The 144,179-nt window shown below is 41.4% G+C and overlaps 3 protein-coding genes across 12 annotated transcripts; 1 reads left to right on the top strand and 2 right to left on the bottom strand.

Moving 5' to 3' along the window:
• The first annotated feature begins 26,497 nt into the window (after positions 1 to 26,497).
• Positions 26,498 to 119,786, top strand: dachd (dachshund d). Of its 10 annotated transcripts, none has more exons than XM_029459082.1 (11): positions 26,498 to 28,180; positions 75,643 to 75,758; positions 83,236 to 83,388; positions 96,839 to 97,011; positions 97,146 to 97,281; positions 97,433 to 97,564; positions 110,300 to 110,445; positions 112,350 to 112,497; positions 113,171 to 113,314; positions 114,398 to 114,466; positions 118,509 to 119,786. In XM_029459082.1, the coding sequence occupies exons 1-11, from the start codon at positions 27,624 to 27,626 to the stop codon at positions 118,544 to 118,546; spliced, it is 1,812 nt and encodes a 603-aa protein (XP_029314942.1). In that variant the 5' UTR covers positions 26,498 to 27,623; the 3' UTR covers positions 118,547 to 119,786. The 10 variants fall into 10 exon arrangements, with proteins under 10 accessions (XP_029314942.1, XP_029314941.1, XP_029314938.1 ...); XM_029459081.1 differs by having other exon boundaries at positions 113,171 to 113,329; XM_029459078.1 differs by having other exon boundaries at positions 97,146 to 97,305; positions 113,171 to 113,329.
• A 10,487-nt stretch (positions 119,787 to 130,273) lies between these two features.
• gpr18 (G protein-coupled receptor 18) lies at positions 130,274 to 133,407 on the bottom strand. Its single transcript, XM_029458354.1, has 3 exons — positions 133,286 to 133,407; positions 132,507 to 132,558; positions 130,274 to 132,160 (listed from the first exon to the last, which is right to left on the bottom strand). Exon 3 carries the CDS (start codon positions 132,124 to 132,126, stop codon positions 131,134 to 131,136), a length of 993 nt encoding a protein of 330 aa, XP_029314214.1. The 5' UTR covers positions 132,127 to 132,160; positions 132,507 to 132,558; positions 133,286 to 133,407; the 3' UTR covers positions 130,274 to 131,133.
• Positions 133,408 to 136,737: 3,330 nt separating this feature from the next.
• Positions 136,738 to 140,708, bottom strand: gpr183a (G protein-coupled receptor 183a). The gene is made up of 2 exons (XM_029458387.1): positions 140,551 to 140,708; positions 136,738 to 138,788 (listed from the first exon to the last, which is right to left on the bottom strand). The coding sequence occupies exon 2, from the start codon at positions 138,763 to 138,765 to the stop codon at positions 137,629 to 137,631; it is 1,137 nt and encodes a 378-aa protein (XP_029314247.1). The 5' UTR covers positions 138,766 to 138,788; positions 140,551 to 140,708; the 3' UTR covers positions 136,738 to 137,628.
• Positions 140,709 to 144,179: the final 3,471 nt, after the last annotated feature.

Raw genomic sequence — 144,179 nt, 5'->3', positions numbered from 1 at the left:
TTAAACAAAGGCTGAGCAGTGTGCTTTCAAAAAATCTATAAGTGTGTAAAATATTGCCAAACAACATTTATTTGTTATATATTCACAGTGCTACTAAAAGAGTTCTAAAAAAGAAATCACACATGGTATACATGGAACACAAAACCCTTTCATGTTGTGAGCATTGATTTGTATTTTCTACTTGCTTGTAGACAATTAAGAACACTTAGGAATCAAAGAGCGCCGAGGTTTGCAGAAAGGTATTAATTAGAACTTTATTTATGCAGATGCTTTGTAAATTTGCATAAAAAGCAATTCCACAGATGGGTTTATGGCAGTAATGACTGTTCCAGTCTGCAATAAAACATCTGCTTAATCACAACAGAGACAGTCAATGGCTGCTGTGAAAACAGGCTGTCCAAGTACTTCTCAAAGAAAGTACTGAGGTGAAGAGCCAGAGTGGACAGGTAAGAAAAAAATAAAAGTAAATAAATTTAGGGAAAACCTGTTCAAAAGCAGTGTTAGTTAAAAGATACGCACTTCTCCCAAACATTTGCTGCTAGTACTTTGAGTGCTCTGATGTTGAGAAAAATACCCTTATCGTGTTGGCAGAACAATCCACTTACTGTGTCTAAGAGAAGAGAGAATTTTGTTCCAAGTCAAGCCAAGTCTTTGTCTCTGAGTGCCAACTATTTTGAAAATATTCACTTTGTGTCTTTTTAATCCACGAGAGCCACACACAGACACAGGCGCGTGCCCAAACACACACACACACACACACACACACACACACACACACACACACACACACACACACACACACACACACACACACACATACACGGAGCAGTGTGGCTGCAAGGTCACTCCAAGTATTGATAAATCACCCAGCTGTGATTCCCTCCTGACAGCTCAAACTAACATCAAGCTGGATGGGGGAGAACAAAAGACCATCAAGCGGCCCTTTTCCTGACACTTTTATTCAATCACGGCCAGATTGCTTACGACAGCACCAGCAGCTGTTTCGTCTTCATCTTTCCCCATTTGATAAAGCGTGTCAAGTCATATTTCTGTAAGTACTTCACCTCACCCCATACTGTGCAGATCCGCAGCGATTCGGCATATGCACATTCCACATGAGGGGATCGTCAAATGGGTCAGGGAGTAATGACACCCCTCTGAAGGTCGCAGCACACTGGCGTGGGGGTGGGAGCAGGTAGGTGGGTGAAGAGGGGGGGGGGGGGGCGACGACAAAGCAACAAGCTGAAGGTCAAAGATAAGAAAAGCCGCAGAGATATCTAAGATAGCCGGCAGAAATTAAACAATGAGGGAAAGGCAGTCCGGCTTTGATTGCGTGATTGTGTTGTTTAAGAGAGAAGGGGGGGGGTTTGGGATTGTTATTTTGGGATCACCATCCCATTCAGAGCTCTTCTGTTGACCTTGTTCCTCATGGGATGGAGGTCTATGACAGGGCAGAGAAATATTGCAGATGTCTATTGTTTGTTTGTGATCAGACATCAGCCCACGCAGAAATGAGATTTCCATTTCGCAACGGCCTTTTAATGTTTACATTTAGATTGTCTGTGCAGGCCCCCCGGTTTCCTGTGCGACTGTCTGATAACAATTACAGGTGTTTGAGGTTTTTTTTCAGAGAGGATGAATGCCAGATTTATAAAATAATGACTGGATCCAAGAATAAACTATCAACACTGCCTAGCTCTGATTATTGGCATGCAATTCCTTGAGATGTGTGATAGCTACAGCGAGATACCATCCTTGTTGCCTATTATCTAGTGATAACCTGCACAAACTTTCTGAAAAACGTTTTTAAAATAACATTTAAATGAAAGTAGTTAAGTAAAAGTTGTTTTCTTATGCCTAACAGAAATAGCCTTCCCTGACTGGACAATATATCATGTATCAAACATATATCATACATCATCTGAACCTGCACTGTAGCCCTTGCAAACTGTGTCACTGGGAAGATACAGTAACACACCTGTACAAGTCACACTCCCTATAGCACTTCATCTGAAAACTCAGTATCACCTCTTCAGCATCTTTGCTCAGAAATAAAACGAGATCTTCTGGGGGGCTATTTTGGCCAGAGGGAATGGCCACAAGTTGTGTGGAAAAAGAGACATGTAAATCAGGTGGAATGTAAGAGATGCTGGTATCAAAAATGGGACAGCTCACTCAGACTTGGCCTGGCTCCCAGGAATGCAGTTAGCTAGCACACAATCACTGCCTATTCACGGTGGCACAGCTGCTGTGGACATATGTTCCCCACCAAAGGAGGAGGACATCAACCAGGCACACCTTGAACAGGTTAGCAGATGAATGGCGTTCAGTCCTTTGACAGTCTGCCCTCGTCTCGTTGTATTTTCCCTTGCTCAACAAATAAGTTCCTCTACAGTGCGGCCTAAACTTTTCCCATTCGTTCATCCATGACAAACTGAGGGCATAAAACATGTCAGTAACAATACTGTATGTTAGAAAATCATTGCGATAATGTTCCTTCTGTAAATAAATATTGGAAATCAGTGACATTGCTCAATCATTTTGGGTGTTCCAGAGGGACAATGAAACTCGTTGAAGAGTAATAAGGAATATTAATAGTGAAAGTGCATACAAAGACTTTTTTTCTAGCCCTCAGCAAATGACCAAATGCGAGAGAAAAGATTACATTTATTCATAGCTGTCTTTCATCAAGAAGCTTAAAACCCAAACTTCCAATGTAACCCCAAATTATATGCATATTGAGCTGACCTCTTTCACCCTTTTTCTTAAAGCCATGGAGGAGGTGTGATATGCAAAAACCCACAGATCCTTCAGCTCATCATTTAGACGATTTCAGCACTTTTGGTTTTCCAGCTGTCCAAGGGTGATCACGTTGGCCACTAATAGATAAAGAAGAGGCTCCACCATTAGCATGGAGGTCATACGTGTAGTGTAAAAATTCCCAAAACCTTGCTGTCACTGCAGTCAGAGGAAAAAAAACAATGTGATTTACACTTGAAATTCACTGGATGCAATGTCAAACACTTTGAATTGAGAGACAGAGAAAGCACCAGATAACTGCAAACCATTCTCACATTATCCATTGTTAACACTGGTGCTTTTGTCACCCATCTCTGCAGCTATGACCTATTAGCTTTAGTGAAGTGTTCGGAGGCCAACGGAGCCATGTGAAGGTTGTTCACCCATCCAACGGGGCCATTTACAGGAGAGAGACCCCAGAGCCGAGCCGCAGCAGCTCTCTAATGACTCTATCAGCTACACTGATGGGAGTAAATGGCACCCAGAGATTTCAACACATTCTCTGAGCATGCATTACATTTGTTCTCCTTATTTCCGTTATTGTGTCGTAATGGTAATACATAAGTATGCATGTAAGGACATTGCAAAACATTTGAAAATACACCATAGCAACATCAAATTTCCAATAGAAGAAATATTCAGCAACCCTCATTTATACACAGGCACACACACACAAACACACACACAAACACACACACACACACAGCAAGTTTACTCTAAAGTTAAAACAGTAGGATGCATCTGCAATCTTAATTTGCAAACACATCTTTGAATGATCTGTTAACCTCAATCCAACCCCAGTACAATTATTGTGATTTCAACGGGAAGCAGGGTTGATCTTGCACCTCAATCCAACAATTACAGGAAACTATGTTTAAGATAAAAAACAGAATATGTGCTTCCCTTTGTGCGAGATGGTGCGAAGTCACAGGAGTATTCATTAAGGCTTTTGTGTCCTGTTTGAAATAGTGCTGTTAAAGGCTTTAGCTGTGGGCATCTCTCTGGAAGAGATATAATGATCCTCCAATTAGAGACAGAATCATGAGACCTGTTTATTAGTCCTAATTCATCTCCTCATTGTGCTGAGCATATCAAATACCACAGAGGAAGAAAAAAAATCAACAATTTGCCCACCATAATTACAGATCTATTAATAGTTTCACAACAATGACAAGCAAAGCTATTCACATCATTTTCTACAGTCAAGAACAATATTGTGTCAACGTATCCATTAAAAGCCTGCATTTATACCAGCTCAGTGACATCTTGCATTTCAAAGATGACTCTGTCTCTTCAGATAAATTACACTTTTTCATTAAGCAGAATGGTTTGGGTATTATTAATTCTAAATGGATTTTCAGACACCTCTCTACTTTTGTAGCTTATCATACAATAGCAGGCTTTTGTGGCTGTAAAGATATTTTCAATTAAGAAGAAAAAAAAACCTTGCAATGCATTGTTGAGGTTTCTGTTTCAGGATGGTATAATGGTAAAAAGGGATGGAACCTCGTACAATGACAAATGGAAAGTCTGATACCTAACTTAAAATACACAAGTGAACATTAAACAAAGCTCGAGACATATAAACCTGCAGACTGTCCTCCTTAGATAATCCTTAATCCTGTTATGGTGGTATTCATTCTAAAAGATGATTAACACAAAGAGCATACAATCCTTGATTGGTGATTGAAACCTTTAGGTACATTCAGCTGATCTGTAGTACAAAGCTACCGTTTGTACAGTAAAGTATTTCTGCAGTACATCAAAGTAATTTTCTGAGTGTAGAGTACAAAGGTACTGTATGCACCATTTCTCCTCTAATGACTTCAACTAAGCACTGCGTCTAAGCTCTATGGCTTACGGCTTGCAGAAGACACAGTTGTTTTATCTTTACAACATACAGTTTTCATAAATGGTAGAAAGTGATTGAACTAATGTCGGTCAACTTTTTGCGAGCACTTTATTAGCTGTAAAGGTAAAAGAATACAACAATTGAAGAAATCCCAAATATTAAACCAATATTTCACTAATTTACAATATTTTTGTATAGTTTCTGTGATTTGTGGCACAAGTAATGCCATGATATTTTGCCATACACTGTGAATAACAGACCATGGTAACAGCCAAACCACAAACTGAGCCATGTTACAGCACTGTGACAGTTATCTTAATAGGCTACTAAGCGTCCACGCAGTAGCTAAACTGTTGCTGTATTTGTTACTGTATGGTGCTTTGTGCTTAACTAATACAATGTCATTAAGGACATGGTACACATAGTCTACTATACCATAACCATGCATGCATTACAAGCCATGACGACAGTGTGATTTCTGCCAGTGCGAGACATTAAACTAAATTGCCCACAAATTGATGCACCAGGTGTTACTGTGTGTTTGCTGATTATTTTGAGCTCCAGCGGAATTGAGCTCGATCCTCTAGTGAGATATGTGACGACCTGCTAACCACCCGATAACTCAAAGAGCTGACAGTAGTAGCAGCCAGGTAACTTCCCACTGAGCTGCTCCAGCGGCCATCACTATCTCACACACACTTCACAGAAGTGCGCAAGATGATGTGCATTTGCACGTGGTAAGAATGTTCTGGTTTTATTAATAGAACGTTCCAGAATATGTTAATGTCAACCACGTTAATGATTAAGCCATAACAACTATTCACCTAGACATTAGCATTACAACTTGGCCAGTAGCTACAGCGATTCCAACTTTGAATTAATGTTAGCTAAGGTAGCGTTAGCTTAAAACACTTAGACTAACGTTAAGCTAATGCAGTTAACATATTAGTTTAATGTTAAGGCTGTACCTCCAGTTTATTTAGTGATACATGATTACGTTAGGCCGGCTATGTTGCAGATACTGTTGAGTGGACAAAGCTAACGTTAACCTTGTCCGTTGTGAATCGAAGATATTGAAGGTAAGTGACGTTAAGTTCATTAAGTTGTCAAACTTGAGTAATGCAAGGCGGCATTCAGTTGAAGCCTCTGTTCCATTTGACTTCCACGACTAACTTTCCCACTCATGGTTTGATACAAATAAATGTGCGATATATGCAACACATAAAGCATCTATAATGCCACACGCTTGAAACGTTCTGGTATACAGGCCTACAGTAATGATTTAAGCCTACAGTAGGCAATGTGTTTTCACTGTCTCACTTTTTTCCTCGTCATCACAGTTTAGAAAAGGCACCATCGCACTCATATTAGGAAACAGGACAGCTCCATATAATAAGATCTATTGGTTTTGCTGAAAGTTTGGTGTGGATGATAAGATGCAAAGACAATGTGATGGAACATTGACCATATTCAAATACTTAGAGTTTACAGTCCAAATATTTTACAGTCAGTGACCAGAAATTAGACCTTCTGTTACAATTTAATGCCAGCCAGTACAAGCCATAAATCCTAACTTGGTGAATCTTAAAATATGACATTTTTCTTGAGACTGTGACAGAGGGGTGTTGATACACCTTTATGGCTCGCGATACTTTATTGGGTGATTAAACTTCCACTGCATGAGGTGACAAACCTCCTTCACAACATCACAGGTACCCCTTTGCTGTGGGGAAAGTCACCGATTTCAGGGTCTAGAAGTTTTTCAGTTTGGTATCCTGCTAATTTAGTCATTAATGGTAAAGTGCTATGGTGTTGTTGAACTAAGGAAATCAAAGGTATGGCAATGATACACCCATGATGGTACAATACCATTTTAATGGTAAAATGTCCTATTGTATTTATCAAACTACCATGCTATTTTTTTTCCACCACATTTTATAGTTTTAAGGTAAACTAGAAATTACAGAAACATTTTTATAAGGCTTTATTAGGTAATTCAATTAACACTGAATCAAATTAAATCTAATTACCTTTAGCCCAAATGACAGTTTCCTCAACCACGTGAGCTTCCATGTGATGTTCATTTCTTATCATCTGCACATGTGTGTCAGGAACAATTAAACTTAAAGAGCAATATTTTACTGTAGGAATACAACCCTATTAAATTAAAAATATTTAAAAAGTAGATTTTATAAGAGTTAGGATTAAGAAATGTTTACTAAATTCTGGCTTTATAATTATTGTTGCTCCTGATTGGTCAGAAACTAAATGTTGATATACTCATGGCCTGTCAGGGCTACTGTTTATTACCGAACGTTATTTATTAATTTATCTAAGGATAACCATTTTAATTATTTCTAAATAAATGTCCCCTTTGTTTCTAAGTGTCTGTTAATGATGCACATGTACGTGTTATCTGACTCTGTCATTGTTTTGTTTACATTCTTTGCACTTATTATTGTGGACAGCTTAAAATGCTTAAAAGAGTGGATTTAAGCTAACACCAAGTGTATATTCATTACAGTTGTGTGTGTGTGTGTGTGTGTGTGTGTGTGTGTGTGTGTGTGTGTGTGTGTGTGTGTGTGTGATATGGGTAACACTAATATACTATTCCCAATGGGACTACATGCTTTAAAATTGCAGAGTTTGGGATTTTCTGAGCAAAGCGGCTGCAGTGCCTTGTCTCCTGGCTCGAGATTATTGGCAAGCTGCTCCGATCCACAAAATGATGTCGACCTCAAGTCAAGGTAATACTCGTTAACAGATAAAATAAGTTGATAGTTATTAACTATCAAAGCTATCAAACTCCAACCCAACTGTCATACACATTTTATCTTTCCTTAAGAAGAATCTTTGCTGCCTCCTGTGACAAATAGTGCAGCTCATGACAGTAGAAGCAGAGGCTGCTGCCAGCTTTTGAGAACAAATTGTGGACTGCACCAGCACATCAGTTTCTCAGGGTGCTGGCTTCCTCCTGAACTCCATCATATACCAGCCAGAATGAGGCCAATATGTTGGCACGGCAGAGAAAATTGCGAGGTCGTCTTACCGGTATAGTGGAAGCTGGCCCAGCTCTTGCCACAACGCACTGCAACATCATCCGGCAATGTAACTTGAACAGGGTAATTCTAAAGTTTATCTCATGATCGAGTTGTAAGATATAGTCTTGTAGTATTATAAACCGCAGTGCAATGTTATGGTCTGATAAGCCTTCAAACTCCTGGATCTGTTACTCAAATCGTTCTTGTCGGATTGTATTTCCCCTTCACTTGCATTTTCTTTAAAACGGGGCTGTTGAAAGTCTGGATACTCAGATAATCTGACAAAATCCCAAGAATAATTACACTTACACACATGGCAACTCTGTAACTTTTCCAAAGGTTGCATCACATATTGTATATATAGTATTGTTTCAGCAATAACACATAAAAGGAAACAGCCTTGTTCTACTGTGGTGCGTACTTTCATCTACAACCTCTTAAATCTCCAGCTGTAGGCCGACCGGATTGTGACTTTTGATGCCACAACTTTATTTTACAAAGCAGCTACAGTTGAATTTAGTGTTGTAGGTGCATGTGTATACATTCATAACATGGTTTGGTAATAAAAGTTAATTATTAATTGGTAAGGTTAATCATTCTCCCTTATTCTCCCTATGTGCAAACTATAAATGTGTTAGGGTTAATAGAATAAACAAATGCTGATAAAGAGAAACCGTGTTCTCACCAGACATCTAAGTGAGACAGACTGAGGCCCGGCTGTCTGTTGAGACAGGGCAGCTCTACTTTGGACAAATTAATCTCCAGTAAAGATGACTTAGATCAACTTTGAAAAACACTAAGATGAAAACCCATAAAATGATTACGAGCGGCGGCCAGAATGACAAGTATTATCAACAAAAATTAATCAGGTGCATCTTTTCATGAACTCAATTAATAATGTGCAACAACGGGGTCTTTTTTCCCTGGAATGAAAATTAATTAGCAGGGGAAGGTCACTCGGAGATGCTGACATCACTCATCAGGCCGCTGTGGCAGTTCTAATTATTTGTCTTCCAGGCTTGGCTGATCAAAAATTATTGCCATACCTGAGCAACATTTAGAAAAAAAGCTTTGTTTAAAGCGCTTTTAATTAGACCTGCTATTTGATTAATGCCGTGTAAGCGCTCAGGATCGGCCCTCTTATCAGCATTTCTGACAAGTTTGCTGGGTATTGTTGTGTGAAAGACATTTTACTGACGCTAACCGACTGTTTAGTATCTAATTCGTTCACTTTAGTTGCAATTAAAAAGCTATTTACTGCGAGGGCACTTGTTGATATTAATATAGATGTTGTAAACTTTGACAAAGCACTCTGTGTTGATACTTGAGATAAACGTGGCATTAAGTGATAATAAGTAAATAAACTTGCATTATGTGGATTAGACCTGATAAAGAGTGGAGTTACTAACAATCTGCATTATCACACACACACACACACACACACACACACACACACACACACACACACACACACACACACACACACACACACACACACACACTGCTGTAATGAATTGTGCAATGATCACCCAAGTTGCTCCCTGCACATTCTTGGAGTGAGCAAGTGCAGCTCTAAGGTCCCACAATTTATTGCGTTTTTGTCAGCTATAATTAATAACAAAAGACAAAGGTCATAGCAAGCAAACATTACCTAACCCTGCCTGATAACGTATCTAGCCGCCACTGGGCCCCTCGGTCCCACACTGTACAGTAGAGAGAAGACTCGTCACAAAGCAACGTTATGATCGAGGCTCTATCCAGCTCTCGCCGTGTTGACTCGTCGCCTGAACTATCTTCAACCCTTACTACATCAATTCACATTACCTGCAAATTAGCCAAGTTCTACTTTCAAGCTCACAGTACATTTGATCCAAATAGAGTCTAAATGCCATTTCTGTTCCTATTAACCTACGGATCGGTGTGGCAGATATTTTCATGAGGTTGCTGGGGAAAAAACACGAGGCTAATGGCTTGGTTGTGACAGCGCTATTCATGATGATTTATGATTCTGTGTTTAAGTTGATTACTCCACTGCTGACTCGGAATACTATTTCAATTAGTGCACTGAAGGTCACTCCACGAAATCCCTCCATAATCTATTCCTATTAACACTAATGCGCCGAGTATCCATATCTGTTCACCCTTGTTGATTCAAATCATCCCCACTCCTAACGGCCAGCTTGTTTACCAGTTTACTGGTTCGGACGTATCCTAGATGGTAATTTTCTCTCCTCCGTGTATCATTAATGTCTTCAGTCTTGACACATGGCTAGGAGGGACATCTCAATAGAGCTTGGGTGCATTTTTATTGCTTTTATTATTTCTAATTTGTTTTACAGATGGAGTGATATTTATGCTGAATGAAATTGATCCTGAAAGCCCTATAGGCAAACGTGGTAATATTGTGAGGTTAGAAAGCAACAACTTCCTATTACTTGTCATCATGAGAACCAAAATAGCCTCAGCGTGATCAAAATTTTAGAGGTTTAAATTAATTTTACATCACTTTCATTCATACTCCCACTCACCCATGCAGAGGAGGAAATTAGCTACCTGTATTTAATCTAATATGTTCCCACTGTAAGCGCTGGTGGACATGATAGACTTAATCAGTTCACACTGAATCAAAAAGCTCACCAGACAGTGCTTAGCGATGAACAATGTATTAACTTTCAAAGACAGGGTGTCTGAATTCACCAGCTAGAAAGGAGGCCGACAGGATATATTACTCTCACGATACAAATGGACCGTACCGTCTGATTTTGTTGTTCCGGCTGCATCTGAGACATAACATATAAATCAGAAATTGGCAACAAATTTAGTACTTAAAGTTTATAGCATATTTGCCAGTTAAACTTTAAATTTCTAGTTGTTTCGATGGGCAGCGCAATATTTTATATTTTAAACAAGCAGACAAAAATCAGTAAAGGAAAAAGGTAAAAACTTTAACAGCTCTTATCAGCCACAGCAGGCCTCTTGGCCGTCGGACAGGAAACATCCTTTTTTTGAGAGAAGGGTAAAAGTGCTGACATTGTCACCAGTTGATGGGACTCTATCCAAGGGATAGGTGAAAACACTTGGGCACAGTGACATCAATTTTCAAGATGATTTAACTCCATGCTCCTGTGTTGGAGGAAAGAAACTTCAGGACCCTGATTTACCTCCGATGACAGCCACGCGGCCCCCGAAACAATGTTTCCAAGGCTACTAGCGAATGACGAGTGGTCACGTCTGTACAGCCGTCCCCATTGGTTTGATTTATGTGACCGGGATCCAATAAAAATGGCAATCAAATCAACCCAGCCACTTTACAGGTAGAGGGCTGTCTGATTGAGTTGTCGAAGGCATGGCTGAGGCTCAGAATGATTATGCTAGGAAACGGAGAGGGGTCCATCTCTCCGCACCCAACAAGGACACCATACATCTCCCCATGCAGCTTTCCTACTCCACTGTGAAATGTATCCAAAATAACTGCACACCTACTGCTTGCCTGCCTCCCCTCTCTGAAGGTTATTTGTCGTCTGAAGGACTCTGCCTGTCAGAGTATGATGAATACCATGTACACAGACAAGAGCAGCGTCAGGTCCAGGATTAGCCGGAAAACTCACTGATCTGTGAATAACCTAAAAAAGAGGAGCTGAAGATTAGCAATGATGCTTTTAGGAATGATCCATCAAACTCAACTACCTCAGTCACTCAAATGAATCATCTCACTTGATTCTTTAACCCAGGCGAAGTACGAGTGACTGCCGCGCTACCTGCAGGTCACAGAGATCATTTTGAGGATGTTTATTAAATCAGTGCTATCAATTTTCTTACTGATCATCTTTTATCTGTCCTGTCCTTGGGGGTGAGTGAAGCACACAATGATGTTAAAGGTTGCGGTATTCAACTTATGGCTTTCCCATTCAACCTCCAGAGCTCCGCTGGCAATATTGAATTACAGCCATTGCCATAACGTACAAATTGATACCTGAGATACGCCCCATGTTGAGAGGGCCTGTCACTAAAGTTAACTCACTACTGTTAACAGAGCTACTGTACAAAGTAGAACAGGAAAAAATGAGCAAACAATAATCTTGAACTATTTGCCTTGGCTTTGAACTAATGACAACTTAGGCAGGCCTGTTTACTGTGCATGAGGAAGCACACATTCAGGAAGTAAATTGGATCAAAGTACAAGCAGCTGCTTAAGTACTTAGTCGCTTCGATAAGCAGAGTGAAATCACCATCATTGTTGCATTAGAGTGACTTGCTTCAGTCACCGCCAGGAAAGCAGACAGGAAGAGGAGAGGGGAGCTGATAGTGTACCAGCTCCATGTGTCAAGAAGGAGCCGCTGGCTAACAGCCAGCCTGAAAGAGAACAATTGAACATCGCTGTAGAGTCTTTTTGTGTTGGAAACACAATCACCTTGTTAGAGAACAGAATGCATTGTACAACAGGTACAAACACATCCTCTGGAATAATAGTCAAGCATGTGCAATTTAACCAAATCAGTCAACACATTCTCAAGACAAAGTCTTTGTCAAAAGATTTATTATTGTAAGGTTTTGGTTTTTGCATTACCGTAATAGTTACCTTAATATTAATTCATAGATAAGTAGGCTACCAAAAAAGTCAACAGAATACAAATGTAAAACAACATGGAGTAAGCTCGACAGTTATGATAAGCAAACAAGCAAACAATAGCGTGGATTTGAACCTGAGGCCCTTTTTTTAATCATTTCTTCTTAAGTGTCAAGGCAGAGAGTGAAAACAAAAACGCTCTGATCCAAAGGAACCGAAATGACATCATCTTAAGTTTCCACTGAACTCTGAAGACCTTTCCTCTCCAGCAATGAGGACACAAGGAAAGTTCAAGGATTGAGCAAGTCAGTTGGACTAACATGCCATGGAACAGGAAATAGCCATTCATTGATTTTGTGTGTCCAGAAAGATCAATTTTATTCTTCCTTTGTTTTCAGACTACAATGCACTAAAGCTCCTGCAGCGGCAGGATGTGTTTCGTACAAGCACAGTCCAAATGAAGCTATAAATCAAGTGTTGGAGCAGAAACACGTAATGTCATCCCCCATAGACCACGCACTGTACAGTACCGCACCTCAAACTCCTCCATTCTGCTTTCTTTCTGTCTGTACAAACAGCCGTACGATGTCAGACAATATAATTAATATGACAACAAGGACAATTCAGAACTTCTCTGAAAAGGTTGCATGAAGCACGTTATTTTATTTGGATATTACGTAGGTGTGTTCTTATTCTAAACTCTTCCCGAAGAAGTTAGTCAAGGTTTAATTATAGTGTACTGCATTCACTCCTTTACGACTGTTATCTTGAACGTCATTCTGTTGTTATGCAGTTTGCTGATTAAGTGTGTGTGTGTGCACGCGCACATACAGTATGCGTGTGTGCATAAACTGACACTTCTTTAATTGTATTGCACTCGTGCTATCTGGTGCTGGAGTTAACTCGTAAAAGTGAAGTCTCAAGCAGATTCCCAGCGTCTGCCTATTTAAGATTCATAGAAAAGACCATCCACCCCAATCAATATCTACTTGAGATTTAAGTTGCATTATGTGTCCCCTTCACAGGCATGATTTAAAACATCAGCACAAAGTATTCTTAATTTTATTGCCTGCCGTAAATTAAAATTAATGATGCTGACATCCACAATTAACAATGAAAAATGCAGATTCTTATAATTACTTTAGCAGTAATATTGTTTTCAGCCCATGCTCAAGGTGCTCCTCATATGCTCCTCAACATTCAGTAAAACACAAAAAGACAGCTTCATTACATTTTATTTGCTATAGGAAACAAAAAAAGGGTCTGACAAAAATCCACAGCTCATTTGGGAATATCTCGCCATGCATAATTAAGCAAATTTGATTGGAATTAAGCATGACTTCTTTTGGTTGGGTTTTAATGAATGCAAATCAGGCATCTACATCCCTAAGATTAATTTCAGCCAATTAAAAAACAAAGCTTGTTGGAAAGTGTAAAAGTGTTCAAAGCAGGGCAGCAAAGCAGTTTCTCTCTCCCTCTCCCTTTCCCTCTCTCTCCTCATCTCATCTTCATAACTTGCACTCAGGAGAATCCCCCCCCTCAACTTTGATCATTAGCATGAAGTTACAGGCAAACAGTATGAATTCAAATGTGGCAGAAATGCACTGCTAAGATCCTTATGCCTTTTTAATCTCAAGTTGCGCCCCTTAATAGTTTCTTTACACAATTATTGTTGGGGTAATTCTGTTTCAACACTGACAGCACAGTTAGGGAATTCATTTGTCAGAAAGTTGATCAAAATATACTCAAATATTGATACAATGTGCTAATTTCTGGCTTGTGACGCAGAGGTAAACTTAAGAGCGTTAAATATATCATTGTTCTGGCTTTTGACGGGACAAAATATGACAATTATTCTGCATTAGTTTGCCCACAATAATGTTGGCACAACCTGAAATCAACCTTTATCAGTGTTCAAGAGCATTCAATCCATCTGACTTAAGCACTCAGGAGATCTCATCGTGGTATTTTCCATGTGAAGGCACCATTGCACACCAGGCCAGTGACAAATAACGCCGCTCACACCAATAACAAATGCCAGTGTCAGGAAGTGTATATGGCTTATGTAGGTGTTATTCTCATTATGACAGCCTTACATTACCCTCCATCTTAAATGTTATGCTGTTTTTGCACCCATCAGTGCCGCTGCACAACACCACTGAGTAAATCCTGATTATTTGGAGAGTCAGACGCACACGTTAATGATTGAGGGCACGCAGGCACCTTCAGTCTAATGCTAATCTGCCTGCACATTGCTCGCAGAATGCCGTGTACATTGATTTGATCTCTCACATCAAAAGACAAACAGTGGTGCAAGTCAGCACATCCCCAGTCAATGTCATTCCTTGAAGTGATTCCCCCACACGTGCATCTTTATGGGCCTGAAGAGGGAGGGAGGGAGGGAATAGAGAATTAGGTGATCGGATATATTGGCATTTCTTTAAAGGAGATTCATGGTGGGAGGACACAGGAAAAGTGAGGAAAAGCGGTTCCCCCTTCGCCCGCTCGCTGGAGCCAGTTCTGGGAGTCTTGCTGTGTTTAGATTGCATTAATCCCTCTGTCTCTACCTGTTACAGAGCTTTCATTAACGTTGTCTTTTAACATCAAGTCTCCTGCAGAGTGGGGAATAAGTGGAGAGTTCTCAGAAGTCTGCAGAAAGTTCAAAGCGCCACAAGAAACCCTTTATGTGTTCCCTTAATCATTCAAAAGCCCATCCTAGTATGCCACTTGCGTAGCTCCTCCATATGACGAGAAGAATTATTATTTGGCCTCTGATGCATTCTTTTTGAAAGAATAAAGGAATGTGAAGGAAAAGCATTATCTATTCAAGGAGTGCAGGGAATACTCTGACTGTGTCTCAGTTCTGTTGTAGCTGCTGCGTCTCATTTTGTCTGTAGCAGATCACAGGGCTGCAGACTGGTACGTTTCTAAAGGAAGAATGGAGAGTGGGAAATTGTACTGTTTTATTAGAACCCTGTGGGAGAGTTTTGGAGAGGCAAGCATGTCATTGAACCTATTTGCATCATGCTAGCAGTGAATAGATATGATAATATTGTAATACTTTAGAATCACTCCCACAAAAGTGGTTTATGTGGTGATGTTTATGTGGTGATGTTTATGTGGTGAGAGCCTCTGGCAGAACCCTCGTGATATCAGAGAGATCGCTGTTTTACATTTATTTATTTTTACCTAAATCATTACACCTTTTTTAGACTTTAACTTAGTACTGTGCTCTATCATTTCTTTTATTCCGCTTCTTAGTATTTTTGTCTGTTAGTCCCCGTGTTAATGTATTAACTCTGACGCCTGAGGCTTTTCATTTCATTCAGTAAAGCCTCATTGCTATAGAGTTGGCCTTATGCTTACTTTATGCACCAAGGACCACACATTCAAGTTCACTAGAGCAGACCTACGCGCCTTTGGAAGCATTTGGACCGCGTTATTATGAAAGTGTAGTGTTCGTACATTTGTAACTGCAATTGCAACTCAGCCATCAGTGTAAAATGTGCTATTCTAAGTTGCCTGAATGCAATGAGACAGACAGAGAGAGAGAGAGAGAGAGAGAGAGAGGGAACAAATGTGTGCACCCTTTATTTTCACACATAATGACACAACAGAGGTTATTATTCAGGGGGTGAAACCACTGAAAGGCTATTCAGGGCATTTGTTTCAGACTGCCATACTAAAAACTGAAAACTGGAGTAAATTGCACAAAAGCCTTTAAACATGCCGTGCATTCAGTGGCAGCTTTTTACAATTAAAAGCATTTGCATTCATTTTCATTAAATTGCGTTGAATTATTTAAAAAGAGGGCACTGTGGAGAAATGTCTGTCTGCTTAGGTGTAGCGCTCAATTGTGTGGAGTGAAGAGATGTTACTGGGAGATGGGGAGCCCAAGGGACAAGCAGGAGGACAATGCTGTCTCTTGGGAGAATTTTATGCTGCTGAAGTGAATTTGAATACATAAAGGAGATCTTGGGTAAAAAAAGGAAAGGGGGGTACAACATAGCCTGTGTTCGCCTGGTCCCTTGTGTGGGAAAAGAGGCAGATTACCCGAGGTTTTTCTCTCCCGTTCTGGCCCCTATTCTCAATGACTAATTTTAAGGTTTGCAATTGTGCCATGAGGACATTAGCTGAAGAATTGCATATTCTACCGCCGCACATCACACTTCCAAGTGTCAATTGTGTTGCTCTTCAATGGTAGTTCATCTGTTTCTAATGAAAGCATCCATTACAGCTTCAGAAATATGTTACAGATGTATTGCTTTCACTAAAAGAAGTTACATGCTTCTGCCTAGTTAGTACCTTGTTCTGCCTCTCTGTTAGCCACATATCTCGAAAACCTCAAACATATCGGTGTAAACTTTAGTGGACAGATGGGCCTTGTGCCAAGAAGAGAAGGTTTCCATTCTGGTAGCGCTCTGGATACAAGACTGTCTTGTGTTAGCTGTAAAACTAAGAGACCTGATCTCACACCTGGTTTCTAATGTCATAAGATAATAAAATAAATTAGTTTGCACAGTGCATGCGCCTCATATTTCATCAACTGGGATGTTTTCTGTGATTACTTCTTTAGTAAAAAAAACATGCAGTGCAACATTACATAATACAAAAATAAAATACAAACAAAAAAAAGAAAGCAACATATTGGTATCAGCACATTTTCCTGCTCAGGCAGGCAACGCCCCGCACATTCTCCCTTCTTAGTTTTCCTGTTTGGTCTGCCCTCTTTACTTTGTCCCTTATCTAAGCATCATTCATTCCTCATCTGTGATCCTGCACTTGGCTGTGGTCTGCGTGGCTTGGCACCCTCCCATTCCTCCTCTACCCCACTAAAGATACTTCTCTGCACTGCTATTTGTCTTAGACTAAACGCAGTCGGCTTTGGGTGTGCGAAGGCATCACTTGTTGATATTCAGCAGCCTCACCTGATTGCTTTACACCTTCCATAATCACTTGATCTTTTACATTATGCAGCTTTACTAGGACATCAACAATACAATGTTTAAAAAGTAAAATCTTATGTTAAATTTAGATTATATGTAAAGTTCTTCAATCTTTTTTTTTAATTGTCTAATGAAATGTGTCAGTGTGGGTCCTTGTTGAGCTAGATCCAAAGGGATCTCAAGGTAAATGAGGAATCATTTTACTTTCATAATTCTATGATTCACTCCTGCAGAGGTCCTCAACCTGTCGATCTTTGGGAAGCTCAAAGGAGATCGTAAAGCATTAGTGGGAAAAATGATAATTACAGGCTACAAAATAAAAAGAAAGCATATCTAAGAACTAATACTATGTCAGTAAAAACTCTGGTAAATTAAAGGTTTAATGCTGAGTGGATTTCGGGATCCATGACCTGAAGACTTCCGTGAGACTTGCAGAGACACGTATCAGTGTGAGAGGAAGCATGGACGAGATGCAGTTGATGTGTTCTGCGTTCCTGTAGAGGTCACTGTTGTGTGGTGCCTCTGTGTCAGATTGGGACGCTGTCAGCAGCCCTAATGCCTTCCTTTTTATGAAGTCTGCAGCAAGTACTGTGACATTGAAATAGACTAAGAGTATGTGAGCGAGAGAAGAATTACAAAGTCAATATGGTTTGCAAAAGCCATAATGTCTGCTACAAACGACGTTGTTTTAAAAGGGAAAAGTTTGCCGGGGCTTAATCTGTACAATGATGAACAATAATTATTTTCTTGTGCCAGTGTTAATCATGCTGTACCAGTAGTTAGTTAATTTGGACCAAATAAGGAATCTTATGTACATATGTCTGAAGGCATCTTAGAATTGTAGGATTAAATCCTCTCTGGAAGAAACACATTATGTTAATCACAAAATCCCCATATTTGTGTATCTGGGAGATGATTGTAGTGAGCAATTATGAGTGGGCTTTATTACCAAGAACACAAATGAGATACTATGAATGAGTTCATCCCATGCATTTGAATGTGCCATTTAACTCTGAAATCCTTGTTTATTAAACTCCAATTGCACATATGAATCAACTCTTTGGCATTAATCATGAAGTACAAGGGCCCAGATGGTACAATCTTAGCCAAGCTTGAATTAATACGAAAGGTTGAATCGCTGCTGCATCGAGATCCTCTCAAGGACCTTTGAAGAATGACATGAATAATCATTGTTGTTGGATGCATAGTTTACTAAGTCAGCAGAGCATAGTAACCTACTGCAAACTGAGAAATATTATAGCACGTAGTGCTGCCCTGCTAAGGCTGTTTGATAGATTACAGCACGGATACTAAAATGAAGAACGACTTTTTGCACTAACTCATAATATAAAATTTTAGTATCATATCACGCACCATAATATCAGTATCATACGGTGATCATGATAACTAAACATAAACATGGCCGATGCGACACTGATAATGGTTACACACCATTGGTTCATTTCATAGTTGCAGCCTGTTGATGCTGTTAATGGCGAGCAGCTTCTCTTTAGTTTGTCTTTCGGTGTTGGCGTTAATGACACGATGATCTGATGCACTGGGTTGGTATCAGCGCTGGTGTTGACCTTAACTGACTGGGTGTTGGCCAAACATGAGTGATGTGTTGTTATAAAACTGTTTATTTTTTAATAATCTTTTACAATTAAAATGTACTCAAACGTAAGAGCGAATAAATAAAGTGTAGTTACAGCCTCATGTTACCTTACATGCTGAATATATTCCCAGGAATACATTGGGATGAGTATCAGGAGATTAAAAAGTAAGAGCTTGTAGTTCTTTAGTTTATAAAGTAACACATGATTGCTTTCACTAATTAATAGATCTTGATATGCAGTCAATTAGTGATAACTAAGATAACAAATTAATGAGTGAAAACCCAAGGTCAACCTGACGCTATTGATTACTATTTTCAATCGTAATCACTGTAATATTACTTATTATTTTCCAGATAACTCATCTGTAACGTTACCCTAAGTAATTCCATGTGTCTTCTATCAATATCGCACAATAAGAAGAAGAAACGGTGTCCAACGGAATGGGCAAAACTGGTGTGTATACTACGTGCCGTTAAATGACACCTGAATCTTTAAGGAAACTGTGTAGGATCACAATTTATTACATCCTGTCACTTTCTTTTGTTCTCTGCAACAGTCCTCCTCCACTTTGCTGTGGCCGCAAACGTAATGTATTCCAGCTTTGCTGATTTCCTGATTCCAAAGGACATTGCATCTCATTTCTTGTCACTTGTCTCCCAAATTCCTAAAGGTACAATTAGCATTTTGTTTGATGAAATGTTGAAAGGTTCATAGATTGATATTTGCAAAAATGTAGCAGGGTGTTTTTTTTTTTCTTCCAAATGCAAATTCTGACATTTATTAACTTTTATTACAGATACTCTGTTTATGGATTGTAAAACTCTGCATATATTTAATGGGAATAAAGTAAAATTACAATGTTTAAACACAATCAGTGTGGCAAACCAGCAAGTGTGTAATTTAGTGTTGTGTGGCAATGAAATGTTTTACGGGCCTTGATTTATGTCCTGTGCATGGCATTTCTAATGAGAGAGACCAACATTGCAGTGCGCCTGTGTTCCAGGAAACTACATTTACAGCAGATCTTTTTTCTCAAGAGTGTTTTTCCCCCGTGAAATAATGTCAGCACTTTCCCACCTTCAAAGTCCTTTTGTTTCCAGATCTATTAACAATTCTAATTGTACAGGAACACTTGTTAAGTAAGGCTGGTAAATAAAGCAGGAAACGCATTATTTCCTTTTAGTGCAGATTAAAGGTACAGCTATGCTGGCTTGAAACACATTAATGAGGTTTTAAATAAAAATGCTGGCAGGGAATTTACACCGCTGACTGGTTTAACTGCAGTAAGCAGTTGATGTTCCTTGATGTTGAAGGGGAACATTATTTCACCCACTAATGAAAAATACATCTTTCCACCCTCCTATCTGTTAATTAACATGTTTGTGTTAAGGGACTTTCAAAAAGGGATACAATCGCTTTCAATCTGATTAAAGTAAGTGATACATAATAGGGAGGTTGTTTTCTTTGGGTCCTTCTGTTAATTGAATAGCTTTGTATGACTTGGAATGTTTTTCCTCGTCACAACAGTTTGCCTGGACCCTAGCCGCTCGGGATGCCCGTATCTTAATTACGGATCATTTTCCAAATGTGGTTCAATTTCCTCAGCAGGACAGTTTCTGTTAACTGCTATTTTTAAGGCCAATAACAACGTCAAAGCTATGGATGATTAAAGCAATTAAAGTTTCCCTTTGTTTTCTAAGCACAGCGAGATAGGGCTGCCTGTTTGTACAGCATTTATTAAACATTTACTAAACGGAATTGAATCTGTCGTCGATGAAGTTTTCCGAGACAATTACCTTTTAGCATGGCAAACACTGCTTCACTCAGCTAACGTCTCACAGCTTATGGCTGTGATTAGCCATTTGATTTCATCAAGCCAAACTAAAATCCTCCAGCAGAGAGCGAGAGACAGAGACGCAAAGAGAGAGAGGTTTAAATATAATTTTACCATCGGAATTTCTCAATTAGCATACCACATTTTCTCCATTAGATAAACTGCCTTTAGAGAGCTGGCTGGTTTAATCTGTTTAATGTCCGTGTAAACTATAATCTCCTGATTCTAAAAAGAAATCCCTTAAGGACATCATTCGCATACACTCTTCATAAGACAGTTTTTGAAAGACATGATGGAGTGCAGCTTTTAAAGAGGGATTTGAACGGCGATGGGTTGTTATGCCTATCGTGCTTTTCTTTTCTGAAGAAAGCAAGTTGTGCTTTCACTTGCTTTAGTTTCGCTAATCATTAGTAATTACGCTTTTACAAGCGTGTCCTTGCTCACTATCACTAGAACATAGAGTATGGCTGCATTTTTACATTGTCCCAATATATTATATAGGTTTATGTGGGTACTCAGTCTTCCACTTAGTCAAATCAAATCAAATCAAATTTATTTGTATAGCCCAATATCACAAATTATACATTTGTCTCAGTGTGCTTTACAGACTGTACAGGATACAACATCCTCTGTCCTTAGACCCTCGCATCGCACAAGGAAAAACTTCCTAAAAGAAACCCCAAAATTAAAGGGGAAAAAATGGAAGAAACCTCAGGGAGAGCAACTGAGGAGGGATCCCTCTCCCAGGACGGACAGACGTGCAATAGATGTCGTGTGTACAGGATAAACAACATAGTACAAATACAACATTTGACAGAAATTATGTTGTGTTGGAAAAAAAAAAAAAAAAAAAAAAAAAAAAAAAGAAATAGAAAGTTTGGATGAATCCAGGAAAATGTCAATAAGGCTTCCCGGTGTCCAGCAGGACCAGGTCAGCAGGCGCTGTCACGATTCATGATCCTGACGTAAACTTTATCAGTGGCAACCTGCCACATGAGAGACAGACACTCCGGGGATGATACCCCGGATGGTGAGTTAGTAACATATATTTACATAAATGCATACAGATAGAGAGGGAGAAGAAGAGAGGGAGAAGAAGAGAGAGGGAGAGAAGGAAGAGAGCAGGGAGGTGTCCCCCGGCAGTCTAAGCCTATAGCAGCATAACTAGGGGCTGATCCAGGGCAAACCTGAGCCAGCCCTAACTATAAGCTTTATCAAAAAGGAAAGTCTTTAGCCTACTCTTAAATGTGGAGAGTGTGTCTGCCTCCCGAACACAAACTGGAAGCTGGTTCCACTGGAGAGGAGCTTGATAGCTGAAGGCTCTGGCTCCCATTGTACTCTTAGAGACTCTAGGAACCACAAGTAACCCTGCAGTCTGGGAGCGTAATGCTCTAGTTGGTTTATAAGGTACTATGAGATCTTTAAGATATGCTGGAGCCTGACCTTTAAGCGTAGACTTAGTAACTCCATGAGTGTCATGGCAACAGCCTGTTGTCTCTGAAGTCATATGTTACAATAAGTCAGTCCTCTTGAAAGATGGCAGTTGCTGTTCTCTGAAAGATAATTTCGAAGAGATATCGCCACGTGACACGAGACATGAATCAAACTTTGATCTCGGATTGAACCAGAAATGTATCAGGGCTGTGTGTGTACATGTGCACCGCTGCCAATCACTGCAGCGCCGGGCTGTTAGTGCGTATAGATATAGAAATCAGGATTTGTTGTTCTCCTATTGAACGATGAGCAGAGAGAAATCAGAGTGATTACATGGATATCATTGCCTTCCATCATACACTGCAGGCTGTATGAATTAGGGCCTGCAAACACAGCCTCATTCTCCTTGCATCACGCCAAGAGTCACTCCATTGATTACCCTTCCCCGCTCCCAGGAAATGGCTCATGCATCTCTCGTGTACATTATAACAAATGTTCTCTTTGCATTACAATTGAATTGTGATTGTTATGTTCAATCAATGGAGAAAGGTCACGGGATCGCTCCTGCCAGCGCTTTAATGGAGAAGTCGATGAGGATTCATTTTAATCACTGCGGCTGTGGCAGAATGAGCACAACACTGAGAGAGTGTCAATGGCCCGGTAATTACCGCTGTTTATACAGGTTTCTGCTTTAGCAATTTAGATATCCACAAATCTCTCTGTTTCTTGCACCCCAGTTATATTGGAAGCTGCGTGGCATCAAATGAAGTACTATAGGATGTGGGCCGTGACTACTCTAATTGTGGGTGAGGATGGTTTCTTTGAAAATGAAGTGAACTCCATTTGCTCCTCTTTTGAGCAGTCACATTACCAGAAAGCTGTTATTTCACACACTTTGTGTGAAGGAGCATTCTATTAGCTCTGCTGAATCCTGCCTGGTGCATCAGGAGGTGGACGACTGTGGATGTAAGTCACGCATATGCACGTCTAGATTAACTCTTCAAGTCTCTAAGTAATACATGCGGGTACCAAATGATGGGATTTTTGAAGAAATTGTGATTGTATACATAAGTTGAGAACTTCAAAGAGACTGATGATTTCTGGAATTCTCGCTAAATGTCTTTGTTTTTAGGACTTTTCTAACTTTATATTCTGTTTTCTTTTGTTGTATGCTTCTATTTGGTCACATGGTATTATTAGCCCACATAAAAGCCTACAAAATAACATTATTTGCATTATTGATTATTCCACTGATCATTCTTTTGATTTAATTGTTTGGTCTATAAAAGGGCAGACGATTGTCAGAATGACACATGAAAAGTTCCCAGAGTCCAGGGTGGTGCTTTGAAATCACTTATGTTGAAGGACCAACTGTCCTGAAAACCCAAAGAGAATGAATTTGCAATGATATGATCAATTTGCTAATTCTCTGATCGTGGAAGAAGAGAATGTTTCCATTTATTTTTGCAAAAACAAAATCACTTAAATGATTAATTGATTACCAAATGAGTCATATTCGTTCTTAAATACACACTGTCACATGTTAGAAGTGGTTTGTGGTTCTGATCACAAACACTCAATACGTTAGATTATGAGAGAAGTCCGATTTGTAATTAGAAACACATTGAATGGTCTCTGACATCTCCCCTTTACCCAAAGTGACATGTTTGTGTTGGACGCTTTCTAAGGATAGATGGGGTCAAGGCTGTGTAACCTTGGAGAAACAAATATTCATGATCAATACATGCTTTATTCCAAGCATCTAAATGATTCGTATGTCTGAAGCGGCTCCCCCGCCTCCCTATTTGCCCATGCGGAAAAGCAGTTTGAAGATTTATGCAGACTGGGTAAAAGGACATTTTAAAAGACTACACAGTATCACTGCTTTCAAATGTCATGTAATCATAGGTTAGGGGAGAGTGCTGGGCACAGAGAGCTAAGTGATGTTACAGATAATGAATTGCCTCTGAAATATAATACATCATGAGTATGATTCTTTATTCCAAGCTCTGTACACCAACTCTGTTCAATTAAAGTTATTTATCTCTCTTGTTTTTTAAGTTCATCAATTATATTGTGATACACTTAATGTCCATAAGAGGATGATGTATGATTGGTCTAATTATTTCTTATTCACCATGCTTTCTAAAGCATATCAATTTTGTTAATACCATGTAATTAAAACACGTCAGCGCGCTACAAGTTGCTGGCTGTATTAATGACTATGAAAATTATTTTAATTAAATAGCCAATTATAGAAAAATCCTAACCATGAGAATTGACATTTAAATGAATTCAATTTAAATTGCTTTTCAACATTGTTTTATCAAAGCTTTATGGGGTGAATAAATTATTACATCAAACAATATAGTGTGTCATTGATCATACACAAGTCTTGTCCCATATCCATACATTTTGAAACACTTTCCTGATGCAATACATCATTCTGGGTGATTACGTTTTGACACAGTCATTTGTTTACTGCAATCTCATCCACATGTACTGTACTTTTGTGTACTTTTAGGGAAACTCTGTTAACTGTTTATGATCCTTAAGTATTTAGTCATGCTAGAAACTGCATTCAAGGTACTAATATCCAAGTATATATATATATATTATATATATATATATATATAATATATATATATATCTATATATATATATAAATAATATATAATACATATATCTATATATTATTTATATATATATATATTATTTATATATATATATATATATATATATATATATATATATATATATTATTTATATATATATAATAATATAATAATAATATATAATATATATATATATTATATATTATTTATATATATAATATATATGATAATAATATAACAATATATAATATATATATATGCTTCAGGTATACTGGAAATAGGTAGTGGCAAGTTGTCCTTGCAAAAACAGTCAACAGTTTTCTTAGTAAGCTGTTTTCTTTCCTGTTAGGTTCCCATAGATGCTTTTTAAAATGTGATTCTGCACGTCTGCTAAATTATATCAACAAAGTATTGTGGTGTAATGCACAGCACCAGTTTACAGACTTTATTGTTGTGATACGTTGTGTTTTCATAACCGGGGTCAGACAAATGCAGCCCACCCAGTCTGTTGAAAGGCCTTTGTATCTAAAAACATCATACACATCCTGTGGTGCCTTTTTTAATACCTATTAGACGACTCAGGCTCATATATTTTTTCCTGCATAATGTTAATGAAAGTCATTTTTCAGACATTACAAGCACAATGATTTGCAGTTAACCCGTGCAAACAAGAGAAATAGTGGGCAAACTGTTGTGACATTCATTGTATATAATGAAATCTTAATATGGTGCATATTTAAGTGAAAGGTTAGCAACATAAAGGGCAAATGGATTGCCTTGCAATGAATTTTAAGCAGCTATTGATTTTACACTACAAGCTACCTCTTTCCCTGAATGATAATTTTGAAATGGCACACTACTTATCTTAAAGCTGATCTGAACAGGACAACAGGGATACACAGAACATTAAGGCAAATGCAGACTGTGATAAGAAACACCCTTTTCTGTTGTGCACTACACTCATTCCACCTAATGTGAATACATGGTGCTGATGTTCGCTCCAACATCCAGCTAATATAAATACATTCAACAGCAAATTCACCACTTTGATTAAAAAAAAAAAAAACTGTGTAAAGCAAAAGTAGAACTAAAGAAAGCTGTGTGTATATGTGTCTCAAGACACTCTGGTTATTTGTGCTACTGCGACTGAAAACTGTTTTTAATCACTTTAATTTCTGCAAAAATGCCAAACAAGCCTTCTGCAAAGTCCTATAAGTCCACTTTTCTTTCTGCCGTACCTTGAATTACACATGAAGGCTAAGGATTTTTACCGGTCCTATCTAACTAATCTAAATTCTGATTTTTAAAAGAGTGTGATCCAGTAATGAGTTGTTTTTTTAATTAAAAAAATCCAGCTGCATGTATACATAGTTTGCTGTTTTACACCAACAGATTGATCTACTAAGAAAGGCAGGAAGAAAGGTATTGTAATTCATGATGTGCCACGATGATTGAATACACGTGTAAACTCTATATGAGCTGTTGTTGTACATGGACATGACCCTACCCCCATGCACCCCCATGCACTGTGCTGCATTTCCTCCCTCTCTGCCCTTATCCTTCTTTCCTGCGCCGTCTGAGGTTGAAAGAAAGTTTGAGAGGTCATGTTGTAGCTGTATTAGAGTTGCACAACCCTTGTTCTGTCTGGAAGGATGTGCAGCGGTTGTACAGAGGCTAAAGTTGACACTGCAATAATGTGCAAGACATTCATAAAGTACAACAGTTTAATGTTTATTGTTTTTTGTTTTAGGTTTTAACACTTCTGATTCTTAAATATAACAAACTCTGGCAATATAAAGGTTTAGGTGTGTCTCGTTAACAGTATAGTGTCTCTTTATCTACAGCCAATTTGAGTTCATGAACTACTCAACACGGTTGTTGCATAATACAATAATAGTTATGATGGGTATTGAACCTGAAATGGACAGTCAATGGATAACGCTTTCTGGTGGAGATAAGTAATTACAGTCAGACTTAATTAGTAGCTGTACTTTTATACATAATGCAGTACACACTGTAATACACATGGTGTTTTAGTTTGCATACAGAATGTCCATCTTAAAACAGCCATTGCTTCATGTGCCTTCGTGTCGTGCACTTCATATGATCAGCTAGAGCCACTTTGACTGTGCAAATACAATAATCATAAAGGATTAATTATACGAGACATATTTTCCTCTCACAGATAGTGTGCACCTTGAACAGTGACTCATACTGGCATGCCCATTTAGAAAATATAAAAGTTAAAAAGCATTGCAGTACAAAAGACACATTTAGTTTTTGCTTTTTTAAAACGGTTGCAGGATATAAGCAAATAAAACATTATCGACGCTTAGGGTGATACACTGTCAATACGATGTGGTGCAGTGGGTTTGCATACTGTTTAGATAGCAGGTGTAACATGTGTGGCTGTTAATGTGTCGTTAGAACCTGAAAGAACTAGTAACTGAAATGTCACATATAACTTAGGAGAAAAAAACATGCAAATGAAACGATTACGATCTGATACAACCGGATCTCTCCTATGTGTTATAAACATTTAAACACTTTAACAGACCTGGAACATTTGAGTGTAGCCCGAGCCCAGTGATCTGCTGTTCAAAGGCTTGCACTGTCCCCTAGCTCCTCCCTCCCTGTACCGTGTGACAACAACAACTCATCCACAGAGCGGAGCTGCACTTTTCAGCTCATTTTCCTCCTGTCATTCCTCCTCCTATCTTTGATCATTGTCCCGCCGCTCAGCCCCCCCCCCCCAAAAAAAAGCCTCACTCAGAACGCCTTTTTTTCGGCAGCTCTTTTTACTTCCCAACTTATCTGAGGGGCTAAACTCTCGTGGATTCTTTCATTTAGGGGTGTCTCGGCAGGGCTGGGTTTTATACTTTGAACTTCGGCTACTCTCTTCCCCTCCTGTAGGTGACCATGGCCGTACCGGCTGCTCTGATCCCACCAACTCCTCTGGTCCAACTGCCGCATATTTCGACTCCCTCCGCGACGACGTCCCCGCCGTCGACAACTTCATCACCATCTCCATCCCTATCCCTGGCTCCCCCATCCGGACCCGGACAGAACCTATTCAGATCAGAGCTCCTCGTCACCGGCAGCCCGGGCATCCCCTCCGCGGGTCTACCCCCTGGCAAACCCGTATACTCGACCCCGTCGCCTGTTGAAAACATACCGCAAAACAATGAGTGCAAGATGGTCGAGTTGCGCGGTGCCAAAGTGGCGTCTTTCACCGTGGACGGCTGCGAGCTCATCTGCCTTCCTCAGGCTTTCGACCTGTTCCTGAAGCACCTGGTCGGCGGACTGCACACGGTCTACACCAAGCTGAAGCGGCTGGAGATCACGCCGGTGGTGTGCAATGTGGAGCAGGTCCGCATCCTCCGAGGGCTCGGCGCCATCCAACCCGGGGTGAACCGCTGTAAACTCATCTCCAGAAAAGACTTCGAGACTCTGTACAACGACTGCACCAATGCGAGGTGAGTGGAGAGCTCTGTACGGCGTTTTTGGTGTAAATGTATTTTTACGGAGTGCCGTGCGTAAAGGCGCGGGAGCAAGGAAGGGGGAGACATTTTTCCTTTTTAAAAAAAAATAAAACAAGTGGTTTAAGTGATGAGATTAATGACCATCCGAAGGTGTTTTAGTGCAATTGTGTGAATTTGTGAAGCGTGGGTTGCAAACTCCATCCAAGCAATGTGTTCGTAGTTGTCTGTTGGACGGGAAGAGGCCAGCGCGCAACATAAAAGTTTAGTGAAAGTTTTTAACACGTGCAGGGCAAAAGCTGTGCCATGATGGATCGCCTGTCTGCCTCAGAACAAATGAATCGATAATGTAGGCTACACAACGGCTGAGTTTCACAATGCTGTTGAACAAACTTGAGGTGTAGAGCTGCCACTGCGAAGATCATTTCACAAACTACATCCCAGTCATCTTTTATGAGCCTTTACTTTACTGTAATTCCTCTTAATTTAAAGAAACTTTTACATCAACTTTATTTTTAAATGACTCTGGAAGAAAACTAGGTTATCCCTTATTATATGCCCTGGCCACAGGGGCAATACCATTTCAATTATGATAACTTTGATTTTCTAAAAGTAAACAAGACACACCAGGATTGACGTAATTATATCAGATGAAATCATTTTGGTGTTAATTGTTTTCTCAGTATTGGAGACAGAACATGTTTAAAGAGGTTGCAGTACACTCACGACTCCTGCATCAGTGTATGAAGCCAGTTATTTTCCACACTGTAAATGCCAGGGATAATTGTCATACACACAGATGAAAATGTGCTTTAATCCAACATCCCTGTTTTTTTTTTATTAAACAAGGAATTTAATATACAGTAAGTGAAGCAAACACACACGTGGAAATTAATTAACTAAATTACCAAATCAGATATTTTGAGCTTTATATGTTTTAATATGGAGTGATTTAAGTGAAGATCAATATTTGATTAAAAGCCATTTTTACTGTCCTGTTGCTCCTAGCTTTGATGTATCGCTCAGTCTCACAGGATGGTTCAGCCTGGTCAAATTTACCATCTTACCTGTCACTATGATTGATTCCATATTGATCTCCGAGCCAGAAAATGAGCTGGAAATGCAAATATGATGGAAAGGCTCCCATCAGTGGGGGGATAGCAATAAACACTTAAAGTCACTTGGTTATCTCAGTGTAAAAGAAGACAGTCTTTTGGAAAATTATAGTGTGAAATTAAACTTAATTCTGACTTTTAGATGCTTGTTTAGTATTAAAAGCACATGTGACAAAACACACATGTACACAGACGTTGCTGTGCAGAATTGTGTATATATAATTGTGTGCTATTAAGATCCACATGTACGATGAGGTTAAATACGTGCTGACCCTCAAAGGACTGCTGTATCTGCAAAGTGCACTATTAGGCCTGGTCAGACAATGCAAAATTAAAATAACACACAACATTTTGAGAAAGAAAGAAAGAAAGAAAGATATTATTCATGTGAAACATTTTTTATTTGAAAATCATTTTTTTTTCATTTCTTAAAATGTTTTTCTCTCCCATCAATAAACAATTCGTCTGCCTCACACATCTATATATAATATTTAGAGCTTATAAATATGCTTCAGCTCCATATTTGCTGTTTCAACAACTCACCTCTGCACTTGGGTGCCAAAGCACCCCCCTCTCTATAGAAAAAAAACATACCGTGCGGTGATCCTCTCCTCTAGCCTGGCGTGGGGCTTCAGGTGACAAAGTATGTGGTTGAACTCTCCGGGTTGTCAATGGGGGGATGGCCAGCGATGGGGTTAAAGGATAATGCAGTGCCTCGCGTCGCTTTAATGACGCTAAAGTGGTGGGCTATTACGGGCACATGGACAGGACTGTAATTGTCTCTGAAAGCAGCCAGGTACTCCTGGTGCTGGGCTGAAATCAATCACTCAAACCCGGCCTGCCCGCCTGCCTGCCCCATTTGGAGAATTACATCATGGAACAGTGAGGCATCCTGCTGGATAAAAGGCTTCTGTTACTTAGAAAGAGTTGATTTTATTTACAGGGATGTGTGCTTTACACAGTCTGTCGTTGAATTGCTGCTGACAAAATGATCAGTCTGAGTAAACAGGACACAGGTCGCCCTGCAGGTGAAAACAAGTTCCCTTCTCCAAAGTCGACGTTCCGTTTTGCACCGACTTAGTGTCAGTTTAAAAAAAAAGTATCTGAGTTCACCGGTTAACCCGCTCAGGTTACACAACAACAGTCTGCTGCCTGAGATAGTTTCGCTTTTCATCTCGCCCTATAACTACCTATTATCACAACTCTTATTATGCAGTGGCAGAGTGGCAACAATGAAGTGAATAATACTCCTGTACAATGGGTCTTACTATTTCACATGCTGTTTTTTTCCCTCCCATGGTCTATTGTGTTAAAACAACACTACTCTCATTTTGCACACAGTGTGAATGGGAATAGCATCACAGAGTACCGCTGCATCCCGCTGTTTTAGTTTTGATGTGGACACAAACAAGCTCCAACCAAATTGTTCCCCACTATGCTTACTTTAGCATAACATTAAACAGAAAACAGTGTTTCTCAGAAAAATGCAATGTAGGAATTTATTTATTTATTATCATGGTAATCGATTTAAAAAAAAACAACAACATATGATGGAAAATTCCTTTCACATTGAGCATTTTGAACTATGTGTACTTTATCCTGTGCACACGACATCTAGTGCACGTCTGTCCGTCCTGGGAGAGGGATCCCTCCTCAGTTGCTCTCCCTGAGGTTTCTTCCATTTCTCCCCCTTTAATTATGGGGTTTCTTTTAGGGAGTTTTTCCTTGTGCGATGCGAGGGTCTAAGGACAGAGGGTCTAAGGACAGAGGGTCTAAGGACAGAGGGTCTAAGGACAGAGGGTCTAAGGACAGAGGGTAGTCATGTGCTGTACAGTCTGTAAAGCACACTGAGACAAATGTATAATTTATATATAAATACATTTGATTTGATTTGCCTAACGAGCGACACAGTATTTGAGTAATTATTGTTCATCTTTAAAGATATTAAGAATATGGTCATTCTTGACCCCTTCATTTTCCTGAGGACTCTCGTGCCAGATTAGCAGTGTTCACTGTTGTTCCCAGACTGATCCAGGTTCAGTAATCTCCCCTACATTATGACTCTGGCTCTCCAGGAGCCCTCCAGGAGCCCTCCAGGAGCCCTCTGTTCCAGCTACATGTTTTCCTTTTCATTTTCCCCGTGGTGGGATGGAAAAGGTTCTTATTGCTGTGTGACACTTGAACTCTCTGAAAGGTTATTATAACACGGGGGGGCGGTGCAGTGATATCGCATATCTCTCATTGGTCTGCTATGTAAGGGGCAGGCGATCCAATGCTGGGGCGCAGAAATGCAGCAGTTAATTGACAATCATTGTCTACCCTTGAAGGTTAACCACACGCCCCAGACAATGTCCCACCACTGGGAATGGGACGGCTTTTCACTTACATGCCCTTCTTAAATAGATTTTTCCCGGCTCGTTTCAGTCAAACAGATCTTACTCTGAAATGTTAAGAGTGACAGGTCACAGTGGAACGACTTCTCCTTTAACAGATATCTTTAATTGATACTGATATGACAGAGAGTGTTTTGAGAGCTATCACCTCTCTGGTTCCTATTTCAAGAGTGTTTATGCCTAAACACACGTATTTGCAAATGACGGTAATTGTTTTGTTTAGCGCTCAGTGTGAGCTGCCACTGAGGGTGCCAGCTTGTCTCTCTCCCTCCTCTCCTCCGCTGAGCTCTCTTATAATATATTTGTTTTCTACAAGGCACGGATGTGTTTACAGGTACTCAGGGGAGATTTCTGGATTCCATTCAAATCATTCCCAGTCAGAGTGGGTGCTAAGATACCCGTCACCCAGCAACCACATCCAAGAGGGAGCTTGGGCGATAATAACTTCAAAAACAGAGTGACAGATGCCTGATTAGAGAGAGGGAGGGAGGGAGAGAGGGAGAGAGAGAGGGGGAGAGGGAGAGAGGGGGAGACAGGGAGAGAGAGGAGGAGAGAAAGAGAGAGAGACACGGAGAGAGAGGGGGAGAGAAAGAGAGGGGGAGAGAGGGAGAGGGAGAGACAGACAGAGAGAGGGAGAGACAGACAGAGAGAGGGAGATAGAGAGAGACAGAGAGAGGGAGAGAGAGGAGGAGACAGAGAGAGAGAGAGAGAGACAGAGAGGGAGAGAGAGAGAGAGACAGAGAGACAGAGAGACAGAGAGAGGAAGAGAGAGAGACAGAGAGAGAGAGAGAGAGAGAGATAGAGAGAGGGAGAGAGAGAGAGAGAGAGAGAGGGGGAGAGAGAGGGGGAGAGAGGGGGAGAGAGAGAGGGAGAGAGAGAGGGGGAGAGAGAGAGGGAGAGAGAGAGGGGGGAGACAGGCAAAGCTGTTTAAAATCCAAATCTATTCAAGTACTTTCTTGAAAGTCAAATTGGCCCTCTTATTATGTGTTGTTTCTTTATTGAAGAGAGCAAAAAAAGCATTTTAAGTTCTCACTCTTTTTTTTTTAATTCTTTTTTTTTTTACATTTTTAATCCTTCAGTGGGGCTCTGCTAAATTTGATTAGGTACAGTACATGTGCTCAAGTCAACTGTGCAGTTGGCAGATGGCGGCAAGGTGTTTTTTTTTGCAAACAAATAGTCTCCTTGAAAATCAAAATTGCTTTATTGACTTGACATTCATTCAGCTGGAACAAGTGCAAATTAAAACATTTATGTTGAAAAAAAACAACAACCCATAGACTCAGTTAACAAAAGTAACAGTAGTTTTTATACCTTGCAATGAAGCTGAGCCAAGACTGTCGAAACCCCCAGATTTCATTCGTTAAAGAGGCTTTGTTTGACACTGTCTAATGTCATTTGTGGATTTAGAGGCTATTTGCATGGCAAAGAGGCCGGTATTGTTAATTTGCCTGTTTGCATTAGTTGTCCGAGCTCCTATCTTATTTGTATGCCTTTTACTGGATCAGCAACAGCAATAGAATTACCAATTATAATTCCTCTACCAAAAGAAATGCTTTAAAATCACACTTCAACATCACGTCTTTCCACGTTAATCAGCATTTTTAAAATGACCTATTTTTTTTAACTGTGCTCAACAACCATAAAGGGGTGTTAGCTTTGATTTTTATAGACAACAGACTTTAGCTGTTTAAAATCTATCTGTCAATATGACTTATCTAGCATATTAAAGTAGATTTGTTAACAGTGATTTTACCTGATGATTCTACACTTGAGACTGATTGCCTGACAGGCCAGCAATAGATTTTGGGTCACTCTGATTTCCGTTCTCCTCTTTCCCTTGCTTGTCTTTACTCGCGGGTTCCTTCACATTACAGCACATTTAGGGAGCATGGCGGAAGTCACTGACACTCGTACCAGGATGTTAAATGCTACTGACAGAAGTTAGAGGGAGCAGATGAGATTTTCTGATTGGAGAAGGAATGCAGGCCCTTGCCTGGCTCTGTCTAATATGGTCACATAGAGAAATTGATTTTCTTCAGAAATTAATTAATTTTTCATATAGCCCAAAGCTGGAGTTTAAAAAAGAGTGCACACTTGCTGGTTTCCTATTTTCCCCCTTTTTTAAAGAATTATTGCCTAATCATATTAATACTTTTGCCCCAAGGATGAAAAGATAATTGTACAAATGCATTTGGAAATATGTATCACTGAGTATTTATGATTAAATTATGCAAATAACTCTGCTCCCATCCTTCGTGGGCTCAGATTGTCTAATTAGGATTGATATGGCGAATAGATGTTGGGGAATCTGAATACAAGCATGTCCAAAGAGCAGAAAATTGAAAATGACAAGGCTGGAATCCTTAAAAAGTGTGTAGGTTCCCCCCCCCCCCCCACCCCTCTCTCTGTCTAATTCAGCGTAGCTGTATCAGGAGTTAATTTTCTCCGGCTTCATTTCTCGTCTGAGCTGACAGGAAAAGGAATCCATCAGGGAAACAATCTCAGATGGGATTCCACAAATTTCCTCCACTTGTTTTTTTCTCCCCCCTCTTCATTTTCGCGGAGGCTATCGGGGATGAATCTTCTCCTGAGTAAACATGCACATGTTATTCCTCCAGTGTCAATGTTTTCGGAGCTCTCTACTCAATACAAAGGAGTCCTACTAATACTTGAAGTATATTAAGAAAGGAATGCCATCCAACAAAAAGCCCTTTCTACTTTTGGAATTTCAGTGAAGTAATTCCCATCATAGGATGATAGCGCAACTTATTTTCTTATTTTACCGAGAGTTAGGAAACGCGGATACACCTTCGTTCAAACAAAGAGAATGTTTGTCCAACATCACGCCATTCAAATTCCATCTCGTGCTAATTTTAATATGGCAACGTTAGGAGTTAGCTGTTATGTGTTTATGGCAGGTGATTGCAGAGTACATGCATGCAAACTTTTAATACTAACAATAATCAAGTTTATTATCAAAATGTCTTCAATATGTAGTAATGTATATTCCTATTTTATAAACCACACACCTACATGATCCCACTGCCACAGATTATGGAAAACAACTAAATGTGTTACCACAGTTATGCAGATGACACACATATTTACATAGCAATATCTCCATGTGACTATGGTCTCATGCAAGCACTGAGCAAATGCGTCCAACGAATCAATGGGTTGATACGAATATATAAAGAATTAAAGGACTTATGTCGCAGCAGGATTTAGGAACACTCGTCCTTGCCTTTATCTTCAGTCGGCTCGACCGCTGTAATGCTGTCGCTCTAAAAAGTGGATCAGACGGCTGCAGCTGATTCAGAACGCTGCTGCTCGAGTCCTCACTAAGACACAGGAGAGAGACTGTTGTTTTACTAACCACTGAATAGTTAAGGGCCAAACACATATTGATGATCAGCTGCTTCGGTATGAACCGCTCAGACCTCTCGGATTGTTTCTGACAGGTCTTACTCACTGTCTCTAGAGTCAAAAACAAAACATGTAGAAGCAACATTACTCTTTTAAAATCCTATTTATATAAATCTTTTCATCCCGGTCTCATGTGAAGCACTTTGAATTGTCCTGTTGAAAGGTGCTTTACAAATAAACTTACCTTGCCTTGCCTAGAAATGTGCCATTTCAAATTCTGCTCGGACCAGCCCTAACGCAGACAGACAGACAGACAGACAGACAGACAGACAGACAGACTGTACATTGACACTAGTTTGAGCAAACAGTTACATGTAATTTAACAACAGCCGTGCTCCTTGCTGGGCTCAGCGGTACATCACAGAGAAGAAATCAGGGAGGAAATGACATCGGCTTCCACTCTCTCTTCTTCTGTTGTTAGCTTCAGATGAACGGCACAGCACAGGAACGGCTCCAGTGCCTCCAACAGTATCTATTAAAGGGCTGATTGTTATCTAATCTTTACCTGGCGCTAGCTGGAAAAGCCCTGAAGCTAATGACACTTGAGACTAGCAGCACATTCTATGGTGGTTCAAAGCATCTGCTCAGTCAATACCTTCTGATGAAAAACTAAGGAAATGGCCCCACAGCTATTTACGAGAAGTCTGAATTCACTTAGATACCAGAAACACTTTATGCAGTCAATTTGTTGCATTGAATTATAACTAACAATGTGCATAAAATGAGTTCCTGATGAGCCAGCAGGCTAGACACTAAACGGCTCTCTTGTGTCTGCTTTTTGGAGCTTCGGACTCTGAGGTTCAATTTCAGGTTTAAAAAAATCATTTTAAAGAGTAAATAATTGATTTAAATTGAAGTTAAGTCGAACCGTCATAAGCAAACAATTACGATGACAACAATGCTGATATTAAAGTAAGTGATTCCTTTTCCATTTATTCTCAAGCGACATGCCTCTTACGTACAGTCAGTGCACTGTAATGTCACACATGTTAAATTAGGAATGTACGATTGTGCTCTTGATACATTTAAAGGATCTAAAGGAACGGTTCTAGCTACAGCGTTGGACACTGATCAGCAGATTGTGCTAGATCTGTCTTTCAAGTGATGGAAAAAAAAAAAATCACTGTAACCTTGCTAAAGTGGCTCAATCAAAATTAGGTCATTAATCTTAAGGTCATATGTCTTCAATTAGAGAATCAAGAAAAAAGTACTGTCAAATAATAATAATACTTCTCTTTATAATTAACTGATATATTATATATTTTTTTTAACAACCCCATCCGGTACTTATGTTCCTGAAAATTCCAGTTCAAAAAAATAAATGCTAAAAACATCCTCTGTGTATGAATGTATTATTTGTACAGTTGCTCTATTTTCCCTACAGAATCTTCCCAGTTCAAAGTGAATGAGGCAGCATACAGAAAACCATAAGGTCTGCAATTTTGGCTGTTATCCATAGAGATAGCCACACCCAGGGCTGCTTCCTGATGGCATTGCACACCTGTAGAGGTTATGAGCGGGGTATCAATATCACCAGGTCAACACATTTTCATCTAACACTGACATCTCTCTTTGCCTTTCACTCTCTCTCTCTCTGCTTCTGTCTCTCTCCCGCTAAGCCTAGTGAGAATATTGGTGGGGGTCTTTATTGGTTGCAGCGCTTAGGTTTCTCTCCTCGCAGACTCAAATGTCACCGTCTCCCCGATGTTTCTTTAAAATCGCCTGTGCCACCACTTGCTGTGGCGCCCGGCTATTATTAACCTCCTCTTAAAGAGTGACAGTCGGGTCCTCAGAGACGTGACACAAACCTCTGTGGATGGAGCTGTAGTGCTGTGTCAAGCCAATGCTCCCAGCCAATCAGATAACACGGAACAGACCACTGTACACCTGGTATGCTATGAGGTAAGCATAAAAGTCAGTTCAGTTCAGTTTCATACTTTAGCAACAGAACCAGGGTCTGAAATTAAGTTATTTTTTCTCATCTGCCACTGTGGCAGGTCACTCCTGACATCTATGTACAAGGCTTAAGAATAGTCAGTGGTAGTAGATAGTACAACTCTATCATTTAACCTGAATTCCTGGTTATTTTCTTATTTAGGATTTGCTATTTCTTAATATCAGGAACACTTATCTGCCATTGCGGCAGGTGACCTGAAATGTTTACCTGCCATAGCCAACACTCACCCTGTATTTGTCAGATGGCAGGTGCTTTATTTCATTCTCTGAACATGACTCAATGTTAAACTTTCACTTTAACGGTGCTCTAAAGTTGTCAAACTAACTCCGTCCATGCATACGTGCTAATACCTCGAAAGCAACGTGCTGTAACAGTTACTTGTGTATGTTTCCAGTAATTCTACAGTAATGTAGAAAATACAGGGAGACATGTTCTCTATGGACATATACATGGTTATGCTAATAAAGCGGCCCTTGGCAGAATTCTCTTTTTTTTCCACATACATTAACCCTGTGTAACTTTCACATTAGGAGCGTGTGAGTGTGTTTGCTTGTGTGCAAGTGTATGTGAGTTGCTCAGTGAGAGAGAGTGCATGTGTGTAAGAGCGCGAGAGAGGGGGGGGGGGGGGGAGGAGAGAGAGAGAGAGAGAAACATCCTTGCACAACTTCACATATGAATGGTCTTGTGTGAAAAGAAGGATGAATTGAGTCAAGCTGACATAGCATGCCAATAAGCTTTGTCTCATTTCCAATGCCGTATTCATTTGTGCCACAGAGAGATTTATTGCATGATTGACAATTATGAGAGGGTGACCTAGTTCTTTGTGATGGAACAAAAATGGTTTTCATCAGTTGCCTTTGCTGTCTTTCGCATTGTGTGCGTGTATGTGACGCTCCCTGGTAAAGAATAGAGATCGCCTCTGTGCAATAAGATACTTTCCCCCCCCCCCCCCATCCCAACTATTGAAACTCATGCATTTTTCTAGTAATGGCTTCATATATTTTGCATAGAATCACATCATCCACTATGTCTGTTCCACGGTAGAAAAAATGAATTTCCTACCCCATTAAGCAATGTGAGCTGTCTAAATGGATCACGTTAAAGTGACATTTTTACGAATGCTCTTCAATCTCTAACTTTGGTCTGGAAATAAAAAGAAAAGGAAGTAATTTCGCTGTCTGTGAATATATCTTCCGCACACACTAGATTGTTTCCTACCACTACCTACTGTACTGTATTGCTGGATGGTTTTATTGTTGTTACCCGATCACTCAAATCCCAAATACACTCATCCTTTTACTGTTGTGACTGTCAGTAAAGGGCTTCATTTGTGCCTTACATTTCCTGATTCCTTTATTCCTTTATGGTTCATTCTACCTGTCTATTAGCCGTGTGTTTTCTGTGTGTGTGTGTGTGCGCCCAGTCAAGCTTAGATTACTACGACTGTGAGGAGGAAGTCTCCGCTCCTCCTGGGACTCCTGCTTGACTGGCCCCACAAATGATACAAGCCAGGGTTTAGTTGGGAGTTAATATCCTGCAAAATTGTCCTGCACAGCCTCGGCAGAATGTGGATGATTAAATGACACAAGCATATCAAAAACATTTTTCTCAGACTAGTGGCTGTTAAGTGTTGCGCCGGTGCAGCCCGTCTCCCAAGGTTACCATTAAAAAGACAAGAATATTCAGTGGGAAGTGGGTGTCATTGAGCTGGGATTGCGTGTGTGTGTGTGTGTGTGTGTGTGTTTTTGCATGTGTGCACCTGTACGAGCGTGTGCGTGCTTGCTTTAGATGTTTTGTGTAATGCCCTGTTTAAGTGGTAATAATATCTCAATAGGATTTCAGGGTCTCATTGAGAGGTTTCGTAGAAGGTTGAGAGGACATATGCTAATTGTGCCTGAGAAGACTCGTCTCTCAGAAACACATCCCACAAGACTTTTCCTTACACGCTGGATTCTAGACTTCTCGTAGGGACAAAAAAAAAAAAAGGCTTTAGGCTCCAAAGCGATCCATTTTATCCGTTCTTTTTCAAAGGATGCAATGCTTTGTTTTAACCTCCGCAGGAAAGGAGATGAAAGGCAGTGTAATAAAGCCAAAAGGTCTTTCTGTAGTTATCAAATGGCCTTTCACTCCTGACCTTTAAGATGCCACAGTAGGAACTGGAGACAATGCTAGAAATACAGATCAGATTTCAGAGATCAAACACTACTTTTTGTATAGTTTACGTGCATGGAGAAGAAAGAACAGCCTTTCACAGCCCATCATTTGAACATAGGGGAAAAAAATAAAACCAAAACATATTTGGAAAAGAATGAACTGCCTTGTCAGCGCCTGCACAGATCAAACACTTAAAAGGTTTAGGTAATGCAGAAGCGGATACATTTGGGTTCAGAGGCATTTAGTTATTTCTTCCTATATCTGATATGCTTTTGCCACAGCAATAGGCTTTGTGTGAGGGCATTCATAGTCATCTGGGACTCTTGAATGTGCCTGTGTGTGTTTCTATGTGTGTAAACATGCATTTACTGTGTGTTGCTTTTGACAAATGTATATCATTGACATATAATGGAAAGCTTTTCACATAGTTGTGCTATTTGCTTGTCCTTGTTGTTGCATGTCAAGATAGGCTAATATTTTTTCAATTGATGCTGTCCACCAGAAAGCTCTTCACGATACATACTGTAATTGGGAAAAAACAAACAAACTAAAGAATGGTAACGCTTTAGATGAACTGGATGTGTGGATGAAAGATCTCAAGTCCGCTGCACTACCAGCACTCAGTTAATCGTATGTTTCTGAGCTGTACTTATTCAGAATACTTAATGCCTCAATTTACACATATAATCATTCTGCATTAATATGGTTACACGATTTATATTTGATGGTTATATGTGTGACGTGAGAGGTTCAGGATCAGGCTATTCGAAATGACAAGCTGCTGCATTATAATGACAGGCCTACAATACCCAGCAGCCCATTGTTTCAATCATATCCATTGGCGGCTGACTACAGAGACTGCTAAGAGACCGCTAATCATGCTTTTAGATGTAGAATGTTATCAGGATGCATGATGGCACCCAGCATTCCTGTCATTCTCGACATTCTCTGAGTGTGGAGTGTCGGTGCCTGTGGACCCTGAAGGGCTCCTCGCAAGAGGCCCAGTCGGGGCCCTGCTGGGCCAGGCCTGTTGACAGTTCCTTGGCACTGTTGTCTCAGCAGGAAGACGTCAGTTTGGAGCAACAGAGAGGCTGTGGATGAAGGCCGTCTGGCCAGCAGAGAGAATGGAGTTGGAGAAGATTAGGCCGAACCCACGGGTCATTGTGTTCCCAGAGCAGGCCTGAGCCAGTCGGCCTCAGTATTGTTAAAGGGAAAAGGTCAGGTCCAACGACCAGGCTAAGCCTATTAAACAACCCGCGCAGCTTCGTCCTGGAAACCTGACTGTGCTTTCTCTTAACTACCGTACAGGGGAAAAATCAGCTTTGAACAGCTGAGGTCGGCCATATCCTGATGTGAATTGAAGACCGCAGCTAATTGAAAATAACATAACTGTGTATTCTTATGAAAGCATTGCAATCACGCTTCCTTATAACACCGCAATTTCATATCGCATGTTTCATTTTCTAAAGTACCTAATTGTCTTACCGAGCCCTGGAGTCGGTATGCTGTACAGTGTGTGCGCTAGGCTGCCGGAGGTTTGCTCTGACAGATCCTACCAGTGTCAAACAAATCCTCACATTTATATCCTCTCAGTACTAAATGCTTATGTACTGCATTCATAAGGTCGTCTAAGCCCCAACACACTCCCATAAGTCTCCTTTAGCTGTAGTGATGGCTGATGTCAGGGATGTCTGCTGAATGAAAGGAAACACAGGCAGATAGCGTTTGATCCGTGATGGAGATGAGTCCACATAGGAGTCGAGCTAGTGATTAATAATGGTGCATCTGGGTAAAAAGGATGTCATCCCCTGGACGTCTAATGAAAGCTCTTGAACATATCTGGGAGAGGCGATATGTTGACAGTGGATGATGCAAATGAGGCTAAATGTGAGAGGAAACCTGAAATGAATCACCTCGCTGTCTCTGTGGCGTTTGTGTGTGTGTGTGTGTGTGTGTGTGTGTGTGTGTGCGTGTGTGTGTGCGTGTGTGTGTGTGCCCTGACTAACAGCCAGCCGTTTACGCCGTACAAAGCTCGGTGTGACACTCTCTCTCCTTTGTCTCAAACTGCTAACTGTATTTAATTTCACATCTTATCGGGCCGGGCTTTGTCTGTCTGTGAGTCTCTGCACAGTGGAGGCGACCCCCGGAGATAAACTCTGTCAGGCTCTGGGGTGATTTATTAAATTCTGATTTCTGTGAAGGACTTTAATGTCGAGGGGGTGGGAAGAGCGGGGGGGGGGGGGGGGTGGATGGGGGGGTGTTGGAGGTGGGGGTGGCGTGGGGGAGAAAATATGTCGCAGGTGTCTCTGCCAGCCCCGGGCACTGTTCTCTCTCCATTACCAGTATTGTTAGGTATAGAGAAGCAGGAGAAAAGAGAGAAGTAGGAATCTATGCTGAATTTCCTGTCTTTGTTGTGGCAGTGGGCTTGTTTTTTCCCTCTGTTCCAGGCCAGAACAGCGGTATCAAATCTCCCTTGTTTGGACTGGAGATAGCGACTGGAGTGTGGAACGTGGGTTAGTTTCACCGGGGTCTGAACGCAGCTTGGGTTTAACGGTTATACTTTAATGCTTCTCCTTCTCGTCCTCATGACACCTCAATGGGGCTCTAACTCTCCATCCAAATCTATTAGGTAAATCCTTTGACCTTATCGGCCTCCTTATCCCCCTCCCGATATTTGAATAAAGCCTGATGTCAAGACATGGCTGACATTTTTTGGAGAGTTCAGCAGATTTTATGGGCAGCTATTACGGCCTATCTGGACCTGGTGCTCCAATTTAAAATATTTTCTTGTTAAGCACACTTCACAGGTCAATTGCGCCTGTGCCGAAGCTCAACATGTTAATTTTAATATCATTTTATTCATCTCAGCTCCTCCCCCTTGAAACCTGTTTTACATTTCTCTTTCATATCACCTTAATCTAAATTGATGTGTTATCAAACATGGATCTCAGAGGAGGGGATCAAATAATGACTGTCAGTGGTGCATGGTGAACTGTGTTTTTGAACATAATTTAGTCCTCTACATTATAAAATATGCTTTAAAGCTAAATCACAAGGTGCTTTTCATATGACCTTTCCCTTTGAGAAAATTGTTTTTTAAACAAAGAACAGAGCTGTAAAAGTGATGTGTTGCTTCCTTTAATATCTGTGAAGCAGTTTGATCAAAAGGTAATATTGGTGAGGGGCGCTGCCGCTTCGTGTCTCCTACACGTTACATCCCAAAGGGCTCTTTTCTCTCTGACACCTCGATTCTCTAAAGTGATGAGTGGATGATAAAGAGTTGTGGATTCCATATATTTATTTATTGCTCGTATTGAAGAAGTTAATAGAAGACTGTGGGCTGTGATGCGTGAAGGGCTGCATGGGACAGGACTTCTTGTCTTAGATGCAGAACTGTAGAAAGCCAGGCTGAAGGCATACATCAAACCGCACAGACGTGCGTGTGCACAACTACCCACACAGACATCGATGCTCTATATCAAATAGTTTACCCCCTCTCTTTCTTTCTCTTGCCATTTTTTATTTTCAAACCAGGGCATATCCCACTCTCAGGGTGGCTATTAAATCAAACCGAGAAGATGAGTTTGCAAAGCCTGAAACTCAATCCTACTTGTACTTCTACAAAACTACACAGTCAGAACTCAGCAGTCCCCCCCCCAAAATAGCTCCACAAGATCAGTTTAAATACACTTTCTCTCTTGCAGAAGCAGAGTTTGTTTGACCTAGTATACAAACCCTGGTTAGTAGGTTTGATTGAGTGGAGCCGGGGATCTTAGGGCTGACTCCTCTGATACCTACGTCTCCTTGTCTCCATTGTTCTCTGCAAGTCAGCATCTTTTGTCTTTGCCACTGATTTGTCTTTTGATCTGTGCGAGTGATTTATCTGCATGGAATCGTTTTTCTCTCTGTTCCCCCTCAGGAAATTTGGAATGAGGCTGGCCTAACCTTGCCAGGGCCGAACAAAGCCCGAGAGCTGATCGCATGTATTTTGATGCTGTTTGTGAAAACGACACACACACACAGCTCAGACTTTGAGAGGGCTGAAAAGAGAGAGAGAGAGAGAGAGAGAGAGAGAGAGAGAGAGAGAGAGAGAGAGAGAGAGAGAGAGAGAGAGAGAGAGAGAGAGAACCCTGATGGTGTCCGTTGTTTTTTGTTTTTCTCTAACAGATGTAAGTACCTCCAGCGTAATTTCCATTTGGAAGTGACATGTTTTTCAAACTCCAAATTATTAAATGGTAGTAAGTGGATTTAAGTGGATACTTCTCATGCAGGCTACTAGGCCGTTCCACACGGAGACCCTCTGGGAACATAAACTCTGCTCGCGGTGGCTGAGATCACCAGGTAGGGCTAATGGAACAGGGACCCTGATGTCTTGCGACTGCAACAGTTTTCCCTCTGTTTGCCTGGTTAAAAAAACGCCAGAGGTCGGGGGGATTGGAGTTGACAACCCTGAGGGGATTGGAGCTGTTTGCCTTGTGTGTTTTTTTTTCCACCCGCCCTCATGTGCAGCTGTTATAGCGTCCTCCCTCCTCCTACCAGCTGCCAGAGAGAGAGAGAGAGAGAGAGAGACACACACATAGAAAGACAGAGAGAGAAAGGGAAAGAGAGCCTTAGTGAGAGGGTAGGAAGGAGGCGGGGGGAGTAAACACAACTACTCAACACCTGCTGCCCGGTGAGGAGAAAAGGTGTGTGCAGGAGAGAAGGGAGAGGCGGGAAACAGAGAGAGGTGGTTAGGGAGAGGCGACATGAGTACAAAAGCCTGAGATTGTGTTAATGTGGGAGTGAGGATTGTGAAAATGCAAAGATTAGAGGAAAGACAGGTGGGGGGGATATGCAGGTAGGCTACAGTATCAGACTCTAAACCTTTGGTATTCTAAGTGCTCCCTCATGCGCACAGTCTGGTTATCTTCTGTGGTAATCTTGGAAAAATATAGATAGATATCTTTGTTCCAAAGGCAGCAGTCTCATTGCTCCAGATGTTTACGTGCTTTGATCAACATTGTTTTGGGGTAGAGGCCCAGCGTGTTTGTCTGAGATCTCGGAGAGAGGAAAGTTTTCCTCGGCAACGCTAATTATATTTCCATCGTCACGCCGTCACCAGTGAGAACTCTTCACATCGCCTTCACATCGCCTCCCAGACAGCAAATAGAGCACGTCGCACCAGGAAAGCACAACGCTGTTGGTGACTGTGTTTGCACAATTAATGTTTGGGAGATAGCTTTCTTTCTCCACAAAATGTACTTGTGAATTTAACAAATACTGCAGCGCGATAGCATTCAGACATCAGCGATACGATCGACACTGAAAGTTTGTGCATGCGATGGTATTGACTCCTGTCCAAAATATGCATATGCATTTTAAAACAAATGAAGTAAGCAATCTTTTTAATCAGCCATTTTCTCCTGTATCGGAGAAGTGCAGAGTTCCCCTCTGTTCCGTTTGGGACCAAATTGTCAATTGGCTGACATTATCTAAACAAGAAATATTAAAACTAATTAAAGAAATGTCTGTGTAAAATCTTGATAAGGCTGAGGTTATTTCTTTCTCTCTCTCTCTCTCTCTCTCTCTCTCTCTCTCTCTCTCTCTCTCTCTCTCTCTCTCTCTCGCTCTCTCTCTCTCTCTCTCTCTCTCTCTCCCTCTCTCCCTCCCTCTCTCCAACTGCTGCACTGTGTTCTGTTCGGAGACTTGCCACAGGCTTGTCTGAGCAGAGGAAGTTATGAAACTCCTACTGCCATATCATTTGCACAAGGAAGTTTCAGCCTGTTCCTCTGGCTCTGTTGACTGGAGTCCATAAAACAGCTTTATTAAAAATGACACCATTCCACTCTGTATTTGCTCAGTGGCTGCTCATCTAGATTAGGTCACATGTTGCTGTGTAGTGTCGCCAACAATAGCCAGAGTTTATGACAGATAGCAGCTGTCTGGGCTGACAGTGTTGTGATAACATATTGCATACTGTACATCTCTAAATCTGCTGCTTTCTCATCGAGATAATCTGCTTCTGTTTTCAACAGAAAACTGTCTCGACCGCAATTCAAAAGCAACTCAGCGCTGTTCCAATTTCCTGTAACCAACTGCACATGATAGTAAATCATAAAGCCAAAGTGACATGGCAAACGCTGCACCAACTCCACACAATTCTGCGGCTTGTTTTTTTTGGGTTTGCAGAATTGATGCAACACCGTTACTTTGTATTGCACAAGTAGAGTTGTTGAGTTAAATGCTTCAGTGAGGAAATAGCCCTTTATTTCTCAACTAAAGCACCGTTTTGTCAAAATATCAGTACAATCCAGGTAACACAAAACACATCGAGTGTCTGCGTCAGATGTTTGTGTGCACTTGCAGGAATGACTTGTGTGTGCATGCCCACGGATGTATAACATAATGCCACAGAGAGAACACAGAAAGGGAGGGCTGAGCATTCAGAATTATGTTATGGCTGCCTCCTGTTTAGCTTTTCCCAGAGCCCCGGGCGACTGGAAGGCATCAAGGACACCTGGGTGCGACTTTATTAAAGTATGAAATGAGAGGTCAGTGACGCGACGGTCCCGCACATGACATCCTGCTGCTGGCCCTTTCTTCCCTGCCTACTCGCCTCAGCCCAGAGCTCTGATGACTCCTCTATGAAAGTCTGTTTCATTAATTCCCCTGAGAGACCCCTCAACTGCTCTTTCTACCGCCGATACAAATTTAATTCCTGATAGGTCTGTTAGATGGAAGCCACGTCTATCAAGGCTTTTAATTAATGTGGCACTACTCTCGGTGTATCACAATGTTTATCTGAAATTCATGACCAGGGCGAGGACGGACGGGATTGTTCAAAGATGGCTTGTTTTCCCTTTTTTTTGGTTGAAATGTGAATTTTAATTAGACACGGTTGTTACTCTGAGGGGTTGTGAAAGGGGGCTCTGTACTTGTTACAAGGAGGCATGTGTGTGCATTGTGTGTGTGTGTGTGTGTGTGTGTGTGTGTGTGCAAGGTAACTGTGCACGTTATCTATTCACTTACTGTCACACCTTTCCAATGTGTTTCTTTTTCTTTTTTTTAATGCTCCAGTATTTCGAAAGGAAAACAATATTGTGAGTAGGTTCAGGAAACTACCTACAAAAGTGCAATTGACTAAATTCGTTGGGCTTCACTGTAAATCCACAGCCTGACAATGGGCTGGCCCGACAACTGTTTGTATTGGCAGGCTATTTCCAGCCTAATAGCTGTACAGTGTCATTGTCAGCCTCTTATCATGGCAGGCACAGCCTTTTCTGACACACTGACACCTTCGATGGTGTGTGTGAGTGCATATCTCTGTGGGATTAAACACTTGTTTGCATGCATACATCTATGTCTGCAAATGATCTGAATGCCTATATGTGTTTTTTGTATATATATATATATATATATATATATATATATATATATATATATATATGTCAAAATATGTCCTGCTCTCCCAGGCTTGGGCCCTCAGTTTGAAAGTTAGATTGTCACAGATAAAGGAGAGATCATGAAAAGCCCATCTCCAGCTGCTTCCTGGGTCTTATGGACACTGCTGTGACATGTTTCTGATGGAAGATTATCATTTGTGCAACACACGTGTTAATACCATCCCTGTCCCTGAGTCTCATTTGTGTCGAGGCTAATTTGTATGCTGTCCTTAATGGTTGTGTTTGGGTTACTTCTGAGTAGCACAAAGCCTTTAATTGTGAGGTTTAACATTTTGCAATTAAAATCTCCCCTCATTGCTCTGAGGAATGAATGAGCCGTCTTTGATGTGCTTTAATCAGCCGAGATGTATTGTAGTTTAAGAAGCATAAAGATGCCAGATACATTTCTGATTTTAAATTGACACACTCTTCCACCTTTGAAGATGATAGTTATTTTTTTCCCCTCTCCCGCTGGCTTAAAGCAGCGAAATCTCGGTCCCTTGAACCCCACATTCAGATTCTGGGGCACAGATCTCTATCTCTCATTCTAAAGTGCCCAAACAGGATTAGGAAGAGCAGCGCATCTATTTCACCAGGACCAAGGGAAGCGTACACAATGATTCACCAGAGCTTGACTAAAGATCTTAGATGCACACTGTGACTGTATCAGCTGTTATTTCTTCTCACCTGTTAGAGGGGCTTTTTAGTCGTCTTCTGTAAGACACGTTGACGTGATCAAAAGAGCATTTTTTAAAAGCACACTACAAATTCTTATTTAGATGTTTTTTTTTATTGTCTTTCTGTGTTTTTTTTTTTTTTATATTGTTCATTTCTGTCCCACCGCTAGCAAATGCTGGGGAATGTCGATTAAGGCGCCACTCTCCAGAGGTATCCTTGTGTTTCTGTGTTTCTGTGTTCTTGTTGAACAATAAACCTCATTAAGATCAGAGGGGGGGGAAAAAAAGGGGGAAATATTCTTATTGGAGAAAAAGAGGTGGCGGTGTGATGAAGGCTGATTGGGAGCATCTGGGGGCTGTTTTCAGAGGACATAACCTGAGTGACTAACCCTGGCATTTGAGTACGGCCGGCTCCTAGAAACTGAAAATCTCCCAGCAAGCAAATTAACGGGAGCAGGGATTTGGTAATAATGGAGCTTCTCGGCTTTTGTTTCACCGTGACAGATGGACAGTGTGTGCTCAAATTGAATTTGGCTTTAATTGCATTGTGGCGTTTATAATTTATCTGCTCCACAGATTTTGTTTACAGGTTTATGGGGTCTTGAAAATGCGTGTTTGCTCCCTCCTTCTCTTTTCTCTCCCTCGTTTTCTCCGAGTCTGCGTGCGTGTCTGTGTGTACGTGTCGGCCAGATCCTTTTTCATCCTCCACTACAGCAGGATAAAGGACACTGTAATTCTCTGAGAGTGTGGTGTTCATTACCGTAGCAGTTTGCCCTCCAGGGTGAATGTGTTCAATAAGTGAGATTGTCTTTTTTCCAATATACACTTAAACGGTATAAGATTGCAAATGTAAGCTCCGTAGTGCCCGTCTGCTCCAATGCTCAACGTTCAAATAATTTGGATCACTTGGATAGGTGAACACAATATAATGAAATATCTCTCCTTTTTGAATAACTCCTACAGATGCACACAAGGACACCCGTGTTAGCAGACAAGAGGGCACACTGCTCCACTACAGTCTATATGCACAGATAGATCCATTCAGTTGCTTTGCACAATAGAAAAAGGCTACTTGAGTTATTTTCTCCTTCGTGCTCGTGTGTAATTCTACCTATGTGGAAGTGCTTCTTCTGCATCCAGGTGGGCTGGGTGATTGCTTCTATGCCTTCCATGCACATAGAGGTAGACACTCAAGAGGGAGAAAAAAGCATATTTGTATTTCTTCAGAGAAAAGATACATCGAAGCATAATATATCCTCTCGCTAAGCTTGACAAGCTTCTCAGTCATTACTCAAATCTCATTCTAGACACGAATATAAAGCCAGTGCATTGTCTCATTAATTTGTGCAATATTTTAGCTTTTTTTTTTCCTCCTTTGGACAGACCTCCTGCTGCATCTCGCAGTGGTGATAAAGATTATATGCTTGTCTCCTGCTCCATCTAGCTCTTCTCTCCTCTCCTTATCCTAGCCTCTGCCACCCTCTAATTGATGCACCCCTGCCAATTTACACTTCAGCCCTGGCTCTGACCCCTATTAACTACCTGGCCTCACTCTCCGAGGGATAGCACTGTGTTCAGGGAGAATCCTCCACCCCCAATCAACTCCTCTTAAGACTGCCGCTAAACACATTTTCATACTTAGCCAGCGAGAGAACTGCACTTCATATTCTCGCCAACTTTTATCTGGATGAGTGAAAAGGATAAGCCAAGCTGGGCTGTTTCCCTAAACGCACGGTGTCCCACAACACGGCGGTTTATCATGGCCAAGCTTCACGGTCATTTGACCAAGGTTATTTATTTATTTCTTTGCTATCCTCAGATTACCGTCTTGGTAACACTGCACCAGCCACTTGTCATTGTCTGTTTTTCACTTGTCCTAGATCGGGGGTATTTTGAGGAATGTCCGCTCTGTTCTCTCTGTACCTGTCCCAGAAGTCAGCCCATGTGGGTTGTGAGAAAGAAAGAGAGAGAGTGGTCACGTGTGCTCCAGCAGCGCTGAAGCTCTTATTTGTGCTAGGCGTAGCCTGACATATCCGGGTTTTACTTGACCTGATGTTATGTCATCACCAAAGTTATTTGGGGGTCCTGACTCTGCTAATTAAAGGACAGCAGATAATCGTGTGTGCGCGTGTGAAAGTTGCTGATCATCTCGTGTTTATATTTAGACGATATTGCCAACTGAAGTGGACATATTTAGAATAGGAATAGCTGGGATGGGGACACCAAAGAGGGGTTAGTCACGTATTTCCATTTTGTGCAGCAGACATGGTATGTGTACAGGGTAATGAAGTAGGGAATCATTCTGTGTTCTCGATTAACAGTAATCACCAAGCAATTGAAGCGTGAAAAATGAATTTGTTTCTTCCAATGCAGGACAGTCTCAGAACACACACAGCAAACTTATTAATTACACAGCGCCGTTGAGCTAGCAGAATAAGATTTTTTAAACGCTGTGATGTTTTGTCTGCTTAATTGTACGGTAGTTCTAGTGCACATGGTTCTTGAGGAAGTTGAGGAGTGAAAGAAAAGCCGGCAGATAGTTTGAGCTTCCCCCCCCCCTCAGCTCCACTGAGTAACATTGCGGCTGTTTAGCCACTTTTCTCTGGGCAAATTGTTTTTGTGACCCATGGAATGTTAGAGGAAATGCTTCTTTCTCATTGGCGGTCCCCCGGGTGTGGAGGCCATGGCCCCTGTCATCAGCCCCAGTACACACACACGCGCGCACGCACACACGGGATCACTCTTTGCTAGAGGAAAGCAATCCACCACAGGAGAGGGACCTCCAGGCCTTTTTATAGCACCAGTACACCATCCAAGAATCCCAGACGTGACATCACAACAATCAGATCATTTTCAGTGGTATTATCAATACCACACACACACACACACACACACACACCGACACACACACACACACACACACACACACACACACACACACACACACACACACACACACACACACACAAATGAAAGATACCCACAGTATTTCTAGACTTCTTTCTCTGTGTACTGTGTCCCTTTTTCTTTTTTGTGTTGCTTTCAGTTTGTGTACAGAGTTATCATTAATTAACCCTTGCTTTGCACAAATAAACAGACACCAGACAGTGATGATTTTTTTCAGCCTCCTTAAAGAGACGTTAAAAAGTAATCATGAACGGTCCCAATTCGAAAAGGATTTCCCTAGAATGTGCAGTGAAATATGCTCCTCAGATCAATTAAGTGTTTACAGCCTGTAAGAATCAGCAGCACAATAGAGAAGCTGTCTCTTTTGGACCCCGGAGGCTACCGTAGCAATGTTTCATTAAGTGCACTCACTCCTGTGGCCCCCTATAAACACACATTAATTAAGGCACACAGAAACACAGCCTCTGAGCTTGCACTATGGTAATGATGATATGACCCCAAAAGGAGAGGTGCACCAGGGGTCAGGGAATAAAAGCAGGGAGCGCTTAATGCCAGAGCTTGGCTGATCTGCAGAAACACGGTCTTAACCGGTCCAATTCAAATTAGGCCAAGATTTTCTGAACATGCTAATTTAGATGTGCATGAATGTAGATTCAATTCCAGCGGTGAGTATGGCCGGGGTGTGTCTTCTCCTCACAGAAAGAATAATGATAAGGGTCAAGATGACAATTTTCTCTTTGTCAGCAGCCTGATAATAAATTATAAACTCTGACAAAATGACCTAATGATGACAAGAATGTGTTAGTCTGTGTTGTATTCTATATAAAAAAGTTTATTATGCCCTCTTATAACAGAGTTATCAATCACATAAACACCTAATGGATCTCAGATGCTCAACATCTGTTCTTTGACATGCTGCTACGTGAGATTGAGGATTTCCAGAACATATATAACCTCTCGGTGTATTTTATATCCTAATACAAAACTTACCTTGTGGACATGCTGCGGCTGACCTAAGATCAGTGCTCGCTCATCCCTCCAATCACTCTAGTTCCAATCGCAGTCACCTCCGATAGACAATTTAGGTAGATTTGACAGTGGCAAATGGGTGTCATCAATATGATCCCAAACATTGACATTTTCTCTGGTGAGCTAAGTGGAAAGTCCCATCCCATCCTCTCAAGATCTGCAGCTAGAGGCCAGGGGGCTGGTATCCATCTTCGTAACAGTGACTGTGTTGGAGAAGGAGGTGAAGGAAGAGGAGGCGAAGAGATGGAGCGGAGGGAGGCAGCATGTCAATGAGCCTGCCCAGTGTCACTGAGCACCACACAGAACAGCCATCTGGAGAATCAAAGACTCCTACCATCTGGCTGCCTCACCCACTGTCTACCCCCACAGAATAAGAATCAACCTGATAGTACTTTGCCATAACACTCCTTGGCCTCTTGGATGTGAAAAGTCAGGTAAAACTGCATTCAAGTTGGAAAAAGAAATAACACCTGTCAACATTCATAAACACGGTAAAAGAAAACAGTCTTTCGCTTCGCCTGTGTGTACACCTCTTCACCAATGGGAAGATAGAATTGACCCTCATTCGTCAAGCCATCATATGTTAAAATCAGACTTTCAAATGAACATATGTGCATTCTACTGCCAAACCTGATACTTACTAATTCCATCTTTGTCTTATGCTTTAAATCAATCTCACATCTGCTTGGGAAACATATGTTAATTTTTTTTTCAGATCTGCAGTATGTATTTGAATTATGCATAGAAAAGTTTTGGAATAACAGTATTCTCATCCTATAACGAAGAATAACAGCATTGCAAAATTAAATTAAATAAATCTTATTTTAGTTTTGAAATATGTCTATTTGCTGACAATTAACCAAAAAAATTTAAGAAGTCAAATTCTTGCCAATGTGCAGAATTTAAGGGATTACTGTCTGCAAATCGTAGCCTCTGACTTCTCCCTCTATGATGTCCAGGATCAGTGGATTGTAGATTTTCTTTCCGTGTTTGTTTTGTCGTTGATTCTTTGCAGATATTAAAGCTGTCCAAGTCTTAAGTGAAACCCGAAGTTCTGCTTAACGAGCTAAAAACTGTAACGCAATGAAAACTTAAAGGAGTTCTGAGTGGACCTTCAACGTCTTGATTTAAATTATGTATGCTCTGTAAGTATGTATTTGGCAGCAAAGAGTGGAGAGAGGAGGAGGGATGTACGCTGAAAAGTCATCAGCCATATTCCAAAATGCTATTTCCGTGTTGCTGAGGTACCATTGTTTACAGGGCTTTGATGGAGAGGTGCCCTGATCGCCACTAGCTGTTTCTCTCTCTCTCTCTCTTTTTCTTCCCTCTCTTAGTTTGAGAGAAATCTCCTGACGCTGTAAAATGGGCAATGATGACATATGTGGATGCAGGCCTGTTCATATCTTTGTGGGGCCTTTAGGGAAATAAATATCTGAGAACATTCAGTGAAATGAAGCTCACTCAATAAATCACCATGACACAATAAACACTTCTGGCACATGAGCACCCCCCTACCCACCATCCCCTGGTGCCCAGCCCCCTCACACACAAACACAAACACACACACACACACACACACACACACACACACACACACACACACACACACACACAGACTCTACTCTCAGACACCACCTACCTCTCCCCGCCTCTTCTTGTGCTACCAAATGGTGCCTCCCCACAGGCCAGTAAATCAAATCCCAGCACAAATACAGTGGGAATTTATTTGGAATGGGCTTTTGTTCTCTTTAACGCCTGATTGTTAGGCCGACTAGGTCGCATGATAAATTTTGAGCAGGTTGTTTCTGTGCAATAGCTGTCGGTTTGTTCCCCACTGTGCCTAATGTGAATCACACTGCCTTTAATCTCCACTCCTTTGCCCATTTACACGCAATGTAGAAAGCGGTTTTAATAAAAGCTGTTAAAAGGCTAAACGTGAAAGACATGATCCGTCTGTCTCTAGAAAAGATGGTGGTGCTTTACATCGGCCATAAAGTACGTTTCCATGCACCTGTTTCTAGGTGCATTTTTGCAAGAAAAACAAAGAAACACAAGAAAATAAATTAATGTATCGATCAAAGCTAAATGCGACCAAATGCAATGGACACAGACTAAGTGAAGTTATCATGACGTACACGAAGCCTGTGACTCAAACGTCCACTTAATCTCCCGCTCTGCTGTAGAGACGACAAAATTGCGTCAAAAAAATAAAGAAAGTCTGATTTATTTGGAGCGATAAGGAGACTGTTACCTTCCTCAAATGAATACACAACAAAAAAAAACAGAACTCTTTTAATTAAGTCATCTTATTGCGAATTCTTCGTCTACAAATGGTTTATTGGGACCTAACTGGAGAATTGGCGCCACCAGCTGTGCATTCGATGCGCCCAACTCCCGAAATTCACATAACCATAGTGACTGAATTTTCTTTGCATTTTCTCTTGACGATTATCTTATTTAAAACTTGTGTTCAATCTGAATGGAAACATGGCTATATAACACACATAGACTAAACTGGTCATATATATGTTTTAATAAAAATGAATTAGTAAATGGAAAAGACAGTTTGGCTCCAGTATGTTAACGACGTGTCCCGACACCTCCTGAGCGACACTGCGAGGGGATGGAGGGCTCAGCTTTTCCCTTGGCTCATGACACCCAGTCAGTCTCCAATGACAGACACTGTTTATGCAGAGGTAATACAACAGACTCTAATTGGTTTATCAGTGTTTGCTATGGTAACCCACATGGAAACGGCCCCTTAAACAATTATATTTTTAAACTGCTGGCCAGGATATATTTTGCTTTATCTATGGGCACCGTGGATATGATTGCTCACTGTTATAAATGGCACATAGTTAGTACACGGAGAGAAAGACATTGTTTACACTAGGCCTCATGCGGTGAATCTGTCCAGTGTAAGGTAATCTGCAGTAATAAGCTCCATTTGTTTTGTTTAGCTTTTAAGCTGAGGGAGAGCGGAAGGGAGAGGAAAAAAAAAAAAAATCTCATTTCAAATCCTACCCACCTTCTTATCTCTATTTGTTCAGTTGTTTTTAATGCCACATACTGAAAGAATTTCAATGGCTGTTTTGCCATGAAGTCATTTGTTATCCTTCAGCGGGCTTTCGTCTCCCTATTGTGTGACAGCCCCCGAGTGCTCGAATCCTCCAGATGGAGCAGGTCAGACACACAGAGACACACACACACACACACACACTCACAGGCAGGTTCACACACTTTCTTTTCAATGGTTGACATAGATCTACTTGCCTTGTGACATGTACGGAAATGATAATGTCATTTTTGGCAATTTGTCTTTCCCCTACTTTTCTGTTAGTTGGAAATGTGGCTGTTAAGAGCTGCGAAGAGTTGCCTGGCAGTTGCACAGCCCATGTCATGTTTACAAACAGTCCAAATGAAAATGTTTCGCAACAGTGTTCTCAATTTACGCATATTGTCAGTCGGTCTGTTATTCACTTACAGATTTTCCTTCCAAAAATGTGTGGACGCCTCACAGAACAGATGCATCTGCTTTGTTTTATTTGGCAATTACACTCTTGTAAGGAGCGCTGCCCAAAAAGCAAAGCCCAATGTGAAACTCTTTCTTCTAGAGATGAAACACATTATGCTTGAACTCTGCGTAAGATACGTTGCTTTTATTATTTATTATTATACTGACTTTTTTCTTTCCCTTTTTATTCTCTTTTCCATGTGGTGTCCTGCTGTGTCCCTGGTGTCCTCTACAGGTTAGTAGTATTATTACTTTTAAAGTCATTATTATTCATAAAAAACATTTTGTTATACATTGATTCAAAGATGTTCCATATTATCTGTCACTCAATTATTTAACTACATTTTCCACACTTTTTTTCATAAGCCACTGCTTAAACAAGTGCTGTGTGTTTTTTAATATAACACTTATATTAAATTCTCTGAATGTTTGTAAGAGACAGATGGCTTGCTTGCAAGTGCCGTTTCGGTTTCTCTCCACGAGACACAATACACAGAAGAGTTCCAGGAACATTCACAATAAGGTTTTTTTATCATGAAAACAACAGGTGCAATTCAGTGATCATTCACTTTCACTTGCCAGTGATGGCAATAAAGGTAAGAGCAAGTTCCATAACAAGTGGAATGTAATAACCGTAACAGCCATCCTTAAATGATTTGATTGACTCACGTTAGACCTCATCGCTCTATTTTAAACCTAATGGAGTCTCGGTATAATTTGACCAAGCCTTGATTGACAGCCCCTTTCTCTATCTCAACAGTAACCCCTGACCATGTACATTAGACTCGGATTAAGGCAAGGTGCTAACGCATATTAAAAAATTAAGCCAAGCCACTGGACTGGCAAAGCTCCTTTTTTTTCTGCCCTTTTTCCCCCCCGTTCCATGTGCCTCCTTTTGGATGGTCTAACATAAAAATTTCAACGGCATCAAGTAGTGATAGGGACTTGATAACACAGCCGCAGCTTGCCCTTGTGTATGAGATGAAATGACACAGTGCAGCAGGCCACAGAGGAAACACTGAGAGGACATTATACTGCTTACACAGAGCCTTGCAGTAGAGAGGCAAGGATACACCATCAAATATAACAATGTAGCGTTCGTAACTAGGTGCTTAATTTGTCAAAATGCCTCTCTTTTGTCGCGGGCATATTTTACAGTGCCTCGAGCCCTTGGCATATTTAAGAGGACCGTGGTAGTTCTTCCCGAGGCAGGATACCAGCCTTATTGTACTGCTTCAGCTGCTGTAAATAATAGTAAATCTTTGGTGATGCATTTGTTCTAGCATGACACCAAAGCCTCCCACTCAGAACGATTGAATGTAACTTATTTGATTCTACTTCCCTTCATTTGGGGATTTTGTGAAGAGTCTGGTTTGAAGACAATGAACTAACAAAAGATTGTTTTAACAGCTGCGTGTCTTTGATTACACGCTTCTTTGAAGTATCACTTTAACTTAGCCTTTGAACTTGGATAGAGATCAGAAATGAATGGAGCTTCTTTTTGATGTGAGAGGAGGGGATTTTATTGTTGAAATGTTCATAAACTGCTTCCAACCGTTTAGAGAACAAGTTCAGTGTTGATTTTTAAATTGAGGCAGGAGAAAGGGAGGGCGGCGTTAGAGTTGGGGGGTGTGTTTGAAGAGAGGAAAAAAGGGTTGAATGCTGGTTTCATGTTCACGTGTACCCAATGACAAGGAAAGGAAAACAGTTCTTAGATACAGTCTTCAATTTACTCCAGAGTCTTCAAGCTCCACATTTGCTTGTGTGGCTCATTAGGACAATATGGCATCCATATGTTTCACTAAATGATCGTTACATTAGTTCTCCCCCTTGTAAAGGACGCGCACGTGCACAGAATCTGAGGAGTTAAACCTTCCTGTGGCAGTTATACTTAATCTGCTTGTTGTTTCTGACAGCAGTAATAATGTGCATTTGAGGTACTTTGTTGTTTTGGACAAAACTCAAATTCTATTAAAGGATTAAGTAATTGAACACTAATCTAAAGGACTTGAGGTTTCTGTTCTTTGGTAATGCCTTTAATCTTGGCACAGTTTTAGAAAAAGGCAGTGAAGTACTGAGTCACTGAGGGGAAAGCAGATTAGTTCAATATCATGTATTTTAGGGGAGAACTACACTAGCTTAGATGGATTACTGTTGAATCAGTGAATTGAAATGTAATGATGCAAAAATGTATCTATTTGGATGAACATGCAGCTGTGTAAACTTTGCAAATATCACATGAGTTTGTCTGTACTGTGTTACATGTAATGCTTTTAAAAAAAGCAGTGATCTTTTATTTTGTGTGCAGGATTTTAGATCATGAAATACCCAGACTACAAATTTCACACACTACAACATTTAGAAATATAATACAGTCAGCTGTAGGCCATTGTATCGTTTCTTTCTCCCATCATTTTCAAATTAATCATGCTCCAGATCCACTCCTATTGTTTAATTTGTACTGTTACCAGTAACAATAAAGACACGAAAGTTGAAGACATTGCTTGCCCTACATCTGTCATTGTCATTGAAAGACTGGCCATAATACTTTATTTATATTCTGCAGATACTGTATGTGCTTTCTGTTGTAAATGTTCATTGATTCAAGGGCAGACACATATACCCCCAACACCCTACATGACCCACATAGAGCAATGTGTGCAATTCACCTATCTATTAAAATAACATGATAGACACAAATAAACCGTTATTATACATTTCGTTACCCTTGCAGCTAACTCAAATTACATTTTCAATGTCGTCCACTCAATCTCCTCTCGTCTTTTGTGCTTTCTTTGATATAAATAGACAGACATTCAGGGGTCTGTAGAGTGGAAGTCAGAAGAATAAAAAGGGAAGAGGAAATTTAGATATTTTTAAATGATGTCCTACATTTTGTCAGCTAAAATCAGGATATTGCCTGAGCGGGGCGAAGCCATGTTCTTCAGTTGTCAAAAGGCAGTAAGTAATGATTAAAATAGCAGTGTGAAACGCGGGGAGATTAAAGTGATGCTAATGATAAGTGAGAGAAGAAAAGGGCAAGCTATATTTTAATTCCTGGGAGAATGGTTAATGACTTCTATTGCCTGAGATTAAACTAAACCTGTCTCATCAGCTTTTTCTGCTCGCTGAGGAAAAAAAGCCCCCTGCACTTTAATTTATTAAACTCTTTTAAGGAAGCACATTGATCTACATAGGTTAAACTTTCAAAATTTGGGCAAAAAGACGCCCCATAAAGCTGTCATGCAGGGCAAAGCTGTTGAGTTGCTCAAGGCACACTATAAAGAATTCATTATCTCCAAACTGCCACATTTAATCAGAAAATATCAATTATTTAAAAGGGGAGTTTGCTCCTGTTTAGAGCATCAGGTTTTACTGACACATTGGATTACACTGACACGTTGAATACATTTCTCTGCTGTGAACTTTTCCATTTTCAACACCCCCCTTTATACCTTTGGCTGAGTAAATGTGGCCACTTTTTAAATGGCTCCGTGTAATCACATCAGCAGTATAATATGATCCAACAAGTAAAATGTTTATCTCCTGTTTTCAGCTTGTTGGAGAGACTAAGACTTGTGCTGTGAAATTTTTTCGCATTGGAATTAACACAGAAGCACTGGTGACCTCTGTAATGAAATGTATGGTACTGTTGACATGGCATTACAGCAATTCAACACTGTTCATTAATCTTTGTTTTGCTAGAACCCTTCTGGCATGTCCTTCGCCAAGGTGCGGAGCAATGCCAGAAATTGTAAGGCTCACCACATATTTCTGATGGCAATTAGCATGCATTCCGATCCACTGAGCCCCTCGCATAACAGCCCAATCCTTACAGCGGCCGGAGTCTTTATCAGCACCCGGGTGATAGGAGTCATTGAACATTCTGCTGACAGCAGATTATTTTTGTTTTTATACAGATGTCAGGCTTGAGTAGGTGGTGTTTTCCACTCTTTCTGTGGGACTATGGGCCCCGTTGTACTCTCTTTTCATCCGCAGATGACAGAGAAATGCTAAGTTTTTTCTCTTTTAGTCTCTCTACTTGCCTCCCCCCTATTATTTTTCGTCATCTTAACCTTTTTTATTTCAGGTCTAGAAATAGATCTGATTTTTTTTAAAGCACTGGTAAATAGGAACTGTCATCCCTTTTTTAAAAGGACACATAACAACGCTCCACCAGCGCTGTATACTGTGAGCCACTAAATTCTCAATGGATCTGTCAGCAGGAAGCAGGCATGCAATTAATCAGCCTTTTACCTCTTAATGTCACGCCTCTGCCAATAGGAAAAATTGAGGAGACATTCATACAGATGTAAGAGAAAATTTCCACAAGTCTCTACAAAGGGGAAGCACAATTCTCAAGTGCCAACTGATGGCCCAAGTACAGTCGTAGTAGCCATGATGCTGATCGATATCTTCAATGACTACTGCTGCCGTGCAGAATGTGATCCAGGAGTCTCATGCTAATGTGTCGGATACAATGTAATCTCTTCTTTTGAATCAAGGACACTTCCTTTTTATGGTCTCATCGTTTTTCCAGTGTAGATGGTAACACTATTCTCGAATCGCATATTCTAAAGCCCTTCCGAAAAAGATTTCAATATGCTGACAGCGGAGTTAACACTTGTACTAACGTTATGAAGGCCAGTTTGCTCAACAGTCTAAATACGTACACTGTAGGTTGCATGTGAGCCTCTGCGGTGTCCGTGGCACTGTGCGTAACCTCTAAGCTTTTCGTTTTTCTTTTGAAAAATGTAAAAAGATTCTGAGGAATGTTAATGATTTAAATCTCTTGGATTTGCCTCGAGTCAGAGGGAAATGTCTCTGTATTATTGTGTTGACATATTCAGGATGAAATGATTTTTTTTGCCCCCCCCCCCCCTTGTTGCGTAAAGTAATATCTCTGTGTTTCTGGGGACACATTACAATAATGCATTAAGAAATCACATTAATAATGCACATATTTTGTCACATATTTATAACTATCCCCCAGACATCAACATGTCACAGTTGTTGTTAGATCCCCTTTGGTTTCAATTAAAATCTCGCTGAGGCAATAAAAATAGCCAATTAAATTGGAGCAGGCTCTTCAGAGGTACAATTGGTCTGATTAGATTAACCTTGAACATCAATTAGGGTTAAAAATAAGCTTAAATGTATTTTAATAACTGCCCACCATATTTGCTGCTAAACTATACAACACTTGTATCGCTCATTTTCCCTGTATTGAATCCGTAAGTGTCATAATTTTCACTTGATTAGCCTGCATTATCATTTATTTTTTCTCGTGCTTATTTGTAGCTTAATTATTTAGACTAGAGTATTTTTTTTCTTTATGGCACTCTCGTCGTGAAACATTGAGACTTCATTATCTAATTACAGGAGTGTGTTTCCAAGTTACAACAGACAATAGAGATGTAATGATGTATAACAGGCATCGTTCTACATATTAATCAACACCAGTCTCCAAAGCGGGGTCACAATCCAGCTGCACAAGTCCTCCCTCTGTCACTTACTCTCTTCTCTTTCACTCTCTGTCACACGCATGCATAAAAATACACACTCACTCCTCTTTCGATAGCTGTCGTGTGTCAAGTTTTTCCTCACCGCCACTACTGCCTGGCTGCCTTTTGCTGATCCAACCCCACCTGGTAACTCTGAGCACCCAGACGCTAAAAATATGTCTGAGGCTAATGTCACACCCCCCTGCCATTTCCAGCACCCGGTTCCCAAAGCCCAGGCTGGTGTGAGGGGAGGGAGCCGAGCAGACATCTTTGTAATTCTTTTAATAACATGTGTAAATGGGCAAGGGGCCTATCGGTCTTTATCAGGCCTGGCGAGCAGAGCAGAGCAGCTGATACCACCTAGGGGCTGGGAAATGCCTGATTCATCTAACAGCCCGTGAAGCTGATTAATTTCACTCTTCATTAAGAATGTGTTGTGGCGTCTTCTCTGGACTCCAGCATATCTCCCCACCACCACACAGTCTGTTGGTCATCTTCTTTGCTTCTTCTCCAGCCTTTTCCCTCACTGTAGCTCGCCGTTGCTTCTTTCCTGGGCAGTGTTAGCAGCGGCGGCCACCCTCCTCCTCCTCCTCCTCTCTTTGCGCCCTTGGCAAATGAAAGGTCAAAGACGCTGCAGTGATTAATGAGCAGTAGACTCTGGGATCTCTCTGTCAACCCCCCGCCAGTCCCCCTCCCCTCCTGCCCTCCCCGCTCCTTGCATTATTTCATCTGCTAATCTCACACAACACTACTTAGTATGTCGCGAAAACAGGGTTGTGTGTCTTTGCAGAGCTGCGTAGACACAAACTCTGATGAACTTTTCCGTGAGGCATAAAGGGAGGGAGGAGAGCAGGATTGAGGAAGGGGAAGCGAGGGGGTGGGGGGCATCGCTCACAGAATGTTTTTGGGCCAAAGAAAAGGTGCTGTAGTGTAAATGGTCTGCTCTCCACTCAGCTTTTCATCTCAAGATGTTGCTACCAATTCTAATGATTTAAGTAGTGGGCTCTCAGCACAAAAAAACTCCACTTCAGAAGCTTGGCGGTTTTATGGCGTGATTGAATGTGAACGTCACCACTCCTTTCACAGGATAGATGACACTTCATGGGCTCAGACCAACTGTTTATTTGAAAAAGTAATGAAATATTTACTCTCCATTGCAGTACAGATTAGCAGCAGTAATTGACTGCGACAGAGGTCTATGCACAAGTATGTGTGCGTTTTATAGCGCGCTAGAGAGAGAGAGAGAGAAAGAAAGAGAGAGCGAGAGTTAGAGGGCCCCTCATGTTTGAATGCAGATCTTCAGCACACAATAGGCCTGTTAGTGAGGCTGAGTTTCTGCCTGTCACTTTCTCTCCACATGTTGCTTTTTCTTTCAGAGATAAGTGGGCCTAATGCTGAACAAATAGTGGAAATCAGAAGCCACTGAGAATCATTTGCCTCTCCTTTTCCCATGGCTCCCAAATAGACACCCAGACTCACAGACAGAGGGAGTGACGATGAGAGAGGGAGCGGGAGAGCGAGACGGAAAGGGAGGGGGGGGGGATACAGAAGAAGAAGAGAGAGGAAAAAAAAAACCTCAATGAGCAAAACAATTTTGTCACCACAAGCAGATCCAATTGAAAAGTCTTCTGGATGGGGAAGAGCTGCAGTTGTCAGATCAGGCCATGGCAATGAATAGATCCAAGCAGGCTAAATTGGCATCAGGTGTGGGCTTCCCCTGGCCGGTGATAGGCTCCCACATTGTGCTGGCTAGACATTTGGCCATTTTCAAATATAATGGGAGAAATGAATGCAAATGAGTGAGTGGACTGAAATGTATTTAAATGCAGATTGAATGGGGGGCTCTGCGTAGCGCCTGATAACAAGTTGCTTTAGGAGAAGGGCCACATTGTGTTGGATCATCCCTCCAACCCCCACCGCTCCTAACCCCACACCAGCAGTCCTGTTCTCTCTCCCTCTGTTGCACTTGTGTCTCATAAGAGGCCATTGTTCACTGGGTAAACTCTCTCAAAACTATTTACATTACTCATTTATTTGAATTTCAAATATTTTGGGTTCTTTCTTTCGCCCATATATAGCTGACACACATGCAGCATGCCGCCTTGGGCTATCCAATAAAACAGTAATTGCAAAAGGACAGGGGGCTGTGGCAGAAAAAAAGAAGAAAAGAAAAAGCCGGAAAAGGAGGGGTTCAATCATTAATGATAATGTTGCTTATGTCCATAGCCTCATTAGAGGCACTATAGCAGCTAGTAGCATGTGTTTCAAAAACAAGTTCCCCCTGCCCACTGCCGGTCGACCGCTTGCCCACGGCGATCCATCTTCTCAAACGTCTCCTTCCTATATTTAAGGAGCTCTCGTTACAGCCTTTCCCAGACCTGTGAATTTATGGTGCACTCCAAGCGGTTAGCATAATCGCCGGGAATGCAGTCATTTCAGCGGGAATGTGGGAATTAGGGCAGGAGAGAAAAGGAAAAGCTGTTGGTGTGTTAATTGAATTTCATAAGAATCCTTTGCAGTAGCTTTGCCTTGTTCACAGGGCAGTGTGGACACGTTGGGCTCTGAATCAAATTGTCTCTCAATATTAGTTTTTCAAAGACCTCAGTATTTCTTTATAGAAACCTTGATATTAGACAGAACTTACTTTTACAAACTCTTCATTTTTCTTCTCTTTGATCTCAGCAAAGTGGAACAAGTGGAGAGTAAAACCAGCTTTTAATTTGTTCCCCTTCTGCATTTAAAATACAATTTACATGCAATTAAATTTGATTAATTAGAGACACTAACCTCTGCCTGTCCTGTGTGCACATAATGTATCATGCATTTCAATGTCAACCAACTCAATGTTTACTTCCAGTTAGTGTTCATCAAGAGCCATCATTACGTTTAGTTTCCAAAAAAGGTCATAATTTGAGGCATTTTTAGCTTGAGGGGGTTTACTTGGATGCACAAGTTGCTCAGGACTCGGTGTTCGCAGTGGACACGGCGACTGCGTTGGTCATTTTTGAATAATACAAGCTAATTTCCCGAATGTCAGTTATTTAAAGTCGGCCCGGTTAGCATCGGGGGCAGCTGGGGCAGCGACTGCAGAGATGTTTCAGTGTCCAGAAGTTTCCATGCGGTGATTAATAGGAGGGGTAATGTAGTGGGGAAATGAGTAAACACTCCCTTGCTCCTGGCTTTGTGCTTCAACGACTTGATGACAAGGGCAGAGCAAGGTGAGAATTAAACAGAAGAAGAGAAAAAAAAAAAAAAAAAGAGGCAACGGGCTGCAGGGAGGAGTGAAGCATGACAGACCTGGGCAGCGAGTGGGAGTGAGGAAAAGGCGACTGGGAAGAAAGAAGGCCGCCCTGACAAAAGTGGAAGTTTCTCCCGAAGAAGAATAATTAAAAGCGCTCAAGGGAGGGCAGTTTTAATTTCACATGTAAGGGGCTAAAGATTTCATTTAAAGGCGCGGCGAGCGGAGAGGAGGTTAATAAGATGAACAAAGCAGGGAATGTGAGAACATACAGTGTGAGGAAGCGCGTTGGACTTTCACCTGACACGTTTTTAATTATTGAACCTCTGATATTTCTCTGGTGAAGAGAGGGGGTAAAAAAAAAAAAGAGAAGATTAACTGATTAATGGTCACAGTAACCAATTACTCACTCGTGGGGAAATGGATGTAACTTCGGCACAGTAACACTTCTCCTCGGCGCTAAACGTCACAGAGTGTAGCGATCACTTCCAACACCAAAGCTAAAAGCATACTCTTGGTTGTGCTGGCGGTCTCAGTAGCAGCCGACTGGGAACACAACCAGAGCATTGCATAATAACTCCTTCTAAAACTGAAAAGTGAACTTGCTTCTACAGTGGAATATGTGCTCTTGATCACTGAAATCTCACTCCATTAGTGCTATCTGAAGTAGATGTATCCCAATTATCATAATAAGATCAGCTTGGTCCCATACTCCATGGGACTCCAAACTCTTTTACTGCCACAGAATGATCAAAAGGACTTTGTGAACTAGACCCAGAGTCCCAGCTGTGGGCTGATTTGTTCAGTAGTGGTGAAAGAAGAACTTTAATTGAATATGATGTATTCCTTTTACTTGTACTTTTGGGCCCGGTCTGCTAGAAGGGAACAACAGAGATATGCCAGCTTGTTTAATCTTGTCTAGATATCGACCCAAGAATACTTTTTCTTTACTTAGATCACCGTTCAAGGATATAATACAATTCAATGTTTGCCAAGCTGCACCCCAGTGATAGACTTCCTCTGTGATGCCAACAGCATGCTCCACAGGTCTTGATGTGTCCCCCCACCCCCCCCCCCCCCCCCCCTTACTCCTCCCTCTTTATGAAATCATTAATATTGTCATGTGTATGCATGGGAACGACTGTTGTACCGCAAACCCAAAATCCTGTTTCCGCTGCTGCGTCGCACTGCACACACACTGTGTGACACTTATGTATTATATGTTTATCAGTCTCTAATGAAACACTGACAAGTTCCCCGCACAAGGGATGCTGTGTTCCATTAATTGCCCTTAAGGAACCTTGGGCACTCACAAAAAGGCTGGTCCTATTGCAGCTGACAACAGAGGGGCCCTCAGCCCCGGCCCCCTGGAGAGGGAAGATATTAAGCGTTAGCAGCGTCTGCACTCTCTCTCTCTCTTTCTCTCTCTCTCTCTCTCTCTCTCTCTCTCTCTCTCTCTCTCTCTCTCTCTCTCTCTCTCTCCCCCTATATGCATCTGTCTCCCTTGGAAGCAAAAGGTGTCTCGTTCTATTTCTTCAGCCACACGTTACTTGACCACAGTGTTTAGCGCGGAGCGTGACAAAGAGAGCTGTGTCAGTTAATTTGTCAGAGAGTGTTTGTGATTGATTTATTCATCCAGGGCTCAACAAATGTTTGTACTGCGATGAATCCCCTGAACCATAATTTACTGCAAATTAAACCCAGGCCTCTAATGACACACAGATATGAATGTACCAATTGATTAGAAAAAACACTGCTTATCTGGACCCATTTGAACATTTCTAAGATTTATGAAACGAAAAAGTTGGGATCACAGCAACAATTGTGTAAGAAATATTTTAGAATATATAACGACAAATTTATTTTTTTCATCTCAAAATTGTCCAATAAATGTGGACCTAATTAGTCTCGATTAGCCTTGATATTGTACCTGATGGGAAATTGCCACTGGTGTTACGATATTACTGACAACAGCAGTTAAAAATATTATGTATTTCAACCTTTTTGTTTTAGCTTTTTAATGAAATACATTTTTACTGTTTGTAGCCTGAATGCCTAAATGTGAGAAACACTTTTTTTTGCCTCTTGCGTTCCTTTTGAAAAGCCGCATCCCCCTCCCGAGAGCTGTGATCTCTCTATTAGAATGTGCCAAAAACATTTGTTCTCACTTGAAATTATGGTCCGTAACATCCTCTAATGTGATTCACAGTTTATTTGCAAGTCCATCGCCGCGTTGATCAAGGGGGTTATGGGTGATCCACACGTATGGATAGTTTTTAAGCAGATGCATCTGGCGTCGCTACCACGCTATGATTAGTTTCCAGAGCGTTTGTGAGTGTGTAAACCATTGCTGACATTATGAAATATAGCCTAGGTTCACTGGGAGTGCAGAGAGAAGAAATGTACCCCATCTGTAATACACTGTGTAGACTAATATCAGCTCCTTTTCTCTGATATTGCAGTGAGATATCGATCTGGTAAAATTGTCCCATATTGGAGCTGTCTGTTGTGATATTCATCATGCTGTCACCTCTCCCCAACACCTACGCGTTATTAGAAACCCGGGTTTGAAGAGGTTGAAGGGTTTTAGTCTCCGAGATGTAGCAAACAATTCATCATGAGAGAGAGAGGCAGAGAAAGAGAGGGAGAAAAGAATTCAGGTGAGGTGATGCCTGGGTAAGATTTATGTCTAGTCAGGCTGTACATTAAGAATTATATCATCAAGCAGGAGGACACCAGCAGCTTCACTGCTATCTGCTGAGTGGGCCTATTTGCTCTCCTGCCAGGCTTAAATGGAGTTTTTTTTCTATCTCTTATGAAGCTTTTAAAGAGAAATCTGAAGTCTCAAGGAGCGTAGTATCTCACCCTAACAGAGTTATTTGTGAAACGCATGGCAGCTTGTCGAAAGCAATTGTTATGTATGTGGAGATTATATAAATGCCAGTCACTCATCAGAAATAAAGCCTGTAACTGGTACGTGCCACCTTCAATTTGGCCCACTTCAGAGTGGGAATCTAGTTTGAGTTCCTGTTATTTCCTCTCGTTGCTCGCAGTCAAAGATTCTTCCGGAAGGATCACAGAGACATACACAGACGGAATCCGATTCTTTTGTGTTTTGCAGAGGAGTCAGACTTTGATTCGTCTTTAACTGAGTACAAATGCTCGTCTGGGAATGCGCAGGCTGGGGGCTCCCTCTGAAGTTCAGTCTCTCTCTCTCTGAAGTTCAGTCTCTCTCTCTCTCTCTCTCTCTCTCTCTCTCTCTCTCTCTCTCTCTCTCTCTCTCTCTCTCTCTCTCTCTCTCTCTCTCTCTCCCTCCTATTTCCTCTCTGGGAAGTGTGTGTGCTTGCACGCTAGGCTTTGCTCTGTTAGCCACAATGTTATTGTTGTAAACAGCATTTAAAGCACAGCTGGCCAAATTGATCAGGGCTTGCGTTGGAGTGAACTTGAGCAGCAGAGAGTGGGGCTGCATAAACAGGGCTGCTTGTATCTAAATATGCAAACACTCTCACAGCAGTCCACACTCAGGGGAACAGACACTGTTAGTTCTGATGGGGAAACAGTGAGAAACAGTGAGAAAACAGGCTCGAGCTCTAACCTTTCCATGTATACACAGAGAGAGAAGACAGGAACATTTCTCCAGATTATGTAAACGCTTCTTTTCCTCCCCAGATCATATTTGGCCTCCTCCAAGTATTTACTTTTCATTAATTATTGAAAAAAGAGAAACTTTGGGGGAATAAACAGTAGATAATTTTTGTTTAATGTTTCACACAGGATTCCAACCCTCAGTGCAATTAATGCTAATCACCACCGTCTTCCTGTTTAGCTTTGACTTGGAGTGTGTTTGTGAGTCGTCGCTGTTTCTCTGTCCACGTCTTTCGCTCAGTCTCTTCCCTTAAAGTCTCTCTCTCTCTCTCTTTCTCTGCCTTTTCTTCCTCCTCCATCTCTGCTGTTAGTCACCGTGTCTCTTCGTGTTATGATTACATCACCCTTTCTGTCTGTTGTGTCCATTTAGACCTGAAATTAATCACATCCGACAATCTGCTGGTGCTATTCCCAAAGTTCAAAAGCTTTAGTGGTGAGAGAGAGAGAGAGAGAGAGAGAGAGAGAGAGAGAGAGAGAGAGAGAGAGAGAGAGGTGGAGGGAGAGGCAGTGCAAGATGGAGGGCATCAAGCATGTTGGAGGTACTTACCATTTGTAGAGCACTGTATATTAATTGCTTATCGGTTTTTGATTTTAGAGTCATTTAGAGTCAATCGAATGCATCATTTTCACAGCTATTGTTCTTTGGGGTTTGTTAATCGTCACCCCACTGGCAGAATTAAAAGCAAATTAAAAGCCTTAACTATTGACTCTATCTGAAGTCACTCTCCACAACAATTTCACCAAACAATGGGGAGGATTAATGAAAATGCAGCTTGATTTCTGTTCTCCAAAGCTTTTGCTATGGGGGACCAATTAACTACCCTTCAGGATGACTTTCACTTCTAACTGCCGGTCTGTTCCACTGCCAGAAACTGGGATTAATTCTCAATTAATCCCTCCACCAGAACAACTCTGCCTTTGTCTGCTGGGGAGGACATGAGCATACAACACCGAGGTTACCCCGAGCCTGTTTGGTGGAGGAACTCCACCCCTGCTAAGATTGATACACCCTGTAGACTAGCTCTTCTCAAGCTGAAAATAAGAGCCATTAAAAGGGAATGGTTGACAATGATTTTTGTTTTAGGATTTTGAGCTTTATTAGCCATGCATATTAATGAGTCAATTAATTCCATTCGTCCTCGCGAGTGGTCTGTTTGTTTTTTGCCTGACCTTTTATCTTAGATGCGTTCACGCTTGGCTCGGTTTAAGCACTTACTCCATACTGTGTTTCCCATAGCCTCACGTCCAGAAAGGGAGTTTTTATGTGTTTAGCACTAAGATTCTCCCCCTCTCTTTTGTTTTCTCTCTGCAACTCTCTCTCGTTCTCATCTGTCTCACCCTCCCCCCCTCTCTCTCTCTCTCTCTCTCTCTCTCTCTCTCTCTCTCTCTCTCCCTCCCTCTGTCAGAATGCCTGCTGGATGTATTCCTCTCTAAATGTGACAGGAAATATGCTATTATAGCATGCAGAATATTTGCCTGATGGGATTTGCAATAAAATTACTACATTTCCTTTCCATTAGGATCTCTAAAACCCCTATCTCTAATTTATGATTACCCTGGCAAAAAGACATGTTATATACATAAAGACTAAAGTAGCCCCCAGTCCACATTTAGCCCGTCCTGCTTTCAAAGTTAGTTGAGAGGACAGGAGAAATAATTGAAAAGTGCAGCTGGACTGTGTACAATCTTGTAAGGGATGCCTAGAAAATGAGATTAATCAGTGCACAGACATTGTGGGGAAAAGTTTGCAGTGAATGCCTGACAGTCGTGCTCTTTCTCTCATTTCAAATGTTGGCAGGCTAGCAGGCAGCTCCAAGGGAAATGCGCTCCTTTCATACTTGAGTAATTGATGAATTGTATGCAATATGCAAATGAGAATCCATAAATCTTATGAATGACAGCTTAATTTATGTGAGCCTTAATGAATGCAGGATTAGATTTTAATTAAATATCCTCAAAGGCACCCTGACTGGGTAAGTTTTTAAAGCCTTGTTTTGAAGACTTGTTTCATATGCATCGCAGTTCATGAAAAAGAGAGATCAGTGAGAGTGGTTAGATGAAATTTCCTCGCAGTTTGAAGATAAGACCTGTTCTGTTTTGCTAACCAAAGGCACTTGCAATTAATAAATATTGGAGAAAAATCATATCTAGCAATCTCATTTAGGGTTTCCTGGAACTGCTCATTCTCATACATTTGATTAACTGCATTTACTTTAAGCGCTATCTGATTTCTAACATTTGGTACAGTATCTTTTTAATTAAGAGAATCATCCATTAGGCATGGAAAAGTCAACCAATTAGGCGTTCCTCATCAGTTCCCGTGATGTAGGAAGTCTGCTTACTCATTATCAGAGTCTGTTGATGTGATACTAAATAATCTTGGACTCTGTAGTTATGGGATGTACAATTATGAAATCAGCTTTTAACATTAATGATGCATGGGGAATAATCAGTAATTTATCGTGTTTTTAGATCTTTTTTAGATTCTATTTCACAGCTGAGAGGCTTCAAACGGCTCTAATAGAATGCGATTACAAGAGTAAGCTCTTTGTAGCTACTGTAACAGTGATTTCCTCCTAATGCCTGGCTGCGGTGTCATGACACAGGCTTGAGGAAGGAGCGTGACTGACTCCCAAGTTCCTCTCCGTACAATCAGACACTGCGATGGTCTCACTCAGCGTGGTTCTAAGCAGGCCCTGAGCCCAGACAAAGGCACCAGGAAGGCACCCACACTCCCAACTACTACTGATCTCAACCCTGCACATTAGTCCACACAGGGATCAGAGCACAGACAGCACTTTAAAAGGGGTTTTAGTGGGATTGATGCTAACTCTCTCCCGCCTTTGATTTCACACCATTTGATCTGTGATATATTGTTCCGTAACAAAGGTTCACAGTTTGCAGGCGGATGCAGCTGTTCCTACCCCTAATAAATAATGTGTGTGTTTTTTTTTCTTCCCTTCTACTCGCACTCACAAACTCGCTGTAATCCAGCTATCTAGATCAGATAAGCGCGATGTGGCTACCTGTGCGAGGCGGTGTTTGACAGGTGCAAGGGGAAGCTGATTGAGATAATCCAAGAATAGGCTCAATGCAAATACAGATACAAGATGAGGGTGAGGACAGATGGATGCATGAAAAAGATGGATGAGTAAATGCATTCGCATGTATCACACTGTGATTGTGACGATTATGATCATCACAACCAATAGACTGCCAAGGTCAGCAGGAAGTATACATCATCCCCCCCCCCAACCCTCTTTTTTTTATTGAAGGTAACACGCATTCCTGTCATTTTCAGTCGTTTTGTTTTGTGAAATCATTATGATAAGGATTATTGTTTCACATTACTAGTGTCCGACTAACAACTATTCTCATGATTAATCTGACAAGTCAATTAACGATCGTTAAAATGTCAGAAAAATGTGAAAATTCATTTTAATTTTCCTGAAGCCAAAGATGACATTCTCAAACTGCTTGTTTCGTCCTTGCAGACCGAAACAGAAAGATATTCATTTAACATGCATATAAGCAGCAAGTCCGCACATTTACGATGCCAAACCAGAAGAAAGACTTTTAAATAATGTTAAATATTGTAAGAAGTTAAAACAAATATATATATATATATATATATATATATATATATATATATATATATATATAATCCAGAGTAGATGATTAATACAAATACTTCTTGGTTTCTCATCTGTTAGTGTGCATGGGCAGGGATGTTATCAGTGCTTCTGTGTTTGCTAACATCATTGTGTTGTCCACAGCAGAGCTAAAGGAACTGAGAACACATAATAATTAAACTTATACGTTATCACCACAAATCCACAGTGGGAAATCTGTCATTTTTGAATTTATACTAACACTTGCATGTCAATCCTCCTTTTATTGCCATAAAGCATCTTTTTTTCTTCAAAGTGGAGAAATCAAAAGAGTCAAGCTTGTTTCCAAAAAGAACTCATTTCGAGAATTAAAGTTAAACATTTCATCTCTTCGCCCCCCCCCCCCCCCCCCCCCCAACCGACCCTGTTATCTTATCCGTGGGGATTTTAAATTGGTAGTAATACACCACAGCCATGTTACCCCCCCTGTGTTTCAACAAACATAGTTAACCTCCCGGGAGTTGCGTGCATATTGTTAAACTGTTTGATTGAACCAAATTTTAAAAACATATAAACTCAGCATATTCACGCGACCCCCCCCCCCCCCCCCCACCCCCCGTTGGTCTGAGGCCTCTGAGTTTCTCCCTGACCTGGCACTTAAAAGGTAAGGAGCTGCTTTGTTTTATCAATAAGACCTTGTTTTCATGGCTGGTCACCACCCCAGCAAACCAATCAATGGGGCATGCTCTGCTATCGCTGTGAGAGAAATGAAAAATAAACCCCAGATAATCCTTCAGTTAAAAGGTTACTCAGGGCGATAAAAGCTATTTTGTTAATTTATTTACTCTCTGCACCGGAGAGATAAAGAAAAGGAGCAATTAGGGAATTCTAGGTGAGAGATTTTAAAAGGGCAATGACATTGGGTTAATATTTTATAAGGCCTGATTGGCAGAGACCTGGAGAGGCCTTTTGTTTACACAAGCCCCAGACGGAATGACTCACTCGCTTGTTTTGGCCGACTGGGCGGAAATGGAATAAATATCTCCATCCTTACCTTTTAGAAACGTCAAACAAAAGAGCGAGATAAAAGGTTAATGGCTCAATCATAACCACCAGGAAACAATATTATGCTCTTTCTCTGCAACCTGGACTCACTATTGACATCATCAGGTTGAATTCCTGAAGACGGGAGGAGCAGATGATTCTTTCTGTGTGTAACTAAATCCACCGAGGGAGTGTGCTCGCTTGGGCTAAACATTACATTTGTGGTTTCAATTGATTTATAACAGATCATAATCACTGCATTAACGACGTCCTGGGTAATAAGATCTCAGTCGCTGCTTCCGTCGACAGAAAAAGAGTCTGATAGCGAGATGTCAGAATTTTTTTAGCAACGAGATCAAAAAACCGTCCTGATATCTCATTCGATATTATACCTCTTATTATACCTATCACCTCGTGTTGGCTTCCTGTAAACGGGGTGAGAACGCAAATTTAATTATTGAGCTTTTATTGCATTGTAGCGCTGAAATTGGACTCGTGTGGAGTGTATTGTTGGGCCCCGTGTAATCTGATTGCCTGCGCAGCATAGTGTGTTGGATAGTATCGGGTTCCAGCCGACTCTGCTGGGTCAACACACGGCCTGGCCATTAAAGGAAGTCTGGTTCAGGGAAAGTTCACCACTATTTTCTTTTCACCATGGTAGCGAAACTAAAAAGAGAATAGATGTGTAACATATTTGTGGCCCCAGCCCAAAGCCGGGCGCCCTATTTTGTTTCCTTAATTGATGCCAGAGATATGAGGGCCTTGCATATCTTTAGTACAAATATAAATAAAGCGGGGAATAAAATTCTTTCATGATTGACCTCCAACACAGGAATAATATTGTCCAAATAAGTCCATTTTAAATCCCAGAGGTTTCTATTTTCTGAAACATTTTAAAGCGGTAAAGACGAAATGAAAAGAAGGCGAGGAAGATTAGCAACAACAACAGCGAACGAGGCATGAGAAGAAGCAAAAATTCCAATCATAAATCCAGTTGTGCTTCTTTTTTTTTCCGTTGCAATAATGGCCTAGTTTGGAGCAGTTTTTCTGTGCCAGGCTATTTAGGGAATCAGCATCTGCTGCTTGATAAATAGCCGGGCTTTTTTTGTTTTGTTTTAGGCCAGGTTGAGTTCCTCTCTGGACCCAGCGCATCAGCCTGGATGGCTCTGACCAATGCAGAATCTGCAGCAACGTTGGCACGCAGGCCTCAGCTGCGGCGTTTTCAAGGGACTAAACCACATGTTGTTAAGTAGCATTACACCAAACTACATAAAACATAAGGCTGTGATGACACGAGTCGGAGCTCTGTTACAAAGTGTAAGCCTTTTTAAATTCAGACGCCATAAGAAAAGGAGGCGATAACTTTAATTTCTGAGACTCTTTCCTGTTGCTCGGAGGTTCCTCAGTTCAAAGCTGTGTATTGCTTTCATGGCTCGCCGGTGTTATTTGTGTGCAGAGAGTAGCTGAAATGCTATCCCCTTTAAACACCAGTACACATTCTCTTGCAGCCAATCTAAACATTACCTTTACTTAACGGGGTCTTTGTACCTGGGTTCACATCCTTTTGACATGATCTAAGGTTGATGTGACATTTTTTTGTCCATTTGAGTGACTTTTTTTTTTTAGCTTTTAGTATTGTTTGTAAAAAGCCTTTTACCCATCACATACCCTCTATTGAGGTCTTTCATAAATAATTCAGCCAGAGCACAAGTGAAAGTGATGACAGCAAAACTGTGTGCGATCTCTCCCTCTCATAAGATCAAAGAGGTGCTTCTATAGAAATAGGAATTACATTTCCAGACGTTCCTAGGTTGGTCGGGCTCTCATTTCTCTTTCTCTCTCTCTCTCTCTCTCTCTCTCTCTCTCTCTCTCTCTCTCTCTCTCTCTCTCTCTCTCTCTCCCTCCCTCCTCTCACTTTCTGTCATTCGCTCTACCTCTTGCCACTTCTTTCTATCACTTTTGTATTTTTCCCTCCAAAGGGACACACAGTTGTGTGAAGGTCTGCTTTCAGTCCTAAAACCTCCAGAGCCGGTGTATGAGAGAGTCAGCACATTCAGACAGATAGAGCGAGTGCACTCTATTAGCAGGACTGAGGTAAATAAACCTCACAAGACACGGCTGAATAAATTCAACTACTAAAGGCTGTGTGGTATCTGAACTAAAACACTGCATCACTCTGCAGATACCGCCTTTGGGACATGTAGTGAAACGTACTGTAACACAAACAGTGTACACTCATACACTGTACCGGTGGATAAAGTCCGGAATGAGCCGTCATTGTTAAAAAGAGAATCAAAACGGCCAATCAGCTGCCAGCATTGATTAATGTCATTTGAAATTAATAAAAAAAAACAAAAACATAAATCACTAATAATCTTAAAATCATTCAATTAAAGATTCAAATCATGACAAAGTAAAAAGTAGTTTACTTTCATTTATAAATGAACACATAATGTAATGAACTACAGTTGCATGAGGCAAGTGAGCAGTGATGTATCATGCCACCAAAATAAATTGTTCCTATTAAGATGTATTTGTGCAGAGATTTTGCTTTAGATTAGATTAAAGACACTTTACTGTGTGTGCATGTTCCCTTCAAAGCGTACTAACAGAATAAAAATGAAGTTGAAGGCAGTCTTGTAATGCAGCGGGACAGCAGCTCAGCCAGGTTTGATTTACGGTCCTGTTCTTTCTCTATAAATTTGTATTTTTCTTTCTTTAAATGTATGTTCCCTGCCGTAGTCACAGCATGCTACGGAAGCCCTATTGTGATTCAAGTATAGATTGAACTCATATTAGAGAGAACTTAGTATCCCGGTAAAGCTTGAAAATGGACTATTGTATGTGAAATAATGTATGAAGCCAATATGTCACCTGTGTCAAGTCGCCGTAATTCATCTTCAGCTGAGACATCCAGCTCCTTGTTCATAAAGAATACACCTCTATAGGATCTCGGCCGCCTCATTATGTGCTCATTGCATTTTTCTTTTCACCCTGTAGGCCTTTTTTTTAACTATAAAGCAGCAAAGTAGGTATTGATTGCAACTCGAAGCTGTATTAATAAGTGAATGAGTAAGATGTGTGGAAAAGTCAGGGGTGTATCTGCTTCGAAGGCCTTTTCTCCGGCACAGTGAGGTGGCACAGTCATTTATCACGGCTGGATCTGTGCCCCTCGTTTGGTGTAATAAAACTCCCCCATCAGAACCGTCCAACAGGTCTGAATCACTCTGTCACACCACCTTCCAGCTAAGGCACGCATTAAATCAAGCAAGCAGAACATTTCCTAAGGCAGCCATTGCCTTTTAATTTCCTGAAGAACCTTAAAATATCATTCATTACCAGAACTACACATATTTGGTTTTTAAAAGTCTCATAAATCAATAGTGGCCTGACTGCAATAATTATAACAAGTTAACATGTAATTTCCAGGCCGAGGGCCGCGCGCTGGATTTTAGCATATGCAAACGAGGCAATTCAAATAGTGTGGGGATATTAATACGGAGGAACAGGTAACGAGGTACGGGTTATGAATTATGCATCAAAAAGTGGTTGATCTTCAATAAAGGAAATGAATTCACCGTGTAATCTAATTAGTTATGGAAGTCTATTATGTTGAGCTGCAGAAAGCAACTGTCCTTGAAAAGAAATTTATTTACAGTGCATGTTAGCTCTTTGGAATGGAATTGCATTCTGGAGTGCTCTAAATGTTAACACCACCCCCCCCCCCCCACCCCGCCAACCACCACCCACACAACCTCTCCTCCCCCTGTCAGTCTCCTCCTCGTCTCTTACCGGTTTTCTCCTTCTCTGCCCGGTGTTTTTAGCTCCAGACCCGGACGGCCTCCGAAGAGGTCCCAGAGTATGACATCGTTGGAGAACCCCCACCTCATGCCCCACTCAGTCCCCGGCCTCATGTCCCCTGGCATGATCCCACCCACAGGTATGGTTTGGTCTTAGTCTGTAGCGCTCTGTCATTGTTACTAAGGCTCTAATTCACTCTGTCTGGGTGTCTTCTATCTCTCTCTTCGTTTCTGTCACACACACTCACACACACACACGTTCACAGCCTCCCCACCAGTGGCCTCCCCGCAGCTTGTCCTCGAAATGGCAACCAGTCCAAAGTGACACATGCACCCAACCACCAGACACCAGCCGCTCACTCGTTTACCAAAAACAGATCCTCTGCTCAACCCCCGGAAACTAAGAGGGGGAGAATAAATCGGAGTGGAGATCTTTTCTCTCAGATTATTCCAGTAGATGTTGCATTTTGCCTTGAGTGCATTCTAATTAGTGCGATTAAATCCACTCCACTGGTATATGTACATAGGCAGTGATGATGCTAAAGCAAGCTTATCGCCACGAGAATCAACAACAAGCGTTTGTGCCCTAACTTAGCCCCGGGCCAAGTCTTATTGCAACCAATGCTTTTGTTCTATTTGTGGCTGGCTTCATTGTGACTGCTTTGATGTTGGTGGCTGTAACTGCTCTGATTTGCATATTTTACTCTCCTTCTTTATATGTCTTTAATGATATTGTACTGTTGAACGGAGCTCTTTGAATGCTCCTACAGCACACACGCTGTATTTAACCAGCTATTAACTATAGTACTTTACAAAGAGATACAACTCCACAGCTGGTTTTCCACGGTAATCTTCGCTGTATAACAATTTTAACAGATTTGTAATAATCCTACCTCACACATTTTCTTTTCTTTCGTCTGGAAGTATTTTTCCTTCTTCTTCTTCTTCTTCTTCTTGTTATTCTTCTTCTTCTTCTTCTTCTGTTCTTCTTCTTCTTGTTATTCTTCTTCTTCTTGTTATTCTTCTTCTTCTTGTTATTCTTCTTCTTCTTGTTATTCTTCTTCTTCTTCTTCTTGTTATTCTTCTTGTTCTTCTTCTTCTTGTTATTCTTCTTCTTCTTGTTATTCTTCTTCTTCTTCTTGTTTTTTCCTTCTCTTCTTTCTTGTTATTCTTCTTGTTATTCTTGTTATTCTTCTTCTTGTTATTCTTCTTCTTCTTCTTCTTGTTATTCTTCTTCTTGTTATTCTTCTTCTTCTTCTTGTTATTCTTCTTGTTATTCTTCTTCTTGTTATTCTTCTTGTTATTCTTCTTGTTATTCTTCTTCTTGTATTATTCTGTATCTTCTTTGTTATTCCTTCTTCTTCTTCTTCTTGGTATCTTCTTCTTATATTTCTTGTTCCTTCTCTCTTCTATTATTCTTTCTTCTCTTCTGTTATTCTTTCTATTCTTCTGTTATTCTCTCTTCTTGTTATTCTTCTTCTTCTTCTTGTTATTATTCTTGTTATTCTTCTTCTTATTCTTCTTCTTCTTCTTGTTATTCTTCTTCTTGTTATTCTTCTTGTTATTCTTCTTCTTCTTGTTATTCTTCTTCTTGTTCTTCTTGTTATTCTCTTCTTCTTCTTCTTCTTCTTCTTCTTCTTCTTCTTCTTCTTGTTATTCTTCTTCTTGTTATTCTTCTTCTTGTTATTCTTCTTCTTCTTGTTCTTCTTCTTCTTCTTCTTCTTCTTCTTCTTCTTCTTCTTCTTCTTCTTCTTCTTCTTCTTCTTCTTCTCCAAGAGGCAGCAACGCAGCGTCTGTGAGTGGTTTGGAATTCAGTAACACAGATTGGGCCATCCTTGTGATTCAGTACAATGGAGACTCACAGGCTAGTGCTTTGAACTCTGGGAATAGGGTGAGGTCACTGGCTATCTGCGGCGGAGTATAGAAGGCGAACTTAAAGGCCGAAGTGAACACAGAGAAGGACAATGATGAGAAAGAGCCATGTTATTTAGTGGAACATAAAGCAACTGAAAAGCCTTTTGATATCATCCCCTTTAAGCCCAGAGGGACTCTATGATCTTGACATTTAGTCAGGGTATTCAGGGGGCAGAGATAAAATAATTGAGGTTTTCGGTCTTCTCATAACTGCCTTAAGCTTCTCAACTGTGGCGAGACGTAACTTTTCCATCAATTTCTGTGTTATAATTAAACCATTTATTGTTTTGATTATGGCGTTAAGCATTAAATGTCAAAGAAGTTACAGATTTTGACAGATTCATAATTAAGTATAATTGACCACACGTAAGTTAGCATCTAAGTAGGCGACTAATTGATCTCCCTGTCATGTCCAAATGTACTGATTGATGATAAAAAAAACGACATTGAGAAACTGTCTTAAATAGTTACACTATCATGTCATGTCATATTAGTTCATTTTTTCAGATGAGTTAGCGCCTATGCACACACACACACACAGAATGTGGGCCGACGGCTTTTTCCCCTGGCTTCACCGATGCTGCGAGACTCCACGAAAAAAGCCACTGCGCCGTTTAATGTTGGCTGCAGAGAGGCAGCGAAACACTCCATGAAATGTTTAGTTCACAGTCGCCCGTCATCTCGCTCCTGGTGCTACATTTGCAAATGCACCATGTTGGTCATTCGTCCCCAGCTTCTTACCACTCAGGATTGATTGCTCCCATCTTTTCAAAAGGTCTCACCTTAAGATAGATGCAGGACATCTTTTTTTAAATTCTAATCGCGTAAATGTGCCACGACAGCACCAACGTCGCATTCTTCACTCAATTCACTCTTCTTTTTAGGAATTCTGTTTGCTGCCATTTCTTCATGCAAACTGTAATCGGCTAATGTGTTTTTGTTTTTTGTTTTGTACATATTAGACATAGACATTAGACATAGACACACATCATATTAGATTCAAATCAATAACCATATTCAACACAGTGGAAAGATGTCGTCGTCACACTCTAACAAGACCAGGGAGGCCTATGTGAAACACATTGTTAACATATGTAACTTTGCCCTTGACACCAGTTCCATTTAGAAAAAAGGACATCTTAATATGCTTAGGTTTCCATTTAAGGAAATACCCTCATATATGTGTGTGAAAGCACACGTGTGTATGTGCCAGTGTCTGAATGCGTGCGGGCTCTCGTTCATGCCCCAGGGGGGGTTTGCGCTGGAGCCTTTCCAGTTGCTGATGCATTACAGGCAGATTGGCCCCCAAATCGGATTATTTGCTGTGGACTGACACCACACTGAGATGACATCTCCTTTAAAGTGGAGAGGGCCTCCACTCACACTCTGGCCACTACTTAAGCAGCAGCTTCAATATAATTCATTTATGTCCTGGATATGGCTTCAACCTTTTGAATAAGGCAAGAGTACTGCATTTACCATTAGAGAAATGAATGTCACCTCCGTCTAACCAGGGTGTACTTTGCTGATAAAAACAATATTTTCTAATGCATCCTGCCGCTGCCTCACTGTCCAAGCATGCGCATGGATTCCTGTGCCTTTCGGAGAGCCAGTTCTTCTCACAAGTACTGCAGGTGGAGACATATTGTAATATTTATGTTCGTTTGATGTACAATTAGCACGTCAGCGTCTAGAGTGGATCATCTAATCCAGTGCCACTTCAAGCTGCTTTAAAATAGATCCCGTATGCACCAGGTAATTTAGTGTCAGTTCTTTGTGTCTCTATCCCTCCTATTTCGGTCCGCTGCTTGTCATAAGGTTAGCGCGCTGTGTAATTGATACTAAATTTGTCATGATGTGGATAGCACAGTTCAAGTGGTGCAGTGTACCTAAGAGTCGCGTTGTTCCCAACCCCAGTTTGTCATTGCTGCGCTGCCACCAGTCCATGCATAAAATTAGGCGGCCATGCTCATTGACATGGAGTGTCTCTTCCCTACTTATCCCGCTCGCCCGATAAATAAAGTGTGTTTTCATTGTTGCCCACGGTGCAGTGCCTAACAGAGACAGAACAGAAACACAACAGATAAGCCTTGCTTATTTTCTTTCTTTTTTTTTAATCACTGCTAGAGAAAGTCGTAAAAGTCAGTCTTTTGTGTACTGATGTGAAGTTAATCTGATTTTAATTTAATTATACGAGTTAGTTGCGGAGGGCACAGGCATTGGGGTGTTTGTTGTAAGAATGTTCTGACATTGGCGCAGGTATGGGGCAGCTAGCATGTTAATTAATGATGAAGATCCTGACAATATGCAGAGGCATGACAGCGTTAAGCCAGTCGGCTGCTGCTTCCTTTGCATATTAATAGATCCTTCATTATTATTTAATATGACAGCTGCTCCAAGGGCTACCATCAGACCTTGTCTCTGTTATTTGCTGTTTTGTGCTCCCCATCTGACAGTGGCATGCTATTCTCTATTTGTTGAAATGTTCCCTTTTCTCTTCTCCGACTGGTGTGGCTCTCTACATGTGGCCGCGATGCGCCGTTTTGCTTCGTGCTCGGGAGGATTCTGTCCTGCTCACCGCGTCTATATGAGAAAAAAAAAAGTGTCTGAATCTAAAGGTGACTTTGAAAGAATATATGAGGCGGGATTGTTTTGTTTGCATAGTAATGAATGCAGATTAGCGCTGAGTGGGATTGGTCTTGTTGACGTTTAGACTTCTAGTGGCTTAATAGACTTGTTGCTGGGCGCCAAACATCTTCCTGGCTTCCTTATTACGTCCCCTGTATTGAGGTGTGTGTTATCTGGATGTGACAATTGATCCGGTGAAATGAAACAATTATCAGAACAAAGATTTCCATTCGTGGCGGGTGTCACTTCGGCAAAGACCAGCTGGAGGTTGGAGTGGAGTGATGAATGAAAAATGGGAAAGAGATCATTCCATCTGTTTTACGATATTACAAATCAATTTCTTAGCACTCGTATACACACACGGCACACGACTCACATTTAATCATTCACCTTTTTCTTTTGTTCTCTCTCTCTCTCTCTTTAGTTTTGCTGTTTGTTCAAATAATGTCCACTTTTTAGAATAAGAAATGTTGAGGACACGCAGGCTGCAGTGCAATAAAGCAGAGTGTTCTCACAGCCGAAGTTAGAGAGCAACAGAAAGCACCACTGCGGCACTCCTTTGAGCGGCACCTGATTTGTGGGGGGAATTTATCACACAAACAGCCCAGAGGTGATTTCAATATTTACTCGGCAGTCTGTTCTGCATACATCTCATTTGGAAAACAGTTGACTCTTGCCCATTATACACAAATGAAGGCTGACCTTCAGACTGGGCAGAGGCCACATTCATTATGTGGAGAAGTATCACCTTCTTATGAGGCGATGGCTTTTTTTTCCCTTCCCTCTGCTCTGCCCATGCATATTGAACAGCAGCCAGGGCCCATTGCAAACGAGAGGGCCCTCGCTGACATGATATATACTGTACGTCAATATGGTACTGATGTATTTTAAGATGCAAACAAGGCTTTAAATTATATGCACCTCCATGTCAGTGGCTCAGAGTGACTCTCGCCATCTGCCTATCAGCTGGGGATGAGAGGAGAGGGTGCCTGGGCCGGTATGTTCTCGTGTGGGTGTTTGTCAGTGTGTGTCTGTGTGTGTGTGTGCGCATGCTCTCATGTATCTATTAGAGCCACATGTTCGATTTCTACCTCTCCTTGTACTCGTGTCTGCACTCAGATGCATGGCTAATAGCTGCTCTTGATTCCCATCACGGAGACGTGACAGCTTAGTGATGATAAACGCAGACGTTGCCTTGTTCTGCGTCAAACGCAAAGCAAACCTGCATATCCAGTGTAAGCAGCCCCCGCTGCAAAAGGGGCAGGTGATATACCATATTGTGGATATGAGTGATTCAACTAATAGGTACATATCTTTTTCTTCGCCATGCATATTTGATTTTGTTGCTGGGGTTGGCAAGAGGAGTTGTGGGACTCTCCTGAGACACACCAGGCCTAGAGGAGCTTTAGCACTATCTGTCCCTGCTGTTTGAGACCAGCCTCATGAATAAAGATTTCAGTCACGTTCCGTACAGCAGAACCCTGGAAATACCACAATGACAAACCAATGCTTTATGATCTCTGCAGTGTGCTCAGCATATGTATGTCTGTAATCTCAGACTTAGTATATCAATCATATCAAGTCCATTTTGATCGAGGCGGACGAACATGTTGAACATTGCTATTGTAGTGTATGTTTAAAGATGGCAGCGGAAATGTGAATGATCAGTTAAAATGTGATGCCAATAGTCATTTAGCGTGCTCGTGAAAACAGCAGCCTCAGGCCGGAGGAGGGGCCACGTAGAATTGTCAAAGATGATGGCGAGTTGTCAGAATATTCCAAGTGATATGTTTAATGGAGAGTGTGTAATAATTGCGGTATTGTAATATTGAAGCTAGCATCCAAAAAAAACATAGTCATTGTGCAACCGATGTTACACAGACACAAAGAATGTCGGCATCGGGAAAAAATATTTTTATGTTTCTAGAGTTTTTTCTGGAATGTGAAAAAACTCTAGAAATATATACAAATATTTTATGGACCGTAAAAAATAACAAAAAAACATTAATATTTTAATGCCTTTGAACAAAACTAAAAACACCACGTTATGTTACAATCTATCCTCCTTTTCTTTCTCCTTTTTGGTGCCCATGTGCCCCCTTTTTTGGCTTTTGCCTCATTAATTTCTAAAGTATGTTGGGTTTTGAGAATGTAATAGAGATTACATTTAATTGCATACATACCCTCACATTTTTTTTTTCTGGAGAATATTATTTGGTAAGTTTTCACACACAGCCCTTCAAGTATTGAATGCACTCAAAGCCATTTACAAGTATTTGAATAAAAGAAAAAACTGGAATCCTTGGTACACTGTTTATAGTTTTCCATTCTGCTTGATGACTGGCCTTGACTCTCAGAAGAGCTGAATTATTATGAGACACTAAAGTGTATAGCTGTGATGAATTTGAATACCAATGTTAGGCATTATTCAGGGCGATTAGATCTGTTGAATACATCAGAAGGTATCATTGAAATACCCTCGATAAGGTTTTTGAGACACGGTTCTCACATTGAACCCGTCTCACTTCTAAATCTTCCTGAACCTCCGTGTCACCCTATTCCTCTATTAAATACACACATACTCTGTGTATTATAAGTTGTACACACAAAACGCTTGCATAATGCACTATCAACACTATCTACACTGCACCTGTTTTCATCAAGGTACAAATACATCAATACAGTGGGGAGGAATACCGAGTCTGTGAAACATTTATAAAAAAAACATCATATGCTGCCACACACACACACACACACACACACACACACACACACACACACACACACACACACACACACACACACGCACGCGCGGATCCATCCTATCGGCATGATAACCTGCTGTGAAGATATCCCCTGTCAGAAGATGAAAAAACCAAACTATGATCTCATAGGCGCTTATTCCCCGTAGTGTATAAAATTATTCATTGTTTTATTATTTCAAAAGTCCTTTTTCTTTTTTTCTTTTTATTCGCCAGGGCAGGTTTCTGAAAGGTTTTGCAGGTGCAGTGGCTCAGCCCCAGCAGACATGTAGCGGTCTGTAAGCGCTCTGTCTCTTCTGCCTCCACTCTCCAGGTCTGACAGCAGCGGCGGCAGCAGCTGCCAACGCAGCCATCGCAGAGGCCATGAAGGTCAAGAAGATCAAGCTGGAGGCGATGAGCGGCTACCACGGCAACGCCAACCACCATGGGGTCGACATGGAGAATGGAGACCTCAGCTCCAGCGTCGGTGAGGATGCCCTTCACACACACGCTGTCACAAACACACTCACGCTCGGAGAAGAAGAAGAAGAAGAAAAAAAAAGCGGAAGACAAGTGTTTGTTGCAAACTATTGTAATGTGCCTGTACGGACACACACACACACACACACATTACAAACTTGCATCCTTATCACTATGTTGACACTGAGAGGATTGAGAGCACTGAGAGCAATGCTTGTGTGTGTTTTTAGAAGAATGCATTTGAAGTGAGTTATGACACCTTTGGTCAGAATACCACATTTTGCAGGAATGTTAATAGTAAAAATTGTCTGTCAACTTTTGGCTGCAGTCTAGTGTTCAAGAGTTAAGGCAGTTTTTTTTATTAATTATGCCTCTTGCAAGAAATTGGCAACCAATTATTGGAAAATAGTAGGGCGTGTCATAAAACGAATAAATCACTTTTTTTTTTATGGATCATGCAAATCTTTAATATTCCAACTCCGGGGAGGGGTGGGGAAAAAGCTTCTCACAGTTTGATGTTCATAGTTTGTCTGACAAACGTGTCGAGATCCAAGGATTACAATAACAGAAAACATAATCGCTTCTACGTTTCACCGTTGGACGCGGTGAAGACGCTATTTCTCCGCATCACAAGCGAAAGGCTTATCGCTTCGTCCTTGACTTTCTACCACAATTGAAAGGAAGTATCTTTTTGATATTAACCCAACAGACAAACACATTTAGGGGGACCCAAAAAAATAAAAACCCTCTCTGCCAGAGGTGATGAAAAAATACAAACCAAATACTTGCGTCTCCACCATTCTGCTGTTTTCCTAATAAAATGGGGATAGCTTGTTTTTGTTCAGTTTGTATGCACTGTAAACATCCACCATGGTGAGGTAAGTCTTGTTTTCTCTTTCAAAGTATTACACTTTTGTGTTGAAAAGTTTATAAAAAAAAAAAAAGCCCACATTGTTAATAGCTAAGTGAAACTGTGAACACAGTTTCCCAAAGCGATCAGCTTTTAACAAGATCTAATTGAATTGCAGTGAGAGCATTGGTTTTTCCACTATGGTGCCATTTCAATTAATTATTAGCCCGAAAAATGCAAAAGGATTTTTCCTAATATCACACAGAACCACTTAGTGTATTAAAGAGAATGATAATGTATGTTAGTGCGGATTCATGAGCCCATTCCAAATTACAAACCAAATGTAATCCCTGTAGCTTTGGTTGCTAAATGGAGGTTTTGATTCACTTACTTGTAATAAATGGCTCCAGTCCTGAATGCATTCCATCAGTAATACTTGACACCGTGGAGCTTATGGTGTGTGAGATGAAAACAGGATGTGTTTCTAAGCAGATTTAACAATGCAAAATGCATAAAGTGTGAGGTCATCACTCCAAGAGAATGGAGTATGCAAAAAGAAGAATACGAGCCGACGAGGTCACGGAAATAAAGATAAATGTGAGTACCAACAGCAAGGCTATGGCAATGGAGCTAATAAGAAACTGTTTTATCTTTTTACAATTTAAATTGTAACCTTGAGCCCACAGCCAGCCACACAAGCTCCCGGTAGAATCATAATTCTGGCGAGGGGGAGCAGCTCTAGGTGTGGGTGCATGGGCCACAGCATTAGCTCTCTGAGTGAAATATATGGCAGTGACGCCTCTCGGCCCCATCCACAATCAATTGGATTCTTTTCCTTTAATATTTACTCGCAGCGATGAGATGCTCGTCTGCATGGTGATGAACAGTCTGCCACTGGCGTTTGAAGGTGACCTGTCAGTGAGTATGGACAAATCTCTCGCTCGCAGAAATGTAGAAAATAAATCATTAGGGGCAGGCAGTCAGACAGGGGCCTCTCTCTCTCTCTCCCTCCCTCACTCTCCTCGGATTTAAATCAGCTCAGATTTATGATTTGAATTAATGCTTCGTTTGGTCAAAGGAATGGTCGCTGAGACAAATGATGTTTGGTACTGAAACCATCCTAATATTGATTACCGGGTGTCGCAGCAATCTCTTGTTTATATCAAGCACTCTCCCTGTGACAGGGTGGCCAGCAGGAGTCATCCTGATAATACGCCGGAGAAATATGGCCCGCTCGGCAAAACACAGGGCCGCCAAAACACAGCGAGCGGCGCGCTTGTCTCCTTCGTATCGCCGCGGGCAAAAAGAAAAGCATGATTACAGAATTAGTTTCTCACTCTGGCCAGCTTTCACAAACTATTTTAGGGTGTGAATGCCTAATATGTCCAGCGCCCCCAAGCCCATTATCCAATAGCAATCCAAACATATGAATCCCTTGACTGATATAGCACGGAATGGGAAGAAAGGGAACGGCATTTGTCTGCAGCTTTTGTTTGGACTGGACTGTTGCTCACAGTGCTGAGTAGGGTATGACTTCATACTGTTTGTCTCAGACCACAGCTGCTCACAGGAAATGGACTGGAGTTTTATAATTAAAGTGAGACGGACACAAACGGATGTGTTTACTTACACAAATGATGTTGCCAACCTTGATAGGAATTGATAGGATAATGTGCATGTTTCTGATGATACCACTAAGGACATAGATCCATTTAATCAGAACGAGCTTCTCCCCCTAAACCCATTGGGAAAAGAAATCCTCCTCGTGGGTTTACAATACAGGTGCCACATCTCAGTGTTGGTCGTCTGAAGCAGATCTCTGTGAAGAGCTTAAAGCAAAGCACAACAGAGGCAGCCAGTGAAGGACACTCTGTTCTGTTTGTAGAGTTGGATTGCCCGTCGCTGTCTTTTGTGTTGATGTAAATTGAACGGGCTAATGTTTCTCCCCTCGCATTAAATATTCATCACAATTAGACCTTCCTGTTTGCATCAATGTTATTAATAATAAGGGGGGAAAAAACAGCCAAAATAACCAAACATCCTGAGAAAGAAATGGATATGTGTGGAGGAGTAATTGAGGGAGAGACGGATAGAAAGAGATATTGAGAGAGAGAGAGACAAATTAAAAGAGAGATAGAATGAGAGCTGTCTTTCTTTGATTTTCCCCTCTCACCCTTTAGTTGATAGAGGGAGCCTTCTCAAAGCACAATGTGGATTGTTCCTGCGCCTCTCAGGAAATGCCACAATTACAGATCACAGACCAAGCAAAACATGTGTGGCGCTGGGCCTTTAGGGGGATAAACAGCCCGCCATTCCCTCCCAGTGCATTGACCCCAGCCACAACCTTCATTACTGGGAGAGAAAATATTGTCAGCTGCCCACTAACAAACACCTGCCAATTTCAAGAGAAGGAATTGTTTTTTTTTTCCAGCCGTGGAAGGAAAATAAAGTGTTTCTTAGAGCCGCAGAAAGGGAGTGGAAAGATAACATAAGGCAGCGTTCAACCCTTGTTTTATTTTTTCTGTCTCTTTTGTTTTCACTCTGTCTTCTGTACTTCTCCGTCTTTCGCCTCCTCCTGTCTTTCTTCGGCCACTGGGTGCTGCCCTGCCACTCATCTGACTCCTCTCCACACAGCTCTAATGGAGCTGAAATCCTGTGTGTAATTAGATATGGGAATTCTACTGTCATCAGCCAGATGATGCCACGACATGCCGAGCAAATACCTCGCAGACCGACGGCGGAAGTGAAAGCCGCCGCTAACTTTATGCTTTTAATGTAGATTTTTGCATTAATCCTAAAGCCGGTACACCACACAAGCGGTTGCATTCTACAGCACTGCTTCAAAACCTGAAAGCCCTTTTGTCTCACATCTGTGGCTTCGGTCCAGGCTGTCTGCGCCCAACCGGGAGTGGAGAGCCACATGCTAGGCTGAAGCTGGACGGCTGGTGACAGGTACCTGGAGTGTTGCCTGACTGAGAGTTGAGAGAAGAGGTTCTGGGTGAGATGATGAGGAAGCATCATTCTGTCTTCCCAGGGTCATCAGGCTAATTTCTGTAAGCCCCGCCCTCACGCTTGTATGTTTGCGTATGTTTGTGTATGCGTGTGTGTGTGTGTGCGTGCGTGCATGCTCACGTGAGAGAGAAAGAGGGGGCCTTGGCCCCTGAGAGCGCTCTGTGAGGAGACCACAGCTGTACACTCCCAGCAGCTAATTGGTCCTTATCTAGCTGTCCCATTCATCTTCATTTTTTACCAATTACTGAGCATTATCTGTGTTCTCAGTTGGGTATGGGACTTAATCCTTTTTGGTTAAGCTGGTGCTACAGCTTGCAAATTTCAAATGGAGAAGGGGGGGTGATGGGGGAGAAAGGAGGGAAAGGTGGAGGGGAAGGGGAGGGGAGGGGAGGGGGGGCAAAAGTCATAGCAAAAACAAACTCAGAAACTTCCCATCATCCCTCACTGGCAGGAGGAAATCAATAAGCAATGACATCATACGGAGGAGAGAGGAAAAAAATGGAAGGGATCAATTATTGGCGTTATAATTCAAGTCCTTGTTTGCAAACGTTGCAGCATCATTGATTAGGCTGTTCTTGTTGCACTCACCATTATTGACTTGTTAAAACCATATTTTCTCATCATCAGTGGTTTTACGTTTGCGGTCACACAGATAACAGCGCTTTAAGGGGGCTTCATTAATTATTCAAGATGTATTCATTTTAAAGCACAGCGAGTCCAAATCATCCTGTTTACTCTACAAACAATACGCGTATAGTACATTGCTCATCCAGAAGGTACATCAAGACGCTGCAATCTGGGGCAGTTAGCCTTAATTTTCTAAGATCAATGCATAACTAGGCTCCTCTCTATATGGGGTCCGTGCTTGGCCATGCTGCAGAGCTGAGTGGAGTCAGCCTGCAGACCAGGCACTAATTACTGGAGTGTTTACTGCTCGAATGGATAGCATTTGTACCATTTTGGATCATATCAGTGAGTCAATGTGCTCGACAGATAAATAAGACATTATGATGACATTGTGAATAAATGAAAATTACAGAGGAAAAATTATAGTCATCAATTATAAAAAAAAATAACACAAGTCTAAAAGGGGTAAAATGAGCAGCTCCACACATATGTATACTTACGGCACGTACAGGCATGCGTGTCAGCAGACACAGACAGTCGTGCACACAAAAGCAGGACACATATAGAGACACTGCTCCAGCACTTTGATAGGGATCTGTTTGGTCACACTCTCTGCGCCAGCTGTCAGCCCAGCTCCACTGCTGCGATTTAATTAGTCTGTTTATGTCCTTTCTAATAATAAAGCTCTCTGGGTGGAAGGACACATCCAACTAGCTAGCTGCACACTCCAACCTGCTAGCTACACTAGTGCTGGTGGCCCAGCGCAGCTAAATGTGGGCCATAATGGAGGATGGTGGCTACTTTCTGCTTCTCTAGACAGAACAATGGCCCTCAGGCTCAGATCTAGTATCACCCCCTACTCAATCCTAACCTTAACCATTAGGGGATAAAGCACATACTGACCTGATATGAGTATCTAGGGGCAACTTCATCCATCTTCCTCTCTAGCTCTCTTGTGGGAGCCTTTGTCAGCCGAAGCTCTTGAGAGAGACTAGATTGTAGCCATAGGCTGAATGGAATCCATTTCAAGAACATATCATAACACCTCCTTTACTGTGACACATTATTGTCTTGTCAGATATACGCAATTACAACGTGGTTTGTTTTGATTGTCTTCATTCTGACATCAAGGCTGCAGCACTACTGGACAAAATAGAGTCCGTTTAAAGCTGCAGGTGTTGGGGGAAAAGGGGAGTAATGGTATTAACGGAATCAGACACACTGAGCTAGACGGAGAGTGGCAGAGCAGACAGACAGCCTTCCAGCCTGAGTAAAGAGCTTGATGGGTCTCTGTCTCTCTCTTGGGCTTTGGCCCTCACCATCTCTCTATTAGTCTGCCAGGCTCATGGGAGCCAGGTGACAGATAAGTGAAGAACGACACACACATTTTAATAGACATTTCAAAAGATAAACCTGATAATCATTTCTTTTTTTTTAATGAAGTCTAATGTCCTCGTTCTAATTCCAGTTGCATCGCCTGTTAAGCATCAGCGTAATACTTGAATATGCATGATTGGGAAATTGTGCGGCACACTGATGTTGCACACAAACGCAGACAACTGCAGAAATAGATTACAATAACAGGGGGGATTGATTAAACATTATTTCTGTAATGATCCATATCAAGTTTTATCATCTTTGAGTGGCGGCGGAGTCGCAGCTTCACATAGAGGAATAGACACAAGGCGAGACAACAAACCTCGCGTCATGGAAATATGTGTTTGATTGTCTCTTGCGGTTAGTTCACAATAGCAGGAGCAGAGCTATAAAAACAACTGACCAGTCGAGTTGTCATCCCTCATCAACATTAGGCCTCATTTTTCATTAATTGGATAGATTAATCTGGAGCGCTTTGATGCGGGGGTGATGCATGCGTTTGGCTGTCCCCTCCTCACTATTCTCTGTCAGGTTGAATTTAGCCAGGGAAGGGGCTGACCTTTTGAAAGTGAAGAGATCAACACAATTTGAAAAGACAATGTCACTTGGTGTAAATGTGATACGTGTAATAAATGACATTCAACCTTTCGGTGATGATGAGCTTTCGCAGGTTGTAGTAATGTGAAATATGCACAGTGTGTAATTGCGTAGATTGTTTAACAGTTGTTTTTTTCCTCACAATGCACAGCTAAGACGCCGCAGCATTAGAGGCTGGATGTCATTTGCTCTCGGTTCACGTTTATTACGTCTAAGAGGAAAACATTAGCGCAGAGTGATAATATTACCGCGTACACAATAACAGTAATGACACAATGCGGTGATGATACAACAACCAAAACGACTCTTTCACTGTGATCGCCCCTGCAGAAATGTTCCATGCCGCAATCAGGGGGAGAATCAAAGAGCATATTGTTGCTTCTGTTCCACAAAAGCACTCTTGTCGGTCGCCTGAACCGAAAAAGGTGTTTCTTCTCAATTATGATACGGGAACCCTCATCCAAATAGAGCTATCAGGCATACTGAGGCCAGACATCTTCACCATCGCACAGCTTCTCCTCTGGGACCGAGATAAAGAGCGAGAGAGTAGAGCATGTTCAAACGATGTTAAGGAATTTCGCAATCTCGGCGTGTCCTTCACAGTGTGAACAAACAGAGGAAGGTATTTCTTGATAAAAAAAAAAATGTTTAAAATCCCAAACAAAATACTCATTCCAGCTAAAATAAATAAATAATTGAAATAACTCTCAACATTGTTGTTTCTTCTAATTTTTAACCTGTATAGCTAAGTGTCATTAAATCCAAACTTAACAGAAATAAATGTTTAGACTCCAGTCACGGTGCAGTTCTTTTCACCTTGAACTCATTAGCACTACTGTAAACTATACACTGCATTACTGATTTTCTCTCAGGAGGTAGTGATGCTAATTTTGTAATTAAAACGGATGATCTGATGACCACATGCAAACTGATCCCTCCCCCCCCACCCTCCCCCTCACCCCCCCCCCCCCCCCCCCCCCCCCACCCCCCCCCCCTCTTTCCACCAAAGTGATATGACGGCAGAGTGGGCCGTGATTGATAACGCTCGTCAATATATTTCATTTCAGGTGCCTTAGTCAAATGACAACTGGTTGTCATTGACTGAAAGCAATCTTTTTAAAAGGGGAGCCTTTGCTAAGTATCAGATGAAAATGATTCCTCTGTCTGCTTGGGTGTCACTGTCTGTAGGAGCTTTATTGATTGGGCTTGAATATATTGCACCCGCAGTAGTAACAGCTGCTGGTAATATCTCGCCTCTCCTTCTGCTCTCCTCTTCTGCTCACAGCACTTTCTGTGCCACCGCTTATAGCGATCAGATGTCGGCGCTCTCGTGCCGACGCTGTGTATTTATCAAGAGTGATGTGTGACAAATGTAAAGTGAGCTTGGTTCCGACCCAAATTAGAAAAGCGAACAGTGTTTGCTAATGTGTCCTGAAGGCCTGGCTGTCCTGGCCACCCCCAGCCTTGTGCATGATTGCGTTAACTAAACCCACCATTGTCTCCCCCGCTCTATACACTCTGTGTTATCAAGCACAAGGATGTTGGCATTGGTTGGTAAAGGTCATTTACTATAATGAGATTTGCCACATGCAAGCATATGGCTTGATTATTGCCCTGTTCGTTAACATTTTCAGCAAAGAGACAAATAGACAGCTAAAACGGGCTCGTGCGGGCGGGCGGGTGGGGGGGGGGGGGGCGGCGGCGGCGGAGCAGACGTGTTTAGCATTTTTCTCTTCAAAGATGGGAAGAACTTTTTCCACAACAGATCTGTCACTGAGATGATTGATCTTTCAATTTTCGTAAGGAATGCGTGCCATTAGAGCCGAGGATTGGAATTATCCTATAAAAGTTGCCTGCTTTAGGTTTTATGCACTTAAAGGACAAACACCTCTGTCTGTCTCCTCGATAATTCCCACCACATGTTACACTCCAGCGGTTTGGGTAGGAAAGCAATTATGTTACCTCATCAAACCAGAAATGTTTTCTTATCATGGTTTCTCTTACATTACATTACATTAGGCATCTTGGCAGGAAATCTTCGCCCACCTGAATCATTGGGAAGTGTTTTCTCTTTATCCTGGCATGCAAAACACATTGTGTTTGTTGCGACGTGAATTAGCTTGAAATGTGTCCAATCATCACGGCTCGTGCAATGTAAAGGATATTGTTTGCATTTGTTTTTATGTTTGGCTGGCTCCATGTGTGCACGGACCTACACACAGTTATCTATACGCCGTCACTGTCTGAGCGTCGTACTCGTATGTGTTCATGTTTACCTCTCCTTGTTACCGCAAGATGTTTTCTTTTTATGTGTCCCGTGTGTGTGTGTGTGTGTGTGTGTGTGTGTGTGTGTGTGTGTGTGTGGGCGCATACATGAGTGTAAAGCAGGTATTTAACAAAGGCAAGATGTTTGCTTTATTATCAACATTAACTGCGTAAACACAAAAGGCTTCAAAGTTTCATTCAATGACACTGAGGAGCTGAGGGTGGCTACATCAAAGCTCAATACCTTCCTCTCTCCCCCCATTTTAATGAGAAACAGGACTCGCCAGCCTTGACTGAACCTGCCATCTGCGTGTGTCTGTTTCTTCTTGTTTGCGTGTGTGTGTGTGTGTGTGTGAAATGTGGAAGCAGTTGTGTTTCTGTGCATATGTAACCAATGCGCTTGTGTTGTCTAAAGTGGCACCACAATGCCAGACTCCATATTTATGGAAGCTGTGTCTTAAGATGTAATGGCTGCAAGGCTCCCTCTATATCACATGGCAGGGCTTCTGATTTCAGAGGAGATTAATAGTTATAGTAAAGATGAATCGCTGATTAGTGCTGTGGAAAGACCTCTAAATGTCTTGCCACATGACAGACACTTTTTCATGAGCCGTTCATTTCCTTTTGGGACCGGTGTGCAAATCCACGATACGACCACAACAAAGACTCTCCATGTGTGTGCACCGCCGTCTCACCTTTGTTGGAGAAATACATACACGACATGGGGGCATTTTACTAGCGCAATTAGGAGGGAAAAGCGAGATTGTTTTTGCTGCGGCGGACTGCGTGTGCATTGTGGCAGTCAGTCAGTTCATTTAGCTGCTTGACTGTAATGGTCCTGTTCAGTTTGACAGATCAGAAGAGGGAAAGAATATCTCAACACCATGAAAACCAAAGGCTTAGCGCTGAGCAAATCAGGCCTTTGTCTTGTTCAATTCAAATCAAAGGATAACCAGGAATGTTTGTTTGACAACAGCATTTACAATGCATTGTTCTGAAGCCCAGAGCCTCCCAAACAAAGACAGATAGGCTTTAAACAAGTCATTTAATTAGCACCGGATCCCCAGCTTTGGCTGCGCCAACCAATTATACATTCCTGAGGCATGTGCAGGTCCTATTTCACGGGAGCGAGAGGCAGATCCTCTCCAGCCCTGTCTCTTACAGTACATCTCTCCCCTTCCATTTAAGAGAAGGTAAATAGCCAAGACAGACAGCTTCATTAGCCAGCGTCTGAAGAGCGCAGGGCCGATTGTCGCTTAAATAGTGCGCTTTTACTGCAGGCCCAGCCGGCGACCTCCGATCAATTACAGCTGACATTATTGTTTGTCGGGAGCTTTTTTTTCCTGGACAGAGGGAGTAAAAAACGAGATCAAGCCTGAGCTTTGGCTGGAAATGTAATCTTCCCCCTCTCTTTGGTTCTTTCGCTCCACAAACAATAAATCATTCAGTTGAAGAGATAATAAAGTGCCAAGTAGGAGCTAGTTTAATTTTTGTCAGGGGAAATCTGTCCACAACAGAGTTAAGGGTAAGGGGCTGGCTGCTACCTCCATACCATTTTCAATGACAATGGCTTAGTTCCTTGTTCCTTATTTTCCTCCGCAGGGTTAGACGTCCAGAAAGGCTGAAGTCCTGTTTAGATGAAGATTAACTGCCGCACAAATCACTGCAGGTTATCATTTCTGTCATCAAAATAAATTACTGCTCTCTTTTTAATCATTTTAAAGCATTCAACATTCAATCTTTTTTCGGTGTGATGCTTTTAAGTGTCGGACCTACCGTCAGCCGTGCGGTTTGGTTCTGATGTAACAGCTTTTTAATCATGCCGTTACCAAGGGCTGTTTTAATTCATTCCATTCATCCTCCGTGATTCAGATCTTTGCTTATCCATGTGTGAACTCGCGAGCACTGCACGACATAATAGCTGAGCTGTTTATATTGGTATTAAGTGATTTGTAGTTTTAATGATGGTAAATAGGAGTTCACCTTTACAGGTCCCTCAGGCTTACTTCAGGTAAATTACTCCAAATGCATTGTTTATGCCCTTCAGGAGAGAGAGGGGAGGGGAGAGGGGCTTGTGGGAATTCACCTCTCATCAGGTCTGAACTTCTCGATCAGAGATAAACACAAACTGACAAATATGTTTCTAACGCTTTGCCCGCTGGAATATCTGCACGATATCCAGATGAATAATGAGTCTGATTGATTTGTGTGGTGAAGAAATACACAACAATACCTGCGTTGGTGTTAAACAAGTCCAGGACTCAAGTACTGCAGCGGTTTTACTCAAGCAAGAATATAAACCTAGCAATTGAGAAGGAATTAAAAGACAAAAAAAAAACACCTAACTGTCATGCAAAAATGCCAAATTCCTTGAATAAACCAATATCCTTCTCACCTGGCTCCTTTCAGCCACAAATAAAGGGGTTTAGTGGACCCTCGTTGGTCTGTGGAACATTCCCCTGCAGCGGCCTGAATGGGCCTTTATGGGAGAAACAGCGCTTTAGGATGGGGTGACATGAAAGGGGCAGGACAGGAACTGAAAGCGAGACTAATACCACTTAGAGGGAACAGAGGTCCAGTGTTCCCCCCCCCCCCCCCCCCCCCCCCCCCCCCCCCCCCCCAGGCTCTGTCAGGTGGAGACACATCACAGAAATTCATATACCATCCAGGACAAGATATAAAGAAGATTGTGATTTAATAGTTTTTTATTTGACATGATTCTCCCACCTTTTTTTTTTGATTAAAAATGTGGCTTGCTTGAAGTCCACGTGTCTTTATTGGTGTAGGTGTTTGATTGAATGGGTGTAATGTATCCACCTCAAAGGCAAAATAAGTCTCTTCACTCTGGCCCTTGAGTGGCCTTGAAAGGCTGATAGGTAGCCTAAACCTCCCCATGTTGTCCTACAGTAAGTACCCCCCCGCAATCAGGCCCTCTGTGGTGTTTTTTAATTGAGCTTAGCCTGCTGAGTGGTAATTGATTCAGTCTGAGCTACAGCAGAGGCGCTGATACAAGGTGCTGCTTGGCTTCCGCCTTTCTTTTAATCTCCACTGCTTTATATTGTTTGGGGATACTCGCCGCGGAGAAACTGCATGCCATCTTTCTTATGGAAATCAATGCTTCTTTCAGATGGAGGGGAATGACAGAGAGGAGTACTTCTCATGTCCTTTCATTTTGAACCAGTGTCCTTCTCTTTCGAGGCGTCGCCATGCAGATCTCCTTGCCCTTTGGCTACTGATGTTTTGTCAGAAAAGAAGAGTGGAGTTGTTTTGTGGATCGGCTTTCTGTAGCACCGAATCTTTTTTTCACGCAGCTTCTTTCTTTTTTTTGTTTTACCTTGAACCTCGCTGCCAAGAAAAAGAGAAAAAAGGAGTGAAAAATCAACAGAGAGGCTCAATCAGATCCAATAGTGTCTGTGAGGTTTTCTTTAAAGCATTTGAGGAGAAGCATCTGAGTGGCGGAGGAATGAGACCAAACTGTTCCCAGTCACTTTTGATCCTGCCAGTTCAAAGTCACCATAGAGCAGAGGAGGAGGAAGGGGGGGGGGGGGGGGTGTATAGACACCTAGCTTTGACCTTCTGTCTGCGCTCATGTCCTTTGAAAGTTGGCTTGTTTTCATTAAGCCATTCAGAGGCACAGTGCAGGGCCACAGTTTGACTAACTACTAACCCCCTATGGTATCTTTATAAGACATTCTTTACATTTTCGGACTACTAATGTCTTAAATTCTCCCAATTAGGCGCCTATTGCTCGACAGCAATTGAATAATTTAAAACATTTGTAAGACATCTCTGATGTTGTAATGGAATAATTTGTGTGCATATTTAAAAGAAAGAAATGAAAATCCCATTATTGTGCGAGCTGAAAGCCTCTTTTTTTTGCTCTCTCTCTAAGAGAGAGTAGCGCGGGAGAAGAGAAGTAGATTAGGGAGACTTAGGTATGAGAGAGCGAATAACAGAAAATAATAGAGAAAGGTCTATATCGGGCTAGATCTCCTTCTCTTTATCTCTCTCTCGATCTCATCTAGTTCATCTCTCTCTCTCTTTCTCTCTCTCTTCTCTCCCTTCCCTCTCTCTCTCTCTCTCTCTCTCTCTTCTATCTCTCCTCTCTCTCTCTCCATCTCTATCTCTCTCTGGTCTGGAATATAGGCTGCTTTAATTAGCCTAAAGTCATTGCCACACTGTGGTCTGACGGTACTTGTTTGTCATTAGCACATTTAACTAGTCATTTGGGTAATGGCTTTCAAGATTGCCTTTGTTTTCACAGAGACATTTTTTTATATGTAAATATTGAGACAATTTCCATAACGTGCCCTTTTTTTTTTTTTATTCATCATGGAATAATTGATGCATCTTTATTGCTGTGTAAACTTTGGTCTTTGAATGACTGTGTATATAGTTATCATCCCAGTCTTCTTTATTATTATTGCAGTAGTATCTATTATTAACATGTGTTGTAAAACATTTATGTGTATTATGTTAACATGGAAAGATACCCGAGACGCGATTAATTTGAATTATTCCGTTTTTTTTCCTAATGGATGGCGGCGTAAAAGCTTTAGTGTTATTGGACACCAATTGTAAAGGGTATCTCAGTGGTGGGAATTACATGATTGCTGAATTAACAGCAGCAGATTTTGAGTTTTCAGCCAAAGCCCCAAAAGGTCCCCCTGTGGATATCTCACTCATAATATGCATCGTTGAGTAACCAACGACCTCTTCATGTGTCCAGGCCTGGAACTCCCCTTCATGATGATGCCACACCCCCTGATCCCCGTCAGCCTGCCCCCAGCCTCTGTCACCATGGCGATGAGCCAGATGAACCACCTCAGCACCATCGCCAACATGGCCGCCGCAGCACAGGGCCAGGGCCTGCCCTCCAGAATGGTCACATCTGTAATAAAGGTAAATTTTAAAAAACAGAAAGCAGTAACGTGTTCATGCTAGACGGTTCATCGTGACTTACTGTGGCGTAATCTTTCAGTCTACATTGGATATTTATTTTTGGGTGTATGTTTCTGGCGCTGCTGGGGTTCCAGGAACGGGTGCCGGACAGTCCCTCCCCTGCTCCTTCCTTAGAAGACCACAGGAGGCCCGGCAGTCACCCTTCGTCTCACCGCAGCAGCAGCGTGTCCAGCTCCCCGGCCCACACGGAAAGCTCCTCAGACAGGATACGTACGTTTGTCACACAGCTAAATGGTGAAGAACAAACGCAAAGTTGCTGTGCAGATTGTTGTTGTGTGGTCTAACCTCAAAGACTGAGTCGAAGAAACGTCTTGCTAGTGATGTTCCTAACACCTCTGCTGTTCGTTCCTCCTCTCTCCAGCGATACACCACAATGGCCTGTCCATGAACCACGCCCTGTTAGGCCTGTCTCCCAACTTCCCGCCTGGGCCTAGAGAGGGAGACCTGGCCCACGACATGAGCCATGAAGCAAAGAGGATGCACACCGACAAAGGTGAGTCAGGTTTCATTTAAAAGAAAGTGTGGGGAAGTCTACATGCTGTGAAGGATCTCCTCTGTGACCTCTCCAAAGAAATGATTGTTTAAACTCACAATATACATTTTAAGTTAAGGACTTCTAATTGGCTTTTAGTTCCTTCTATTCAATGTTCACAATGTATGAAAATGACAGATGTTATGAGAAACAAGTGAGTGCTGCATGTGTGCTCTACTGGACTGGCACTACTCCATAGCCTATATGATAAGTTGTAATGAGAATGAAGTCTTAACAGTTTGAAGAAGAGCCGTGGAGACAAGGAGCCCACGTTTTTTTGGTTTATGTGTCAGCAAAGGGCAGAAGAGCTTTTTGAGACCCTTGTTGGTCAGGGTGCCTTCGAGCGTTATCAATACTTTCTTGTTGCATCCATTCATGTGGAAGAGAACAATCTAGAAGAAACTGTTGACACACCAGAAAACATTCTTCATGCCGAGTGCATCTTCTCACAAGAAAAACCACCACTTGACATTTCTAGAACTTGAAGATCGTTTAAGGCTGGGAATATTAAAAAAACAAAAACAATAAATGTTAAGCCTTTGGCAGGATTTAAAGTCACCCTCTTTATTCTTCTTGCTTCCAATGTATCCCAGTAGTGTCACTACAACAAAACTCCTGAACTAGCCAGTCAAACACTGAGTTTGATATTTATTTATTTTATTTTTTTACACACTACAAATCAAATATGCACTTAAGCGGTAACCCTGTACAAGTGTAAATATGTGTGGAAGTGTGTAAATGTTTGGACGACATATCGCTTTGTTGGTGGTTGTTGTTGGTGGTCCACAGAAAGTGTTACTGTGTTTCCCTGCTGCAGAGGATTTACATGTATAGCACATGTCAGCCTTTATATTACACGTGCTATAATGATGTTTAATGACTACCTCTTACTGTAAAAATATATAGATAAGGTGCTTTAAAAAAACTCATTTGAATCAGATTTCTTTGCTGTAATAGGACACTGTTCACTCTAAACAAGTGTTGGCAGTAATATAACAATATATAATATTATTCTTCCTTTTTTCTTTCTGCTCTGGGTTGCCTTAAATAATACTAATAATTATTTATAATTTAAAAATATGTTGCGTAGAATCCGATTTTGCATTATGGATTATTTTTAAATATGAAAACCAAGTTAAAACTGATATTTGTTACATTAATATAGGAAGAAATGAGTCCTTTGCATAGAGCAGTTGATTTGCTTCCTATAATCCTCATTAACTCTGAACTTAGAGGGAAACATATTCAAAACCTCCATCACATTGTCCAGAGTAAATGTTTTTTATTATTAATTGCTGGCATTATGTCATTACAATTTTGCCGTGCTTGTAAAAAAAAAAAGACAAAAGAAAAGACAAAAGATAGAAATCTACTAAGCGTGGCGGATTAAATACAAAATGAAGCAAATAATAGATTTCAGTATTCTCTGTTGGTTTTGAGCGGAGCAGGGGGCGGGTGGTGCTGTGCTGTACTGGGTGATACAGGGGTGGGGTGAGGGCTGATAATGATATTAAAACCACTATGGAAATCATTGGGCTGTATGTTCCCCGTTGGCTCGGCTGACGTGAACATCAGCGCTAGACCTTCACTCACAGGGTGTGAAGCAGTGAATAGTAATAATTAGCAGGATCATGAGCTGAATTTATGGGTCACAAACCGTCTAACTGTCTATGCATGTGTGTCAGTGTCAGTGTCAGTGTGTGTGTGTGTGTGTGTAAAGCATACAGAGCGGCACAAACTGGAAAAAAAGGGGGGGGGGGGGGGGGGGTGGGGGGCATTTAACTAAGTATCCACACACTAAATCAAGTGAATGTTTCCTCAGTTGCAGAAAATCTTACTTCTGAGCTGAAGTGCCTCCTCCAAACTCTGGTAATCAACACAAATGGACTGTAATTTCTTTGCAATATTAGAGGAGAAAGCAAATGACCCAGCAATCCTCACCAATTCCGGCGAGTTGACCCACACACATCTGCCCTGCAAACACGCGCCGCATTATCTTCGAGATTGTCAATTCCTAATATGTCACTGGACTTGATTAGGATTCTGAGCTCTCCAGTGTGTGTGCACCAGAGGTCTCGGGCTGTGGAAAACATTTTTATAAAATAACCCATTAATGCAGAGGAGTGCAACTAAATTAGTTACCAATTTGCTGAGCATGAATTAATGAAGAGAGCTTCTCCCGGCTCCCACAGTTGTAATTTTCATAATAACCCCAGACCTTTATTTGGCAGGTTGTTTAGTTTTTTCGTTTGAAGGTTTTCATTAGTCTAATGAGGACTGTGCAAGGGCGAGCAGTCAGCACAATTTACATGAGGAAGCTATCATAATAAATGAGGCAATTTGAATAACATGCACAGGTTTATGCAGCGAGATAAGAGAGATTGTAGCAGCCAGATTTCGAGGTAACCAATACATTAGAACCAACTAATAACCAAAGTAATTCCAATAAAAGCTTTAAGTGAAGGGAATAAAATTAATGATAGATATATTGAACTGTAATGATATGATACATGATGCATTAGATTAATAAAATGAATGTGTTCCATTGTTAAAGAGGGGTGAGGCCTCGCCATCCGAAGCTTTGTTTATGGCGAGCTTTTTAATTAGGCTTGTTCATCGCATCAGTTTGTTTAGATAAATGAGATAACATTCCAATGGTTTAATGATATCTCTCCACTTGTTTGATCTTTATGATCCTGGCAGAGCATTAAATTAATCTCGTGCAATACACTCTTAGAAGAGAGCGTTGTAGGCGCAGGGGAAGGATGCAGTGCCCCCGGTTCATATGGAAGCTATTTTAAATAGCCAGACACCTCAGAGACGGCTTCTATAATGTCACATCACTCATATCCTGTGAACATTTCTCATCTTTTTCATGTCATCTCTGCTGATGAAGGACAAAGGCTGTTTGTTGTTGTCTAAAAAAGACCATTTCCAAAGTTGTGTCACCCAGTGCACAGTAACCAGATGGTAGTTTGTTTTTTTTGGGGGGGGGGGGGGGGGGGGCATCGTTTGAACTTGATTATTTTTTTGTCCCAAATTTCTGGCCGAGAAAAAAATTAAAAAAGGGGGGGAGATTAGATGATGTGTGAGGAGAAAAGGAAAGTAGAAAGTGTTATCTCACATGTGACTAATTGAATTGCTTCAAACAGAAAGTCTGCGGCGATAGCTTCCGACAAGCCTCTGTCTCGTGAAACAGCAGGTAGCTGACAAACAAGGGGGAATTTGAAAGGTACGGAAGCCTTTGGCTGTAAACTTACTTTGGACATCAAACACTTGACATCATTTTATTCCCTCAGGGACAAGGTGTTTGAAACGCAAGCCATATGTATGTACGTTGAAGTATAAGAGTTTTTCTGTAAATACCATGCGGCAGTTTAAGCTTTTTGCCAACAATAAATTCCCCCACTTTACCTCAGCCCTCCCACTGCAGCTAAACATCTTTTACGCAGAGCCCAAACGCCTCACAGGAGGGTCGGAGGCAACTCCAGCGTGTAAGCCGATTCTGTAAACCATATTTTAAAAGCTGGTGATTCACTGGTAATATGATATCGGCACTTCGCTGATAAATAAATATATAACCTTGTTGACACAACAGGAGATGCACTCGTAATGTCCTCCCGAGCACAAATGGATGATTGCGGTGTTGTTATGTCACCCAGAGGTGCATCCTTTCACACCTGCTATCAACGGGAGCGATCTTTGATGCGTCGAGCGCCGCCGTGACCGCGATGGACAACGGCGATTTTGCCACGCCTATTCTTTGTCCGGATGCTGCCTGGATGTCAGGCGGCTGGGTGCACTGTGCGCTATCTGTGCTACAGTGTGGAAGATGAAGTGGAGCAGGTACCACTTGTCACAGTCTATTACATACAGCTGCTTTGGGCGAGGACCTGTGGACACTGATGAGCTCATGGAGAGAGGGGAATATCTTTTTTGAAAGAAAGTTATTTCTCCCCTTTGTAGTCTTTGTTCTCCTCCCTTTGCATAAGCATTCGCACTGATAACAAGGAAGTTAGGGGACTTTGGGTCAGGCCAAAGTTTCGGCATCAGTTGCGCGCTCTTTGCGGCGTAAATATTTCCCTGACATTGATGGTATCGCCGCACGGTATCATTAAAAGTTAGAGATGTTCAGGGTAAGCTCCTTCTCTTCATCTTTCTGACTTTAACGCGCGGTGTTTTGTTCAGTCCCTCCCGATGTCCTTGGCATTGCGAGCTTCAAACACATGCTGACTACCTGACTTTCCCTAAGTCAGGAGGCAAGATCATTAGCCATCACAACCCTGAAATGTGACTTGGCAGACAATAATGCTTTATGATCAAACAACTTGTCAGTGCGTCCTGTTGAAATGAAAGAGTGCAAAAAAATAATTCAATAGAGGATCAATCAAATTTCCCCCAGCCCATGTGAGAGAGACTGCTGATGGTGCAGAGAGGGGCTATTCCTCGAGGACATGGGAGTTCATTTGGATATTTGTTCTCCCCCTCATGAATGTTCCATTGCGTGACACCATCTCCTGCTAATCACATTTCAGTGAAAAGGGGGGATGCTTTTAGGGACGTTGAAAAGAGAGAGGTTCTTTTTAATCTTTGAAATGCCTCAAAAGTGACAGAATGCTTTCTCCTGCCAAGACGTGAGCCTCGGATGGGGAGATAAATATGCTGTGGTCAGCTAAGTGTATCTAGTGAGCAGAGAGGCAAATTTAATAATGCATTATCATTCACTGGCGAAGGTGAAATCTCCCTGTCCATCAGAAGGCTGAGGCCTGTTTCATGTTACCCTTCACTGGAAATGAACAAGTGCTTTACTCAGCCATACCAGAGATGCACAGTAGGCACCAGAGCTCTACTATATATGCTGCTCTGGACCGTCAGAGAAACAAGGTCCGTTATCGCGGCGATCATCTCTCGGTTGTCGAGCGGAGACGTTGACGATCACGGTCCGTATTCCTGATAAAACTGTTTTGAACAATAACCTTCTTTTTTCCTTTTTTCCTTTTTTCCTTTTTTTTTTTGTTCCTCCTCTCTGAGAACACAAGGTGCGTTTTACATATCTGAGCATCTGCTATTATGCAGGAACATATTTACCCGAATGCCCTTGGACAACAGCATTAAACAATTATGAAGATTATGTACAATGCAGGAAAAATTTGCGATTCAAAACAATTCGTATCTTAGCAGTGGCAACTGTTGCGGACAGATAAGGTTGACCCTGAATATGTATTTCTGTACTTTTGCAGACATTTCGCTGGGGTTGTTTGTATAATTTAATATTTACATGTAAACAGTAATTAAGCGATGCTACCGACATGCCAGGGCCAGGCTCTGCCAAGGTAAACACAAGCCCTACTAGTTTGCCACAGTCCATCATGTTTACAGACTTGCAGAGCCGAGTGCTGTTTGTGTGCTCTTCCTTGGCAAAGCCCATAAAACACAACCAATTGGATGCCGAGTGTTGAACACAGTCACTCTTATCGTTTGGCAGTCTGCTCGCCGACTTGAGGACATTGTGAGTCAAACCTTTAAATTTTCACTCTGCGATAATTACGCCGCTATACTTGAGCTTTTATATCCTTTCACTGAGAAAGTAAATCATTCCTAATAAAGAGAGGAAGAATAGGGGGCGGAGGGAAGAGCGCTTGAGGACTAATTCTCTTCACTCCCTCCCTCTCTGCTCTCCATTCTGCTTTTTTGAAAGCCTTTCTCTGAGTATTCCAGTCACCTTGACTTTGCAGCTGCAGCCTTATAGTCTGTTGCTTATCCTGCCTAACCCCAGCCTGTCAATTAGGTGTTTAAAAATTAATCTCTTTAACTGGAAATACCATGCAAGCTTTCTTCCGTCTGTAAATGAAGTGTTATTTATTCACACGGCGCAAAGCCAGTGTTATGAATAATGTTATCAAAACAGATTTCCGCACGTTTAACACGTCGCTCCTATTAAAACCCTCTTAAGTTTTTTTTTTTGTATAACTGTGAAACCCGGGATCGCTAATGGATTTGCATCCATTTTTTTTGTTCAGCTTCTACACGAGGCCGCCACAGAGCAAGTGCTCCTAAGCCGGGCCTTTTAAAGTTTACGTTTCCCATTTCCTCTTTTGTTCTTTCATCCTTATTTAAAAGCAGCTCAGTATATCCAGTCTGGATTAGCGCCAGACTTCATTGACGTTCATTCAGCAGCAAGAGAACGCCATCGCCTCTCTCCCTGTAGGATTGCAATGCCAGGCAATGACACCAATGTGTCTCCCTGTCCTGTCCCCCCCCCCCCCCCCCCCCCCCCCTCCTGTCCCCCCCCCCTCCCCTCCAAAACCAAACCCAGCAAAGCTCTGATCTAGCAGCAGGCTATCTGGCCAACCACACCAAGCTAATACTGGTTCCATTAAAACTTGGTGATTACGGGGGATTTCCTCCGTTTGTTTGTTTGAATGCTTAATTATCAATATGTAATTGGCATGTGTATTGTGATGTTGGGTGCACATTCGGTGGCATATTTTTTTTTACTGGAATGCACTTTGCTATCGGGTGGAAACAGGACTCCCCAGTCACTGTCTCAGTTAAGCCGCATGAGAAGTTGCTCTAATGAATTAATAAATGCCAAACAAAGGAGAACTAAACAAAGAGTGAGAAATAAATGGCTTGATGATTAGTGGGTCAGAGAGATTAGTGGGGTATACAGTACAAATGATCCCCCTCTGAAATAGGAATGATTCAGGCAAAATACCCAATCAATAGTTGAGGCCAATTTAATCTCTGGGATTCTTCTGTCAATAAACGGACCCAGTCAACGGAGGTCAATATCCAAAGACAATCTAAACACCTTCAAAGTGCCTCTCTATAATGTCCTTCTTTGAGTATTATCTACTTGACAGTTTGGGCTCATAGTCAATCGGTGAATTACAGAAATCTATTCAAGTCTGCCCGACTTGTCATTTTCTTTCTCTCCTCCATCCTAACCCTTCTGGTTTTGACTAAAAGCTAAGGTCACGGATTTAGCGCCGTGATCTGTAACCTTTTATCACCCCCCCCCCCCCCCCCCCCCCCTAGCCGTGATCGTCTCTACAAAATGCCATTTTTGTCTCCACTACTGTTCGCTTTAAGAGCTCATTTGATAGTGTGCGCTGGCAGAAACAAAAGTCCTGTATGCTTTTATGCAGTCATCACAGTCAGCCAAGCCTGTAATCCTCAGAGGTCCGATAATGACATAGCCCCTGCATTTATTACATGGAGGAGAGGAGAGAGGGAAAACGCTGACTTTGAACAAATGAACACTCTGACCTTTATGCAATAAATATGACATGGGCCGCATAAAAAGACAAGATATCTTCCTCCTGAATGGAAGTCAACACAGATTCTGCTCCCCTGCCTCTTGCTCTCTCTCCCTCTCTCCCTCTCTCCCTCTCTCTATTACTGTTTTTTCCTCTCCCTCTTTTTCCAGCTAATAGTTAAACAAATGATGAAATCGATCTTAATTGTTTGCACCTTAATATTGTAATCTACGCTCCGAACGCACAACTCATTGGTCGAGTCCTGCACAATGTGCATTGCAGAGTATTATGGACACTCATCTGTCAGCGTTCTAATCTCCACGCATGATTAGATTCTTTTAATTTAATCATTAGCGGTTGTTTTTCTCAGAACTGAAAGCAATAAAGAAATTCTTTATCCACGGCAGGAAAAGAGAATCCACCTTTTAACTGTGTCTTTTGTAATCTTCGCCGTGATCCCAATTGAGCATCGCGATTGTCTTCTTTTGTCACCTCCGACCGCCTCTCTGACAGTAAAGGATTTATGGTTATTTCCTCCATGCAGCCTGTCCATCTGTGGCTCTATCTTCATGTGGCCTTGAGAATACGATTCAATTTATTAAGGCAAAGCAATGGACTCATTACTTTAAAGAAGGTGGCAAGAGAGAGAGTGAGAGAGAGAGGGAGAAGTGACACACTGAATTGGTTATTAATGGAAAGGCACAGCCATAGGGCAGTTTGAAATTTAATGATATCCTACAAGAAAATATGAGGGTGTCACTCTCCAAAAAGTCATGCTAAATGTCAACATTTTAAGGTCCCGCCGCTAATTTTATGCCTGTGCACAGTAATGTTTTGGAGAGCATTTAGGAAACACGGCCCAGTGGCCAGCCTGATTATCCCGCTCACCTTCTCTCCTCTCTCCAAATGGGTTTGTGCAGCAAGCGATTTCATCTCTAAGTGAAGGGAACATTAGGGAGGGGAGAAAGAGAGAGCGATAGAGGAAAACACGCGGTTTGATTTTCATGCTGTGATAAGAGAGTGGGAGCCAAATGTTACCTGTTAATCTAGCCCAAACCGACCGGGGCTCTTGACTTTGTCCCCCAGCAGGGATGGGGCAAACACTCATTTTCCTCTCTCCGTGATGAAAAGGAAATTAGCTTAAATGTGATGAGGGCACATTAGCGTGTGTGCTGTGCATGTGTGTAATGAATGTGTGTGTGTGTGTGTGTGTTTGAGGTTTTTTGTTTGCATACATCTGCATGTGTCTTCTTCACCGTGTATACAGGACATTACACACACATATGCACAACACATGCAAGTGATAGTCATTCTAAAGGAATTTGCCTTGTATGCATTCATCACACACACACACACACACACACACACACACACACACACACACACACACACACACACACACACTCTCGCAGCAGTGTGTCCTGCAGGTTCTTCAATCCAACCCTCCACTAGTTGGATTATGTACTATTATGTAGATGTTTTCTGTCCAGATGCTGAGAATAAATTACTTTCAACCTTTGTCCAACACTTGGCAAACCTGCTTTTTTACAAGTGGGCAGAATTTAAAAACAAGTAACTACAAAATAACATCAACATGTAAGCCTACGACATACTATAAGAGCTCTTGCTTAAAAAATAAAATGATCATACGGTTGAAGCTGGATGCATTTTGCCTGAAAGAGCCTTCAAAGTGCAGACATCGTTTGGAAGATAAGCTAGGCTCATGTTTTTTTAAAGTGCTCAAATTGCATGCAACTACCCCCCGCACCCAGCTCTGCATCACTGCATTCGTACCAGAAGACAGATATTTCCCTTGACAAGATTTTTCCAAATCCAGCGCTTTAAGTGCAGGTGGAATAATGCTGTGTTAGCTGCTAATGGCTGTCCGAGAGGTCATAACTACTCCGTTTGAAGGAGGCTGGTTTCTCCGCAGCCCTGGCAGGTCAAATCAAATGTAATTGTGCAGTGAAAAGCAGTGCCTTGCTTTTGTGTTGCCTGTGCTGACAACCTCCAGGTTTAGCATTCAGTTCTCCTGCTGGGAGGAACACAGGTTTGCAAGGACAAAGGCTTCACCTGTCAATATATCACACTGACTGGCCAGCCAAATGTACCTCTGCTCTGCCTCTCTCTTTCCCCCCTCTCTCCTATCTCTCTTCCTCTCTGTCAGTCTTTCATTCTCTGCACACCCATTCTATTGCAGCCTCCTCTTCCTCAAGACTCTGCCTCACCTATCTACCCATCCATCCATCTTCTGTCTTCAACCATCTATCTCTCGTCCCTGGCATCCTTCTCGTCCTCTTTCACTCTCTTTGTGTGTCTTTCTGTATCTCCCTCTCCTCTCGCTCACACTGCCTTCGTGTGAGGACTCTGCCGAAATGTCCTGAGGGAGCCAGTTTCAAACACAGGAACCAGAAACATATGGCACATTTTCAACTCCCAAGGTCAATTACAGCTATTTATCCAGAGATTGCAGCTAAATTTCCCAAGGTTTCTTCTAGATTTACCACAGATTGCAATGTGTGTCTGTCACATTTTAAATCAGGCCAGTTTCCTCCACTTCTCTCCTTCCCCCCCCCACCGCGACTTTCCGTCAAATATTTCAAAGGCTTTCAAGTGGGTTTTAGACATGTTTTATCTCTGCTTATCATGTGCCCCATCTCTTTTTGCCTCAGCTTTGCTAGGTCCAAGTGCCGCTTGCAACACAAATCTAATAACATGTAAATTGGAGATAAGCCCAGATCCCTCCAAGTGATATTTTTTACATTCATAGTTTGTCAAGTCAATTCCTGGGCCCCTGTTTTAGCAGCACAACACATGAGGAGTGAGAAAATTAACTGGATAGGTGATTCATCATTGCTAGCACACTGTCAAGGACTCCCTCTGCAGCTATTGAGAGCAGGGTGGAGGAGGTGGACGGAGCGAGGAGGTGGGGGGGCGTTGTTTTAAATTATGGCATTTCATTCAGAATGCATTGTATTTACAGCGTCCCATTTTTATTTGTGGCTCCTATTATCCGCCGAAACAGTTGTGCATGAAATGTTATTTGTGACAGCGGTGACCTGCGAGTGTTTTTCCACACAGTATTTCATAGTCGGGAGAGGGGGGGGGGGGGGGGCTTAACTGTACCTTTACCGTACGGTAAGCACAAGAGGCTGTCACAGCTGCTGTTGGCAGCCTTGCTAGTGGAGAAATATCACCTGGAAACAGAGCACTCCATTCCACCAGCCCCCATCACTCCAACGCCTGTCGCTGTAATTAAGTTGAAGTCAATGATTCTAGTGCAATGGTGAGAAATAAACATGCAAACACATGCCAGCATTTGCAGTCAGGCACTGAGAAGAAGAAAAAAAAAGGGGGGGGGGGGGGCAATAACATTAGAAGCAAAGAAACCACAGATCTAGATCGTGTTCTGCTGGAATTTACATTTGAGTTTCATTAAAGGCAGTTTTGATTATATTGATTAAATTAGTCACTTATTAGCGTCCCATTTCCTTTTTTTTTTATTTATTTATTTTTTTTTCTAAATGCCTCCATTTATGCATAGCTCCTGGTGGAAATGTTATCTGACAAGGGGTGCTGTACTGTAGTTGGAGTCTGTCGAACAAAACACGCTGTTTGCTTTTCCCAGAGCATGACAGGTTGTTTCCCCCGCAACAAAGCCATCAAATATTCTGTGTGATCCAACATTGTGTTGGAGGGGAGGCCTGCTGAGTGGGAAGCCGGAGTTTGTTAAAGCAATGATTTATGATTAATGCCAACACTAAATAAGGGACAAAGTGCCTACAGTACAAATCAATTACAAAGCTACAACAGCAGACCTTTCCCCGAGGTCTACTAACGTCTCTAGTTGTTATGGTGATTTTATTGGAGGTGGGTGATGCATGCATATAATGCATGCAATACGTCTATATCAACCTGAGCTGGAGCCAACTGTAATGCTTTTGATCTTTGATTAGCTATTTTATTGAGATAAAATGGGACTTTCATGTTGTGCCACTGTATAAGGAGAGTGCATTTTATATTTCCACCCAGACGCCCACCGCAGACAGTACTGCACCAAACAAAACAAATTACCACAGGAGTGGCTTCTTAAAGGTAGGCAATTCATTATTTTTATGAAGTCAAATTATAAACAAATTTTAATCCATTAGGCAACCATCCATTCTAATTAATCAACAGGAGTGAACTCCATCTGAAAAAGGAGAAAGGTTGTTTACTCTCTCCACGGACCAGCGGTGCATATTTCACCATCTTCCCCTCTCAGAAACCCCCCCCCCAAAAAAAAAAAATCATCCTTCTTCAAATTACAAACCTAAACTGTGAATCCTAACACTCGACTTTTGGCGCAGAGATGTTTCCAGGGCATTTGCAGATGCTTGAAATAATCTCCAATGTTTTTGCTCAATCTGCTCTGAGGATGGGTGAAATAAATACTTTAAACTAATTAATGTAAGACCAGCTGTTCCCAGCACTTGGCTAGCGTTGGTGAATATTGATGGGAGGGAGAGGAAGGGCTGTTCAGCTCCACTCGCTGTTTGTACAAGATTCAGCCTGCCACATAAACACATATGAATACTGGATGAGAGCAGAGCGCTGCTGTGCACAACACAGCCAGGGTTCCACATTACAAATAAAACTTTTCCCCCCTTTTCATTAAATTAACAATTAAACAGCTGATGGTGCAGACTTCGTGTGGAGACCTTTTTAGACTGGATGTGCTTAATAAACTGGCTCTCTGCAAGATGGTACCACTTACAAATTGCCGGCTTGATAAAAGCTCACTGGACAAAAAAAACATGTGTCAGATCTGATGGGGCAACAAACGGCAGTGTCGGACATACTGTTTTAGTTTGACCAGGCTGTATCTGTGTCGGCCGGTTTGCCTCCTGCTCGTTCTCCCTCCCTCTCCTGCTCCTCTGTCCTCCTCTGAGGCCTAGTGGAGAGGCTGGACAACAGATGGCAGGGCCCTACCCCTCTGCCGGTGATGAATGGAGGATGATGTCATCTTAGGTTTTGACAGGCACCCGTGCGTGCATACACAAAGGAAGCCCGAGCCCCTGGGGTCGAACTACGGGCCTGCTTCTGATTTTGGAGTCCACATGACATATCTTAAATGGGGGAAGCTGGATTTATGTCCTCGTAGATATTGTTTAACCCCACACGCAGGCCTTGTGAAGAAGCAATACAAAGGAATCTCCAAGGGACCAGTCAGTGCACTATATTTCTGAGAGGAGGGGAGAGCTGAGGCTGGCCGCTGGAGATCAATATCGACCCAGTCATTGCTACTGGTCAATTCAAGTCAGGGTCAATGTGTGTCAGCATCGCCAATAACTACTCGCATATTCTACCACTTAGTTGGGGTTTTTTCAGGTTTCACAAATAGTACTCTATGAATGATTAATCAATGTCCAATGTTGTTATTTTTTGTTTGCAGAGGACAACTCCATGTGCACCCCAACAGCACGAGATACCTACGAGAGGTTGTCATTTGCCGGACAGGCTCTGCCTCCTGGCTTCCCATCACCATTTCTCTTCCCAGACGGCTTGTCGTCAATAGAGACTCTCCTCACCAACATACAGGTATTGTCAGAGTTAGCACATCTTCTGATGGTTTATACAGGATGTACATACAGATCTCCGCACTGGACCTTAAACCTCATTTAGTCACGACGTAAAAGAAATCACAAAAATTGATTTTCTTTCTTTCTTTCATGTTTAAAAATGTGTTTTATTCAGAATTATTCCATAGCAAGAAGAATTGCAACAATCCTCGGGCTGTGTGCGCCGCAGTGTCTTTGTTTTAACTACCACTTGGGGGCGCCAAAGTGGAACATTATTAAAAACTTTCCATTGACGTAACTATCAGCGCAATGTTTCTCAACATTACCTGCTCCTGACTTTTGAATTTCTTGACTCCAGATCGCCTTAACTAGCCGTGACGATGGAGCAGACTCCATCTGCTGAAAAAGACAAAAAAAAAATGCTAGCGAGACGATGTAGATCTTCATGTTGCCCAGGCTCCTGTTTGTCTCCAAAGAGAACACTAAGCAGGTGTCTTTACAGCCGTTGTGTCGTTGCAATGATGCAGACTCTCTCTCGATTTTAGTCAACAAGGTGGACGTCATCCACATCCTCCTTCCATTACACTTCCATTACACTTAATGTGAACATCAGGACTACAAAAACACTCAACTGCAAATCTGCATACCTTAACAATACTCGTCCACTCAAGAGCGCCTTCAGCTCCGATCCCCTCAGTCAGAAAGATGAATGCGTTTGCCTCCTGTCTGAGCGTAATGATGTGTGCACACTGCTGCCCTTCTCATTGCACTTGTACCGTTTGGCACCAAAGTCCTGCTTCTCCTTTGGCTCCGTGTGGGTAATTAGGAAAGCCACAAGGAAACCAGTCGCAAGCTCCCGACACTCTAAGTCATCTTTGATAACGATCTTCGCCTTGAATGTTTATATACAAATCAACAAAATGAAACCAAGCAGAACATTAAGATAAAGCAACTTAGAGTAAATTGGGGTCAGAAGAATCAACAATTAGTAAGATATAGCCCGGTGCATTTCATATAATTGCGTGTGGACGGGGAATGATTGTGATGAAAATGGCGGCGGCACTGTACAGCTCTCGCTCGAGGACGCAGTCTCGCATCTTTCACTTCGCGACTGTCAGGAGTATATTTGGAATGGCAGTAATGTAATTGATACATGATGAGATACTTGTCATTCATATTATTCATTCCCGCTGTGCCGTGTGAGGAGCTTGGAAATGTGCTACAGAGACTAATTCTGTATATCAATTCCAATCCAGTTGCAATTGTCAACCGTGCGGTTGAACAGGAGGAGAAGCATCGTGAGGAACAGGAAGATATAAAGAGTCGGCGCTGTAGAGTAAAGATGCTGACCTTTCCTGTAAACCTTTTATCCTCTTCTTAGTACACCGGCTCTTTGACCAAGAGGTGAGCTCCGTCCTAACCGTCAGCGTGACGGGGCTGCCTTGCGTTTCTCTCAATAAAGCCGTCTTTACTCTGGTTCGGTTCAGATCCGCTCCGAAGTGGATTCGTCTATCCGCGCTTGTATTTCTCCGCTTTGACCAAAAGGGGTCAGACATTCCCAGCACTCTCAAATGAGCTATCATTATGCATTATTAAAAATGTATATATTATTACAAAAACTTTGGATCTTGTGGGAGCAGCTAAGATTTACTGACGTCTTCACAAGGACCAGCAAAGGTGAAAGGAATCATGTAGCGGCAGTGGAGTTGCTGTGTTCTGCTTCACTTCTGTGGGCAGTGCAAAGAACTGCTGTGACACACTTTCACTGTGGTGTTCTGTCACTTTGTGAAGTTCTTAAATAGCCCACATCCCTTTCTCTTACCCTGCTCTCCACTCTGCCTTTTTTCTCTGTATCTAAGTGTCTACATTCTTTATACATATATATATATATATATATGTGTGTGTGTGTGTGTGTGTGTGCAGGGCCTGCTCAAAGTGGCTATTGACAACGCGCGGGCTCAGGAGAAGCAGGTGCAGCTGGAGAAGACGGAGCTGAAGATGGAGCTGTTCAGAGAGAGGGAGCTCAGGGAGACTCTGGAGAAGCAGCTCACCATGGAGCAGAAGAACAGAGGTACTGCCTGACGAATACCTGGCACTGAATCCTCCCCGTCAGCCATATGTGTGTGTGTGTGTGTGTTTGTGTGGGCATGCGTAAACGTGTGTATTTTCGCAGCAGTTCAGACTTCACAGGCCTGCGCTCATGTAGACGTGATAGCTCCTGAACGTACATACCCGGGTGTGCATGTATGTTTAATGTTTCTTATTCCAACACTGACAAGCGCGGCTGCGTTCCTTTTGGTTACACATACAGGGATCTGCTTAGCGCCGGCGTTCCCGCTCTCAGTCAGTTGACGTAATTGGTAATACACATTCATTTAGAGAAACTCTCTCTCGGTCTCATGTTAAATGCATCAGCTTCATATGCTAACTGTGTCGTTTATGTTTAATGAGAGAAATTCATAAAAAATATCCCAATACATTTTTCAATTTGCTTTAATTCCCTCCAGCAGTGTGTTAAGTCGCAGCCAGTATTTTCTTTTATTAAGGAGGATCTTTATATATTATCAAATATTTAGGTTTAATTGATTTCCCTTTTTTTTCTATTATAGTGTGCTAGATTTTAAAAAAACAACGAGCTTATGATCTTTTCCCTGCTACAATAATCAGATTTCAGTCTGAAATGAGGCTGCGCTAATTCGCCCCATAGCTCATTTATCGTCACTGTGCACTTTCCTTCATCGCAGCGATCGTTCAGAAGCGTCTGAAGAAGGAGAAGAAGGCCAAGAGGAAACTCCAAGAAGCTCTGGAGTACGAGTCCAAGAGGAGAGAGCAGGTGGAGCAGACTCTGAAGCAGCCCTCGCCCTCCGACAGCATGCGTTCACTCAACGGTCAGATGCTCCACAGTGAGACACTTCTGCTACACATTTCACTTCCAGTACTTTCAGACGCTAAGCGGGGTTTTCAGTGGGACACATGGGGGGGGGAGAAGCAAATGTGACTTTTCAGGAAATCAAAGTTAAAAGCGTAATTATGTTCTAGCGATACTAATAAAGTTATCTGATCCCGAGCTCTACTTTTATAGCAGTTTTGCTCAAAATGTGAATTCTGTACGAGGGGTTCCTTTAGAAAAAGTCTTACAAGTTCATCGATCTAAAAATAAGAACCCCTTTTTGCAATTTAAAAATGGTAATATCAAACGTTTCCATTACATATCAATCTGTGTATTATTTGTCTCATAATATTGGGGGGAAAAAGAAAGAAGAGCTTACAGTGACGTCTTCACACGCCTTGTTTTAACCAACCAACTGTCCAAAATACCCAAAATGTTAGAGAAATATATAAAAGCAGCAAAAGTTCACATTTTAGAAGCTGGAACTAGAGAGTAATTCATCGATGATCAAAAGTATTTGTGGGTTATTACAGGACATGTCAAGTGTTTTGCAGAGGTTTAAAGTTACTGACCACATGTTTACACACTAAACTTAAATACAGATATGCATTACTTTTATTTTAGTTCAGACACTCGTAAAATCTCATTTTAACTTTAATATGTTTAAGAGTAATGCGGATCATTGGTAGTGTTTCCTCATCAGGTCGCTGGTGTACAGTACAGTACAGTACGGCGCTATAAGACCAGTTACAAAGTCAAAAGAAGACGATTGATATTCAGAGCGAGTGCGTCTTCACCTTTGACACGGCAACACATCTGTGCTTTTTATTTGAGCCAACGTTTGAAATGCAGGGGTCGCACTTTTAACGGAAGTGTTAAATGGAGGATTCGAGTATCTTTTTCTTTGCACTAATAATAATAATTGCGCAGACGAGCACAATGCACGCGTTCCAGCTACATGCGGGCGGAGATATAGTAGCTTGAAGTCTCTTGTTTTTTGAATGAACGATGCCGTGAAGCTGGCATTGTGATAGGTGGATGTCAGGGATGTTTAACGGCGGTGATCCCTCTCTTCTCTCAGACTCTCTGACCCCTGAGATGGAGAGTGACCGCAGCAGTGGAAGAACAGATGCTGAAAGGACAATACAAGGTACAGGGGCTCAGATGAGACAATAAATCTCTCTCTCTTCCTCTGGCTCTCACTCTTGCTCTCTTTTTCCTCTCTCCCCCCCCCCCCTCCTCCCTACACACCCCCACCCGCCCTCGCTTCCTCTCTCGCTCTCCCTCACATACACACCGCTTCAGTTTATGAACATTAGTGTTTCTGTGCCTGCTGTTCAGGCATACAGCTCGCCATCTGGGCCACAGCACTAGGTCAAGATCATTGGTTTTCTGCAGAAATAATATTGTTCTTTCGCTCGACTTTTAGTGGCTGCGAAGCTTTTTCAGACACAGATCTGTGCGGGATCAGCGTAACAATACAGTAGATAAAACAGTTAAAAACAAACTAAGCTAGAATGTCACAGAGAAAGAACGGAAGAAGTGGTTTTGTTTACAGCTCAGGAAGCATTAATGAGTCATAAAACCACAAAAAGCAGTGGAATCCCCCCTTTGATAGTAATAAACGGGGCAAATCAATCCATTTTATGAATAAGCCTTGTACATTTTTAATGGTTTGTTTGTTTGTTAGCCTTGAGGGTGCTGTGTGTGTGTGTGTTTGGGGAAGGGTGCTCTCGTGATAACCTCTGTAGACTGTCTGCTATCTGTGTTTACCCAGATACAAGACACCTTGCAGAGGTTGAATATCCTCATTATTACTCCCAACGTCTTCCTTTAATACGCGGCGGCTGCGTGTGCTCAGAACTGCCCTTATCAGCGGGAGAGGTCCCAATTTATGTGAGGAAATGCTCCGTGTAATTTGCTGTTAAAAGTGGAAAAATATTCATCTTTGTGTGCAAGAATAAGTTGGCTCCCTTTTAACTCTTTAATGTCTGATTAGTCTACTTGAACTGATGTTTTTTTTTTTTTTTTTTGAAAGGGCAAAAAGAAAGAAAATGTACGAGGAGAAATGATGACTCCTCCTTAATTAAATGTCATTCAGTCACTGCGGGGATCTAAAGCAGTTTGATGTCCAAAAAAAGGAAATCCATATGTCATCATTTAAATACAAAGATAACTTTCAGATACAGCGTAATTATAGCCCTCCATTTCATACCAAATTAGTACATTTAGCCGCTTTAATTCCTTTTACACTTATATGAAGAGCTGGCCCTTTTTGTACTTTAATTGTATCAAATTAAACGTGTTGAATCTTCTCATTTTACAGCGACAGCCGTTGACCTGCTTAAAATGTACAGACTTGGTTGAAATGAAACGGATTCTTCAAATGTTACGTTTGAATCTCGGGTAAGAAGAGTACAATGAAGGCCGCATCGTTTCTTTGTTGCGCTCTCCATCACTCTGATCGTTGCCTTGAAGAGTGGGACGAAGGAGGGGAAGTGAATAACAGGCTGCATTTTGTGTTTTCGTTCAATTAGAGAAGCATTTGTCTGCCACCCATGTCTCCTCTGCTCTACTCTGCGAGCCTCGCCGTATAATTAACCTCAAATGGCAAAAAAAAAAAAAAAAAAATGATGTTGATAAATTACACAAGCAGAAGGAGGAAGGAAAAAAAAAAACAAGCCTATCACTCGCATGAAAGCCGAGAGAAATGTGTGGGTATATTCTCAACTCCAAACTCAGGCAGGCGAATGGAGAGAGAGAGAGAGACAGAGAGAGAGGGAGGGGGGAAAAGAAATAATGAGGGCATAATTTTAGAGAACTAATTATTTCTATTTGTCTTTTGTCACACTTCTCTAATTCTGCGATATTAACACAGTCTGTGTTTATTAATTGCTTTTACAGTGTTTTGAATCGAGTCCAAGAGGGAGCGTGGCTCTTTTCACAGGCAGGCGAGCTACTGGGACTGCACCTCGCCAGTACTGCCTGGCAACGGTGCACATGTGAATATCTTCCCCTCAGTATCTTCTCTGGTTCCCTGCCGCTTCCCACTCGATGTGTTCGGCAAGTTTACACGACCCTGTGCGCAGAGATAAAGTTCTTTGTTGCAAGATTAAACATCAAAACAGTTAAAGTGAAATTAAAATTAAATGAATGAATGTCACTGAAGCAAAAAAGACTGTAATTAATGGATCCCTTAATTGTCTTCATAAAATATTTGCATGGGCATAATTTGCATAATTTACATGTATTAATTAATCTTTCAAAGGAATTTTATGCTGAGAGAAGCCAAAAAATCCCTTTGTTTTATTTAGCATCTAATGAAATATTTATTCTCTTTAATGAACTTTTCATCTTGATTTGAATATAAAAATACTAAAGTTTTAACATATTTTAATGAGGCGGTCGTTCATAAAACAATGTGTCAAGACGTCACTAATGTTTGTCGTCATGTGTGCAAAGCAGATGTTTCAACATTTGCGCTAATGTTGCGTCCGGATGTGAAGCGGTGAGATTATCTTATCAGACCTCTTCACTCATTTCCTGTCTTACGCCATAATTTCATCCATTAGAAGTCAAACGCCGCGATATTAAAACCGTCTCTCGACGAACGTCGTTTAATATCGTCGTCCGTCAAATAATCAAATGGTCTTTCATTAACACCCCGACAAACTTTGAAGCTGGGGGAGGCAGGTAGACAGGCTGCGAGGTGAGCGTGTGATGTTCCCTCTGCTCTTTTTATTAAGGTGTGTGTATGTGTGAGTGTGTGTGTGTGTGTGTGTGTGTGTCAAGTTGTGTATCCCGGCCCACACTCTTAGCACTCTCCGGCCCCCTCCCTGGCTGTCTGTTTTTCATCGCGCTGCATTCATGCTGTAATGACTTTAACACAGAACTCTGTGGTTGTTGCTTGAATAGAGGCAGCAATAGTGCAATGCCTTTGAGACCTACGGCAGTGCTGGGTAATTAGCCTGTGTGTTTGTACACCCCACCCCCCTCCTCCTCCTCAACACTCGTACTGTATACATACACACACACACACACACACACACACACACACACACACACACCAAGCCTTTGTTGTCTCCACTCTCCATGCACGGCGATTTATAAAACAGGATGATTGGTGGGGACCAGACTAATTGATAAAATATTAATAATGTAATGAGTGCAGATTTAAAAACCCAATTTTTTAGTGGTTAAAAAAAATATAAAAATGAAATAAAAGGATCTTTTTAATTATATAAAAGAACCTGATGCTGTCAGTGAGACTCCCAGCAGAAGTGTTAACCGGTGTGTATTCTCAGCGTCTCTGTAGAACAGGAGTCGAGCATTATCTCAGATGTCCTGCGCAAGCGGCTTCTGTCATGTCCAACAACTTGCGCTGCTAAATGTCTTTGTGTGCGTTTCTCTTTAACATTGAATTATTTAGGCGCGCTGCCATAGAGAGGTGTGCTTCTTAAAGGCATTACTGTAGCGTTCTCCGGCAGAGGAAATGTGAAGGTAATAAACGTCAAACATGCTCCTGAGCTGTGCCTAACAGATGCTTTTACCAGCTCAGCGTCGGAGCAGCACTGCTCGCTCAGGCGAACACTCAGACAAGAGTGTTCGCTGGAAATGGACAAAGCTCGTTAGGTTGGAGGTGTCTGGAGATAACGCAGCAGAGGAATGTCTGACGTTTTCAATAAACACTATTTCCATGCAGGAAATGTCACTTAGAGAGCGCTTTACATCATGAGTGCAGTATTATGTTCGAGCAAGCGTATCAGTAGAGATGTCTTAAACACATGTGGCGTACAACTCTTGACGCCTGGAGTGTGGTTATCGTCAATAAAATATGCATGTAACGGTATCATTTGTGTTTATATTTGTACTGATGCACTGTATCTGTGTTGGTTCTCCCTCACCCCCATCGCACATTATAATGTCTCATATGTATCGCAAGTGAAGTAATTGACTGTACGTGCTGTTTAATCTTATTCGTCATGGTTGCCGACTTGATCTTATCCTTAAATCGTTTTTTTTTTCTCCTTCCGAATCCATATTAACGCGGCTGAAAGTGAAAAGACTAGAGGGCAACCATTTTTTTTTTGAAGTTAGGTTTCATCAACAATCACATCCTGAAATTGTGCATTTGCGTCAGCAGGATGTTAGCTGTTGGCTAATCGTCGGCTCCTGTGTGTCCTCTGTTGCAGATGGAAGACTGTTCCTGAAAACCACAGTGATGTACTGATAAGGCCGCGAGGAGCTGGAGGACAGAAAAAAGAAATTTCAGAAAGAAAAAAAAAGAGAAAGAAAAGAAAACCCATGAAGATTCTCAAGAGCCCTTATCCAGGCTAATTTAGTAGAGGAAAGAAGTCAAGCTGCTTCTAGAAGTTCAATGGAAATGCTGTGTTCACCCAAATGCTGGAGGAGGTTGTGTCTGAATGTAGAATAAGAAGTCTTTTTCTCACAGAGGCCAACGTTAAGTAGTTTGATAGAGCAGGTTTTGACGGCGGTCGGCCAACGTGAAGGATAAACATATATATTGAGCACAGTAAAAAAATGTACCCGTGGTACACTGTTGGTAATAAGTCGTAAATTCACAGCACTGAAGATTTTTTATACTGTTATCTCAGCCGGCGAGGGGAAGCTTTCGAAAAAGAAATTCGACTGAAGTTTTGTTTTTGTATTTCAAATTGAATTTTTTGAGAAGCTCAAAACGGCGACGACGACGGCGACGGAGATGGAGAAAGAAAAAAAAAAAAAAAAATGTGAATGGATCCATGTGTTCATCAAAAGAGACGACTGATGTTTGATTTTCATGTTTTCTAAATTAGATGACAATACAATCAAGTTTCCTTTTTACCCATTGTTGTACATACAAGATGTGACGATAGCTGATAGGAGAACTCCGAGTGGATTGATAAGGTGTGTGTATATAACGTTAAGAGGTATTGTGTATGCGGTAGAGCTCGTAGGCAAACAATACCACCATTTATATAAACCTACAGTTTTGTTTTGTTCTATTTCTGAGCCATCATTCTTTCCTATAGCTGCCATTTTGGTGAGAAAGCATGCAGGCATGTAAATGTTTGTCCTGGAATTATGATATTTAATAAATCCTATATTGTGCTGAACAAATACTAGGGTTGACTCACTTCAAGCCCGGGGCGATTTTGAAAACATAATTATCAAACATTTCACTTTCAAAAATGAAGACTTTTGCTGTCGATAATACTGTAATCTTTGTAACAGAGGTAATATTTCTTGGAATTTAACTGTACATTTTTTTTGTCATGAGACACACAAATCAACGCCTCTCTATGCTTTTAAAAAAAAAAAAAAATATCCAGACTAATTATGATCACTTGTCATGACACAACTTTTCGCTGAAATCCCTGTTGAACGCACACAAACACACTTTTCTTCTCCTTTTTTTGTTTTGTTTTTTCGAGTGTTTCTTGATATCCTGATGAGAAAAGAAAAAAAAATGCATAAGTTATCATTTCTCTGTTACTTTCCCCTCAAGACTTTTGAATCTTTGGTGCTGAAACACCTGTGTATATTCTCTAGACATAATAAGCTGATGTCAGTCCTTTAACTGCAAAACAGTTTAGACCTTTATGTGTTACAATCAGGAGGAGGAGGAGGAGGAGGAAGAGTGTCCCATGTTCACGATGTGTTTGTTCTTTTTGTTCTCAATGGAGTGTCTAGGTCTGTTGTCACTGATAACTTATATAGCTTCTCGAATCATCTCTTCATTGTACTTCAAATTCAAATAAAGTTAACATGTTGATGATAAACTATATGTGAGTTAACTGTGTTGCCCGTTCACACTTCTCTGTCGCAACGTTTCTGAGGTGGGGGTCGCACACTGCTTTAACATTCCAGATACAGCTCGATACAGAAGCCAAACATTACACATGATCTGAAAAAACTGTAAGCAAGTGGTGGTGGTGGTGGGGGGGGGGGGTTAGCTCCTTTTTTGTTTTTGCAATTATGAATCATCGTTGTGTTTTTTGGCATATTCAGCCCTCAGTCTTATGACTTATTTCTATGTATTACATATGTATGGCCTAAGAAAAAAAAGAAAAATTGCAGGTATACTGTAGAAAAATAAATGAGCATATTGTTCTTCACTTGTAACGAGTAATCAAATGATGAGAATATCTTGTGTAACCTTTCCTTATCACTGAGTGTGGATGCGTGTGTACCCTTTGACTTGCATGTGTGAGTGTGTTTTTCAAAAAGAAATGCGTAGGCTTAGCCCTATATAAATTATGTAAATGAGGGTGTGACCAAGCTCACTGTTAATAAATTATTTCATGTGTACTTTGAAGTGTATGACACTGATTCACAATATATCACCATAAAATAAACAACAGTCCTTTTAAAGCAGTTGTACATGCTGTAGGGTCATGCATCATAATATTCCCTTTTATATAACGCTCGAGCTTCGGGGGGAGTTGTTAAGAAATTATGAAGCTGTTCTGTTAACATTGCGTTTGTCAAATGCTTCTGTTTTTGTAAATGTGACATTGTCAGTTTTTATGGCACTTCACACATTTCTCCTTGTGTATGTTTTTTAATTATAATCTGTGCTGACTGTTCTTGAGTGACATTATTTGTTTTGCTCTCGAGACGCGACAGTTATCCACAGGGATCATTTCAGAGCAGCTGTAACAGGTACGGGGCTCTTAAAACGCATAAGAAAACACCAAATCGACATTGAGAGACAAATTTCTCCAGTAAGCAATTCTGAGTGAAATGTGTTGACGCAGCACGCTCGGCCCATTCCCCGGTTTCTTTTTTTTTTTTTTTTGCATGCTTTTTAAAGCATGGCCGTAACGCAGCCACAGAGATGAATAATTGACTGATTGCTGCATAATTCAATGCTGCATTGTAAAAATTCAAGGCCTGATAATATTTCAAGCTTTTCTTCTTGTTATTAAAAAAAAAAAAAAACGAGGTTAAAGTTTCAATCAACCTTGAAAGAACAATATGACACACTACGGGCAATCAATCATGAGACCATGCTTCTCGTTGAGTTGAGACTCGCCAAACTTAAACTCACTACGTCCACTTTTCCATTTAATGACTCAATCGTTCCTTCTTTTTGCTGCAGTGAGAGATTCACTGAAACGTGGGCTGTTTGCAGCTATTACTCAGAAATTCTGTTTATTTCTCTATTTGATGCCTTTTTTTTTTTTTTTTTTTTCCTACACCGCCATCTGAGAGAGGAGGCCCTGCAGCTACATGTTTCATATCACTGCACATTTTGTAATAAATTCAATTCAGTACAAATATGACCATGAGGCAAGAAGACTTTAAATACCAAATGTGCATTATAGCTGTGTTGTTACATTTCCCCTTCACTGTAGTGTGGAAAGCACGGCGCTCATTGTACATTCAAAGCCGCGTGAGCCGTGTGCTTTATTTACTTGGCTTGACGTGGAGATGTTCTCATGAAGACATCAGCCAGACGTGATTATTCCGCATGATCCTTCCTCTTGTTTCACTGTTGGCTTGCCTAACATCACACTGCACATTGATGTGTTGTGCTTTGCTTGACCAGCTTAAGAAACACCCTGACACTGCTGACAGATTATTATAATGTTTTTAAACTTAAAGGATAAAAAGTTACACAAGAGATGGATGAAGTTGTAGTCCTACTTTTGCCATTGCTAACCTCAACTGTTGTAATTCTTTGCTCATCATCAGGACCAGGAGATGGCCATTTAGTGAAAGCAGTAATATTGCATGTCTCTTGATAACTGAGTGGTGCCCCGAGTCTGGGGAGAGACATTAGGAAGGTGCAGGCTGATCGTCTGAAAGATAGGACTAATGTCACCTAATCAGATAGACCATTATGTATTAGTGAAACTACAAAACAGTTTTATCTGACAAGGGCCAGGCCACATTACCTAAATTAACATTTTGCAAGCGTGAACATGGAAGACCACAGAGGCGAGGGGAGAGCTAGGACTGCGGCCTGCGCTTAGACATTCGGCAGTAATTATTAATTTATGATTGTCTCTGGTCTTAATGAAAATGAAAGCCAGGAAAGAGAACAGGGAGGGATAATGTGGCGTGAAATTGAGTTTCATTTGTACAGGGTCCACCTTTTAACTCTGCGCTTCTTAGGCGGAAATGGAGCCGAGCGCTTCCCTCTCTCTCTGGAGAATGTGTTTTTTTTTTTTTCTTTCAGTCTTTCAGTCAAAGCGTGTTCATATCCTCTCATCCTTTTGTGATGTGTGGGGCCAACACGCCCTTTAACATCTCCATTACTCTCATAAGGCCTTTTGAAAATGACACAAGGCTCTTTGATGTCTGATAACTATGTCAACAAGTTTCTTGAATGGAAATGTCTCCGCACGGTGCTTCTTTAATGTCAACAAGGCTAGCACAGGAAAGGTCTCGGACCGGGTTGGCATGAGAGGCGCCCAACGAAAGCTAGATTGATTTACACAAGACTGTGTGAAGTTGATATAAGACCAGATGCCGGCTCGTGACATGCCAATTTAAGTCTTACACTTGTGATGAGCTGAAGAGATGATGGAGGTGAAAAGGGGTTTTTTGCACAAACATATGCAGAAATGATGGACATTAGATGATTTGTATATTATTTTCTAATGATTTAATTTCACAATTATCCTAAATAGTGTAACTCTGGTCACTGGTTAACAGGTAACTCACCTTGTCCATTCGTTTGTGGGTAAACCAATGCATAGGAAGAGCCGTTTTGCCATTTTTAAGCAAGAACTTGAATATTACAAATCCAACAGACAAGGAGCAACATTATTCATTATTATTATTATTATTATAATAATAATAATAATAATAATAATAATTATTATTATTATTATTATTATTATTATTATTATTATTATTATTATTATTTATTATTATTATTATTATTCATTATTATTATTCATTATTATTGTTATTATTATTATTAATTATTATTATTCATTATTATTATTATTATTATTATTATTATTATTATTATTATTAGCATTAGCATTATTAGCATTATTAGCATTCATTTAAAGTTGTGTTTCCTGCCATCGGATACATTGAAGTCCTGTTTTCTTTCTCTTTTAGCTCAGTGTTTGGTCATCACCAGTCGCTGCTAAATGCTATGTTTAGCTAGTCACTGACTGTGTTGTTGTTTGGTGCTGAGTACGTAGCGTATATTAGCTTTTTTGCTAATAGCTTGTTTTTGCGAAACTGATAAGAGTTGAGCGTTTCGTAAAAACCTAAACGTCGGGGAACTGCGTAGTCGGGCGATAGTCGTCGGATCCACTGTTAATATAAAAACATGGAATATCGCCACTTTAAGTACTTCCTTCCCTCCATACCTCGCCATGAGTAGACTTGTATGAAATGTCCATTTGAATTATGTCATCACGGTAAACATCAATAAAGGGAGTTGATCCACAAAATGAATCCCAAACCGTTTGTTACAATATCAATAACTTACATTACTCTCACAATTTGTCATGTTTTTTTTTTTTTAAATGAGCCACAAACATCAATATTAGACTTTGAAGACGCTTCAGGTCTGAAGTGTCTGTAAGCTTTCACAAAATTACTCACAGCACAGGAGTATCCAAATCACCAGGGTTGGTTATATTAAGTCAATTACATTTTTACAATTGTGAGCGAGGGATGGTTAATTTAGTTTGACCCAGGAGCCCCCGACACTCCCCCAGATAGCAGATGGATGAGACGAGTGACCACGGGCGTGAGGGAGTGTGTGTCTCAGTGTGTGTGAGCCCGCTGGATTAGTCTTCATTTGGTGCCTCTGTCATAAGGGAGGGGAAGGCTGAACACTGTGTGGCAGAGCAAAGAAAACACACAGGGTCAGTCGAACACACACAAACACAAACGCACGCTATTAACCTCCCCCCCCAGCTCATCAACTTTATTTTGCAATCTTCCCTCAGAACCATTAGAATGCCCTGAAGAAATGACTTTCCAATTAAAGGGGATCTAGAAGAAGAGTTTTTTTTTTCTTCTTCTTTTTTTTTTTATCTCCATCTCCTGGAGTTCTTTATTCCAATAATTTAAATTGGAATTGATTTTTCAATTTACCCGCTGACTGCTACGGACACAGAGTGCAGGGCCAAATAGAGCTACGTTCCCAGATTGTTTGTCGTGACAGCGTGCTACATGTAAATGTGCGCAGGCCGCCTAGTAGCAATATATCTCCTCCTGTGAGAACTATCAGGCAGGGCAACACATGTAGTTCTTTAGCATCCATCGTTTATCTCTCACTTTATGTCGTGTTATGTGGAAAAGGCTCCTCTGATTTCACACTAATTAGCCACATTTTATACATTTCTGAAAACAAACAAGCATTAAGAAGTCATAATCTCAGCAGTTTGTTTATTAGACAGACTGCTTGTAGATTGTGTGTTTACGGGCTTTTCATCACTCAGGCAAAGCTTTACTATTACTTTCCCACATGCTCTCAAAGCAGGAGGAGAACAGTAGTCCGTCCTGGGCAGGGAGCTCGGGCCTCACAAGTTTAAGTTTGACAAACTACGCCTGTGAACTCGGCAACAACAGCAGCTCCAGCTGCGTTGTAATGAGCATTTATTGTGTCTCCACTGCAGCCTGCGCTTTGCAGAAGCCTCCTTTGAAAGCCGAGCGGATTCTACTCGAGCTGTTTTACAGATGCGTCTAGAAATCCGAGGCCGTTCTTCTGTGGACGAATGGTTCTGTCTTTTGCTCCTGACAGCTGCGCAGGCTTGTTGTTCGCTCTCTCCTGAGTTGTTTTAATAAAGTTGTGCTGCAGGAGTAGTGAGAGAAGATTAATGGACGCACAGGAAGTGTGGCAGTTGTGAGAGGATGCAGGACAGAGCGGGCCAGCAGCCATCTGTTCCCTCTCCTTTACAGCTCTCTTAATGGAGAAACAAACCAAACAACATGGATCTGAGCCCTGCAGACAGACACACACGCGCACACACACACACACACACACACACACACACACACACACACACACACACACACACACACACACGCAGCTCAGTCGCACAGAGCTAAACACAAAACATCACTTTATGTGACAGAGATGAGAGCTAGGCTTTTGTCATTGTATTCCCTCTTGTTGGATGTGTGTGTGTGTGTGTGTGTTTGTGTGTGTGTGTGTGTGTGTGTGTGTGTGTGTGTGTGTGTGTGTGTGCTTTCTTTTCCTACCTTTCAGCTAAATAAAGTTGGGTGTGAGCCACGGCTGTGAGATTTAGATGAAAGACAGCCTGGATGGAATGTGATTAAGAGATATGTTCTTGAGGCAAAACAGGACTTGGCATTTGCTGAGACAAAACCTAATCAAATTAAAGCAAAACACAGCCATTGTGGCGGAGTGTGTTCTCTGCTTGTGTCACGTTTGAAATGAAACACTGTAAAATAGATACGGGCTTGTGTGTCTGCGCAGCTTCACCAACACGGTGATTTTATTCAGATTTACACACAGGCACTGACTAATGACGGTTGTGCCCAATGATGCCTAAAGCACTTTATAGAGCTGTCTGGGTTATAAAAAATGTTTACTATGATGGAGCTGAATGGCTCACTGAAAGAGTATTATTGTTTACAAGTTATTGTTTCAGATTAATTCACTCAGCAGAATTGTTAAACTCTCTATCCAGCGGGCATGGTGAGTGTTTGAGTTCCCACTCTTCACTGGTGCTCCCTATTTATTATTAGCCTATAATGAAATCTATAGTCCGACTGTTTCTCATTCTGTTTGTTTTGAATGAGCACAGACCATGTCACGTTAAATGACAACATGCATCGCCTCCCTCTTTCTCCCAGTGAAGACATCTGTATGACATGATGAAGTTTCCTCTCTGAGTATCAATCCTGTAATTGAGCTCAGGGAGAGGAGACGTGATGTGCACACAGAGGAAGTGAAAGGCCTCTCTCGCTCTCCCCTCCATCCCTCCTTCTCTCCCTCCTTCCCTCTCTGTGTCTCACTCTCTTCACACACACACACAGGTTCACACTGTGTCCTCCCAGGCGCACGCACACACACACACACACGCACTTCCTCTCTACCTGCTTTTACAGCAAATGTGTCAGTCAGCTCTCTTAAGATGCACATCAGCTGAAACGAGTGCATTAGCATTAGCTGCCATAATATCACTCACTGTTCACGAGCACAATGGCCCGGGCCTCGGCAGAGAAGAGAGACACAAGTGGAGTGTCGTAATAGTGTCTTCACAAGCTTCTTCACAACGCCACAGCGAGGCGGCGTCCTGGAGCTATGATGTCTTTACTCGTGTCTCTTTATCCGTCTTGTGATGTTGCTTTCTCATTCTGCTCTTTACGATACCGTGGATCATGAGGAAACTGAAGTGAGACCGGATTAAATATTAACACAATCTGACACAGTCCCCACCGGAGCTCCTATTCCACTTCACATGATACAATTAAAAACATTCCCACATGCATTGAGCGGAACACTTGTCAAGAACATGCTGCTTTATACAGACTTAAAAATAAATCTTATACTAATCTATGGAGAACCTGACAAGGAGGAGGCCAAGGTTTCCATGCAGGCACTTAGCTGAGTAGAGAGTTGGAAGAAAAAAAGAAAAAAACGGAGAGAGATGAGGGCCTTACATTATTTATACGTGCTAATGGTGGCTGTCTGTGTGTGTGAATCAGCAACAGAACAATCTGCGAAAATAGACACACAGCTGTAATCAAGGCCAAACATTTCCTCTTCTTCTCCTGTTCTCTGCTAACTGCAGGGTCAATTGGAGTCAGTTTAGTAGCATTTGAAACTCTTGCAGTAGATTATCTCCTTTTAATGGAGACTAAAGACAATGCAGGACTAGATTGCCGTTTGCCAAAGGAAAAGATTACTTCTGCACCGCCATCCTGTGTACACGATGAATACCTCACACGGTTCCTGCTCTGTGAGATATATCATTGCACACCGATAAGAACAATAGCTCATGCGCTTAACCTAGTTTGTCCGCAAAAGGAATCCATTAGTCTTATTGTGCAGCCCTTAAGCTCGGCATCACAGGGGGGGGGAACCCGCTGTTGCACCACTACATCCACACACATGTGCCTCTCATTTCCTATGGCAGTCCAGAAGTATCCTTCAACATCCTATTGTAAAGTTTACCAGGGGAGAGGTTCAGTGTATTAAAGTGCCCTGAGAGAAACGCTAAATGATGTAAATGCAGGCAGCTGCTTGTTGCTAATGCCGTACAGTAGACGAGGAGGCCCAGGCGAGGCTGGATGTGTACAGTATCTATATAACGTTATGGGCTCTCTTTCATGTCCTTGTGCTCTCTAATGGGAACAATATGAAGACTAATGGTATAGTAAAAGTGTACAGAACAGTGCTTCAAAAGCAAACTGCGACACGTTCAGTTTTCGACGTCGTTACTAACACAACAACACATTTCGGTGGCAAAAAAACTGCTTCAGTTGTGCGTTTTTGAAGTTATAGTATTAATGTGTGGTCAAAATAAGGTCACGTGGACATATTGTGATGGCTTTTACCCACTATTGATATGTAATAGTCTTTAACAAGCTTTGTTTTGGCCCTAACAAAAAAAATACTCCTACATTGTCACCAACTGAATGTTAATTAACACTATTAATTCACTAAAATTATATTGTCACGATCATTTTACAATATTCTTAATACAACTGTTGATGTTTATGTTAGTTTGGTCAAGTTTGCTTTTGTAGCACGACCACTGTGGCATAAGCTGGACATTTCAACCTTTTATTATACTTTTACTATTCTAAACACTTTTATTTATTTATATCAGAATCAGAATCTTTTTTATTGCCAAGTAAGTTTGCACCTACAGGGAATGTGGTGTGGTATGTAGGTGCTAATCGTCAAATATATACAGAAATTAACAGACAGAAGGGACAAAATATAGAATGTAGACACTGCTCAATATGAATACCATGTATCCATTCATATGAGCTAACTTTTTTGAATTCGCTCGCTCGTTAACTTGTTTTGGAGCTCTGTCGATTGCAACACGTGCACTGTTCAGGTGCATTAATTGTGATTTCTTTTTTTTCAAAATGGTGGAGCTATTCCACAATGTTTACACCTGGTGCCCGGCAGCTGCAGAAGTACCCCCGGTGTACGCTGTTCACTGCTGTACCATATTTATTTTTTTCATATTTAAAGGAGTCATTTGTCCGAAATCTGTTTCAACATTTATAATAGCGAGGAACATACAATAAACACGTAATACCCAAGAATGAGAAGCACTTTCATCGTGATTAAGATAAGTAGTCCAACAAAGCACTATTTAGAAAACCAAATACAGCAAGACTGTCTCTGATCATCATTTGATAGTGTGCTGACACGCAAACTCTATTAAGCTGTCTTCAAATATGCAGAAATGATATGATTTTACAATGATTACATATTCACTTCCCCAGCTGGCTGGCTCCAAGCGTCTCCATTTGTCATCGACTATTGTGTCCAATTATATGATTAGCTTTGAACACTCCAGCACTTCGAGAGCTCTCGTGTGTTCTGCCGCGCAGAGTGATTCACAAACAAAGTCATTACAACATGTATTCACACATATCAAATAACAAAACAGATGGCCACTGCGCTCGTCGCCTGATTTGTTTTCCACACGAGTGGTAGAAAAAAAAAAAAGTATATTGTGGGAGCTGTGTTTAATGCTGACTGTTTTTATTCCCAAAGAAGAGCAGCTGGCTGTCGCGCTGTTAGATCAGCTCCTATGAAAGACAATCTTGTTTTCATTAATTTCTCTACAACAAAGGCACTTGTTGGGAAGATTTAGAATTACAGTGGGTAAAGCTTCCGGATAATTCATCACAGGGACTTGACAGGAAACTTAATTGTTTTAAATGCCAGTTGCTGTGAGCAGCGTGGCTGGTTTTTCTTTGATGTCTAACAGGTGGGACAGATAGACGACCCTCTGATGTTTCATTTGACCTTTGACCTCTCGGTTATAAATTCACTTGTAGTCCGCCGGCCAATAAACCTATCACCGTGTGATGAACTGCAATTCCCAGAATTCCATGTGAGATGGAGATCTTGTCGTCTGCCTCCTCTTATTAGATAGCGTGTAAATCTAGCGCGTCTACGTCCCACAGTCTCACATGGACTCCCGGTGCTGTTTATGCTTTGACCACCGCGTTACATTGACTCATCTCATCATGACAGTTTGACGGGGGTTGCTTGTGAAACATTAACACAGGCTGAATTGCACAGTATTTAGTTCTGTTTGCATTTGATCAGCCATACAATGACTATTCCCCAAATTGCTATGGTACATGTGGTTACACCGCAGGACGCCTGGACTGTCTAATTGTATGAGACACTACATAGTTACTCAGCCACACTGACTCACTGTCTGATCCTGTTAACACTGTGTAGGTGTGACAGACACACTAACTAGATTATTTTGACAAACGGCAACATCAAATCAATTCTTAGCCCGGGTGATGTTTGTACAGGACACCTATCAAAGTATTTTTCCTTCATTTAAATTAAACAGTCTCTTCACAGTGATAGAGCTGTCACACATTCAGTAGCTTCTAAATCATCACTTGTCTGTCTTTTGAGGAATAAATTCGGGATAAATTGCGAGATTTTCCACGGTGGTGCTTGCAGCAGAGACGTGACATTAAAGTCTCCCTGTGCAGAAAAGGTTTTTCTCTTTTAAGGTTAAGGTTGCTTTAAATCTAGTAAATAGCCTCGCTGACATCTCTTGAGGATGTTACTGTAAATGCACTTCAAGTGGCTGAATCATTTAACATCTAATCAATATGATTCGCATTGCACCATAAACACACTTTAGTCTGACTCCAGGTTGAGGAAGCTGTCGTTAACAACTTCTCTGTGATGAGGTGGAATGGTTATTTCACAGATTGAAACTTGAAATTTTTGCTTTTATAAAGCCAGATGAAATGTAATAAAATGCAAATACAAAAAAAAAAGTTTCAGTTCAAGGATATCTTTATAAGTATAAAGAACTCTGAAGCAGAGAATCACAAGATCTTTTGCACAATTCACTTTAAAAAGTAAAGAAAGCACAGTTTTTTTCTTGCTCTGGCAGGTAGATATAGGGTCTAGCTGTGCCATGCTGCCATCAACTGGTCAATAAATTAACAGCAACTTTCAGGACGATGGTTGTGTGTTAAACTCTTGTATCAAGTGGTTGGGTTCAACTCAGAGTTCACAAAATATGAGAAAAGGAGATGACACGAGTCAAGAAAACCCTATTTGCATGTGCATGAGCTCATGCAGCATTGATGGTTATATTCAAGCCATGATGCAGCACTGCGGTGTTATGCAGGGGAAGTTACACATATGATGCAGAGACCAAACAAAAGCAGCAGCCTTTAAGAACCCACCATTGTTTCCTGTAGGTTTCCCCCCCAATGGAGGCAATCAGACCCTTTATAGGTTGACGTGGCTCAGAATAGTTTCCATGTTTATGCATAATAGCAAAGCAAACTGTGGGCTATGTTTTAATGATTATGAGCTTTATTTTAGCCTGCGTGATTTGCACCTGAGCCACAGATACTCATGCTTTGTCTGCCAGAGCAAAGATGCACAAAGAAAACATCTCAAGTCTCATGGGTGAGTCAATCAGCTCTAAACACAGATGCTTTTGCCACAACAGCAGCACTCGCTCCCATACTGTGAGTGTAAATTACACGTTGGAAATTAATTGCAAGTTTTGATCCTTTTTGATAATGAACCATGCACACGTTGAAGCATTCAGTGTTACCCTGCGCCAAAGCGTGCACAGTGCATATCAGTACATTGTTTGACATGAAAGTTTGTCGGTTGCTTCATGTCATTACGCTGGTCAGGTTGTTGGTCACTGATCGGCTGCCTGTGTGCGTACACCTGCTCTTCCGTCTCACACTTCGCAAATAGTTCCTGTACAGAATCACGCTGATCACTCTGTCCTGGAACTGCTTGGAGACAATGTAGAACAGAATGATATCTAACACTGTGCTCAGGTTCATCAGGAAAGTGGTGAAGACCGCCCATGTGCTAAACCCCCCATCTATGCCTGTCCCCACCAAACGGAACACTAAGCACACATGGAAAGGCACAAAACACACCAACACTTGGATTATAAGTGTGATGATGATCCGGATGGACTTCTGCTTCACTTTAGGTTTGAGTTTAGAGGTGCGGCCGTGAACCAGATTATCCACAATGACGATATAGCAGCCAATCATTATACATACGGGAAGCAGGAAGAAGAACAAGAGTCGCACAAAGTTGACCGGGTTGTCACGGCGCATGTAGATGATGTCTTGCATCTTGATGCAGGTGGTGTAGTTGGAGATGCGATCGGGATCATCCTCGGAGAAGAGCAGGGGGACGGTGCTGCCCAAGGTCATGAGCCACACCCCGAGACTCCCCACCACGGCCTTTGGGACGTTCCTCAGCTCTTTGCCGTGCTTTGGCTGGACGATGGCCATGTAGCGGTCGGCGCTGATCAGAGCAAACAGCCACAGAGCCATGCAGGGGTAGAAGATGATTAGAGCTGCGCTGATTCGGCAGAAAACATCTCCAAAGGGCCAATAGTCCAGGTGGTGGTAAACCATCCTGAAGGGAAGCAGCAGGATGAAGGTGAGGTCCACCATCGCGACGTTTATCATGTACACGGTGACAGAGTTCTTCTTCTTGGTGGTAAGGGAAAACACCCATAAAGCAGTCATATTGACGATGACTCCTATGATGAAGACAATGCCGTAGAAGATGAGGCCCGTCATGCGGTACTCCACCGGTCCCTGCGCAGGGTGTACAGCACTGGACTCCACGGTCATGTTGGAGAAGTTTAGATCCAGCTTAATTCTGAAACTTGCAGGATACAGCAATATATTGGTGTTTAATTCTATCGAGCAATTCCTTTATCATATTTCTTTTTTTGCTTTTAATAGCCCATTTGTTTTCATGATTGGAGTTGAAGTCCTATTAACTCACTTATGTTGAAAGGTCATGTGCTTCTAGCGAGGACTTAATGAGGAAAAAGTGATATTTTGGCTATATGTGCTGTCTGTACAAACAATGTACAATATGTAAATATGAAATGTAATACATCCAGCTACAAAACTAGCACAGAAAAGGTAAAGATTTGTTTACTGACAAACATAATATGATATATTTGAAGTTTAAAATGATCCGAAGGGGCAAAAATGCGACTTACTTGTGAACATTATGTAGACGTTATCCCTCATGAGTCCACTTGAGTTTGACGTCTGAGAAAAACAACACCCGACAACAAAAAGCATCAAAAATCCATAAAAGTGTGATTTTCCTTTCAGTTTAAATATACAGTGAAAAGTTCAGTTTGAGCTGTGAAACAATTAGGTTTCTAGTAGAAACACTGTGCGTGAATAAGCCAGAGGCTGCTTCTATATATGTACACATCTGTGTTTTACAGTTTGCAGAACCTGCTGCTTGTTAATTTGAATACTTATTTTTAAAAGCTGTGCAGCTGCACTGTGAAAGACAGAGGAAGACAAACAGACCATGTCTGCCTCGATGTGTCATTAATTAAAAACTGCATAAACAAGCAACCAAATATAGCAAATAAATATGTATATCCGTAATACATTGTGTAAAGAGCAGAGTTACTGTAATCTCTGGTGAGGGTAACCATGTGGAAGTGAAAGTGTTATCCCTGAGAAGTTGATAAGAAATCATGTGACTTCTGTCGTTGACATTAAAGCTTTTTTTTTTTCCCCGCTTTACTTTACTTTTAAAATCAGAAAAACGTTTCCTGTTAAGCTTCAGAATAAAACACTAAAATGAATTGATTCATATCAGTTTGTCCCCAAAATTAGCCCCAAAACACACACACACACACACACACACACACACACGCACGCACACACACAGCAAATGACTATAAAACATATCTGTCCATCTTAAAGGTCAAACAGATCAGGTAGCGTGGCCTGAACAATAAAAGACAGCACTTACCACAGAAATCACACAAACATCTTGACAAGCTTGCGCCAACAGGTTTATGAAGCGGCACAACGATTTATCTGAGCACTCAGCCAAAACAGGGAAGTGAATGCTTTCTCAAAGGGTAATGTGATGGAAATGGTGGCGAGACTGAACAACAGTGTAAAGCCCCCATCACTTCCTGTGTCGACCGTGTGCTGTAGTTTCTGTACTTTTGAGTCCTGTACAGTATCTGCGTAGTTGGAACACAAAGGGCTACAGCTTTCCACAGTCTGCAATTACACCCCCTTAAAGAAAATGATGTGCCATTAGAAGTGGGAGTGTGTTTGGCAGGCAGAGAGATGGCAGATTTAGGGCGAGTTATTGATTGGAAAAGTGGGGTCTGTCACAGCACATTAGTTCTCAGGGGAGTAATCCACAGCAGGTTGCTGTGAGAAGCATCTGCTGCTGGAGAGAAGTAATTAAAAACAGGATGTTGAGGCAGTTGCCATATAAACAGGAAATAAGACGGTGGTAATAGACACTTCACGCTGATGCTGTGAGATGGTTTTACACCACGTCGACTTAATGGATGCAAAGCGCATACCTCAGGTGAAAAGCTCAAGGTCAGTCTGGACCAGGATTGAATACAGATTAATGTGTGTGATTAATGTGTGTGTGTGTGTGTGTGTGTGTGTGTGTGTGTGTGTGTGTGTGTGTGTGTGTGTGTGAGCTTGTAACAACTATGAATTAGGACATTTGGCTGAGAGAACATTGTGCAATCAAAACTTCTTTCCCTCATCGCCTAACTGGTAGTTTCCATTCCCATTATAGATCTTATGAAATACAGAGCAAATCACACGTTCCCACGAACTCAGAGCATTTCCTCCTTTCGTGGCGTGCGACCACTCTCCGCTTGCCCTCCATAAAAGGTTATATCTATTTGTCACATGTTTTATGTTGACGGTGACGTTTGTCGCTGAGCTTCTCTGCGTGTTCGACACGTTATTTGTCATCCCAGTGTTTGTGTGGAAGCTGCTCATTCAGTCTAATTCTATATTCCCGGAAAATAATTATCTATCAGCTTGTCCTCTCGATGTGTCTTAAAAATCTCGTAGCAGATGGCACTTTGTGTTCATTGCAATATGTTGTTATGACAACAGTCTGTGTGATGTTTTCCTCTCTTTGATTCTTGTCAAGCGGTTTCCTCCGTAAAGTCCTCCACTCCATAATAAATCATTGGTCTTTATTACTCACCTAATGCAAGGTATGTAACTATATAAGTGCGGTAATACTTACAGGTGTCTATATTCCCGCTTTTTTGTATGTCCCTTAAATCGTTTTATTACTCTGCCATTCTTGTTTAATATCACACAAAGATGAATTGATACTCTTGTTACACCTGTCAATATTTAGATTTGGTACTAGGTGCCTGTGAGAAGCACATTAAACTTCCCTCACGTCACCTCTTTAGCCTGCGTCACACTGTCCTCTAGAGGCCGGAAATAATCACTGCAAAACCGTCTTAAGGTCGCAGTTTGTGTCTGATAATTGATTTTTGTCTTGAATTAATCCATTTCTCACATGTGCAAGTAACACCAGACTGTTATAATATAATTTATTAGATCATCTTTTAACAGTAGCAATGGCAGAATGTAACCTCACAGACCTTTGAGCTGCATATCAAGTCTCAGTGAGTTCACTACTAAATCTAAAGCTTTTCCTCAATCAATCGTATCTTCGTGATCTTTTTATGTATTGTCCTGATGCCAAAGTGAAAGACTCCCTCCAGACATTTTAATAAATATAAAAAACTCTTCTTTGAATTGTAATATGGCCACAAAACAAATGTGAAGTGCTGAAGATTAAGTACTTCTACTCCTTCCCCACTAGAGGAAAAATAATGGCGCACAATGGATGCATCTTAAATTCAGTTTAAAGGTGAGAGGAGAAACTTTCCCTGTTCGACACATGAATGTGAAAAACTCTGCTCACACATCATTCAGCAACAGTGAAGGTCGGAGAAAAAAAAAGGATTTTTGAGTCAAAATAAACACAGAGATTTATCCAAATCTGCTCACTTATTAACTCATTTTCAGATTTATAGATACTTTTAATTGTGTTACTGTAAACTGTCTGATGCCCATCCCTTTTTAAAAACAAGCACTTTCCTTTAATCCCCAAAAGAAATCAGGCGATAGAAGAAAAACGAGCGATGAAGCAGATGGCAATTATATGTGTGAAATACAGTGTTCATTGCAAAACACGTGGCTGGGCTATCAGCAAGGGACATATTTCAGTAAAATAGAATGAAAAAAAAGTAAAATGAAGAATTCACCATAGTGTGTTTACATGGAGTACATCTACCAACAGAACAAACTCCAAATACATCATTCATTATCTAATATAGATAATAATTTGGAAGCTGCAACTAGATCTGTTCTATCAAATCTGTTATTGGACTCATGTCAGCTCCACTTCCTATGTTAGTATTTGTTCCGTGCTTTTGCTGTACCAGTGTGCTCGTGTTACACAAATGCCACATCAACAGTTCCTGGAATTCAGGTCTCCAATTAATGTTATAACCCTACTTTTTGTTTCTTCACCTGCGTCTCGTTTCCGTGCCATCTGCTGTCGAGGCCTTTCCGAAAGTACGAGTGCGAACCCACGTGAAGAATGAAGAATATCGTTTCTGTTTCGCTTGCTGTTCTCTGCCCAATGCTCTACAAAGTGTTTGAGACAAAGATGTAACTTTTGTCGTCTCTGGGACAAAACCGACTAACCTTATCATAAAGAATGATGGTCTATAAATGACTTCCTCCAAATCCAGAACTAAGAGCAAACTTCTTCCAAAGTACTCATTTAAAATCAGAAAGAGAATTGAAAAGCATAAAGATAAATCAGCAGCACAATATAAAACTATATATTCTATTCGGGAAATGCACCCTCATCTGAAGACAGACAAAAGTAAATATAAATACAGTAGATTGAAGTTACACACACATGCTCTATGTAGATCTGTGTGTTCCTGATATTCCCCGTGCATCACACTTATTGATCACCCTGTGAACTGTGGATACTGTAATGGTGGGGCGGTGTACCAGCCAGGATTTCTGTTCATAATGTATATTCATTGGATGACTCTGCACTGCATGATTTATATCTGCTGCCAAAGTTCAGTGAACGTGCATGAAGCAGTGTGGCCTTAATGTAATGATTAAGTAAAGTTGTGGGAGTATTAAAAAAAAAAAAACTTGTACTTTCGCCAACCCCAAAACCAACCCCAAATTAGATTTTAGTTGCCTAACCTAAACCAAAGTTGTGTTTCATAACTATGGTCTAGCCCTGAACCCTTAACCATATTGTAGTTGCAGATGGCGGTAACAAGGAATGACGCAATGCTATGCACGAGATGAGTACGAAGAAGACTGCAAGTAAACGTGGATTTAAACAATGCTGGATTCAAAATACTTAAAAAAAAAAAATAGCTTTGCAAATGTTTAATGAGGGATGGAGTGCACTCAACACATTTGTTAGACCTCAAGGATACACACAATGCATTATGGTGAACATAACTTCTGTATGTTTACAAGAAAACTCCACAGGGAATTAAATGACATCATGAACCACACCCACTTTAAATGAATGTTAAAACATACAAACATGTTGTGCTTTTCCAACCAATTAAGATCAATTCAATTGGAAAGCAGTTATACAGTGTCCTGAGATATCACAACTAAATGCCGAACTGAAACTTGAGGCTAAAAACCCCCTGAGATTGTGAGTCATTTGAGAATGAAACTCATCTTTACTTCTAGCTTAACATCTCAGTTCATGTAAATAACAGTGCGAGGATGGGATCAGATGTCGAGGTAATTTTCCGGTTGAAAACATTACGTTCTTCTCTTAAAGAAGTACTTTTCAGGTGAGATATGCTGCTTTACTCTTCACATACTGTACATGAGCTAAGCACTCACTGCTTTTCCAGTCAATAGATATTTGAATGTGGCTACGTATGTGTCAACATGCTCCCCTTCAGACTCTTCCTCATCCGCGTTCAGTCTATGGGCCGGAGACAAGCATGCCTTGTGGAAAACTATCCTCTCCTTAGCTGCAGTAATCGGAGAAATTCACAGATGCAAATAAAAATAAGTAAATATAGGAAGTGCTGGATGTTCGTTCATTCTGTTAATGTTCTTTTAAAAACCTTTTCTGATCTTGTCAAAAATAGTTATTGGTTGAGTCCGTGTTGGCATGAGTCCATTTCAATGTTCAAACCAATTAGCTTGAGACATTATTTAACTGGTTTTGATTAGAGTAGGCCTACGTGAAAAAGGTCCTCTCATCTTGTGTAACAGCTGCCTCACTTCTCTCGTTCACTCTTCCAGGTGGTAGCTCCTCTCTGTGTGTCTCTCACTGGTTGTACCTAGAAAAGAACTGTTGAGTTGGATCTTGTTGCCATCGATAATATCCTTGGAGGAGCCTTCAGGCGATGTCCTCACTGCACTGGAGAAGGACATGCTGACCTGTAGCCTCAGCAGCTTACAGAGTTTCCTCTTGTAGCCCTTGCAGGCAAAGAAGTAGATAAAAGGATCCAAACAGGAGTTTAGGTTCATCAGACACACGGTGATGTGCAGTGACACCTGGAAGGCCGTGAGATCGGCGCAATCAGGGCTCGACACCAGCTTGCGGATCATGTACTGCAGGATGTCGATGTGATAGGGGCTGAAACAGATGATGAACACGAGGGATACGCAGCAGATCACACCGATGGCCTTGCGGCTCCGGCCAGACTTTTCCATCAGTTGGTTGGACTTGGCTGTGAAGCGGAGTTTGGCGCACAGGATGGAGTAACACACAAGGATGGTCACCAAAGGTATGATATAACCGAGGAAGACGGCACCAATCAGTATAGTGGCAACGTTGTCGACCTTCTCGAAGTTGGGGTATTCCATGCAGGTGATGAAGCCATCCGGTTCCTTGTTGGTCATAGGCATGCCCATGAGGGGGAGGGTCTGTGCCAGGACCAGCAGCCACACACCAACACAAATGTAACGCACATTACTGACCTTCCTGAGTCGCGCAAAACGCAGAGGCAGGACCACGGCTATGAAACGGTCTACACTGAGACAGGTCATGAAATTGACCCCGGCGTAGGTGTTGATGTAGAAGATGAGGCCGGAAATCTTGCACAGCGCTTCGCCCAGAGGCCAGTGGAAGCCCATAGCATAGTAGATAATCCTCAAAGGCAGAGAGAGGGTGAAGAGGATGTCAGAGATGACCAGGTTGAGAGAGTACAAGGTGGTGGAGTTGATTTTCTTCAGATTGGGACGGATGACATGGAGGGCGAGGCTGTTACCGAGCAGCGCCACCAAGAACACAATGCAATAGAAAAGAGGCATGAGGACCCTGGCATAGTCCCGATGGGCGTACAGGGTGTCACAGGTCATCTTATTAGAGTCATTGTTGGTGGGTGAGGCGGTGTCGGCCACTGGCACAGCTGTGGAGCTCATCTTGATATTTAAGGAACCAGTAACTGCAAAATAGGGAAATTAAATGTGTTAATGCTTTTGTTAAAGTCAGAGGTTTTTATTTCATTGTGTGTATTTAAAGGAAAGAAAAGATGTGGCAATTTAAAAAAAAACAATGAAACACTGAATCTATGTCTACAGTATGTTGAAATGAAACAATGGCGAGACTTTGCTTTCAATAAGGAAGTCAAATAAGTTACAGTGTTTGTCCTTACTCCTGAAACTTACTGACAGTTTCATTATTAAAGGAAATAACCTGATAATGTCTGCTTGTAATAAGAGAGGTGGTTTCTTTGAAGTGTAATACATTATAAGATGATGGAACAACAAAATGGGATTTTGATGACTTCCTCATATTGAAGGGTTTCATGAAGAATTAATTAACGCACCAGAGTGATGTGACTTTAGTTTCTTTTACGCTCAGGTGACTACAAATGTTTTGGGTTGCAAGCTGTTTTGATGAACTGTCAGCTGATGTATCAGCAGTGAACGACAGTCAGATGATGAGACGCAAGCTGTCCCGTGGAATAGAATTTCTATTTTGTGGTCTGTATTGCCACCTTGTGGATCTTTTTCGCCAAAGCCAAAGACACCAAACTTCCCTTTTGCCTAAGTTTCACTCACTAAGGCTTTGCAGAACCAAGTCTTCACATTACTTAAAAGGATTATAGTTCAAGATTAAAAACAAAATACAAATCAGATCAGGTTTAGGGTTAGGGGTTAGGGTTAGGGGTTAACCCTAACCCTAACCCATTGGGCAATATGTAGGTAGTTTGACATGTGAAGACAAAGCTAAGTATTTGAACTTCAAAGCATAATTGAGTACATTTCCAACCTGTTTGCACATCAAGATGACAATAATTCAGTATCCAGTAACTGTCTTACTTACACTTACAAAGGAGCCCATTCAGCCACTCATGTTTGTATTTGACTCACCGGATAAAGCTGTTTTTAAGCTAAAAGTGACATGAGGGAAGTCTGTGAACAATGGCACAACTTTACTCTGATTCTGAATACAGCTGCAGCACTTACACTGCAAAAACAACAACAACAGAAAAAAACATGGTGTTGAGAGACGGCCTTGTCTATTAGGAAGTCAGCCTCCCCAGGGTGGAAGCCTTTGAATGGTTGGCAAGTTTGGAAAGTCATATTGTATTGAGACAAAATTATGACTCGCTCTTACTTTGGCAATCTGCTCGAGCACATGCAGCGCACGGCAGAAACACGTTTCCTGGCTAAATAACACGAGTGAAACGATATTTTGGGGGAAAACAAACAAAAATAAAGTTATATTTACAAATTTGAAAAAATTTATTTGTGTTTTTATATATATATTATACTTTTACAATAACCCTTGAACAGTTGTGAAAGTGGTTTTCTTCTAACTGTGGGTGTTGTAACTGTGATAGCTTTCCCTCTGGTGTAAATGTGTATTTTTAGCACTACATATCCCTCATAGAACTCCAATGTATTTTTTTTCATAATCCATACGTTTCATCATTATAAAGGATATTGTTTGTAAGGGTGTGATGACTTTTCATTAGATTTCAAACATTGTAGCATGTCGCAGGTATTTGACGAGGGAATACAACACATGTTTCACAACACAAGCACACAAGCTCAAGTGCAAACTGATCCAGTTATATGTAATATCCACACGCACCATATCCACACACACCATATCCACACACACCATATCCACACACACCATATGCACATCACCACCAATGATTTAACCTAAAAGTACAGTTTGGAAAGTAGACTTACCTCACAGATGGAATATGCTTTTCAAAGGATTTGTTGAAGTCACATTGATCCAGAGGACACGTCTTGTGTCTGAATTATAAGGGATGTCCTGACAGCACTACAACTACTCGCTCCTGAATGACACACAGAAATCAAGATCCGTATCTGCTACCAGTAACCATAGTGACAAAATATCCTGTTGTAGCTCTCTCTCTCTCTCTCTCTCTCTCTCTCTCTCTCTCTCTCTCTCTCTCTCTCTCTCTCTCTCTCTCTCTCTCTTCCTCTGCCAGTGTGCGTGTGTGCCTCTCTACCTCTGTTACTTTTTGCCACACGCTCTCTCAGCACACACTTTTGAAACATCAAAGGATTGCACTCAAAAAGTCATGTGACACTCTGACTTGCATCATTTTCATTGTGGCCTTTGTGACACATCCTCATGATTGTTTGCACTTTTTGTAAGAGCGTCAGCTAAATGAACTGTAATGTAATGTAGTTAAGCTGTGGGGGATGAACCATCTGTGGCATATTTGTTTGGGGAGGAAAATGTAGGTTTCATAAGGTGCCATGTGAGAGAAACCTATGGGTCAGAGGATGTGGCTTTACAGCACTGATTAAATTGTCTAGTGTTGCTCTTGTTAGATACATAACTTGTTGCATTGGTAGAAAGAGCAATTACATCACAATTTTCTTTAATAATATTTAAAATGTACACTTTCTTTCAGTTTTTGATCAATTTCCCCCTTAGACTATGCAAATACATGACAGCAAAAAGAGGAACTTCCCTTTTGCTTCAAAAGCACCTTTCTTTGTTTTAATGTTTTGAGCTCTTTTCTGAAATGACTTTGAGAAAAGAAGATCCACACTTATCTCTCATTTCTCTCCGAGTAATGATTTCTTTGAAAGATATAAAATAATTGCAAGAAATTGCAAGAATTTCAAGCAAGGAGGTCATGTGTGACATAAAGAGTATAATGTATTACTACTTGATTGTAGGTGTGACAAAAACTTCCTGCGACTTCCTGTGGTTAAAGCACATTGGTGCCACAGAAAAGTAAAAAAGCCTCAGCAAACAAGTGCATACTCTGGTTTACAGTGTAGGAGTGAGAGGGCACTGTCAAAACACAAACACGCTTTTGAGTGAGAGATGAGAGACCGTTTCAAATGTAAGATGTGGTCAAGCTTTGATATATTACGCGGAAGGACAAAAAGCGAAGGGTAATGAAATGAGCAGGTTTTTGGGTAAATGTGTTTTGAAGTTCAAAAGTACAACTCTGCTCACTTGAACCAGGAGATGCTGAACAGATACTTTTTTTTACCAACTGGTTTTCACACTTTTGAATGACTCCCGCCCCTTCTATAGTACCGCTCTCTACTGAAGCACATTTTCATCTACGTGATATGTTCTATGAAGTCACGTGCACGATGGTTTGTACTGTATAAACGTTTAGCTGCACAGGAACAGTCTTACAACTCTGCGAAACACAGAACAGTTGCTCAGTATTGACGTCTTGTCCTTTCCAGCTCAAGAAAAATGTCTCTGTTTTGGGAACGCGAAGAATCGCGCTGATGGTTCAGTGCTGCTGGTTCAGTGCTGATGGTTCAGTGCTGATGGTTCAGTGCTGATGGTTCAGTGCTGCTGGTTCAGTGCTGATGGTTCAGTGCTGATGGTTCAGTGCTGCTGGTTCAGTGCTGATGGTTCAGTGCTGCTGGTTCAGTGCTGCTGGTTCAGTGCTGCTGGTTCAGTGCTGATGGTTCAGTGCTGCTGGTTCAGTGCTGCTGGTTCAGTGCTGATGGTTCAGTGCTGATGGTTCAGTGCTGCTGGATACAAATGAAATGTATCTACAAGAATTCTGTTTTTTAATGGTCGCAACCTTCCTTTGTTCAAAACAAGTCCGGCGGCGAGGCAGAGGAAGCAGTTTAACTTCCTCATGGCCTTGCCTTGTGGGTCTGACTCACTGGGCATCAGACGGCCAGATCACACCCATCGCTGACAGACACCAGACACGATATTCTGCCAAGGCTATTCATAGTAGACAATGGGGCTGAATCCAAAAAAGAAAAGTCCCTTTACAGCATCTTCACTTTCTGCGCTTGTTGTTATTGGGATCTACAATGATCTGCTATTGATGCTCTAAATGTAAATGTTTCCTCGCTGGAGTTTAAACAGGACATGGATGCAATAGTAACGCTCTAGTATGACCCTATCATACAGTACTTGCTCTGTGTTATCAAGATATAACAAGATGTTCTTCTTGACAACATGACAATATATCTTTTTTTATGAGTAATAGTACCCTTTTAAAGTTTGGAAATAGAACTAGTGTCTACCGTCGTCCATGCAGCTTAATGGCTACTGTGTTGACAGTGTACCTTCGGGAGTAAACATGGCACGCAGTTGCATGTTGCTGAATAAAGTGTCGATAGTGAGATAGCAGGCCTCTCTGCAGTTGATCAACACGTGGTTAGGATAAGATTGCAACAGCTATACAGGAAACTTCTGTGGCTTTTCTTTTCTGCAGAAATCTGAAAAAATTGGTTGGGCAACGAAGTTCACATCAGACCAAGAACTGATGACATTTAACAGCTCTTGATTTTATCGATAGTATTTGAATGTAACATTTAGTGAGTCAACAATAGAGTTTTATATATTGAAACAAAATATGTAAATGTTAGGGTGGTTTACACACAAAAAAAGATTCAGTTGGTAAACATATCATGTCCGTAAAGTCTGTTGTTGTTGTTGTTCTGCATTTTAGCGCCTTGAGCTTTGAAAGGCGCTTTATAAATACAATTTATTATAATTATTACATATAAACACAACAGGTTTACTGGAGCGCCTCTGCATTTTAACATCATCAAATATATGTAAATATCTTTTTTTAAATACTTTCTGTTCATTTTCACTTTTAGTCTAGTAGGCAGCATATTTTGACAACATTTCTGACTAAATTATTAAATATTTGTGCAATATATTTAGTATGGTATACGGTATGTTCATGGTATACTCTGCGCTTTGGCACATTGGAATTAAAATAAAATAATGTTCAAACCTCATTTAATGAACTGTGTAGATATTAATACCCTTTTTTTATGGTTATGAATTCTCCACTGACCCACATTTGTTTTGTGTGAACACCCTTAAACACCTTTTAAGAGTTAAGTCGTCACTTTAACCCCATAGTCACAGTTTCATTTAATATCCAACGTGTTGGAATACAGTCACAAAACATTGACAAACACTGTCCAAAAACTTTCCAACTGCCCTTTAGATGTCATGTAACTGCAGTGAGCTTTTCACTGTTGATCACTTGGAAGTAGCGCAAGTTTCAGCAGAAGACGTGTTGTAATGATCATGTTGCAGCTTTATACTAGTTCTACGCAAGAGGCCATTGCTGCTGCAACAATGTATTAAATCATACATCAGTTTGAATTATAGGGTCAACAACATTTGTTGAGCGTACATTTAAAATATCACATCCTCTTTTCATTCATGCACAATACATAACATTTGAAGTCAAAACCAGACGCCTCTTCTCAGACTAACAGTGCACTCTTCTGGCCAGAAAAGAGTACTGCAGCTGCTGAGGTTCAGCTCATTTACAGTGGGTTTAAGGAGCAGGAGGTCTATAGGTCAAAGGTTAACACTTGAC

The sequence above is a fragment of the Cottoperca gobio genome, chromosome 21 (assembly GCF_900634415.1).
Source record: "Cottoperca gobio chromosome 21, fCotGob3.1, whole genome shotgun sequence".
Lineage (NCBI taxonomy): Eukaryota > Metazoa > Chordata > Actinopteri > Perciformes > Bovichtidae > Cottoperca > Cottoperca gobio.
This window is presented reverse-complemented; position numbering and strand designations above follow the sequence as displayed.

Excerpts from the sequence above, each read along its gene's own strand:
- gpr183a (XM_029458387.1), bottom strand. The coding sequence starts at position 138,765 with ATGAGCTCCACAGCTGTGCCAGTGGCCGACACCGCCTCACCCACCAAC.
- dachd (XM_029459074.1), top strand. The coding sequence starts at position 27,624 with ATGGCCGTACCGGCTGCTCTGATCCCACCAACTCCTCTGGTCCAACTG. Across the intron at positions 83,389-96,838 it reads AGACCTCAGCTCCAGCGTCG|GCCTGGAACTCCCCTTCATG; the intron begins GTGAGGATGCCC and ends TCATGTGTCCAG. Across the intron at positions 113,330-114,397 it reads CAACGGTCAGATGCTCCACA|ACTCTCTGACCCCTGAGATG; the intron begins GTGAGACACTTC and ends CTCTTCTCTCAG.
- gpr18 (XM_029458354.1), bottom strand. The coding sequence starts at position 132,126 with ATGACCGTGGAGTCCAGTGCTGTACACCCTGCGCAGGGACCGGTGGAG.